This window comes from Podarcis pityusensis (assembly GCF_964106645.2).
Source record: "Podarcis pityusensis genome assembly, chromosome: 3".
NCBI lineage: Eukaryota > Metazoa > Chordata > Lepidosauria > Squamata > Lacertidae > Podarcis > Podarcis pityusensis.
This window is the reverse complement of record NC_138026.1, coordinates 11,394,155-11,537,791: the sequence shown is the minus strand read 5'-3', so window position 1 is coordinate 11,537,791 and position 143,637 is coordinate 11,394,155. Positions and strand designations below refer to the sequence as shown.

The 143,637-nt window shown below is 44.4% G+C and overlaps 2 protein-coding genes across 3 annotated transcripts; both read left to right on the top strand.

The window, feature by feature from the left end:
- The first annotated feature begins 70,331 nt into the window (after positions 1 to 70,331).
- TMX4 (thioredoxin related transmembrane protein 4) lies at positions 70,332 to 96,176 on the top strand. The gene is made up of 8 exons (XM_080999313.1): positions 70,332 to 70,585; positions 76,604 to 76,719; positions 81,128 to 81,173; positions 82,606 to 82,734; positions 85,115 to 85,160; positions 87,809 to 87,910; positions 90,199 to 90,256; positions 91,412 to 96,176. Exons 1-8 carry the CDS (start codon positions 70,347 to 70,349, stop codon positions 91,663 to 91,665), a joined length of 990 nt encoding a protein of 329 aa, XP_080855439.1. The 5' UTR covers positions 70,332 to 70,346; the 3' UTR covers positions 91,666 to 96,176.
- Positions 96,177 to 97,283: 1,107 nt separating this feature from the next.
- On the top strand, positions 97,284 to 129,063 carry HAO1 (hydroxyacid oxidase 1). Of its 2 annotated transcripts, XM_080999292.1 has the most exons (9): positions 97,338 to 97,472; positions 103,294 to 103,336; positions 104,126 to 104,277; positions 114,440 to 114,695; positions 118,588 to 118,763; positions 121,579 to 121,670; positions 127,457 to 127,615; positions 128,216 to 128,285; positions 128,821 to 129,063. In XM_080999292.1, exons 1-9 carry the CDS (start codon positions 97,454 to 97,456, stop codon positions 128,889 to 128,891), a joined length of 1,038 nt encoding a protein of 345 aa, XP_080855418.1. In that variant the 5' UTR covers positions 97,338 to 97,453; the 3' UTR covers positions 128,892 to 129,063. The 2 variants fall into 2 exon arrangements, with proteins under 2 accessions (XP_080855417.1, XP_080855418.1); XM_080999291.1 differs by lacking the exon at positions 103,294 to 103,336 and having other exon boundaries at positions 97,284 to 97,472.
- The last annotated feature ends 14,574 nt before the right edge of the window (positions 129,064 to 143,637 follow it).

Here is a 143,637-nt window from a genome sequence, read left to right as displayed (position 1 = left end):
TTTTGAGTGAATTGCCAAAAGTCAGATTTTTGCTGAAATTGTGACATCGGGCCTTAGGGATTTTTTCAAAAAAATTTTTTTTGTTGGTTAAGTTGGTGAGGGCTCATTTCTTGTCCTGTGATAAAAAGACTTCTGTTTCCTTCGCCAAACCTTTCAGGGGAGCATTTTCAACCTTTTGGCACCATTTTTGAGTGATCTGCCAAAAGTCAGATTTTTTCTGAAATTGTGAACCCGGGCCTTCGGGATTTTTTCAAAAAAAAAATTTCTCCCGGTTAAGTTGTTGAGGGCTGATTTCTTGTCCTGTGATAAAAAGACTTCTGTTTAGACCGCCAAACCTTTCACGGGAGCTTTTGCAACCGTTTGGCACCATTTTTGATTGAACTGCCAAAAGTGAGACTTTTGCTGAAATTGTGACCCCGGGGCTTAGGGATTTTTTCAAAAAAATCTTTGTCTGCCGGTTAAGTTGTGGAGGGCTGATTTCTTGTCTTGTGATAAAAAGCCTTCTGTTTAAACCGCCAAACCTTTCAGGGGAGCATTTGCAATTTTTTGGCACCATTTTTGAGTGATCTGCCAGAAGTAAGATTTTTCCTGAAATTGTGACCCCGGGGCTTAGGGATTTTTTTTTAAAAAAAAATCTTTTTCTGCCGGTTAAGTTGTGGGGGGCTGATTTCTTGTCCTGTGATAAAACGCCTTCTGTTTCGACCGCCAAACCTTTCAGGGGAGCATTTGCAACCGTTTTGCACCATTTTTGAGTGAATTGCCAAAAGTCAGATTTTGACTGAAATTGTGACCCCGGGGCTTAGGGATTTTTTCAAAAAAAATCTTTTTCTGCCGGTTAAGTTGTTGAGGGCTGATTTCTTGTCTTGTGATAAAAAGCCTTCTGTTTAGACCGCCAAACCTTTCAGGAGAAGATTTTCAACCTTATGGCACCATTTTTGAGTGATCTGCCAAAAGTCAGATTTTTTCTGAAATTGTGAACCCGGGCCTTCGGGATTTTTTCAAAAAAAAAATTTCTCCCGGTTAAGTTGTTGAGGGCTGATTTCTTGTCCTGTGATAAAACGCCTTCTGTTTCCACCGCCAAACCTTTCAGGGGAGCATTTTCAACCTTTTGGCACCATTTTTGAGTGATCTGCCAAAAGTCAGATTTTTCCTGAAATTGTGACCCCGGGGCTTAGGGATTTTTTCAAAAAAATCTTTTTCTGTCGGTTAAGTTGTTGAGGGCTGATTTCTTGTCCTGTGATAAAAAGACTTCTGTTTAGACTGCCAAACCTTTCAGGGGAGCATTTGCAACCTTTTGGCACCATTTTTGAGTGATCTGCCAAAAGTCAGATTTTTCCTGAAATTGTGACTCCGGGGCTTACGGATTTTTTGGAAAAAAAATTTTTTGCTGGTTAAGTTGGTGAGGGCTGATTTCTTGTCCTGTGATAAAAAGCCTTCTGTTTCAACCGCCAAATCTTTCAGGGGAGCATTTGCAACCTTTTGGCACCATTTTTGAGTGATCTGCCCAAAGTCAGACTTTTGCTGAAATTGTGATCCTGGGGCTCAGGGATTTTTTCAAAAAAAAATTTTTTGCTGGTTAAGTTGTTGAGGGCTCATTTCTTGTCCTGTGATAAAAAGACTTCTGTTTCCTTCGCCAAACCTTTCAGGGGAGCATTTTCAACCTTTTGGCACCATTTTTGAGTGATCTGCCAAAAGTCAGATTTTTTCTGAAATTGTGAACCCGGGCCTTCGGGATTTTTTCAAAAAAAAAATTTCTCCCGGTTAAGTTGTTGAGGGCTGATTTCTTGTCCTGTGATAAAAAGACTTCTGTTTAGACCGCCAAACCTTTCACGGGAGCTTTTGCAACCGTTTGGCACCATTTTTGAGTGAACTGCCAAAAGTGAGACTTTTGCTGAAATTGTGACCCCGGGGCTTAGGGATTTTTTCAAAAAAATCTTTTTCTGCCGGTTAAGTTGTTGAGGGCTGATTTCTTGTCTTGTGATAAAAAGCCTTCAGTTTAGACCGCCAAACCTTTCAGGGGAGCATTTTCAACCTTTTGGCACCATTTTTGAGTGAACTGCCAAAAGTCAGACTTTTGTTGAAATTGTGACCCCGGGGCTTAGGGATTTTTTCAAAAAAAAATTTGCCGGTTAAGTTGTGGAGGGCTTATTTCTTGTCCTGTGATAAAAAGACTTCTGTTTAGACCGCCAAACCTTTCACGGGAGCTTTTGCAACCGTTTGGCACCATTTTTGAGTGAATTCCCAAAAGTCAGCTTTTTGCTGAAATTGTGACCCCGGGGCTTGGGCATTTTTTCAAAAAAATCTTTGTCTGCCGGTTAAGTTGTGGAGGGCTGATTTCTTGTCTTGTGATAAAAAGCCTTCTGTTTAAACCGCCAAACCTTTCAGGGGAGCATTTGCAATTTTTTGGCACCATTTTTGAGTGATTTGCCAGAAGTCAGATTTTTCCTGAAATTGTGACCCCGGGGCTTAGGGATTTTTTCAAAAAAAAAAAATTTCCCGGTTAAGTTGTTGAGGGTTGATTTCTTGTCCTGTGATAAAAAGCCTTCTGTTTCGACCGCCAAACCTTTCAGGGGAGCATTTGCAACCTTTTGGCACCATTTTTGAGTAATCTGCCAAAAGTCAGATTTTGCCTGAAATTGTGACCCCGGGGCTTAGGGATTTTTTTTAAAAAAAAAATTCTCCCGGTTAAGTTGTTGAGGGTTGATTTCTTGTCCTGTGATAAAAAGACTTCTGTTTAGACCGTCAAACCTTTCACGGGAGCATTTGCAACCGTTTGGCACCATTTTTGAGTGATCTGCCAAAAGTCAGACTTTTGCTGAAATTGTGACCCTGGAGCTCAGGGATTTTTTCAAAAAAAAAATTTTTCCTGGTTAAGTTGGTGAGGGCTGATTTCTTGTCCTGTGATAAAAAGACTTGTGTTTCCTTCGCCAAACCTTTCAGGGGAGCATTTTCAACCGTTTGGCACCATTTTTGAGTGAACTGCCAAAAGTGAGACTTTTGCTGAAATTGGGACCCCGGGGCTTAGGGATTTTTTCCAAAAAATCTTTTTCTGCCGGTTAAGTTGTTGAGGGCTGATTTCTTGTCTTGTGATAAAAAGCCTTCAGTTTAGACCGCCAAACCTTTCAGGGGAGCATTTTCAACCTTTTGGCACCATTTTTGAGTGAACTGCCAAAAGTCAGACTTTTGTTGAAATTGTGACCCCGGGGCTTAGGGATTTTTTCAAAAAACAATTTGCCGATTAAGTTGTTGAGGGCTGATTTCTAGTCCTGTGATAAAAAGACTTCTGTTTAGACCGCCAAACCTTTCACGGGAGCTTTTGCAACCGTTTGGCACCATTTTTGAGTGAATTCCCAAAAGTCAGCTTTTTGCTGAAATTGTGACCCCGGGCCTTAGGGATTTTTTTAAAAAAATCTTTGTCTGCCGGTTAAGTTGTGGAGGGCTGATTTCTTGTCTTGTGATAAAAAGCCTTCTGTTTAGACCGCCAAACCTTTCAGGGGAGCATTTGCAATTTTTTGGCACCATTTTTGAGTGATCTGCCAGAAGTCAGATTTTTCCTGAAATTGTGACCCCGGGGCTTAGGGATTTTTTCAAAAAAAAAATTTTTCCCGGTTAAGTTATTGAGGGTTGATTTCTTGTCCTGTGATAAAAAGCCTTCTGTTTTGACCGCCAAACCTTTCATGGGAGCATTTGCAACCTTTTGGCACCATTTTTGAGTGATCTGCCAAAAGTCAGATTTTTCCTGAAATTGTGACCCCGGGGCTTAGGGATTTTTTCCACAAAATCTTTTTCTGCCGGTTAAGTTCTGGAGGGCTGATTTCTTGTCCTGTGATAAAAAGGCTTCTGTTTACACCAGCAAACCTTTCAGGGGAGCATTTGCAACCGTTTGGCACCATTTTTGAGTGAATTGCCAAAAGTCAGATTTTTACTGAAATTGTGACCCCGGGGCTTAGGGATTTTTTCAATAAAATCTTTTTCTGCCGGTTAAGTTGTGGAGGGCTGATTTCTTTTCCTGTGATAAAACGCCTTCTGTTTCCACCGCCAAACCTTTGAGGGGAGCATTTGCAACCTTTCGGCACCATTTTTGAGTGAACTGCCAAAAGTCAGACTTTTGTTGAAATTGTGACCCCGGGGCTTAGGGATTTTTTCAAAAAAATATTTGCCGGTTAAGTTGTTGAGGGCTGATTTATAGTCCTGTGATAAAAAGACTTCTGTTTAGACCGCCAAACCTTTCACGGGAGCTTTTGCAACCGTTTGGCACCATTTTTGAGTGAATTCCCAAAAGTCAGCTTTTTGCTGAAATTGTGACCCCGGGCCTTAGGGATTTTTTCAAAAAAATCTTTGTCTGCCGGTTAAGTTGTGGAGGGCTGATTTCTTGTCCTGTGATAAAAAGCCTTCTGTTTCCTTCGCCAAACCTTTCAGGGGAGCATTTGCAACCGTTTGACACCATTTTAGAATGAATTGCCAAACGTCAGATTTTTCCTGAAATTGTGACCCCGGGGGTTCGGGATTTTTTCAAAAAAATCTTTGTCTGCCGGTTAAGTTGTGGAGGGCTGATTTCTTGTCTTGTGATAAAAAGCCTTCTGTTTAGACCGCCAAACCTTTCAGGGGAGCATTTGCAATTTTTTGGCACCATTTTTGAGTGATCTGCCAGAAGTCAGATTTTTCCTGAAATTGTGACCCCGGGGCTTAGGGATTTTTTCAAAAAAAAATTTTTTCCCGGTTAAGTTGTTGAGGGTTGATTTCTTGTCCTGTGATAAAAAGCCTTCTGTTTTGACCGCCAAACCTTTCATGGGAGCATTTGCAACCTTTTGGCACCATTTTTGAGTGATCTGCCAAAAGTCAGATTTTTCCTGAAATTGTGACCCCGGGGCTTAGGGATTTTTTCCACAAAATCTTTTTCTGCCGGTTAAGTTCTGGAGGGCTGATTTCTTGTCCTGTGATAAAAAGGCTTCTGTTTACACCACCAAACCTTTCAGGGGAGCATTTGCAACCGTTTGGCACCATTTTTGAGTGAATTGCCAAAAGTCAGATTTTTACTGAAATTGTGACCCCGGGGCTTAGGGATTTTTTCAATAAAATCTTTTTCTGCCGGTTAAGTTGTGGAGGGCTGATTTCTTGTCCTGTGATAAAACGCCTTCTGTTTCCACCGCCAAACCTTTCACGGGAGCATTTGCAACCTTTTGGCACCATTTTTGAGTGATCTTCCAAAAGTCAGATTTTTCCTGAAATTGTGACCCCGGGGCTTAGGGATTTTTTCAAAAAAATCTTTTTCTGCCGTTTAAGTTGTGAAGGGCTGATTTCTTGTTCTGTGATAAAAAGATTTCTGTTTCCTTCGCCAAACCTTTCAGGGGAGCATTTGCAACCGTTTAACACCATTTTCGAGTGAATTGCCAAAAGTCAGATTTTTCCTGAAATTGTGACCGCGGGGCTTAGGGATTTTTTCAAAAAAATCTTTTTCTGCCGGTTAAGTTGTAGAGGGCTGATTTCTTGTCCTGTGATATAAAGGCTTCTGTTTACACCACCAAACCTTTCAGGGGAGCATTTGCAACCGTTTGGCAACATTTTTGAGTGAATTGCCAAAAGTCAGATTTTTCCTGAAATTGTGACCCCGGGGCTTAGGGATTTTTTCAAAAAAATCTTTTTCTGCCGGTTAAGTTGTGGAGGGCTGATTTCTTGTCCTGTGATAAAACGCCTTCTGTTTCGACCGCCAAACCTTTCAGGGGAGCATTTGCAACCGTTTGGCACCATTTTTGAGTGATCTGCCAAAAGTCATATTTTTCCTGAAATTGTGACCCCGGCACTTAGGGATTTTTTCAAAAAAATCTTTTTCTCCCGGTTAAGTTGTGGAGGGCTGATTTCTTGTCCTGTGATAAAACGACTTCTGTTTCCACCGCCAAACCTTTCAGGGGAGCATTTGCAACCTTTTGGCACCATTTTTGAGTGATCTTCCAAAGTCAGATTTTTCCTGAAATTGTGACCCCGGGGCTTAGGCATTTTTTCAAAAAAAAAATTTCTGCCGATTAAGTTGTTGAGGGCTGATTACTTGTCCTGTGATAAAAAGACTTCTGTTTAGACCGCCAAACCTTTCAGGGGAGCATTTGCAACCTTTTGGCACCATTTTTGAATGAAGTGCCAAAAGTCAGATTTTTGCTGAAATTGTGACCCCAGGCCTTAGGGATTTTTTTAAAAAAATCTTTTTCTACCTCTTAAGTTGTGGGGGGCTGATTTCTTGTCCTGTGATAAAAAGCCTTTTGTTTCCTTCGCCAAACCTTTCAGGGGAGCATTTGCAACCGTTTGACACCATTTTTGAGTGAATTGCCAAAAGTCAGATTTTTGCTGAAATTGTGACCCCAGGCCTTAGGGATTTTTTCAAAAAAATCTTTTTCTGCCGGTTAAGTTGTGGAGGGCTGATTTCTTGTCCTGTGATAAAAAGCCTTCTGTTTCCTTCGCCAAACCTTTCAGGGGAGCATTTGCAACCGTTTGACACCATTTTAGAATGAATTGCCAAACGTCAGATTTTTACTGAAATTGTGACGCCGGGAGTTAGGGATTTTTTCAAAAAAAAAATTTCTGCCGGTTAAGTTGTTGAGGGCTGATTTCCTGTCCTGTGATAAAAAGACTTCTCTTTAGACCGCCAAACCTTTCACGGGACCTTTTTCAACCGTTTGGCACCATTTTTGAGTGAATTGCCAAAAGATAGATTTTTGCTGAAATTGTGACCCCGGGGCTTAGGGATTTTTTCAAAAAAAAAAATTCTGCCGGTTAAGTTGTGGAGGGCTGATTTCTTTTACTGTGATAAAAAGCCTTCTGATTCGACCGCCAATCCTTTCAGGGGAGCATTTCAACCTTTTGGCACGATTTTTGAGTGAACTGCCAAAAGTCAGATTTTTCCTGAAATTGTGACCCCGGGGCTTAGGGATTTTTTCAAAAAAATCTTTTTCTGCCCTTTAAGTTGTGGAGGGCTGATTTCTTGTCTGTGATAAAAAGCCTTCTGTTTCCTTCGCCAAACCTTTCAGGGGAGCATTTGCAACCGTTTGACACCATTTTAGAATGAATTGCCAAACGTCAGATTTTTACTGAAATTGTGACCCCGGGGCTTAGGGATTTTTTCAAAAAAAAAAATTCTGCCGGTTAAGTTGTGGAGGGCTGATTTCTTGTCCTGTGATAAAAAGCCTTCTGTTTCCTTCGCCAAACCTTTCAGGGGACCTTTTGCAACCGTTTGGCACCATTTTTGAGTGAATTGCAAAAAGGCAGATTTTTGCTGAAATTGTGACCCCGGGCCTTAGGCATTTTTTCAAAAAAATCTTTTTCTGTCGGTTAAGTTGTGGAGGGCTGATTTCTTGTCCGGTTATAAAAAGCCTTCTGTTTCGACCGCCATACCTTTCAGGGGAGCATTTGCAACCCTTTGGCACCATTTTTGAGTGAATTGCTAAAAGTCAGATTTTTGCTGAAATTGTGACCCCAGGCCTTAGGGATTTTTTTTAAAAAAATCTTTTTCTACTGCTTAAGTTGTGGTGCGCTGATTTCTTGTCCTGTGACAAAAAGCCTTTTGTTTCCTTCGCCAAATCTTTCAGGGGAGCATTTGCAAGCGTTTGATACCATTTTTGAGTGAATTGCCAAAAGTCAGATTTTTACTGAAATTGTGACCCCGGGGCTTAGGGATTTTTTCAAAAAAATCTTTTTCTGCCGTTTAAGTTGTGTAGGGCTGATTTCTTGTTCTGTGATAAAAAGCCTTCTGTTTCCTTCGCCAAGCCTTTCAGGGGAGCATATGCAACCGTTTGACACCATTTTTGAGTAAATTGCCAAAAGTCAGATTTTTACTGAAATTGTGACCCAGGGGCTTAGGGATTTTTTCAAAAAAATCTTTTTCTGTTGGTTAAGTTGTGGAGGGCTGATTTCTTCTCCGGTTATAAAAAGCCTTCTGTTTCGACCGCCATACCTTTCAGGGGAGCATTTGCAACCTTTTGGCACCATTTTTGAGTGAATTTCGAAAAGTCAGACGTTTGCTGAAATTGTGACCCCGGGGCTTAGGCATTTTTTCAAAAAAATATTTTTCTGGCGGTTAAGTTCTGGAGGGCTGATTTCTTGTCCTGTGATAAAAAGCCTTCTGTTTCCTTCGCCAAACCTTTCAGGGGAGCATTTGCAACCGTTTGACACCATTTTAGAATGAATTGCCAAACGTCAGATTTTTACTGAAATTGTGACCCCGGGGCTTAGGCATTTTTTCAAAAAAATCTTTTTCTGCCGGTTAAGTAGTTGAGGGCTGATTTCCTGTCCTGTGATAAAAAGACTTCTCTTTAGACCGCCAAACCTTTCACGGGACCTTTTGCAACCGTTTGGCACCATTTTTGAGTGAATTGCCAAAAGTCAGATTTTTACTGAATTGGTGACCCCGGGGCTTAGGCATTTTTTCAAAAAAATCTTTTTCTGTCGGTTAAGTTGTGGAGGGCTGATTACTTGTCCTGTGATAAAAAGCCTTCTGTTTCGACCGCCAAACCTTTCACGGGAGTTATTGCAACCTTTTGGCACCATTTTTGAGTGAACTGCCAAAAGTCAGATTTTTCCTGAAATTGTGACCCCGGGGCTTAGGCATTTTTTCAAAAAAAAAATTTCTGCCGATTAAGTTGTTTAGGGCTGATTACTTGTCCTGTGATAAAAAGCCTTCTGTTTCGACCGCCAATCCTTTCAGGGGAGCATTTGCAACCTTTTGGCACCATTTTTGAGTGAACTGCCAAAAGTCAGATTTTTGCTGAAATTGTGACCCCAGGCCTTAGGGATTTTTTAAAAAAAATCTTTTTCTACCTGTTAAGTTGTGGGGGGCTGATTTCTTGTCCTGTGATAAAAAGCCTTTTGTTTCCTTCGCCAAACCTTTCAGGGGAGCATTTGCAACCGTTTGACACCATTTTTGAGTGAATTGCCAAAAGTCAAATTTTTACTGAAATTGTGACCCAGGGGCTTAGGGATTTTTTCAAAAAAAAAATTTCTGCCGGTTAAGTTGTGTAGGGCTGATTTCCTGTCCTGTGATAAAAAGACTTCTCTTTAGACCGCCAAACCTTTCACGGGAGCATATGCAACCGTTTGACACCATTTTTGAGTAAATTGCCAAAAGTCAGATTTTTACTGAAATTGTGACCCAGGGGCTTAGGGATTTTTTCAAAAAAATCTTTTTCTGTTGGTTAAGTTGTGGAGGGCTGATTTCTTCTCCGGTTATAAAAAGCCTTCTGTTTCGACCGCCATACCTTTCAGGGGAGCATCTGCAACCTTTTGGCACCATTTTTGAGTGAATTTCCAAAAGTCAGACGTTTGCTGAAATTGTGACCCCGGGGCTTAGGCATTTTTTCAAAAAAATATTTTTCTGGCGGTTAAGTTGTGGAGGGCTGATTTCTTGTCCTGTGATAAAAAGCCTTCTGTTTCCTTCGCCAAACCTTTCAGGGGAGCATTTGCAACCGTTTGACACCATTTTCGAATGAATTGCCAAACGTCAGATTTTTACTGAAATTGTGACCCCGGGGCTTAGGCATTTTTTCAAAAAAATCTTTTTCTGTCGGTTAAGTTGTGGAGGGCTGATTACTTGTCCTGTGATAAAAAAGACTTCTGTTTAGACCGCCAAACTTTTCACGGGACCTTTGCAACCGTTTGGCACCATTTTTGAGTGAATTGCCAAAAGTCAGATTTTTGCTGAAATTGTGACCCCAGGCCTTAGGGATTTTTTAAAAAAAATCTTTTTCTACTGCGTAAGTTGTGGGGGGCTGATTTCTTGTCCTGTGATAAAAAGCCTTTTGTTTCCTTCGCCAAATCTTTCAGGGGAGCATTTGCAACCGTTTGATACCATTTTTGAGTGAATTGCCAAAAGTCAGATTTTTACTGAAATTGTGACCCCGGGGCTTAGGGATTTTTTCAAAAAAATCTTTTTCTGCCGTTTAAGTTGTGTAGGGCTGATTTCTTGTTCTGTGATAAAAAGCCTTCTGTTTCCTTCGCCAAACCTTTCAGGGGAGCATTTGCAACCGTTTGACACCATTTTTGAGTGAATTGACAAAAGTCAGATTTTTACTGAAATTGTGACCCCGGGGCTTAGGGATTTTTTCAAAAAAATCTTTTTCTGTTGGTTAAGTTGTGGAGGGCTGATTTCTTCTCCGGTTATAAAAAGCCTTCTGTTTCGACAACATACCTTTCAGGGGAGCATTTGCAACCTTTTGGCACCATTTTTGAGTGAATTTCCAAAAGTCAGACGTTTGCTGAAATTGTGACCCCGGGGCTTAGGCATTTTTTCAAAAAAATCTTTTTCTGCCGGTTAAGTTGTTGAGGGCTGATTTCCTGTCCTGTGATAAAAAGACTTCTCTTTAGACCGCCAAACCTTTCACGGGACCTTTTGCAACCGTTTGGCACCATTTTTGAGTGAATTGCCAAAAGTCAGATTTTTACTGAAATGGTGACCCCGGGGCTTCGGCATTTTTTCAAAAAAATCTTTTTCTGCCGGTTAAGTTGTGGAGGGCTGATTTCTTGTCCTGTGATAAAAAGCCTTCTGATTCGACCGCCAATCCTTTCAGGGGAGCATTTCAACCTTTTGGCACCATTTTTGAGTGAACTGACAAAAGTCAGATTTTTCCTGAAATTGTGACCCCGGGGCTTAGGCATTTTTTCAAAAAATAAATTTCTCCCGGTTAAGTTGTTGAGGGCTGATTTCTTGTCTTGTGATAAAAAGATTTCTGTTTAGACCGCCAAACCTTTCACGGGAGCTATTGCAACCTTTTGGCACCATTTTTGAGTGAACTGCCAAAAGTCAGAGTTTTCCTGAAATTGTTACCCCGGAGGTTAGGCAATTTTTCAAAAAAATCTTTTTCTGCCGGTTAAGTTGTGGAGGGCTGATTACTTGTCCTGTGATAAAAAGCCTTCTGTTTCGACCGCCAATCCTTTCAGGGGAGCATTTGCAACCTTTTGGCACCATTTTTGAGTGAACTGCCAAAAGTCAGATTTTTGCTGAAATTGTGACCCCAGGCCTTAGGGATTTTTTCAAAAAAATCTTTTTCTGCCGTTTAAGTTGTGAAGGGCTGATTTCTTGTTCTGTGATAAAAAGACTTCTGTTTCCTTCGCCAAACCTTTCAGGGGAGCATTTGCAACCGTTTGGCACCATTTTTGAGTGAACTGCCAAAAGTCAGATTTTTCCTGAAATTGTGACCCCGGGGCTTAGGCATTTTTTCAAAAAAAAAATTTCTGCCGATTAAGTTGTTTAGGGCTGATTACTTGTCCTGTGATAAAAAGCCTTCTGTTTCGACCGCCAATCCTTTCAGGGGAGAATTTGCAACCTTTTGGCACCATTTTTGAGTGAACTGCCAAAAGTCAGATTTTTACTGAAATGGTGACCCCGGGGCTTAGGGATTTTTTCAAAAAAAAATTTCTGCCGGTTAAGTTGTTGAGGGCTGATTTCCTGTCCTGTGATAAAAAGACTTCTCTTTAGACCGCCAAACCTTTCACGGGACCTTTTTCAACCTTTTGGCACCATTTTTGAGTGAACTGCCAAAAGTCAGATTTTTCCTGAAATTGTGACCCCGGGGCTTAGGGATTTTTTCAAAAAAAAATTTCTGCCGGTTAAGTTGTTGAGGGCTGATTTCCTGTCCTGTGATAAAAAGCCTTCTGTTTCCTTCGCCAAACCTTTCAGGGGAGCATTTGCAACCGTTTGACACCATTTTAGAATGAATTGCCAAACGTCAGATTTTTACTGAAATTGTGACCCCGGGGCTTAGGGATTTTTTCAAAAAAAAAAATTCTGCCGGTTAAGTTGTTGAGGGCTGATTTCTTGTCCTGTGATAAAAAAGACTTCTGTTTAGACCGCCAAACTTTTCACGGGACCTTTGCAACCGTTTGGCACCATTTTTGAGTGAATTGCCAAAAGTCAGATTTTTGCTGAAATTGTGACCCCGGGGCTTAGGGATTTTTTCAAAAAAAAAAATTCTGCCGGTTAAGTTGTGGAGGGCTGATTTCTTTTACTGTGATAAAAAGCCTTCTGATACGACCGCCAATCCTTTCAGGTGAGCATTTCAACCTTTTGGCACCATTTTTGAGTGAACTGCCAAAAGTCAGATTTTTTCTGAAATTGTGACCCCAGGCCTTAGGGATTTTTTAAAAAAAATCTTTTTCTACTGCGTAAGTTGTGGGGGGCTGATTTCTTGTCCTGTGATAAAAAGCCTTTTGTTTCCTTCGCCAAATCTTTCAGGGGAGCATTTGCAACCGTTTGATACCATTTTTGAGTGAATTGCCAAAAGTCAGATTTTTACTGAAATTGTGACCCCGGGGCTTAGGGATTTTTTCAAAAAAATCTTTTTCTGCCGTTTAAGTTGTGTAGGGCTGATTTCTTGTTCTGTGATAAAAAGCCTTCTGTTTCCTTCGCCAAACCTTTCAGGGGAGCATTTGCAACCGTTTGACACCATTTTTGAGTGAATTGACAAAAGTCAGATTTTTACTGAAATTGTGACCCCGGGGCTTAGGGATTTTTTCAAAAAAATCTTTTTCTGTTGGTTAAGTTGTGGAGGGCTGATTTCTTCTCCGGTTATAAAAAGCCTTCTGTTTCGACAACATACCTTTCAGGGGAGCATTTGCAACCTTTTGGCACCATTTTTGAGTGAATTTCCAAAAGTCAGACGTTTGCTGAAATTGTGACCCCGGGGCTTAGGCATTTTTTCAAAAAAATCTTTTTCTGCCGGTTAAGTTGTTGAGGGCTGATTTCCTGTCCTGTGATAAAAAGACTTCTCTTTAGACCGCCAAACCTTTCACGGGACCTTTTGCAACCGTTTGGCACCATTTTTGAGTGAATTGCCAAAAGTCAGATTTTTACTGAAATGGTGACCCCGGGGCTTCGGCATTTTTTCAAAAAAATCTTTTTCTGCCGGTTAAGTTGTGGAGGGCTGATTTCTTGTCCTGTGATAAAAAGCCTTCTGATTCGACCGCCAATCCTTTCAGGGGAGCATTTCAACCTTTTGGCACCATTTTTGAGTGAACTGACAAAAGTCAGATTTTTCCTGAAATTGTGACCCCGGGGCTTAGGCATTTTTTCAAAAAATAAATTTCTCCCGGTTAAGTTGTTGAGGGCTGATTTCTTGTCTTGTGATAAAAAGATTTCTGTTTAGACCGCCAAACCTTTCACGGGAGCTATTGCAACCTTTTGGCACCATTTTTGAGTGAACTGCCAAAAGTCAGAGTTTTCCTGAAATTGTTACCCCGGAGGTTAGGCAATTTTTCAAAAAAATCTTTTTCTGCCGGTTAAGTTGTGGAGGGCTGATTACTTGTCCTGTGATAAAAAGCCTTCTGTTTCGACCGCCAATCCTTTCAGGGGAGCATTTGCAACCTTTTGGCACCATTTTTGAGTGAACTGCCAAAAGTCAGATTTTTGCTGAAATTGTGACCCCAGGCCTTAGGGATTTTTTCAAAAAAATCTTTTTCTACTGCTTAAGTTGTGGGGGGCTGATTTCTTGTCCTGTGATAAAAAGCCTTTTGTTTCCTTCGCCAAATCTTTCAGGGGAGCATTTGCAACCGTTTGATACCATTTTTGAGTGAATTGCCAAAAGTCAGATTTTTACTGAAATTGTGACCCCGGGGCTTAGGGATTTTTTCAAAAAAATCTTTTTCTGCCGTTTAAGTTGTGTAGGGCTGATTTCTTGTTCTGTGATAAAAAGCCTTCTGTTTCCTTCGCCAAACCTTTCAGGGGAGCATTTGCAACCGTTTGACACCATTTTTGAATGAATTGACAAAAGTCAGATTTTTACTGAAATTGTGACCCCGGGGCTTAGGGATTTTTTCAAAAAAATCTTTTTCTGTTGGTTAAGTTGTGGAGGGCTGATTTCTTCTCCGGTTATAAAAAGCCTTCTGTTTCGACAACATACCTTTCAGGGGAGCATTTGCAACCTTTTGGCACCATTTTTGAGTGAATTTCCAAAAGTCAGACGTTTGCTGAAATTGTGACCCCGGGGCTTAGGCATTTTTTCAAAAAAATCTTTTTCTGCCGGTTAAGTTGTTGAGGGCTGATTTCCTGTCCTGTGATAAAAAGACTTCTCTTTAGACCGCCAAACCTTTCACGGGACCTTTTGCAACCGTTTGGCACCATTTTTGAGTGAATTGCCAAAAGTCAGATTTTTACTGAAATGGTGACGCCGGGGCTTCGGCATTTTTTCAAAAAAATCTTTTTCTGCCGGTTAAGTTGTGGAGGGCTGATTTCTTGTCCTGTGATAAAAAGCCTTCTGATTCGACCGCCAATCCTTTCAGGGGAGCATTTCAACCTTTTGGCACCATTTTTGAGTGAACTGACAAAAGTCAGATTTTTCCTGAAATTGTGACCCCGGGGCTTAGGCATTTTTTCAAAAAATAAATTTCTCCCGGTTAAGTTGTTGAGGGCTGATTTCTTGTCTTGTGATAAAAAGATTTCTGTTTAGACCGCCAAACCTTTCACAGGACCTTTTTCAACCTTTTGGCACCATTTTTGAGTGAACTGCCAAAAGTCAGATTTTTCCTGAAATTGTGACCCCGGGGCTTAGGGATTTTTTCAAAAAAAATTTTCTGCCGGTTAAGTTGTTGAGGGCTGATTTCCTGTCCTGTGATAAAAAGCCTTCTGTTTCCTTCGCCAAACCTTTCAGGGGAGCATTTGCAACCGTTTGACACCATTTTAGAATGAATTGCCAAACGTCAGATTTTTACTGAAATTGTGACCCCGGGGCTTAGGGATTTTTTCAAAAAAAAAAATTCTGCCGGTTAAGTTGTTGAGGGCTGATTTCTTGTCCTGTGATAAAAAAGACTTCTGTTTAGACCGCCAAACTTTTCACGGGACCTTTGCAACCGTTTGGCACCATTTTTGAGTGAATTGCAAAAAGGCAGATTTTTGCTGAAATTGTGACCCCGGGCCTTAGGCATTTTTTCAAAAAAATCTTTTTCTGTCGGTTAAGTTGTGGAGGGCTGATTTCTTGTCCGGTTATAAAAAGCCTTCTGTTTCGACCGCCATACCTTTCAGGGGAGCATTTGCAACCTTTTGGCACCATTTTTGAGTGAATTGCCAAAAGTCAGATTTTTGCTGAAATTGTGACCCCAGGCCTTAGGGATTTTTTAAAAAAAATCTTTTTCTACTGCTTAAGTTGTGGGGGGCTGATTTCTTGTCCTGTGATAAAAAGCCTTTTGTTTCCTTCGCCAAATCTTTCAGGGGAGCATTTGCAACCGTTTGATACCATTTTTGAGTGAATTGCCAAAAGTCAGATTTTTACTGAAATTGTGACCCCGGGGCTTAGGGATTTTTTCAAAAAAATCTTTTTCTGCCGTTTAAGTTGTGTAGGGCTGATTTCTTGTTCTGTGATAAAAAGCCTTCTGTTTCCTTCGCCAAACCTTTCAGGGGAGCATTTGCAACCGTTTGACACCATTTTTGAATGAATTGACAAAAGTCAGATTTTTACTGAAATTGTGACCCCGGGGCTTAGGGATTTTTTCAAAAAAATCTTTTTCTGTTGGTTAAGTTGTGGAGGGCTGATTTCTTCTCCGGTTATAAAAAGCCTTCTGTTTCGACAACATACCTTTCAGGGGAGCATTTGCAACCTTTTGGCACCATTTTTGAGTGAATTTCCAAAAGTCAGACGTTTGCTGAAATTGTGACCCCGGGGCTTAGGCATTTTTTCAAAAAAATCTTTTTCTGCCGGTTAAGTTGTTGAGGGCTGCTTTCCTGTCCTGTGATAAAAAGACTTCTCTTTAGACCGCCAAACCTTTCACGGGACCTTTTGCAACCGTTTGGCACCATTTTTGAGTGAATTGCCAAAAGTCAGATTTTTACTGAAATGGTGACGCCGGGGCTTCGGCATTTTTTCAAAAAAATCTTTTTCTGCCGGTTAAGTTGTGGAGGGCTGATTTCTTGTCCTGTGATAAAAAGCCTTCTGATTCGACCGCCAATCCTTTCAGGGGAGCATTTCAACCTTTTGGCACCATTTTTGAGTGAACTGACAAAAGTCAGATTTTTCCTGAAATTGTGACCCCGGGGCTTAGGCATTTTTTCAAAAAATAAATTTCTCCCGGTTAAGTTGTTGAGGGCTGATTTCTTGTCTTGTGATAAAAAGATTTCTGTTTAGACCGCCAAACCTTTCACAGGACCTTTTGCAAACGTTTGGCACCATTTTTGAGTGAATTGCCAAAAGTCAGATTTTTGCTGAAGTTGTGACATCGGGCCTTAGGGATTTTCTCAAAAAAATCTTTTTCTGCCGGTTAAGTTGTGGAGGGCTGATTTCTTGTCCTGTGATAAAAAGCGATCTGTTTCGACCGCCAAACCTTTCAGGGGAGCATTTGCAACCGTTTGGCACTATTTTTGAGTGAATTGCCAAATGTCATATTTTTACTGAAATTGTGACCCAAGGGCTTAGGGATTTTTTCAAAAAAATCTTTTTCTGTCGGTTAAGTTGTGGAGGGCTGATTTCTTGTCGGGTTATAAAAAGCCTTCTGTTTCGACCCCCATAGCTTTCAGGGGAGCATTTGCAACCTTTTGGCACCATTTTTGAGTGAATTTCCAAAAGTCAGACTTTTGCTGAATTTGTGACCCCGGGAGTTAGGGATTTTTTCAAAAAAAATTTTCTGCCGGTTAAGTTGTTGAGGGCTGATTTCCTGTCCTGTGATAAAAAGACTTCTCTTTAGACCGCCAAACCTTTCACAGGACCTTTTTCAACCGTTTGGCACCATTTTTGAGTGAATTGCCAAAAGATAGATTTTTGCTGAAATTGTGACCCCGGGGCTTAGGGATTTTTTCAAAAAAAAAAATTCTGCCGGTTAAGTTGTGGAGGGCTGATTTCTTTTACTGTGATAAAAAGCCTTCTGATTCGACCGCCAATCCTTTCAGGGGAGCATTTCAACCTTTTGGCACCATTTTTGAGTGAACTGCCAAAAGTCAGATTTTTCCTGAAATTGTGACCCCGGGGCTTAGGGATTTTTTCAAAAAAATCTTTTTCTGCCCTTTAAGTTGTGGAGGGCTGATTTCTTCTCCTGTGATAAAAAGCCTTCTGTTTCCTTCGCCAAACCTTTCAGGGGAGCATTTGCAACCGTTTGGCACTATTTTTGAGTGAATTGCAAAAAGGCAGATTTTTGCTGAAATTGTGACCCCGGGCCTTAGGCATTTTTTCAAAAAAATCTTTTTCTGTCGGTTAAGTTGTGGAGGGCTGATTTCTTGTCCGGTTATAAAAAGCCTTCTGTTTCGACCGCCATACCTTTCAGGGGAGCATTTGCAACCTTTTGGCACCATTTTTGAGTGAATTGCCAAAAGTCAGACGTTTGCTGAAATTGTGACCCCGGGGCTTAGGCATTTTTTCAAAAAAATATTTTTCTGGCGGTTAAGTTGTGGAGGGCTGATTTCTTGTCCTGTGATAAAAAGCCTTCTGTTTCCTTCGCCAAACCTTTCAGGGGAGCATTTGCAACCGTTTGACACCATTTTAGAATGAATTGCCAAACGTCAGATTTTTACTGAAATTGTGACCCCGGGGCTTAGGCATTTTTTCAAAAAAATCTTTTTCTGCCGGTTAAGTAGTTGAGGGCTGATTTCCTGTCCTGTGATAAAAAGACTTCTCTTTAGACCGCCAAACCTTTCACGGGACCTTTTGCAACCGTTTGGCACCATTTTTGAGTGAATTGCCAAAAGTCAGATTTTTACTGAATTGGTGACCCCGGGGCTTAGGCATTTTTTCAAAAAAATCTTTTTCTGTCGGTTAAGTTGTGGAGGGCTGATTACTTGTCCTGTTATAAAAAGCCTTCTGTTTCGACCGCCAAACCTTTCACGGGAGTTATTGCAACCTTTTGGCACCATTTTTGAGTGAACTGCCAAAAGTCAGATTTTTCCTGAAATTGTGACCCCGGGGCTTAGGCATTTTTTCAAAAAAAATTTTTCTGCCGATTAATTTGTTTAGGGCTGATTACTTGTCCTGTGATAAAAAGCCTTCTGTTTCGACCGCCAATCCTTTCAGGGGAGCATTTGCAAGCTTTTGGCACCATTTTTGAGTGAACTGCCAAAAGTCAGATTTTTGCTGAAATTGTGACCCCAGGCCTTAGGGATTTTTTAAAAAAAATCTTTTTCTACCTGTTAAGTTGTGGGGGGCTGATTTCTTGTCCTGTGATAAAAAGCCTTTTGTTTCCTTCGCCAAACCTTTCAGGGGAGCATTTGCAACCGTTTGACACCATTTTTGAGTGAATTGCCAAAAGTCAGATTTTTACTGAAATTGTGACCCAGGGGCTTAGGGATTTTTTCAAAAAAAAAATTTCTGCCGGTTAAGTTGTGTAGGCCTGATTTCCTGTCCTGTGATAAAAAGACTTCTCTTTAGACCGCCAAACCTTTCACGGGAGCATATGCAACCATTTGACACCATTTTTGAGTAAATTGCCAAAAGTCAGATTTTTACTGAAATTGTGACCCAGGGGCTTAGGGATTTTTTCAAAAAAATCTTTTTCTGTTGGTTAAGTTGTGGAGGGCTGATTTCTTCTCCGGTTATAAAAAGCCTTCTGTTTCGACCGCCATACCTTTCAGGGGAGCATTTGCAACCTTTTGGCACCATTTTTGAGTGAATTTCCAAAAGTCAGACGTTTGCTGAAATTGTGACCCCGGGGCTTAGGCATTTTTTCAAAAAAATATTTTTCTGGCGGTTAAGTTGTGGAGGGCTGATTTCTTGTCCTGTGATAAAAAGCCTTCTGTTTCCTTCGCCAAACCTTTCAGGGGAGCATTTGCAACCGTTTGACACCATTTTAGAATGAATTGCCAAACGTCAGATTTTTACTGAAATTGTGACCCCGGGGCTTAGGCATTTTTTCAAAAAAATCTTTTTCTGTCGGTTAAGTTGTGGAGGGCTGATTACTTGTCCTGTGATAAAAAGCCTTCTGTTTCGACCGCCAAACCTTTCACGGGAGTTATTCCAACCTTTTGGCACCATTTTTGAGTGAACTGCCAAAAGTCAGATTTTTCCTGAAATTGTGACCCCGGGGCTTAGGGATTTTTTCAAAAAAAAATTTCTGCCGGTTAAGTTGTTGAGGGCTGATTTCCTGTCCTGTGATAAAAAGACTTCTCTTTAGACCGCCAAACCTTTCACGGGACCTTTTTCAACCTTTTGGCACCATTTTTGAGTGAACTGCCAAAAGTCAGATTTTTCCTGAAATTGTGACCCCGGGGCTTAGGGATTTTTTCAAAAAAATCTTTTTCTGCCCTTTAAGTTGTGGAGGGCTGATTTCTTGTCCTGTGATAAAAAGCCTTCTGTTTCCTTCGCCAAACCTTTCAGGGGAGCATTTGCAACCGTTTGACACCATTTTAGAATGAATTGCCAAACGTCAGATTTTTACTGAAATTGTGACCCCGGGGCTTAGGGATTTTTTCAAAAAAATCTTTTTCTACTGCTTAAGTTGTGTAGGGCTGATTTCTTGTTCTGTGATAAAAAGCCTTCTGTTTCCTTCGCCAAACCTTTCAGGGGAGCATTTGCAACCGTTTGACACCATTTTTGAGTGAATTGACAAAAGTCAGATTTTTACTGAAATTGTGACCCCGGGGCTTAGGGATTTTTTCAAAAAAATCTTTTTCTGTTGGTTAAGTTGTGGAGGGCTGATTTCTTCTCCGGTTATAAAAAGCCTTCTGTTTCGACAACATACCTTTCAGGGGAGAATTTGCAACCTTTTGACACCATTTTAGAATGAATTTCCAAAAGTCAGACGTTTGCTGAAATTGTGACCCCGGGGCTTAGGCATTTTTTCAAAAAAATCTTTTTCTGCCGGTTAAGTTGTTGAGGGCTGATTTCCTGTCCTGTGATAAAAAGACTTCTCTTTAGACCGCCAAACCTTTCACGGGACCTTTTGCAACCGTTTGGCACCATTTTTGAGTGAATTGCCAAAAGTCAGATTTTTACTGAAATGGTGACCCCGGGGCTTAGGCATTTTTTCAAAAAAATCTTTTTCTGCCGGTTAAGTTGTGGAGGGCTGATTTCTTGTCCTGTGATAAAAAGCCTTCTGATTCGACCGCCAATCCTTTCAGGGGAGCATTTCAACCTTTTGGCACCATTTTTGAGTGAACTGACAAAAGTCAGATTTTTCCTGAAATTGTGACCCCGGGGCTTAGGCATTTTTTCAAAAAATAAATTTCTCCCGGTTAAGTTGTTGAGGGCTGATTTCTTGTCTTGTGATAAAAAGATTTCTGTTTAGACCGCCAAACCTTTCACGGGAGCTATTGCAACCTTTTGGCACCATTTTTGAGTGAACTGCCAAAAGTCAGAGTTTTCCTGAAATTGTTACCCCGGAGGTTAGGCAATTTTTCAAAAAAATCTTTTTCTGCCGGTTAAGTTGTGGAGGGCTGATTACTTGTCCTGTGATAAAAAGCCTTCTGTTTCGACCGCCAATCCTTTCAGGGGAGCATTTGCAACCTTTTGGCACCATTTTTGAGTGAACTGCCAAAAGTCAGATTTTTGCTGAAATTGTGACCCCAGGCCTTAGGGATTTTTTCAAAAAAATCTTTTTCTGCCGTTTAAGTTGTGAAGGGCTGATTTCTTGTTCTGTGATAAAAAGACTTCTGTTTCCTTCGCCAAACCTTTCAGGGGAGCATTTGCAACCGTTTGGCACCATTTTTGAGTGAATTGCCAAAAGTCAGATTTTTCCTGAAATTGTGACCCCGGGGCTTAGGGATTTTTTCAAAAAAATCATTTTCTGCCGGTTAAGTTGTGGAGGGCTGATTTCTTGTCCTGTGATAAAAAGCGATCTGTTTCGACCGCCAAACCTTTCAGGGGAGCATTTGCAACCGTTTGGCACTATTTTTGAGTGAATTGCCAAATGTCATATTTTTACTGAAATTGTGACCCAGGGGCTTAGGGATTTTTTCAAAAAAATCTTTTTCTGTCGGTTAAGTTGTGGAGGGCTGATTTCTTGTCGGGTTATAAAAAGCCTTCTGTTTCGACCCCCATAGCTTTCAGGGGAGCATTTGCAACCTTTTGGCACCATTTTTGAGTGAATTTCCAAAAGTCAGACTTTTGCTGAATTTGTGACCCCGGGGCTTAGGCATTTTTTCAAAAAAATATTTTTCTGCCGGTTAAGTTGTGGAGGGCTGATTTCTTGTCCTGTGATAAAAAGCCTTCTGTTTCCTTCGCCAAACCTTTCAGGGGAGCATTTGCAACCGTTTGACACCATTTTAGAATGAATTGCCAAACGTCAGATTTTTACTGAAATTGTGACCCCGGGAGTTAGGGATTTTTTCAAAAAAAAATTTTCTGCCGGTTAAGTTGTTGAGGGCTGATTTCCTGTCCTGTGATAAAAAGACTTCTCTTTAGACCGCCAAACCTTTCACAGGACCTTTTTCAACCATTTGGCACCATTTTTGAGTGAATTGCCAAAAGTCAGATTTTTGCTGAAATTGTGACCCCGGGGCTTAGGGATTTTTTCAAAAAAAAAAATTCTGCCGGTTAAGTTGTGGAGGGCTGATTTCTTTTACTGTGATAAAAAGCCTTCTGATACGACCGCCAATCCTTTCAGGTGAGCATTTCAACCTTTTGGCACCATTTTTGAGTGAACTGCCAAAAGTCAGATTTTTTCTGAAATTGTGACCCCGGGACTTAGGGATTTTTTCAAAAAAATCTTTTTCTGCCCTTTAAGTTGTGGAGGGCTGATTTCTTGTCCTGTGATAAAAAGCCTTCTGTTTCCTTCGCCAAACCTTTCAGGGGATCATTTGCAACCGTTTGACACCATTTTAGAATGAATTGCCAAACGTCAGATTTTTACTGAAATTGTGACCCCGGGGCTTAGGAGTTTTTTCAAAAAAATCTTTTTCTGCCGCTTAAGTTGTTGAGGGCTGATTTCTTGTCCTGTGATAAAAAGACTTGTGTTTAGACCGCCAAACCTTTCAGGGGAGCATTTGCAACCTTTTGGCACCATTTTTGAGTGATTGGCCAAAAGTCAGATTTGTCCTGAAATTGTGACCCCAGGGCTTAGGGATTTTTTCAAAAAAAAAAATTCTCCCTGTTAAGTTGTTGAGGGCTGATTTCTTGTCCTGTGATAAAAAGACTTGTGTTTAGACCGCCAAACCTTTCAGGGGAGCATTTCCAACTTTTTGGCACCATTTTTGAGTGATCTGCCAAAAGTCAGATTTTTCCTGAAATTGTGACCCCAGGGCTTAGGGATTTTTTCAAAAAAATCTTTTTCTCCCGGTTAAGTTGATAAAAAGACTTCTGCTTAGACCGCCAAACCTTTCACGGGAGCATTTGCAACCGTTTGGCACCATTTTTGATTGAATTGCCAAAAGTCAGATTTTTGCTGAAATTTTGACGCCGGGGCTTAGGCATTTTTTCAAAAAAATCTTTTTCTGCCGGTTAAGTTTTTGAGGGCTGATTTCTTGTCCTGTAGTAAAAAGACTTCTGTTTCGACCTCCAAACCTTTCAGGGGAGCATTTGCAACCTTCTGGCACCATTTTTGGTTGAATTGCCAAAAGTCAGATTTTTGCTGAAATTGTGACGCCAGGGCTTAGGCATTTATTCAAAAAAATCTTTTTCTGCCGGTTAACTTGTGGGGGGCTGATTTCTTGTCCTGTTATAAAACGCCTTCTGTTTCGACCGCCAAAACTTTCAGGGGAGCATTTGCTTAGGGATTTTTTTTTTTAAAAAAAATTCTGCCGGTTAAGTCGTTGAGGGCTGATTTCTTGGCCTGTGATAAAAATACTTCTGTTTAGACCGCCAAACCTTTCACGGGAGCTTTTGCAACCGTTTGGCACCATTTTTGATTGAATTGCCAAAAATGAAGATTTTTGCTGAAATTTGACCCCGGGGCTTAGTGATTTTTTCAAAAAAACCTCTTTCTGCCGGTTAAGTTGTTGAGGGCTGATTTCTTGTCCTGTTATAAAAAGACTTCTGTTTAGACCGCCAAGCCTTTCAGGGGAGCATTTGCAACCGTTTGTCACCATTTTTGAGTGATCTGCCAAAAGTCAGATTTTTCCTGAAATTGTGACCCCGGGGCTTGGGGAAATTTTCAAAAAAATCTTTTTCTGTTGGTTAAGTTGTGGGGGGCTGATTTCTTGTCCTGTGATAAAACGCCTTCTGTTTCGACCTCCAAAACTTTCAGGGGAGCATTTGCAACGTTTTGGCACCATTTTTGATTGATCTGCCAAAAGTGAGATTTTTCCTGAAATTTTGACCCCGGGGTTAGGGATTTTTTCAAAAAAATCTTTTTCTGCCGGTTAAGTTGTTGAGGGCTGATTTCTTGTCCTGTGATAAAACGCCTTCTGTTTCGACCTCCAAACCTTTCAGGGGAGCATTTGCAACGTTTTGGCACCATTTTTGATTGATCTGCCAAAAGTCAGATTTTTCCTGAAATTGTGACCTCGGGGCTTAGGCATTTTTTCAAAAAAATCTTTTTCTGCCGGTTAAGTTGTTGAGGGCTGATTTCTTGTCCTGTGATAAAAAGACTTCTGTTTAGACCGCCAAACCTTTCAGGGGAGCATTTCCAACCTTTGGAACCATTTTTGAGTGAACTGCCAAAAATCAGATTTTTGCTGAATTTGTGACCCCGGGGCTTAGGGATTTTTTCAAAAAAATCTTTTTCTGCCGGTTAAGTTGTGGGGGCTGATTTCTTGTCCTGTGATAAAACGCCTTCTGTTTCGACCTCCAAAACTATCAGGGGAGCATTTGCAAGCTTTTGGCACCATTTTTGAGTGAACTGCCAAAAGTCAGATTTTTGCTGAAATTGTGACCCCAGGGCTTAGGCATTTTTTCAAAAAAATCTTTTTCTGCCGGTTAACTTTTGGGGGCTGATTTCTTGTCCTGTGATAAAACGCCTTCTCTTTCGACCGCCAAAACTTTCAGGGGAGCATTTGCAACCTTTTAGCACCATTTCTGATTGATCTGCCAAAAGTCAGATTTTTCCTGAAATTGTGACCCCGGGGCTTAGGCATTTTTTAAAAAAAATCTTTTTCAGACGGTTAAGTTGTGGAGGGCTGATTTCTTGTCCTGTGATAAAACGCCTTCTGTTTCGACCGTCAAAACTTTCAGGGGAGCGTTTGCAACCTTTTGGCACCATTTTTGAGTGAACTGCCAAAAGTCAGATTTTTCCTGAAATTGTGACCCCGGGGCTTAGGGAATGTTTCAAAAACAAAATTTCAGCCGGTTAAGTCCTTGAGGGTTGATTTCTTGTCCTGTGATAAAAAGCCTTCTGTTTCGACTGCCAAATTTTTCACGGGAGCTTTTGCAACCTTTTGGCACCATTTTTTAGTGATCTGCCAAAAGTCAGATTTTTACTGAAATTGTGACCCCGGGGTTTAGGGATTTTTTCAAAAAAATCTTTTTCTGCTGTTTAAGTTTTCGAGGGCTGATTTCTTGTCCTGTGATAAAAAGCCTTCTGTTTCGACCACCAAACCTTTCAGGGGAGCATTTGCAACCGTTTGGCACCATTTTTTAGTGAACTGCCAAAAGTCAGATTTTTGCTGAAATTGTGACCCCGGGGCTTAGGGATTTTTTCAAAAAAAATCTTTTTCTGCCGGTTAAGTTTTTGAGGGCTGAATTCTTGTCCTGTGATAAAAAGCCTTCTGTTTCGACCACCAAACCTTTCAGGGGAGCATTTGTAACCTTTTGGCACCATTTTTGAGTGATCTGCCAAAAGTCAGATTTTTCCTGAAATTGTGACCCCGGGGCTTAGGCATTTTTTCAAAAAAATCTTTTTCTGCCGGTTAAGTTGTGGAGGGCTGATTTCTTGTCCTGTGATTAAAAGCCTTCTATTTCGACCGCCAAACCTTTCAGGGGAGCTTTTGCAACCATTTGGCACCATTTTTGAGTGAATTGCCAAAAGTCAGCTTTTCACTGAAATTGTGACCCCGAGGCTTAGGGATATTTTCAAATAAATGTTTTTCCGCCGGTTAAGTTGTCGAGTGCTGATTTCCTGTCATGATAAAAAGCCTTCTGTTTCCTTCGCCACAGCTTTCAGGGGAGCATTTGCAACCGTTTGGCACCATTTTTGAGTGAATTGCCAAAAATCAGATTTTTTCTTGAAATTATGGCCCCAGGGGCTTAGGGATTTTTTCAAAAAAAAAAATTTTCCTGCCGGTTAACTTTTGGGGGCTGATTTCTTGTCCTGTGATAAAACGCCTTCTCTTTCGACCGCCAAAACTTTCAGGGGAGCATTTGCAACCTTTTAGCACCATTTCTGATTGATCTGCCAAAAGTCAGATTTTTCCTGAAATTGTGACCCCGGGGCTTAGGCATTTTTTAAAAAAAATCTTTTTCAGACGGTTAAGTTGTGGAGGGCTGATTTCTTGTCCTGTGATAAAACGCCTTCTGTTTCGACCGTCAAAACTTTCAGGGGAGCGTTTGCAACCTTTTGGCACCATTTTTGAGTGAACTGCCAAAAGTCAGATTTTTCCTGAAATTGTGACCCCGGGGCTTAGGGAATGTTTCAAAAACAAAATTTCAGCCGGTTAAGTCCTTGAGGGTTGATTTCTTGTCCTGTGATAAAAAGCCTTCTGTTTCGACTGCCAAATTTTTCACGGGAGCTTTTGCAACCTTTTGGCACCATTTTTTAGTGATCTGCCAAAAGTCAGATTTTTACTGAAATTGTGACCCCGGGGTTTAGGGATTTTTTCAAAAAAATCTTTTTCTGCTGTTTAAGTTTTCGAGGGCTGATTTCTTGTCCTGTGATAAAAAGCCTTCTGTTTCGACCACCAAACCTTTCAGGGGAGCATTTGCAACCGTTTGGCACCATTTTTTAGTGAACTGCCAAAAGTCAGATTTTTGCTGAAATTGTGACCCCGGGGCTTAGGGATTTTTTCAAAAAAAATCTTTTTCTGCCGGTTAAGTTTTTGAGGGCTGAATTCTTGTCCTGTGATAAAAAGCCTTCTGTTTCGACCACCAAACCTTTCAGGGGAGCATTTGTAACCTTTTGGCACCATTTTTGAGTGATCTGCCAAAAGTCAGATTTTTCCTGAAATTGTGACCCCGGGGCTTAGGCATTTTTTCAAAAAAATCTTTTTCTGCCGGTTAAGTTGTGGAGGGCTGATTTCTTGTCCTGTGATTAAAAGCCTTCTATTTCGACCGCCAAACCTTTCAGGGGAGCTTTTGCAACCATTTGGCACCATTTTTGAGTGAATTGCCAAAAGTCAGCTTTTCACTGAAATTGTGACCCCGAGGCTTAGGGATATTTTCAAATAAATGTTTTTCCGCCGGTTAAGTTGTCGAGTGCTGATTTCCTGTCATGATAAAAAGCCTTCTGTTTCCTTCGCCACAGCTTTCAGGGGAGCATTTGCAACCGTTTGGCACCATTTTTGAGTGAATTGCCAAAAATCAGATTTTTTCTTGAAATTATGGCCCCAGGGGCTTAGGGATTTTTTCAAAAAAAAAAATTTTCCTGCCGCTTAAGTTGTTGAGGGCTGATTTCTTGCACTGTAATAAAAAGCCTTCTATTTTTCAAAAAAATCTTTTTACGACGGTTAAGTTGTGGAGGGCTGATTTCTTACCCTGTGATAAAAAGACACTTTGGTGTCTAACAACTCCATTTCCAATTTGGTTTTTTCTGTTGCAAAACCATTTCTCCTATCAATCTTATATAATTCATTACTTTGGTAATATTGTAGCCAATTCACTTTATCTTTAATTTGTTCAAATGGTTTTAATTTAAAACCTTCATGATCTCCTACCAGTAAATCTAAATACCTCAACCATTTGTTTTCCATGTTTAACTTTTTTTGGGCCTGTGCTTCCATTGGCAAAATCCACTTGGGTGTTTTTCTTACTAAGAGATCTTTATACCTAGTCCATACATTATAAAACCACTGTGGGCCTTTATCTTGTCATACCATAAATATGCATGCTATCCAAATCGATTGTCAAATCCCTTCAAATCTAGGACATCTTCATTGTCTAATTGAATCCAATCCTTAATCCAGCAGAAGGCAGCAGCTTCAAAATATATCTTCAAATCTGGCAGGGAGAATCCCCCTCTTTCTTTTGCATCAGTGAGGAGTTTATATTTAATTCTGCCCCCCCGCCAGATAAATTTAGACAGCGCTATTTGCCATTCTTTAAAACAATTAACATTATCAATAATTGGTAAGGCTTGAAATAAGAACAACTTCTTCAGCAATACATTCATATTAACCACCAATATTCAGCCCATCAATGAAAGCTTTAAATTTGACCATATCTCTGAGACCTGTTAGACCTGTGTCTAGACCGGTTCCAACTGGATTAAACTGGTTCAAACCAGTCTGAACTGGTTCAAACAGGTCTGGACCGTTTCCAACTGTTCTAGACCTGTTCCACCCAGCTTGGACCAGTTCAAACCGGCTTCACCCGGTTCCAACCCGCCTAGACCGGTTCCAACCAGTCAAGACCAGTTCGAACCAACTTGGACCGGTTCCAACCAGTCTAGACCAGCTGATACCGGCTTCAAACAGTTTAAACCATTCTCGACCGATTCCAACCAGTCTAGACCAGTTCAAACCGGCGTCAACTGGTACCAACCGGTCTGAGGAGGTTCCAACTGGTCTAGACCAGTTCCAACCAGCTTGGACCAGTTCCAACTGGTCTAGTCCGGACGAAACCGGCTTCAAGCAGTTAAAATCTGTCTGGACCGATTCCAACCGGTCTAGACAGGCTGAAAACGGCTTCAACTGGTTTAAACCGGTCTAGACCAGTTTCAACCAGTCTAGACTGGTTCCAACCATCATGGACAGTTTCAAACCGGCTAGTCTAGACCGGCTGAAACCGGCTTCAACCAGTTCCAACCAGTCTGCACCGGTTTAAACCGGCTTCAACCGGTCTAGACCTGTTGCACCCAGCTTGGACCGGTTCCAACCGGATTCAACTGGTTCAAACCGGCCTGGACCGTTTCCAACTGTTCTACACCGGTTCCAACCAGCTTGGACCGGTTCCAACTTGTCTAGTCCAGATGAAACCGGCTTCAACCAGTTAAAATCAGTCTGAACCGGTTCCAACCTGTCTAGAACGGTTCCAACCAGTCTAGACCTGTTCCAACTGATACAGACCAGTTGAAACCGGCTTCAACCAGTTCCAACCGGTCTAGACCAGTTCAAACTGGCTTCAACCGGTTCCAACCGGGCTAGACCAGTTCGAACCAACTTGGACCGGTTCCAACCAGTATATACCATCTGATACTGGCTTCAAACAGTTTAAACCGTTCTCGACCGGTTCCAACCAGTCTAGACCGGTTCTAACCGGCGTCAACTGGTTCCAACCGGTCTGAAGAGGTTCGAACTGATCTAGACCAGTTCCAAACAGCTTGGACCAGTTGCAGCTCGTCTAGTCCGGATCAAACCGGCTTCAACCAGTTAAAATCAATCTGGACCGATTCCAACCCGTCTAGACAGGCTGAAAACGGCTTCAACAGGTTTAAACCGGTGTGGACCAGTTCCAACCAGTCTAGACTGGTTCCAACCAGCTTGGACAGGTTCAAACCGGCTTACACCGGTTCAAACCGGTCTGGACCGGTTCCAACTAGTCTAGACCGGCTGAAACCGGCTTCAACTGGTTCCAACCAGTCTGCACCGGTTTAAACCGGCTTCAACTGGTTCAAACAGGTCTAGACCTGTTGCACCCAGCTTGGACCGGTTCCAATCGGATTCAACTGGTTCAAACCGGTCTAGTCTGATTCAAACTGGCCTGAACCTGTTCCAACAGGTCTATACCTGTTCCACCCAGCTTAGACCAGTTCAAACCGGCTTCATCCAGTTGCATCCGGTCTAGACCGGTTCCAACCGGATTCAACTGGTTCAAAATAGTCTAGACCGATTCAAACTGGCATGAACCGGTTCCAACCGGTCTAGACCTGTTCCACCCAGCTTGGACCAGTTCAAACTGGCTTCATCCGGTTCCAACCGTCTAGACCGGTTCCAACCGGATTCAACTGGTTCAAACCGGTCTGGACCGGTTCCAACTGGTCTAGTCCGGATGAAACCGGCTTCAACCAGTTAAAATCGGTCTGAACCGGTTCCAACCTATCTAGAATGATTCCAACCAGTCTAGACTTGTTCCAACTGATACAGATCAGCTGAAACCGGCTTCAACCGGTTCCAACCGGTCTGAACCGGTTCCAACCGGTCTAGACCATTTTAAACCAGCTTGTACCGGTTCCAACCACTCTAGACCGGCTGAAACCAGCTTCAACCAGTTCAAACCGGTGTGGACCGATTTAAACTGGCGTGAACCGGTTTCAACCGGTCTATATCTGTTCCACCCAGCTTGGACCAGTTCAAACCGGCTTCAACCGGTTCCAACCGGTCTAGACCGATTCAAACTGGTGTGAACTGGTTCAAACCGGTCTGAACCGGTTCCAACCTGTCTAGACCTGTTCCAGCCAGCTTGGACCAGTTCAAACCGGCTTCAACCGGTTCCAACCGGTCTAGACCGGTCCCAACCGGATTCAACTTGTTCAAACCGGTCTGGACCGTTTCCAACTGTTCTACACCGGTTCCAACCAGCTTGGACCGGTTCCAACTGGCCTAGTCCAGTTGAAACCGGCTTCAACCAGTTCCAACCGGTCAAGACCAGTTCGAACCAACTTGGACCGGTTCCAACCAGTCTAGACCAGCTGATACCGGCTTCAAACAGTTTAAACCATTCTCGACCGATTCCAACCAGTCTAGACCAGTTCAAACCGGCGTCAACTGGTTCCAACCGGTCTGAGGAGGTTCCAACTGGTCTAGACCAGTTCCAACCAGCTTGGACCAGTTCCAACTGGTCTAGTCCGGACGAAACCGGCTTCAAGCAGTTAAAATCGGTCTGGACCGATTCCAACCGGTCTAGACAGGCTGAAAACGGCTCCAACCGGTTTAAACCGGTCTGGACCAGTTCCAACCAGTCTAGACTGGTTCCAACCAGTTTGGACAGGTTCAAACCGGCTTAAACCGGTTCAAACCAGTCCAGACCTGTTTAAACCGGTCTGGACCAGTTTCAACCAGTCTAGACTGGTTCCAACAAGTTTGGACAGGTTCAAACCGGCTTAAACCGGTTCAAACCGGTCTGGACCGGTTCCAACTAGTCTAGACCGGCTGAAACTGGCTTAAACCGGTTCCAACCAGTCTGCACCGGTTTAAACCGGGTTCAACCGGTTCCAACCGGTCTAGACCTGTTCCACCCAGCTTGGACCGGTTCAAACCGGCTTCAACCGGTTCCAACCGGTCTAGACCAGTTCCAACCGGATTCAACTGGTTTAAACCGGTCTAGCCCGATTCAAACTGGCGTGAACCGGTTCCAACAGGTCTAGACCTGTTCCACCCAGCTTGGACCAGTTCAAACCATCTTCATTCGGTTCCAACCGGTCTAGACCGGTTCCAACCGGATTCAACTGGTTCAAACCGGTCTGAACTGGTTCAAACAGGTCTGGACCAGTTCCAACTGGTCTAGTCCGAATGAAACCGGCTTCAACCATTTAAAATCGCTCTGAACCGGTTCCAACCTATCTAGAACGATTCCAACCAGTCTAGACCTGTTCCAACTGATACAGACCAGCTGAAACCGGCTTCAACCCGTTCCAACCAGTCTGAACCGGTTCCAACCGGTCTAGACCAGTTCAAACCAGCTTGTACCGGTTCCCACCACTCTAGACCGGCTGAAAACAGCTTCAACCAGTTCAAACCGGTCTGGACCGATTCAAACTGGCGTGAACCTGTTCCAACAGGTCTAGACCTGTTCCACCCAGCTTGGACCAGTTCAAACCGGCTTCAACCGGTTCCAACCGGTCTAGACCGGTTCCAACCGTATTCAACTGGTTTAAACCGGTCTAAACTGGTTCAAACCGGTCTGGACCGTTTCCAACTGTTCTAGATCTGTTCCACCCAGCTTGGACCGGTTCAAACCGGCTTCAACCGGTTCCAACTGGTCTAGACCGGTTCCAACCGGATTCAACTGGTTCAAACCAGTCTAGACCGATTCAAATTGGCGTGAACCGGTTCCAACCGGTCTAGACCTGTTCCACCCAGCTTGGACCAGTTCAAACTGGCTTCATCCGGTTCCAACCGGTCTAGACCGGTTCCAACCGGATTCAACTGGTTCAAACCGGTCTGGACCGGTTCCAACTGGTCTAGTCCAGATGAAACCGGCTTCAACCAGTTAAAATCGGTCTGAACCGGTTCCTACCTATCTAGAACGAGTCCAACCAGTCTAGACCTGTTCCAACTGATACAGACCAGCTGAAACCGGCTTCAACCGGTTCCAACCGGTCGAGACCAGTTCAAACCAGCTTGTACCGGTTCCAACCACTCTAGACCGGCTGAAACCAGCTTCAACCAGTTCAAACCGGTCTGGACCGATTCAAACTGGCGTGAACCCGTTCCTACCGATCTAAACCTGTTCCACCCAGCTTGGACCAGTTCAAACTGGCTGCAACCGGTTCCAACCGGTCTAGACCGGTTCCAACCGGATTCAACTGGTTCAAACTGGTCTGGACCGGTTCCAACCGGTCTAGACCGATTCAAACTGGTGTGAACCGGTTCAAACCGGTCTGAACCGGTTCCAACCGGTCTAGACCTGTTCCCAGTCTAGACCTCTTCCAACTGATACAGACCGGCTGAAACCGGCTTCAACCGGTTCCAACCTGTCTAGACCAGTCCAAACTTGCTTCAACCGGTTCCAACCAGTCTTTACTGGTTCCAACTGGTCGAAACCATTTCGAACCAACTTGGAACGGTTCCAACCAGTCTCGACTGGTTCCAACCAGCTTGGACAGGTTCAAACCGGCTTAAACCGGTTCAAACCGGTCTGGACCGGTTCCAACCGGTCTAGACAGGCTGAAAACGGCTTCAACCGGTTTAAAGCGGTCTGGACCAGTTACAACCAGTCTACACTGGTTCCAACCAGTTTGGACAGGTTGAAACCGGCTTAAACCGGTTCAAACCGTTCTGGACCAGATCCAACTAGTCTACACCGGCTGAAACTGGCTTCAACCGGTTCCAACCAGTCTGCACCGGTTTAAACCAGGTTCATCCGGTTCCAACCAGTTCCAACCGGTCTAGACCTGTTCCACCCAGCTTGGACCGGTTCAAACCGACTTCAACCAGTTCAAACCGGTCTAGACCGGTTCGAACCGGATTCAACTGGTTCAAACCGGTCCGGTCTGGACCTGTTCCACCCAGCTTGGAACAGTTCAAACCGGCTTCAACCGGTTACAACCGGTCTGAAATTGTGACCCCCCGGGGCTTAGGGATTTTTTCAAAAAAATCTTTTTCCGCCGGTTAAGATGTGGAGGACTGATTTCTTGTCCTGTGATTAAAAGCCTTCTGTTTCGACCACCAAACTTTCAGGGAAGCTTTTGCAACCGTTTGGCACCATTTTTGAGTGAATTGCCAAAAGTCTGATTTTTTTCTGAAATCGTGACCCGGGGGCTTAGGGATTTTTTCAAATAAATGTTTTTCCGCCGGTTAAGTTGTCAAGGGCTGATTTCCTGTCATGTGATAAAAAGCCTTCTGTTTCAACCGCCATACCTTTCAGGGGAGCATTTGCAACCGTTTGGCACCATTTTTCAGTGAATTGCCATAAGTCAGATTTTTTCTGAAATTGTGACAGGAACAGGCACTAGGTGCCGTTGGAGGGGAACCAAAATAATTACATCATGGCCCTGCAAGTATTAACCTGGAACTGTCGTGGTCTGAATTCCCCTCAGAAAAGGAAATCAGTGTTTCATCTATTAAAAAAGGAACAATTGGACTTAATTTGTTTACAAGAAACACATACAACAAGATTACACAAGAAATTGTTGATAAATAAAAGACAGTCAGGAGTTTATTTCATCGGACAAAGTCATAAAAAGAGGGGTTGTGATTTATGCAAAGGACAGACTATCACCAGAATTTGTTTTTAAAGATGACCAAGGAAGATTTGTGGCAATTGAAATTCAAACACAAGGAGAAAAATTTTTGATAGTAGGAATCTATGCACCAAAAGATGGGAAATCTGATTTTTTTAAGAAGTTGCACGAGACTTTGATGGACTATTTGGATTACAACATGATTTTGATGGGAGATATGAATGGAGTGTTATCTACATATATGGACAAGGCACAAAGACAGGTAGTCACTAAGGATGGTAGACTACCGAAAACCTTTTTTGACATGACAGACAACTTGGACTTAGTTGATATCTGGAGAATAAGAAACCCCATGGCTAAAGAGGGAACCTTCTTTTCTGAAGCCAAAATGACATGGACAAGAATTGACCAAATATGGATAACTAGAGGAATGGCACCAAAGACAAGAAAGGTGGAAATCTGCCCGAAAAATTGCTCCGACCATAATGCTGTTAAGATGGAAATGAGATTAACACCAACTGGCTCCTTTAGATGGAAGATGAATGACACCCTATTTAGAGACGAAGAAGTGCTTAAGAAGGCCCAAAAAATCTTGAGAGACTATTTTGAGATAAATTTGAGCACTAATGTGGAGAAAAGAGTAATCTGGGACGCAAGTAAAGCGGTTATGAGAGGGTTCTTAATACAACAGAACACAGTAAAGAAAAGAATTCAAAATGAGAAGAAGGATAAGATATTGGACAAAATAAAGGAAAGTGAAAAAAGACTGAGAGTAAACCCAAAATCTCAAGAGAAAAGCCTTTGACAATATTTCTTGGAACTTTATGAAGAAGAATCTACAGGGCATGGGGGTAGGCCAAGGCTTTGAGAATGGTATAAGTGCAATTTATTCAGAACAAAAGGCTAATTTAATTGTAAATAATGTGGTGACGGAAGAACTTAAAATTGAAAAAGGGACACAACAAGGTTGCCCAATTTCCCCACTTCTTTTTATTTCGGTCCTGGAGAGCATTTGCAGATGACTTAGTGCTGACGTTACAGGAGCCAGAATCTAGTACTAAAAGGGTTTTAGAACTGATTCAAGAATTTGGTCAAGTGGCAGGATTTAAATTGAATAAGTTAAAAACTAAGGTTTTAGAAAAAAATTTAACACCGATAGAAAGAGAGATGTTTCAGAATGAGACAGGTTTGACTGTGGTTAAGAAAGTGAAATACCTGGGGATTAACATGACAGCAAAAAATGGGAATTTATTTAAAGATAATTATGAAAAATGTTGGGCTGAAGTGAAAAAAGATTTAGAAATTTGGTCAAATTTGAAGCTTTCACTGCTGGGCCGTATTGCTGTGATAAAAATGAATGTATTGCCTAGAATGTTGTTTTTGTTTCAAACTTTGCAAATTGTGGACAAAATGGATTGTTTCAAGAGGTGGCAGAAAGATATTTCTAGATTTGTCTGGCAGGGCAAGAAGCCCAGAATAAAATTTAAAATACTAACGGATGCAAAGGAAAGAGGTGGATTTGCCCTGCCAGACCTCAAACTTTACTATGAATCAGCAGCTTTTTGCTGGTTGAAAGAATGGCTGCTTCTTGAAAACACTGACATTTTGGACCTAGAAGGCTTTAACAATGTATTTGGATGGCATGCATATTTATGGTATGATAAGGTCAAAGCACATAAAGCATTCAAAAACCACATTGTCAGGAAAGCGCTGTTTAATGTTTGGATAAGATACAAGGATTTATTAGAAAACAAAACCCCAAGGTGGCTGTCACCAATGGAAGCGAAAGCCTTGAAAAAGCTCAATATGGAGGTCAAATGGCCGAAATATTGGGAAATTTTGGAACAAGATGGAGATAGACTGAAATTGCAGAGTTTTGAAAAACTAAAAAACAAAGTGCGAGACTGGCTTCATTATTTTCAGATAATGGAAGCATTTAAATTGGACAAGAAAATTGGCTTCCAGGTGGAAAAATCAAAATTAGAAACTGAACTGTTAGAACCCAAAACTAATAATTTGTCAAGAATGTATAACTTGCTGCTGAAATGGAACACTCAGGATGAAACGGTAAAATCGGCCATGATTAAATGGGCACAAGACGTGGGACACAACATTATGTTCGCTGACTGGGAACAGTTATGGACCACAGGTATGAAATTTACGGAATGTAATGCCCTAAGAGAGAATATTATGAAAATGATATACAGGTGGTACATAACTCCAGTCAAGCTTGCAAAAATCTATCATTTGCCCGATAATAAATGTTGGAAATGTAAAGAAACTGAAGGTACATTTTTTCACCTTTGGTGATTAGGCTTTCTGGGAAATGATACATAATGAATTAAAAAAGGTATTCAAATATACCTTCCCCAAGAAACCAGAGGCCTTTCTCCTGGGAATAGTCGGCCAAATGGTGTTAAAAAAGGATAGAACTTTCTTTATGTATGCAACAACAGCAGCAAGATTACTTATTGCAACGTATTGGAAGACACAAGAGCTTCCCACACTGGAGGAATGGCAGATGAAATTGATGGACTATATGGAACTGGCGGAAATGACTGGTAGAATCCGCGACCAGGGAGAAGAGTCGGTGGAGGAAGATTGGAAGAAATTCAAAGACTATCTGCAGAAACATTGCAAAATTAAAGAATGTTAGAGTGATGTTGGATTGAAAACAAGTGGCTTCCAGCTGTACAGGATGTAAAGTTGTAGATAGATTAAGATTAAGGATTAGGATTTAAAAAAAAGTTTAAGGAAATGGAAACTTGGTTTATAAGAGGTGAAATTTTAATGGTATATTATATTAAGATTAAAGATTGGGATTAAAAAAGAGGGAAAGAAATTGCTGGACAAACAATTTGAACTGGAATACAAAAGAGGGAGGTATGAGGAGGTCCAGAAAATAAGTAAACTTAAAAATGGAGATGAAAAGGTGGTATTGTTTTTAACTGTTTTTCTTTTTTTGTCTTTTGTTTCTTCTTTTTTTCCCTTTTTTTTTCTTTTTTCTTTGGATTATGTATTGTGTATTTTTGAATTCTGTATTTCTTTTCTATGTTTTCATGTTTAATCTTTTATTGATGTGTTCTTTTTATTGGAAAATTTAATAAAAATTTTTTTTTAAAAAAAAATGAAATTGTGACCTCTGGGCTTAGGAATTTTTTTGAAAAAAATTCCAACCAGTCTAGACCTGTTCCAATTGATACAGACCGGCTGAAACCGGCTTCAACTGGTTCCAACCGGTCTAGACCAGTTCAAACTGGCTTCAACCGGTTCCAACCAGTCTGAACCGGTTCGAACCGGCCTAGACCAGTTCGAACCAACTTGGACTGGTTCCAACCAGTCTAGACCATCTGATACCAGCTTCAAACAGTTTAAACCATTCTCGACCGGTTCCAACCAGTCTAGACCCGTTCTAACCGGCGTCAACTGGTTCCAACCGGTCTGAAGAGGTTCCAACTGGTCTAGACCAGTTCCAACCAGCTTGGACCAGTTCCAGCTGGTCTAGTCCGGATGAAACCGGCTTCAACCAGTTAAAATCAGTCTGGACCGATTCCAACCCGTCTAGACAGGCTGAAAACGGCTTCAACAGGTTTAAACCGGTGTGGACCAGTTCCAACCAGTCTTGACTGGTTCCAACCAGCTTGGACAGGTTCAAACCGGCTTAAACCGGTTCAAACCGGTCTGGACCGGTTCCAACTAGTCTAGACCGGCTGAAACCGGCTGAAACCAGTTCCAACCAGTCTGCACCGGTTTAAAAACAGTTCAACCAGTTCCAACCGGTTCCAACTGGTTTCAACCGGTCTAGACCAGCTTGGACCGGTTCTAACCGGCTTCAACCGGTTCCAACCCTTCTAAACAGGTTCCAACCAGTCTGAACCGGTTCCAACCGGTCTAAACCAGTTCGAACCGGTTGGAACCGGTTGAACCCGGTTTAAACCGGTGCAGACTGGTTGGAACCGGTTGAAGCCGGTTTCAGCGAGTCTAGACTAGCTTCAACCAGTTCAAACCGGTCTGGACCGATTCAAACTGGCGTCAACCGGTTCCAACCGGTCTAGACCTGTTCCACGCAGCTTCAACCAGTTCAAACCGGCTTTCAACTGGTTCAAACCGGTCTGAACTGGTTCAAAACGGTCTGAACTGGTTCAAACCGGTCTGGACCCTTTCCAACTGTTCTAGACCGGTTCCAACCAGGTTGGACCGGTTCCAACTGGTCTAGTCCGGATGAAACCGGCTTCAACCAGTTAAAATCGGTCTGAACCGGTTCCAACCTGTCTAGAACGATTCCAACCAGTCTAGACCTGTTCCAACTGATACATACCCGCTGAAACCGGCTTCAACCGGTTCCAACCGGTCTAGACCAGTTCAGACTGGCTTCAACCGGTTCCAACCAGTGTGAACCGGTTCCAACCGGTCTAGACCTGTTCCACCCAACTTGGACCGGTTCCAAGCAGTCTAGACCAGCTGATACCGGCTTCAAACAGTTTAAACCATTCTCGACCCGTTCCAACCAGTCTAGACCGGTTCAAACCGGCGTCAAGTGCTTCCATGCAGTCTGAGAAGGTTCCAACTGGTCTAGACCAGTTCCAACCAGCTTGGAGGAGTTCCAACTGGTCTAGTCCGGATGAAACCAGCTTCAACCAGTTCAAATCGGTCGGGACCGATTCCAACCAGTCTAGACAGGCTGAAAACGGCTCCAACCGGTTTAAAACGGTCTGGACCAGTTCCAACCAGTCTAGACTGGTTCCAACAAGTTTGGACAAGTTCAAACCGGCTTAAACCTGTTCAAACCGGTCTGGACCGGTTCAAACCAGTCCGGACCGGTTTAAACCGGTCTGGACCAGTTCCAACCAGTCTAGACTGGTTCCAACCAGTTTGGACAGGCTCAAACCGGCTCAAACCGGTTCAAACCGGTATGGACCGGTTCCAACAAGTCTAGACCGGCTGAAACCGGCTTCAACTGGTTACAACCAGTCTGCACTGGTTAAAACCGGGTTCAACCGGTTCCAATCGGTTCCAACCGGTCTAGACCTGTTCCACCCAGCTTGAACCAGTTCAAACCGGCTTCATCCGGTTCCAACCGGTCTAGACCGGTTCCAACCGGATTCAACTGGTTGAAACCGGTCTGAACTGGTTGAAACTGGTCTGGACCGTTTCCAACTGTTCTAGACCGGTTCCAACAAGCTTGGACCGGTTCCAACTGGTCTAGTCCGGAAGAAACTGGTTTCAACCAGTTAAAATCGGTCTGAACCTGTTCCAACCAGTCTAGACCTGTTCCAACGGATACAGACCAGCTGAAACCGGCTTCAACCGGTTCCAACCGGTCTAGACCAGTTCAAACTGGCTTCAACCGGTTCCAACCAGTGTGAACCGGTTCCAACCGGTCGAGACCAGTTCAAACCAGCTTGTACCGGTTCCAACCACTTTAGACCAGCTGAAACCAGCTTCAACCAGTTCAAACTGATCTGGACCGATTCAAACTGGCGTGAACCGGTTCCAACCGGTCTAGACCTGTTCCCCCCAGCTTGGACCAGTTCCAACTGGCTTCAACCGGTTGAAGCCGTTTTCAGCCTGTCTAGACTGGTTGGAATCGGTCTAGACCGATTTTAACTGGTTGAAGCCGGTTTCGTCCGGACTAGACCAGTTGGAACTGGTCCAAGCTGGTTGGAACTGGTATAGACCAGTTGGAACCTCCTCAGACCGGTTGGAACCAGTTGACGCTGGTTTGAACCGTTCCAAACTTGTTGGAACTGGTCAAGAACAGTTTAAACTGTTTGAAGCCGGTATCAGCCGGTCTAGAGTGGTTGGAACCGGTACAAGCTGGTTCGAACTTGTCTAGACCGGTAGGAACAGGTTCAGACTGGTTGGAACCTGTTTATAACGGTTCAAGCTGGGGGGAACAGGTCTTGACGGGTTGGAACCGGTTCAGACTGGATGGAACCGGTTGAAGCCATTTTGAACTGGTCTGGACCGGTTGGAACCGGTTGAAGCCAGTTTCAACTGGTCTGTATCAGCTGGAACAGGTCTAGACTGGTTGGAACCGTTCTAGACAGGTTGGAACCTGTTCAGACTGATTTTAACTGGTTGAAGCCGGTTTCATCCGGACTAGACCAGTTGGAACCGGTCCAAGCTGGTTGGAACCGGTTTAGAACAGTTGGAAATGGTCCAGACTGGTTTGAATCAGTTCAGACCGGTTTGAACCAGTTGAATCCTCTTGGAACCGGTCTAGACCGGTTGGAACCGGTTGAAGCTGATTTGAACTGGTCAAAGCTGGGTGGATCAGGTCTAGACCGGTTGGAACCGGTTCAGACCGGTTGGAACCAGTTCACGCCAGTTTGAATCGGTCTAGACCGGTTGGAACCAGTCCAGACCGGTTTGAACCAGTTGAATCCGGTTGTAACCGGTCTAGACCGGTTGGAACCGGTTGAAGCCGGTTTGAACTGGTCCAAGGTGGGTGGAACAGGTCTAGACTGGTTGGAACCGGTTCATGCCAATTTGAATCAGTCCAGACCGGTTTGAACTGGTTGAAGCTGGTTTCAGCCGGTCTAGAGTGGTTGGAACCGGTACAAGCTGGTTTGAACTGGTCTAGACCGGTTGGAACCGGTTCAGACCGGTTTGAACCAATTGAATCCGGTTGGAACCGGTCTAGACCAGTTGGAACTGGATGAAGCCGGTTTGAACTCGTCCAAGCTGGATGGAACAGGTCTAGACCGGTTGGAACCGGTTCATGCCAGTTTGAATCGGTCTAGTCCAATTTTAACTGGTTGGAGCCGTTTTCAGCCTGTCTAGACTGGTTGGAATCGGTCCCGACCGATTTTAACTGGTTGAAGCCGGTTTCATCCGGACTAGACCAGTTGGAACTGGTCCAAGCTGGTTGGAACTGGTCTAGACCAGTTGGAACCTTCTCAGACCGCTTGGAACCTGTTGACGCCGGTTTGAACCAGTCTAGACTGGTTGGAACCGGTCGAGAATGGTTTAAACTGTTTGAAGCCGGTATCAGCTGGTCTAGACTGGTTTGAACCAGTTGAATCCGGTTCGAACCGGTCTAGACTGGTTGGAACCGGTTGAAGTCGGTTTGAACCGGTCCAAGCTGGGTTGAACAGATCTAGACTGGTTGGAACCGGTTGGAATCGGTTGAACCTGGTTTAAACCGGTGCAGACTGGTTGGAACCGGTTGAAGCCAGTTTCAAGCGGTGTAGACTAGTTGGAACCGGTCCAGACCGGTTTGAACCGGTCCAAGTTGGTTCAAACTGGTCTCGACCATTTGGAACCAGTTCAGACTGGTTGGAACCGGTTGAAGCCAGTTTGAACTCGTCTAGACAGGTTGGAACCGGTTGAAGCCGGTTTCAGCCAGTCTGTATCAGTTGGAAGAGGTCTAGACTGGTTGGAACCGTTCTAGACAGGTTGCAACCGCTTCAGACCGATTTTACCTGGTTGAAGCCAGTTTCATCTGAACTAGACCAGTTGGAACCGGTCCAAGCTGGTTGGAACCAGTCTAGAACAGTTGGAAATGGTCCAGACCAGTTTGAACCAGTTGAATCCGGTTGAAACCGGTCTAGACCGGTTGGAACCGGTTGAAGCGGGTTTGAACTGGTCCAAGCTGGGTGGAACTGGCCTAGACCGGTTGGAACCGGTTCAGACCGGTTGGAACCAGTTCACACCAGTTTGAATCGGCCTAGACCGGTTGGATCCGGTCCAGACCGGTTTGAACCAGTTGAATCCGGTTGGAACCGGTCTTAACCGGTTGGAACAGGTTGAAGCCGGTTTGAACTGGTCCAAGCTGGGTGCAACAGGTATAGACCGGTTGGAACCGGTTCACGCCAGTTTGAATCGGTCTATACCGGTTTGAACCAGTTGAATCCGGTTGGAACCGGTCTAGACCGGTTGGATCTGGTTGAAGCCGATTTAAACCGGTCCAAGCTAGGTGGAACAGGTCTAGAAGGGTTGGATCTGGTTCGAACCGGTTGAACCTGGTTTAAACCGGTTCAGACTGGTTGGAACAGGTTGAAGCCGTTTTCAGCCGGTCTAGACTAGTTGGAACCGGTCCAGACCAGTTCGAACCGGTTTAAGCCGGTTTGAACCTGTCCAAGCTGGTTGGAACCAGTCTAGACTGGTTGGAACCGGTCCAAGTTGGTTGGAACTGGTCTCGACCGGTTGGAACCAGTTCAGACTGGTTGGAACCGGTTGAAGCCAGTTTGAACTGGTCTAGACAGGTTGGAACCGGTTGAAGCCGGTTTCAGCCGGTCTGTATCAGTTGGAACAGGTCTAGACTGGTTGGAACCGTTGTAGACAGGTTGGAAACGGTTCAGACCGATTTTAACTGGTTGAAGCCGGTTTCATCTGGACTAGACCAGTTGGAACAGGTCCAAGCTGGTTGTAACCGGTGTAGAACAGGTGGAAATGGTCCAGACTGGTTTGAACCAGTTGAATCCGGTTGGAACCGGTCTAGACCGGTTGGAACCGGTTGAAGCCGGTTTGAACTGGTCCAAGCTGGGTGGAACAGGTCTAGACCGGTTGGAGCCAGTTCATGCCACTTTGAATTGGTCCAGACCGGTTTGAACTGGTTGAAGCTGGTTTCAGCCGGTCTAGACCAGTTGGAACCGTCCAAGCTGGTTGGAACCAGTCTAGAACAGTTGGAAATGGTCCAGACCAGTTTGAACCAGTTGAATCCGGTTGAAACCGGTTGGAACCGGTTGAAGCGGGTTTGAACTGGTCCAAGCTGGGTGGAACTGGCCTAGACCGGTTGGAACCGGTTCAGACCGGTTGGAACCAGTTCACACCAGTTTGAATCGGCCTAGACCGGTTGGATCCGGTCCAGACCGGTTTGAACCAGTTGAATCCGGTTGGAACCGGTCTTAACCGGTTGGAACAGGTTGAAGCCGGTTTGAACTGGTCCAAGCTGGGTGCAACAGGTATAGACCGGTTGGAACCGGTTCACGCCAGTTTGAATCGGTCTATACCGGTTTGAACCAGTTGAATCCGGTTGGAACCGGTCTAGACCGGTTGGATCTGGTTGAAGCCGATTTAAACCGGTCCAAGCTAGGTGGAACAGGTCTAGAAGGGTTGGATCTGGTTCGAACCGGTTGAACCTGGTTTAAACCGGTTCAGACTGGTTGGAACAGGTTGAAGCCGTTTTCAGCCGGTCTAGACTAGTTGGAACCGGTCCAGACCAGTTCGAACCGGTTTAAGCCGGTTTGAACCTGTCCAAGCTGGTTGGAACCAGTCTAGACTGGTTGGAACCGGTCCAAGTTGGTTGGAACTGGTCTCGACCGGTTGGAACCAGTTCAGACTGGTTGGAACCGGTTGAAGCCAGTTTGAACTGGTCTAGACAGGTTGGAACCGGTTGAAGCCGGTTTCAGCCGGTCTGTATCAGTTGGAACAGGTCTAGACTGGTTGGAACCGTTGTAGACAGGTTGGAAACGGTTCAGACCGATTTTAACTGGTTGAAGCCGGTTTCATCTGGACTAGACCAGTTGGAACAGGTCCAAGCTGGTTGTAACCGGTGTAGAACAGGTGGAAATGGTCCAGACTGGTTTGAACCAGTTGAATCCGGTTGGAACCGGTCTAGACCGGTTGGAACCGGTTGAAGCCGGTTTGAACTGGTCCAAGCTGGGTGGAACAGGTCTAGACCGGTTGGAGCCAGTTCATGCCACTTTGAATTGGTCCAGACCGGTTTGAACTGGTTGAAGCTGGTTTCAGCCGGTCTAGAGTGGTTGGAACTGGTACAAGCTGGTTTGAACTGGTCTAGACCGGTTGGAACCGGTTCAGACCGGTTGGAACCGGTTGAAGCCGGTTTCAGCTGGCCTGTATTAGTTGGAACAGGTCTAGACTGGTTGGAATCGTTCTAGATAGGTTGGAACCGGTTGAGACCAATTTTAACTGGTTGAAGCCGGTTTCATCCGGACTAGACCAGTTGGAACCGGTCCAGACCGGTTTGAACCAGTTGAGAAGGTTTTGAACCAGTTGAATCCGGTTGGAACCAGTCTAGACCGGTTGGAACCGGTTGAAGCCGGTTTGAACTGTTCCAAGCTGGGTGGAACAGGTCTAGACTGGACTGGTTTGAACCAGTTGAATCCGGTTGGAACCGGTCTAGACCGGTTGGAACCGGCTGAAGTCGGTTTGAACCGGTCCAAGCTGGGTGGAACAGGTCTAGACCGGTTGGAACCGGTTGGAACAGGTTGAACCCGGTTTAAACCGGTGCAGACTGGTTGGAACCGGTTGAAGCCAGTTTCAGCCGGTGTACACTAGTTGGAACCGGTCCAGACTGGTTTGAACCGGTTTAAGCCGGTTTGAACCTGTCCAAACTGGTTGGAACCAGTCTAGACTGGCTGGAACTGGTCCAGACCGGTTTAAACCGGTTGAAGCCGTTTTCAGCCTGTCTAGACCGGTTGGAACCGGTCCAGACCGGTTTGAACCGGTTTAAGCCAATTTGAACCTGTCCAAGCTGGTTGGAACCAGTCTAGACTGGTTGGAACCGGTTGAAGCCAGTTTGAACTGGTCTAGACGGGTTGGAACCGGTTGGAACCGTTTTCAGCCTGTCTAGACTGGTTGGGATCGGTCCCGACCAATTTTAACTGGTTGAAGCCAGTTTCATCCGGACTAGACCAGTTGGAACCGGTCCAAGCTGGTTGGAACTGGTCTACAACAGTTGGAAACGGTTCAGACCGGTTGGAACTGGTTGAAGCCGGTTTCAGCTGGTCTTTATCAGTTGGAACAGGTCTAGACTGTTTGGAATCGTTCTAGATAGGTTGGAACCGGTTCAGACCAATTTTAACTGGTTGAAGCCGGTTTCATCCGGACTAGACCAGTTGGAACCAGTTGAAGCCGGTTTGAACCGGTCCAAGCTGGGTGGAACCGGTTGGAACCAGTTGATCCTGGTTTAAACCGGTGCAGACTGGTTGAAACCGGTTGAAGCCGGTTTCAGCCGGTCTAGACTAGTTGGAACCGGTTCAGACTGGTTGGAACCTGTTTAGAAGGGTTGGAACCGGTTGAAGCCGATTAGAACCGGTCCAAGCTGGGTGGAACAGGTCTAGACCGGTTCGAACCGGTTGGAACCGGTTGAACCCGGTTTAAACCGGTGCAGACTGGTTGGAACCGGTTGAAGCCGGTTTCAGCCGGTCTAGAATAGTTGGAACCGGTCCAGACCGGTTTGAGCCGGTTTAAGCTGGTTTGAACCTGTCCAAGCTGGTTGGAACCAGTCTAGACTGGTTGGAACTGGTCCGCACCGGTTTAAACCGGTTGGAGCCCTTTTCGGCCTGTCTAGACTGGTTGGAATCGGTCTCGACCGATTTTAACTGGTTGAAGCCGGTTTCATCCGGACTAGACCAGTTGGAACTGGTCCAAGCTGGTTGGAACTGGTCTAGACCAGTTGGAACCTTATCAGACCGCTTGGAACCTGTTGATGCCGGTTTGAACCAGTCTAGACTGGTTGGAACCGGTCGAGAATGGTTTAAACTGTTTGAAGCCGGTATCAGCTGGTCTAGACTGGTTGGAACTGGTCCAAGTTGGTTCGAACTGGTCTCGACCGGTTGGAATCGGTTCACACTGGTTGGAACCGGTTGAAGCCAGTTTGAACTGGTCTAGACCGGTTGGAACCGGTTGAAGCGGGTTTCAGCTGGTCTGTATCAGTTGGAACAGGTGTAGACTGGTTGGAATCGTTCTAGACAGGTTGGAACCGGTACAGACCGATTTTAACTGGTTGAAGCCGGTTTCTTCCGGACTAGACCAGCTCGAACCGGTCCAAGCTGGTTGGAACCGGTCTAGAACAGTTGGAAACGGTCCAGACCGGTTTGAACCAGTTCAGACTGGTTTGAACCAGTTGAATCCGGTTGGAACCGGTCTAGACACAGGTCTAACAGGTCTCAGAGATATGGTCAAATTTAAAGCTTTCATTGATGGGCTGAATATTGGTGGTTAAGATGAATGTATTGCTGAAGATGTTCTTATTTCAAGCCTTACCAATTATTGATAATGTTAATTGTTTGAAAGAATGGCAGATAGCGCTGTCTAAATTTATCTGGCGGGGGGGACGGACCCAGAATTAAATATAAACTCCTCACTGATGCAAAAGAAAGAGGGGGATTCTCCCTGCCAGATTTGAAGCTGCTGCCTTCTGCTGGATTAAGGATTGGATTCAATTAGACAATGAAGATGTCCTAGATTTGGAGGGATTTGACAATCGATTTGGATGGCATGCATATTTATGGTATGACAAGATAAAGGCCCACAGTGGTTTTATAATGTATGGACTAGGTATAAAGATCTCTTAGTAAGAAAAACACCCAAGTGGATTTTGCCAATGGAAGCACAGGCCCCAAAAATGTTAAACATGGAAAACAAATGATTGAGGTATTTAGATTTACTGGTAGGAGATCATGAAGGTTTTAAATTAAAACCATTTGAACAAATTAAAGATAAAGTGAATTGGCTACAATATTACCAAAGTAATGAATTATATAAGATTGATAGGAGAAATGGTTTTGCAACAGAAAAAACCAAATTGGAAATGGAGTTGTTAGACACCAAAGTTAAGAATATGTCTAAAATGTATAATTTGTTGTTGGAGTGGCATACAAAGGATCAACAAGTTAAATCGGTAATGATTGTTTGGGCAAGAGATGTAGGACATAATATAATGTTGGAGGATTGGAAGAGGTTATAGAAGAAAGGGGTTAATTTTACCGCAGGTACAATGTTAAAGGAAAATATTATGAAAATGATGTATAGGTGGTACTTAACCCCAGTAAAATTAGCAAAGATTTACCACAATAGTGATAATCTTTGCTGGAAATGTAAAGAAAAAGAAGGTACCTTTTTTCATATGTGGTGGACCTGCCCCAAGGTGAAAGACTTCTGGGAGAAGATTTATAATGAATTGAAAAAAATGTTGAAATATGCATTTATCAAGAAACCAGAGGCCTTTCTTCTTGGAATAACAGGTTTGGAATTGCCCAAGAAAGATGTTAAATTATTCTTTGTACGCCACAAGGGCTGCTCGAATTTTAATAGCCAAGAACTGGAAAACACAAGAAATACCCACAGTGGAAGATTGGGAGATGAAGATGGTGGAATGTGTTGGCGGAATTTCTGCCAGCAGTAAAAGCTAGAGCCACCGTGAAAGGCCCACCGGATGCCCTGGTCATTCAGCTGGGTGAAAATTATTTGGCCTACCGGAAGGGCGTGGACTTAATGTGGAACATTTTCAACGATTTTGATGATCTGAGGATTTCTTTCCCAAATTTAGTCATAATTTGGTCATCACTGTTGGAAAGGCGCAGTTGGAGGGACTGCCGATGCCCTATTGCTATGAACAAATCCAGAAAGATCCTGGAATGCTCAGTGGCTCGTAGAGTGGCAGGGTTTGGGGGGGGTGGATCATTGACCACCCCAACATCCAGTTCAGCAAGCTGACCCTCTACCACAAGGATGGCGTGCATCTTTCCAATGCAGGAAACGATGTTTGCTTGGCTGACACAATTAGGGATTAGGGATTGGTTGCGGGTCTGAGGGTATTGGTGGCGAGCTTTGCTTGAGTGGCGGTTAGGCATTGGTATGGGTATTGCTATGTAGATGTATGGGGGGAGGAGCGCCATCACCTCCCCTGGATATTGAAGGGTAGTCCGGTAAAGGATTCCAGGGGGCATGGCCTCACCCGAAGCCTATGGAAGCCAGGGCCCAAGGCACGCCCCCAAGCGGTGACCCCAGGGGAGTGCCTAGTTGATGTGCATCAGCAGGGCTCCCCCTGCTGGTGTTAACCCTTCCAGATCTTGAAGCAAGCAGGCTGAAGCCGGATAGTCGGATAGGACCAATGCCTAAGTCAATACCCCTCATCACCTGTAACCAATAAAGTTGTGGCCAAGACTTCCGATTTAGCACACTTCCGGTTTAGCACGGACATCAAGGAGAAGCACGGAATAACCGCTCCAGGAATTCCGAGCAGCGCGGGGGTGTGTTTAGAGGTCCATAAGGGCTCTGCGGACCTCAAAACCTCAAGGGGGATACCTTGGGGGACGGAGCACCCAGCGGCGCCCAGGTGTGCTCTCCCGCTTCTTGGGTTTCAAGCAACAATCCGGGGACGGGATAGAGCTGTGGGAGCAAAGGGGAAGCACCTCAGACCTCGCGCTGTGCAGTCTCTGGCTTCTGATGAGAAGTGCTAAACTTCCACGAGAAAACTGAATTCCAAGGAACAGGATATATTCAAACATTGACCATTGGAAGGAATTCAAAGAATTTGGTCAGCTGAGGGATGTAAAAAGGGAGCCCGTCCCGGCCGCGGTTTTAAGATGGCGCAGGGAACAAAGACATGAGAACAAGACGGAAGTGAGAGTTTCCTGCTAAGTGTTAAACTGAAAGTCCTCAGAGGCAGCGCACTGAGGCAAGTATCATTTTACAACGCTGAAAGAGGGAAAAGAGCTTAAAATGAACTTTGTTTCTCCTCTTCTTCTGCGAAGACTTGTGGCTCGGCTGGAGAAACAGTAGCGTGCTGAACTTCAGCCTAGAGATTTAGATACTTTGTATAAATCCTTATATAAAGCAAAGGGGAGAGTTGGCAACATCGGAAAGGATTGACAAAGGAAAATGGGACTGAGCAGCTAAAGATTTAAAGTGCTGCATAGAAACCCCTATGCCTCCTATTCTCTGACTAAACGGACACAGAAGAGGCTTGAAAATAAATTGTGATAATTCTCATATCCCCATTGGAACATGAAGGAAGGAAGATTAATTGGGGAAAGCATTCTATATTTAAACACTCCGTGAGGATTAAGCCTACAAGTGGCTAGAAAATTAATGTCCTGGCTCCCTGATTGGATTATAGTTACATTTGGATTTTTATGGATTTATATTTGGATTTGTATGTTGGATTGAGCCCACAAGAGGCGGAAGAACAGAAGAGGATATAAGAGGACAGAAGAGGACAGAAGAGGACCCTCAAACTGAAACAGTATCTGAGTTTCTACCAGATGACCAATCTATGCTGGATTAAACATATAGGACTGAGTTGATAAATGATGAAAGTTTAGAAGGGGACATTGAAATTGTGATACCATTTGGTACAATGTCTATATACAGTGGTGCCCCGCAAGACGAATGCCTCGCAAGACGGAAAACCCGCTAGACGAAAGGGTTTTCCGTTTTTGAGTTGCTTCGCAGGACGAATTTCCCTATGGGCTTGCTTTGCAAGACGAAAATGTCTTGCGAGTCTTGAGATTTTTTCCCCGCTTCCCCCCCCCTTTATCTAAGCCGCTAAGCCTTTAATAGCCTTTTAGCAGCTAATCCGCTAAGCCGATAAGCCTTTAATAGCCGCTAAACCACTAATAGCGCTAATCCGTTAAGCCGCTAATAGGGTTGCTTTGCAAGACGAAAAAACCGCTAGACGAAGACACTCGCGGAACGGATTAATTTCGTCTTGCGAGGCACCACTGTATTTTTGATGTGTGTCATTTCCGGTTTCTCTCCTTTTTCTTTCCTTTGAAATAATACTTGATATATAGTTGATCTGTGTCTAAATGGGTGAATTTTAAAGTGTGTGGTTAAGATAAGAACTGAAAGTCACTGTGAAGAGAAGGGAAAGAAGGACCCCTAGGGGCCATTGTTTAAACTATAATCAGTGACAAATACGATTTCTAGCTCTCTGGTGTAAGTGCTCCCCCTAGTGGTGAAAGTATATAATATTGAGCTATTTGCTTAAAAATGTCAGGGGGAAATGGGGAAAAAATTGGAGGAACTCCAGGTGATCGAAGACAATCAAAACAGGAAGAAATTAAGGATTTGGATATCCTTTGGCTAAAAATAAAGGAAGAATTTAAACAAAATGAACAGCACATGGAGAAAAAATTGGTAGTAGTGCAAGAAACCCTGGATAAGAAAAAAGAAGGGGTGGGGGGGGGAATTGTTAAGTAAAATCAAAGACTTAACTGTTAGATTTAAAACAACAGAAGAGCTAGCGAAACGAACTCAGAAGGACATTAAGGAAAATGGAAAAGAGACAGATAGAATTAAAGAGGAAGTGGCAGAGGTCAGTAAAGTACAAGAACAGATCTGGGACAACATGGCTCTGATGGAGATGAGGCAGAAACAGAAAAAGTTAAAATTTAGAAGGGTAGTAGAAGAAGCAAATGAAGATATTAAAACAAAAATGATTAAAGAATTGGCAAGGTGGATGGATATGAAGGAAGAAGAAATTGAGTATACAATTGAGAATGTGTTCAGAATGAAGGTGAGATCGGTAAAAGCCAAAACTAAAAAACTACCTGGAGATTGTCTGGTGATCTTTAATTCATTAGAGATGAGAAATGCAATTCTGAGAATGCGTTACAATAACAAGTTATTAATTGATGGAAGACCAATTATCATATTTAAAGAGGTTCCTATTAGATATCTACGAAAAAGAGACGGGTACAAACAATTGGTGACTTTACTGAAGAAAAATGGAATCCAACATAGGTAGGAGTTCCCCAAAGGAATCTCTTTCTACTACAAAGATAAAAGATTTAGATTAACAGACCAACAAGAGGTAAAGAAATTCTCCAGAATATATGAGAAAGAATTAGGTAAGATGGAAGGAAGCCTTGCTGGGCCCAGATCCGCCGGACTAGACCTCTATGTCGAAGAAGATATGAAATGGGAAGGTGCCGCCCCAACGCACCACCACCCAAGCCTCCCTTTTTATATATATAATAATTTTTATTTGATTTTACAAATATAGAATTATAACAATCCAAATTACATATCCCTATTTAGAGATTTCTCCAAATCTCTGGACTTCCCACCTTCCCCTCCATGGATCCTATTGTCCATCTTCTCAAATGCATATTATTTCATAGTCCATATTTTATTTCTTTCCATATTATCCAGAATATTTGCTACATTACAAGTGTTATTAAAATCCTGCTAAGGTTTTCATCTGCTTACAGTGGTCTCCTAGATAAATTATAATTTTTTCCCATTCTTTGTTGAAGTTTTGGTCTTGGTTCCTGAGCCTTCTGGTCAGTTTTGTCATTTCAGCATAGTCCAACAGCTTGGTTTGCCATTCCTCTCTGGTAGGGACTTTGTCTTCTTTCTATCTCTGGGCTAGTAGCATCCACATTGCTGTTGTCACATACATGAAAAGTCTTTTCTGTTCCTTTGGAATGTCGGTACCTACAATTCCTAATAAAAGGCTTCTGGGTTTGTTTGTTTGTTTGTTTTTACAAAAGTTATTTTAAACATTTTTAAAAATTCATTATATGGTAGGTTGGAATCTGGAGTGTTGCTAGACTGCAGGAGTCCTGCATTCTGAAGTTCTAAGTTAAGAACAGAAGCGGAACCTTTTAAATTGACAGTTATAGCTTGTGGATGGCTTAAGAAGTGTTGATCCTTGTCCTTTAATTCTCCCAACTTAGAGGTGTTGAAACCAAGTTTAAAAAGAGAAGCTATAAAGTCTCGAGGGAGAAGGCTCTGGTTTACCAGAAGCAAGTGGCATTTTAGGGCATATTCTGAAGCAAGGAACTTGTTTGCCACCTTTGACATCCCCAGCTTGAATTCTCAAAGGTCCTGAGAACATTCTTAGGACTTTGCTGGATTTGGCAAGAATTGGATACCAGAAAATCACTTCCGATCTTCGTGAGGTAGCCAACTATCATTCTATGGAATTAGAGAAAACCAGGCAGGTGATTTTTTGGTACACCAATCTCAGAAAATTGATGATGTATTAACGAGACTGATTTTAGTTGATGCAAATCCTGTGGACACACCAATGGTAACAGGTTTCCAGTTAGATGATACTGGTGAAGCATTTTCTGATATTACATTGTACAGATGCATTCTAGGCAAACTGAATTTCATTGCCAGATGTTCAAGACCTGGTATAGCTGTGAGCACTAATCTTCTTAGCAGACACGCTAACAATCCTACTGTTCAGGATTGGAAAGCTCTGAAGTGCATAGCACGCTGCCTGAAAGGTACTATGCACTACAGACTGAGATTCACTAATCAGAAGTCTGGAGGTCTTGAGATTTTTGCAGATGCAAGTTTTGGAAGTGACACCACAGATGGCACAAGCACTTCCGGGGTGTGCTACATGTACAACCAGTGTCTGTTTGACTGGTTGTGCAAGAAGCAGACAACAGCGAGCTTAAGTTCTTGTGAAGCTGAACTCAATGCACTGTCATATTCACTTATGGATTGTGGATGGTTGTTGCAACTGTTTAAGGACGTAAGGGTTAATGTGAAATGTCCTATACAGGTTTATCAAGACAACGGGTCCTGTTTGGCTTTGCTAGCTTCAGAGTTGCAAGCAAAGAACCAAGTACTTGCAGATAAAGTTACATTGTGCTAGGGAGTGTATACGGAAAGGACTCATTCAGGTGTCCTACATGCCAGGAAACAAAATTCCTGCAGAGCTGGTAGCCTTGCAAGACAAAATTGGACTCCATCAGTGGGATTTATCTCCTTCAGTTGCCAGTCCAGCTTGTTCCTTTTTGCTCAAAACAACTGAAGGGATGGTAGGGCAGAACAGGAACATTTCCGGATAAGAGGGAAATGAAGCCAGAAAGTTAAGAATTACATCTCTGAACCATTTTATCTCCAGCTCCATGCTTACTCCTACATTTGGAGAGAGAGCACTTGCCTGTAGTATGGTAATTTCATAGTGCTACACTTACACCTTTATCTGGAACATAAAGATTCTAATAATGCAAAAAAAGCCTTATCTGCTGTAAGCCTGGACAGGAGATCTGCTCATCCCAGCTTCCATCGCATGACAAAGGCTCACGTTCTATTGCTGACACTTCATACCAAGTGTAAAAAGCATGTGTGCTTTCGCTCTGCAAAGTGTTAATGCATCTGGGTTTCTGATCAATAAAGCCAGATATGGCTGGAACTGGCTTTTTGCAATATTCAGTGCAAAGTAACATGACCTGTAATGGTCATTTTCCAAAGCCATTTCTTAGAATCCAAAACCACACATGCTTAAGTCTGTGTACATTTTCAGAAATGTGGGTCACTTTTTAGCACTGACACTGCCTGCTATACATTATGCATATTCTGACCTTACTCATTTTCCGTGCTCCCAGGGTAGTCTAGGAAAGGCCCAGTTCTTTCTTCCACAAATGTAATGAAGATCAATCACAGCTGCTTTGACATGGCTCTTATAGAGGAAAACAGTGTGTGGCTCCACAAAGTTCTAGTGCTTTGAAGTAGCTTTCTTGTTTCTTAATTCCACACTGCCACTCCTACAATCTGGGGCTTGTTTATTATTATTATTTGTCATTACTTTTAAATTTTCCAGTATTCAAGTTCAGCTGTAGACTTCAAGTTTGATGTATGTCTATTTCAGCTTTAACGAGGCCTCACCTTATTACCATATCACAATTTGTTGAGAAAGTGCACATTTTCAACTTTTCCAAATAGGACATGAAGGAAGGGGGGGAACCTAATTAAGAGTAGCTTCAGGCAGTGTTTTCTAGCTTCTAAACAAGTTGAGGAGGTATGCACATGTGGAAAATTCTTGACCTATTTACAATCTTTGGAATCATACTGTGGCCTTGTACATTTTGCCATCATTGGGCCAAGCACACACACAGACCTCTGCTTATAATGAATTTCAGCCACTCTCTTCTAAGGCCCAGCGACAGCTGTATGCTACAGCTCCACCAAACCCATACAAAGTGCTGGGCATGCTATTTGCCATCACCACTTACAGAACTAGCGCATTGTAACCAAGTATAGATAGTGGAAGTTAGCCCAGCCTAGGGAAGCGAGTGGTGCTGTGGTCTAAACCACTGAGCCTCTTGGGCTTGCCGATCAGAAGGTCAGCGGTCTGAATCCCCGCGATGGGGTGAGCTCCCATTGCTCTGTCCCAGCTCCTGCCAACCTAGCAAAAAGCATGCCAGTGCAAGTAGATAAATAGGTACCACTGTGGTGGGAAGGTAAATGGTGTTTCCATGCACTCTGGTTTCCGTCACAGTGTTCCATTGCGCTACAAGCAGTTTACTCATGCTGGCCACATGACCTGGTAAGCTGTCTGTGGACAAACGCCAGCTCCCTCAGCCTGAAAGCTAGATGAGCGCTGCACCCCATAGTCACCTTTGACTGGACTTAACCATCCAGGGGTCCTTTACCTTTACCTTACCTAGCCCAGCCTACAGCACATGTCTTTTCTTCATCCGAAGCCTGTGAGCACATCTGCCTAATTTCTTATCCCGAATCACTTTGCCAGTCCAAACAGGAGAGACCACACCAGGAAGCTCTGGAATGGGATACCGGCGCCTCCATGGTTAGCATCTTCAGAGCAATCCCCACCAGATTACCAGTGCACTGTCCAGGCATACTTTCTCTGGCGCATATCAAAGTTACCGGTAACTCCCCTCCTATAGAATCACAGAATCTATAGGATTAGGTTTCCTAGCCCTGGAAAGTGTCATTTTCTAAGGGTTCTGGGAGTTGCTAGGAGGCCCCTGTTCCCTTCACAAATCTGCAATTCCCCAAGTGGTTCAACATTAAATCCCTCTTCCATGCGAACTGTAAGAATTGTAGCTCTGCAAGGGGAATGGGAAGCCCTCCTAAAACCTCTCAGCGTCTTTAATGAACTATGCTCCCCAATATTATTATACTGCTTTAAAGTGAGGATGGGGCCCAAGCGACTGAGGGTTTGGAAAAGGAGGAATGCAGTTCTCTAGGGACTGCGGTAAACAATGGGGGGAAATTAAGAAAGAGAAGTCTGCTCATTATCCAATAACCCATCCCCGGGCCATGTTTCCACACACATTTCCTTTGTTTACAATCTGTCCAGGTCTTCATGGACCGGCATGACCTACCCCACCCCCTGATATTTTGAGAAGCAAAAACTTTTCTCCTTTTCTCCAGGTCACCACATGTATGGATCCCTTTACTCGTAGAATAGGTGCTGGGGTTCGAGGAGTGGGACGTTCCCTGGGCAGCACTACAGGGTTTAGTGTCTGTTACATAAGCGAATGCTAGAGATATATGGGTCCTTGTTAATATTCATGGTCGTTTGATTTCCTCTGCAAACCGCAGCTGCACTGCTTTGATTTCTTCCCAGAGGGCGCTCACCACTTCCACAGATTTTCTTACGGGAAACATACCGTATTTTTCGCACCATAGGACGCACCGGACAATAGGACGCACTTTGTTTTAGAGGGGGGAGAACAAGAAAAAATTTTTTTACCCCTCTCTGCCCAGCGCCCCTTCAGTGAAGCAGCAGGAGGCGCTGCACAGAGAGGGGGAGAACTTTCCCCCTCTTGTTTTCCCGCTCTAAAACAAGGCGGCTACCTTGGAAGCCTGGAGAGCGAGAGGGGTCGGTGTGCCCACCGGAAGCCCACCACCAGCCCCAAAGAGCAGGTCAGGGAGCAGCGGAAAGGCGCAGCGGAGAGGCTCCTGCCATAGCCGCGCGTCACCTCTCCAGCTGGGAGAGTGTCGCAGGGCTATGGCTTCTTTAGCCCCGCGCGCGCTCTCCCGGCTGCAGAGGTGACGCGGGGCTGTAGAGGCTCCTGCCATAGCCGCGCGTCACCTCTCCAGCCGGGAGAGCGCGCGCGGGGCTAAAGCAGCCCCCCGCAACCCTCTCCCGGCTGGAGAGGTGACGCGGGGCTGTAGAGGCTCCTGCCATAGCCGCGCGTCACCTCTCCAGCCGGGAGAGGGTCGCGGGGGGCTGCTTTAGCCCCGCGCGCGCTCTCCCTGCTGGGGAGGGGACGCGCGGCTATAGAGGCTCCTGCCATAGCCGCGCATCACCTCTCCAGCCGGGAGAGGGTCGCGGGGGGCTGCTTTAGCCCCGCGCGCGCACTCTCCCGGCTGGAGAGGTGACACGGGGCTGTAGAGGTTCCTGCCATAGCCGCGCATCACCTCTCCAGCCGGGAGAGGGTCGCGGGGCTATGGCATCTTCACTCCATAGGACGCACACACATTTCCCCTTCATTTTTGAAGGGGAAAAAGTGCGTCCTCTAGAGCGAAAAATACGGTAATCCCACTTTCAACGCTACTGCTATGTATTCCCCAATTCCCTGAGTAGTGAGAAGTTCCAGGATTCCCCAATAGGGTTTCATTTCCCTTTGCATGAATGCATGCAAGCATACTTGGGAGACTCCAGGCGCTTAAATAATATTTGCTTTATTTACATATATACAGTGCTCTTTTTCTAGAAGAAGAGGTGCTGGAACTAACTGTGAACACCTCATACAATGGCAATGGCGCTTACCTGAGAGGTGCTGGAACTGAGTTCCTGCATATATATAAAAGCAGAGCATAGTGGAGAGGTATAAGCAGACACTTGTTTATTCTTCAGGTTAAGAAAGGGGGGGGGGAGACTCTGCTCCACAGTTTCAAGTCATTCCATCTAAACTCTCCATTTTTTTCAGCCTAATGATCTTCAGACTACAGTGGTACCTCGGGTTACATACGCTTCAGGTTACATACGCTTCAGGTTACAGACTCCGCTACCCCAGAAAGATTACCTCAGGTTAAGAACTTTGCTTCAGGATGAGAACAGAAATTGTGCTCCGGCGGCGCGGCAGAAGCAGGAGGCCCCATTAGCTAACATGGTGCTTTAGGTTAAGAACAGTTTCAGGTTAAGAACGGACCTCCAGAACGAATGAAGTACTTAACCCGAGGTACCACTGTATAGTTTCTGTCCCTCCCTGCTTGTAGAGCACTGGTCTGAAACCGGACCTCACCAGTGAAGGAGAATGAACAATTCAGAAAACAGTTGTGGTCATGAAACTGGAACATTATTTTATTCAAGTCCTTAAAATTCATTTACAGCGATCAAGCTGGCCATACTAGCTCACGCTTGATCTTAAGAAGGTTAGTTGGTCCGAACCAACAAGGTCTTTTCACCAACTGAATGCTGCAAGTACCGTAGGTCTTAAATTCAGGACTGACTCTGTGCCTTGAAACTCCCATTGACTCCCCCCCACCCACCCACTTTTTGGCCTAGAAACAAACACTCAAGTTTTGCTGTTGAGCGGGACGATACACAAACTGCCCAGCATGTATGGTTCAGTTGTACACAAAGCCAGAGGGGTTTTTGTTGTTTTTGAGAGCTACTCACTGCCATGCGTTTGCTTTCAGGTGTTTTTTTCTCAAGTTGTTTGTCCTCCCGGGCAGTCCTCTGAAGGCTGACTTCTAACCACATTTTTCTTGAGAGCCTAAATGAAAGGTGAGACCTCAAGCACATGAGGTGCCAATCATAAAGGCTTTGCTCAACCCCCAGGAGTACCGCTACTGTTATGTTTGCCTGCTGCTAAACTGTCAAAGAGAGCTTGAAGCCTGATATTTCTAGTTCAGGTGGGATTTTAAAAGGCTGGAAAATATTTCAGCCTTGTTACAGCCGCCGGGGGAGTAGGAATACTGTTCTGTGCAGCTCTTAAAACCTGCTGTATGGGTGACCTGCCTTTAACAACATCTGCCATTACAACAGATGTTTTGCCAGCAAATTAGCCCTGATGTCCAATTAAGACCAAGGAAGCCTGACACAACTATCAGTCTACAGGGTGGCAAATTTTCCACATCCCACACAGGTTACTGTACAGTGGTACCTCGGGATGCGAACGGGATCCGTTCTGTAAGACACAACGGTGCATCTGCGCATGCGCGGGTCACGTTTTGCCGCTTCCGCGCATGCGCGTGACATCATTTTGAGCGTCTGCACATGCGCGAGCGGCGAAACCCCGAAGTGACACGTGCCATTACTTCTGGGTTGCCGCAGAGCGCAACCCGAAAGCGCTCAACCTGAAGCACATTCAACACGAGGTATGACTGTATCACCCAGGGACGTGGATGGCACTGTGGTCTAAACCACTGAGCCTCTTGGGCTTGCCCGTCAGGTCGGCGGTTCGAATCCCCGTGATGGAGTGAACTCCCATTGCTCTGTCCCAGCTCCTGCCAACCTAGCAGTTCGAAAGCAAGTCAGTGCAATAGGTACCACTGCAGTGTGAAGGTAAATGGCGTTTCCATGCGCTCTGGCTTCTGTCACGATGTCCCATTGCACCAGAAGTGGTTTAGTCCTGCTGGCCACATGATCCGGAAAGCTGTCTATGGACAAACGCTGGCTCCCTTGGCCTGAAAGTGAGATGAGTGCTGCAACCTAATACAGTGGTAAAAGTAAAGGTAAAGGTACCCCTGCCCGTACGGGCCAGTCGTGTCCGACTCTAGGGTTGTGCGCCCATCTCACTTAAGAGGCCGGGGGCCAGCGCTGTCCGGAGACACTTCCGGGTCACGTGGCCAGCGTGACGAAGCTGCATCTGGCGAGCCAGCACCAGCGCAGCACACGGAAACGCCGTTTACCTTCCCGCTAGAAAGCGGTCCCTATTTATCTACTTGCACTTAGGGGTGCTTTTGAACTGCTAGGTGGGCAGGAGCTGGGACCGAAAGACGGGAGCTCACTCCGCCGCGGGGATTCGAACCGCCGACCATACGATCAGCAAGTCCTAGGCACTGAAGTTTTACCCACAGCTCCACCCGCATCCCACAATACAGTGGTGCCTCGCAAGACGGAAAACCCGCTAGACGAAAGGGTTTTCCGTTTTTGAGTTGCTCCGCTAGACGAATTTCCCTATGGGCTTGCTTCGCAAGACGAAAATGTCTTGCGAGTCTTGAGATTTTTTTTCGCTTCCCCCCCCCTTTTTCTAAGCCGCTAAGCTGCTAATAGCCTTTTAGCAGCTAATCCGCTAAGCCGATAAGCCTTTAATAGCCGCTAAACCGCTAATAGCGCTAATCCGCTAAGCTGCTAATAGGGTTGCTTCGCAAGACGAAAAAACTGCTAGACGAAGACACTCGCGGAACGGATTAATTTCGTCTTGCGAGGCACCACTGTACAGTGGTACCTCGGGTTAACTACTTAATTCGTTCTGGAGGTCCATTCTTAACCTGAAACTGTTCTTAACCTGAGGTACCACTTTAGCTAATGGGACCTCCTGCTGCTGCCATGCCGCCGGAGCACGATTTCTGTTCTCATCCTGAAGCAAAGTTCTTAACCCTATGTAATTTTTCTGGATTAGCAGAGTCTGTAACCTGAAGCGTCTGTAACCTGAAGTGTATGTAACCTGAGGTACCACTGTAGTCGCCTTTGACTGGACTTAACTGTACAGGGGTCCTTTACCTTTTACCTTTTTCTTTCTTTTGTTTTGTATCATCCTCAGAACTAGGGAGCTGATACACCTTGCAGGAGAATGGGGCTGCTCCTCTGTGTCCAACCAGTCCATGACAACTGCTAGACATAATGGCTATGTTTTTCCTCCATTGTCACTGAGTGTTATTGAGAGCCAGTGTGGTGTAGTGGTTAAGAGCAGTAGACTCGTAATCTGGTGAACCGGGTTCGCGTCTCCGCTCCTCTACATGCAGCTGCTGGGTGACCTTGGGCTAGTCACACTTCTCTGAAGTCTCTCAGCCCCACTCACCTCACAGAGTGTTTGTTGTGGGGGAGGAAGGGAAAGGAGATTGTTAGCCGCTTTGAGACTCCTTCGGTTAGTGATAAAGCGGGATATCAAATCCAAACTCTTATTATTATTATTATTATTACGCCTGTGAATACCAGTTTCTGAGAACAGCCGGACGGGAAGGTGCTCCTGCGGTTGCACATCTGGTTGCCCTTTGAGAACAAGATGCTTGTTTAGATGGGCTATTGGCCTAAGCAAACAAGCTCTTTTGATGTTCTTGACCACTGGTAGAATTGAAGCTATTTTGAAGAAATTAGAACTCTGCATTGCCTGGAGAAAAATAAATGAGTCATGGAACAAAGTGAAAGAACAGGAAAATCTTGAATGCTGTTACTTTAGGTGGGGAATGTGATAGACCTTATTTAACTCACTGCCTTCTCCAGTGCCAACTAAAAGAAATAGAGGGATGGGGGGGGGGATACTCTCCCAGTGTTTAAAAATGCATTAAAAAACTAAAACCCAAACTCAAAATGTAGGAAGAGTATAATAATAATAATAATAATAATAATAATAATAATAATTTATATGCCACCCATCTGAGTAAAAATAATAATAATACTAATACCAAACTCTTGGTTAAAAATATGAATGATTAGAGTAAAAACAAATCACAAGATGTATCTGGTTTAAAGATTGAAGGAAAGGTTAAGTATTTGGGGCTACGGGTAACAGCAGATAATATAATTTTGTATAAAGATATTTGTTTAAAAACTTGGGAAGATATTAAAAGAAATTTGGAAATTTGGAATAAAATGAATCTTTCACTATTAGGTAGAGTGTTGACTGTAAAGATGAATGTATTGCCAAGAATGTTATTTCTGGGTTAGTGGAGTCTGTAACCTGAAGCGTATGTAACCTGAAGCGTATGTAACCCGAGGTACCACTGTATTGAAATCTAAGAATAGCTTTGGAAGTGGATATAGGCAGAGGGTTAGAAGTAGAAGATAGTGTATTTTATAAGTGATAAAATGTGAAGCTTTTTATGGTTAAAGTAAGTGTGATTAAAAAAAAAGATGGTTAGAAATTATGATATATGTAAACTGCTAAAGATGAAGTAAAATGAAAATCAGATAGGTGGGACTTGGGGAAGCCCACTTAACAATGTTTAGGAAAATAAGGATACGACAAGAATTTGTTTGTATTGGTTGTCTTTTCTGTTTGTGTTTTTTATTTGTGTTATAAAATGAATAAAAAAAATTGGGGGGGGGGGGGAGGACTGCAGCCTGTGCAGAGCATCAGCTGCGTTTGACGAAGTGTCCTGGAAGTTGCTCTGAACATGAGCGCTCCTTGTATCAATGCTCCACTCGCAATGGGGTTCTTCGTGTCACATCAATGCTCAATTCCATCCAGCATGGAATGCATTCCTACCACAACTTTCCGGACTGTGGGACCTCAAAAAGTTTTGCAGTCGTGCCAATAAAATGCTTTAGGCGGTATTGTGACATCATGCCGGAAAGTGGGTATCTTTTGGGGATTGTTGTTTTTTACGTTTCCACTTTTGGCTTCCCCCTCTTATGATGCATATTCTAGGCAGAACAGAGATTCACAGAATTGCAAAGTTAGAAGGTACCATTAGGATAATCCTGTTCAGCCCCCTGCAATGCAGGAATCTTTTTTGCCCAACATGCAACTCGAACCCATGTCCCTGAGAATAAGGGCCTCATGCTCTTCCAAGTGAACTATCCTAGGTGCTTAAATAACCAATAAGCTTAACATATGCAAAGCCAAACAGTTTTCAACTGCTTTAGCCAGGCATTGTTTGCTTTCCCTAAGTCTGCTAAGAAAGTCTGTGGCTGTTTATTGAGCCAAATCTACAATATGCAGTTGTTTTCTGACTGCAATTTAGGTTTCTCTCTCTCTCTGTCTCCTTGTTCATTTGCAGAGAGGTAGTTCAACAAGGAACAGTCATCCTGTATTCATCTTGATTTGCTTGTGGAGTGTTCACACACACCTTCCCTTTAATCATTTCTCCATCACTTTCCTAATAGCAAAAAGTTAGTATCTTTTTAAAAATGGGCTTGGGTGACACAGCATTTTTTAAACCACTTGAATTGCACAAACCTGAGTTACTCAGTATGGACATAAACACTTCCTGCCAAATACTGACAGTCTGGAGGTGTCCTTAGAAGTAATGTAGAATGAACTGGAATTTCTAGTGCAGTGATAATATGTTTAAATTTATTTGTTCACCCTTCTGCCATCCCTATGAAATGCTTTTCAACATCTATATGCAGCCGCTGGGAGAGATCATCAGGGGGTTTGGGCTGGGTGTTCATCAGTATGCGGATGATACCCAGCTCTACCTCTCTTTCAAATCAGAGCCAGTGAAGGCGGTGAAGGTCCTATGTGAGTGCCTGGAGGCGGTTGGAGGTTGGATGGCGGCTAACAGATTGAGGTTGGATCCTGACAAGACAGAAGTACTGTTCTTGGGGGACAGGAGGCGGGCAGGTGTGGAGGATTCCCTGGTCCTGAATGGGGTAACTGCCCCTGAAGGACCAGGTACGCAGCCTGGGAGTCATTTTGGACTCGCAGCTGTCCATGGAGGCACAGGTCAAATCTGTGTCCAGGGCAGTTCTATCTGGTACGCAGGCTGAGACCCTATCTGCCTGTGGACTGCCTCGCCAGAGTGGTGCATGCTCTGGTTATCTCCCGCTTGGACTACTGCAATGCGCTCTACATGGGGCTACCTTTGAAGGTGACCCGGAAACTACAACTAATCCAGAATGCAGCAGCTAGACTGGTGACTGGGAGCGGCCGCCAAGACCACATAACACCAGTCTTGAAAGACCTACATTGGCTCCTAGTACATTTCCAAGCACAATTCAAAGTGCTGGTGTTGACCTTTAAAGCCCTAAACGGCCTCGGCCCAAAATACCTGAAGGAGCGTCTCCACCCCCATCGTTCTGCCCGTACACTGAGATCCAGCGCCGAGGGCCTTCTGGCGGTTCCCTCAATGCGAGAAGCAAAGCTACAGGGAACCAGGCAGAGGGCCTTCTCGGTAGTGGCGCCCGCCCTGTGGAACGCCCTCCCATCAGATGTAAAGCGATCAACAACTACCTGACATTCAGAAGACATCTTAAGGCAGCCCTGTTCAGGGAAGTTTTTAATGTGTGATTTTAGTGTATTTTTGGTTTCTGTGGAAGCTGCCCAGAATGGCTGGGGAAACCCAGCCAGATGGGCGGGGTACAAATAATAAATTATTATTATTATTATTATTATTATTATTATTATTATTATTATTGTAACACTTCCACTAAATCCTGGCAATGTTAAATCTTCTGTTATAACAGGGCATCCTATTTTCTGGACCTCAATTTTTGCAGGTGTTCGAATCCCTATTAAGTATCTCCCGCCCACCAAATTCTGGATATATGGATGCTAGAATTATTACATAAGGTTTTCGGTTTAAAGATAAGGCACAACAAGGAAGCCGGGTATAGAGATGTTAACAGTAATTACTAATAGAAATTACATGGTCTCCTGCTGCCTCTGCCCAGGGCTTCCTGCCATTTCACCATGCTTATTGATGTTTTTCCTGTTCGAGTCAATGCTACAATTTCTTTATAGCAAAATAAAATAAAGGGGGCAGGCTCTGCAGAAACAAAGTGAATTTAGAGGTTCCTGCTTGGATGAAAAGGAAAGAAACAATTACAGTATGGCAAGCAAAACTTCTCAGAAGTGCAGCCCTATATGGGAAGTTTTTAATGTTTGATACATATTTTTTTCATTTGATGTTTTAATTTGTTGGAAGCCCCCCAGAGTGACTGGGGTAACCCAGTCAGATGGGTGGCATATAGAAATATCTTTTTCCATGCATTGAAACAATGGTTCTGTATGATTTTATGTATTTTATATTTTAGGTAAACCATCCTGAGACCTTTGGTTATAGGGCGGTATAGAAATTAAATTAATAATAATAATAATAATAATAATAATAATAATAATAATCTGTCTTGCCAATCACTGGAATTGATTGAAACAGAAATAGTGCTTCAGGTTAAGAACTTTGCTTCAGGATAAGAACAGAAATCGGGCTCTGGCGGCACGGCGGCAGCAGGAGGCCCCGTTAGCTAAAGTGGTGCTTCAGGTTAAGAACAGTTTCAGGTTAAGAACGGACCTCCGGAACAAATTTAAGTACTTAACCCGAGGTACCACTGTATTAACATATTTTTTCAAATATTCCTTAAACTAGCAGTCCTAACCCAACCTACCAGGGAATAAGATTCATTGAATTCCATAGGACCTACTTCTGAGCAGACCCCCTCCACCGAGACTGCAGAACGGATAAAATAGTTTCCCCCTCTGAAACAGATGAAGACCTTTCTATATAAAACACAAATGACAGAATGTGTTGGTGATGCTATCTATTCGCAAATGGCAGATTCAGAACATGCCAGGGCTCAGCGAGAGTTACTAGCCGCATCTGGGCACAGCAAAAGCCAAGGCAGATACAGTTCATTTCCTGTTGGTGATGGATGGTATCAAGGCAGGAGGTCGCCTGTATTTTTAGTATTCAGACTCTGGAGTAGTAACAGCATGTAAACATGCCATAGATTGAACCTGAGGCCTACATGCTTGTCCTATGGTTCCTCACATACTGATACTTTAAAAGATGCTATTTTGGGAAGAGGTCAAGTTAGAAGACTTTGGCTACGATTTCTTATCCAAAAAGGGGGGAAGCACCATTCCACTGAACTCAGTCACTAGCACTTCGGCTGAAATTTGAAACGCTTCTTTCTTGAGAAGGAACAAAATGAGCACACCGAAAACAGCGATGGAGATAAGATCAAGCCTAGTTCGTGTACACAGCCAGTGCCGGATTGACGTATAAGCGAAACAAGCTATAGCTTAGGGCCCCACTCTCTTGGGGGCCCCCCAAAAAATTAAAGGGGAAAAAACTGGATGTACATTTCCAAAATATAAGATAAAAAACAAATAAAATAAAACCTACATACAGCTACAATGTTTTGTGTTGTGTAGGCTCCTATGATGTAAGTAATGGGCCTCGCCTGCTAGCCTGCTCCCTAAAATATCACTGATTTGCTCGTTTCTGTATATAGGGTGCCTATATTCTGCATGGACTGATTGCATGACAACATGTGCAAATGGCTTTAGATACCTATTAGGTCCACAAATTACCATATAGCATATATTAAACACAAAAAACAGCGAAAATTTGTTGTTGACAAAGGACAGCTGGGCATATAAAGGGCCCCATTACCTTCAGTAGCTTAGGGCCTCATCAAACCTAAATCCGGCACACCAAAAGATAGAAGAATTTGAAAGTTTGGCACAGAGTGGTTTTGTCATGTATATTTGTTGGCCCCTGAATTGTGATATGTTCTAGCAGAAATGTTCCCACCACCAAAGGCAACAGGGACAAGGAGGATGCAAATTGCAAAGCGAACAGGCAAAATTATTCACAACGAATCTTCCTTGTTGGCTGCTCTGTCTGGAAAGGTAAAGAACACACAAACTTTTCTGGAATTCTGTTGGGTGTTCTCAACTGCAAAAATTCTTCGCTACTATCGTACAGATTCAAATAATAAGGAGTCATATACTTAAAAATAAATTAATAAATAAATCAGGCAGTTACAATCAAGGAGCCAAAGATCTCCAGTTACTCTATATATCTTATTTATCTATTTTTTTTTTTTTAAATAGACTGCCTTTCAAAAAGCAGACCGCTTTTCAAAGCAAAACTCAAGTTGGCTTGCATAGGACGCATGACAGCAACTGGGAACCAGGCAGATGGCCTTCTCGATAGTGGCGCCTGCCCTGTGGAATGCCCTGTGTTTTACATCCCACATAATATATCCTCTCCTGCATCCCTGAACATTCCCACATGCCCTCCCATCAGATGTCAAGGAAATAAGCAACTATCTTACTTTTAGAAGACATTTGAAGGCAGCCCTGTTTAGGGAAGTTTTTAATGTTTGATTCTATTTTTAATATTCTGTTGGGAGCCGCCCAGAGTGGCTTGGGAAACCCAGCCAGATGGGCAGGGTATAAACAAACAAACAAACAAACAAACATTATTACGTATCAGCTTCTGAGCAGCTTCACTGCATAGATGCAACGTTTGCTGGCAGACATGGCTCATGTAGACTGCTGAAGGAACCCAAAAGTCTGATACAGTGGTGCCCCGCAAGACGAATGCCTCGCAAGACGGAAAACCCGCTAGACGAAAGGGTTTTCCGTTTTGGAGGTGCTTCGCAAAACGAATTTCCTATGTGCTTGCTTCGCAAGACGAAAATGTCTTGCGAGTTCCTGCAGGGTTTTTTTCCTCCCCCCCCCCTTTTTCCCAAGCTGCTAAACCGCTTATCAGCTGATGGGTAAGCCGCTTATCAGCTGATCTTTAAGCCGCTTAACAGCTGATGCTAAGCCGCTTATCAACTGATCTTTAAGCCGCTTAACAGCTGATGCTAAGCCGCTTATCAGCTGATCTTTAAGCCGCTTAACAGCTTATGCTAAGCCGCTTATCAGCTGATCTTTAAGTCGCTTAACAGCTGATGCTAAGCCGCTTATCAGCTGATCTTTAAGCCGCTTAACAGCTGATACTAAGCCGCTTATCAGCTAATACTGTAGCGCTAAGCGCTAAACCTCTAATGGGCTTGCTTCGCAAGACGAAAAAATCCGCAAGACGAAGAGACTCGCGGAACGGATTCTTTTCGTCTTGCGAGGCACCACTGTAGTTGGGTACAAACTTTGTTGCAGCAAGCAAGGCTTAATCCTGCCCCCCGCCCCAATTTGTATGGTAGCTGAAAACACACTAGCGCTGATTTGTATTTTGTATTTTTCTTGCTCCTGTAGCATACGGAGTGAAGCTCTGAATGTATAAAATATATGTGCTTTGTTTCCTTTCTCTCGAAGTGTAATTAGGTTATATTGCAATAAAATTATTAGATCCAAGAAGCTTCAAGATAAATTCTGGCAGATTTAATAGACTCCGAGCACGGGTGGGGTGTGCAGGAGGAACAAGGGAAGGCTTCACGTTATTGCTCAGCTCCAGTATTTAATTTATCAAATTAGAGGAGACAATTCTTATAGTCACATGGCAAGAAAAATGTGATTTGCCAGCAAGTATGCTGAGGAAATATAATCATGCAGCCAACTGCTTGCCTAGAAACTCCAGTCTAGAAGGCATAGGAGCAATAACAGGGGGGACTCTGGCAAAATGACAAGGTGGGTGAAACTTGTGTTCAGCTCCCAGTCACAACCTCTTAGTCCAAAATGCCTTGCAGAGCTGTTAAGAGCATGAAATGAAAATTCTAAGTAAAGCCATCCTGAATATTTGGAGGAGAGGCAGTTAAATGGAAGTGCTGCTGCTGTATTTACGTACAAAGGAGGAGGAAACTCCCAAGACATGAGGAGGGGGGAATATATCCATGATGTTATGTACAGTGGTACCTCAGGTTACATACGCTTCCGGTTACATATGCTTCAGGTTACAGACTCCGCTAACCCAGAAATAGTGGTTCCAGTGCTTCAGGTTAAGAACTTTGCTTCAGAATAACAGAAATCGTGCTCTGGCGGCGCGGCGGCAGCAGGAGGCCCCATTAGCTAAAGTGGTGCTTCAGGTTAAGAACAGTTTCAGGTTCAATGCGCTTCGCAGGACGAATTTCCCTATGGGCTTGCTTCGCAAGACGAAAATGTCTTGTGAGTCTTGAGATTTTTTTCCCGCTTTCCCCCCCTTTTTCTAAGCCGCTAAGCCTTTAATAGCCTTTTAGCAGCTAATCCGCTAAGCCGCTAAGCCATTAATAGCCGCTAAACCGCTAATAGCGCTAATCCGCTAATAGGGTTGCTTCGCAAGACGAAAAAACCGCTAGACGAAGATACTCGCGGAATGGATTAATTTCGTCTTGCGAGGCACCACTGTACTAGAAAAAGCCTAGAGGCCAACTTAGGCCAACCAGAGGCAACATGGGATAAAGCAATGTTGTACCACGTCAATGTCATAGCTTCCCCCAAGGAATCCTGGGAGCTGTAGTTTGTTAAATGGTGCTGACAGTTGTTAGGAGAATCGTATTCCACCCCCAAAAAACCAATGTTGTAGGGCACAATGTGCCGGTGTTTGGCACCGCTTTGGAGTGAATCGGACAACGTTGGGTTTTCAGTGAAACTGTGACCCTGTGGGTTATGGTGCCAAGGGCTCATTTTACATCCTACTGTGAAATGTTGGGTTTGCACTGCCAAACCTTGCAGGGGTCCATTTGCCAGTGTTTGGCGCCACTTTCAAGCGAATCGTTCTTTGCGAAACTGTGACCGTCTGCCTGCTTCACAGCCACTGAAGCAGGACAAGACTTTCTTTGGAACTAGGAGAAGACTCAGTTTGTGTTACCTAATGGGTCCTGGCTGGCTTCTATAAATATCCAGACAGCTGTCCGCACCCAGCACAGCTGGAGGACCAAAGCCCGAGGGGATTGCCATTTTGCCGGGTTGCCTTGGAAAGAAGTGAGGCAGGAAGACAAGATGCTGTGTGGTTAAATAACAGAACCGGAGTGCCCGGAGGTGGTTGGAGGCTGGATGGCGGCTAACAGATTGAGGTTGAATCCTGACAAGACAGAAGTACTGTTACTTGGGGAGACAAGGGATGGGCGGATGTGGGGGACTCCCTGGTCCTGAATGGGGTAACTGTGCCCCTGAAGGAGCAGGTGCGCAGCCTGGGAGTCATTTTAGACTCACAGCTGTCCATGGAGGCGCAGGTTAATTCTATGTCCAGGGCAGCTGTCTACCAGCTCCATCTGATACGCAGGTTGAGACCCTATCTGCCAGCAGACTGTCTAGTCAGAGTGATGCATGCTCTAGTTATCTCCCGCTTGGACTACTGTAATGTGCTCTACATGGGGCTACCTTTGAAGGTGACCCAGAAACTACAACTAATCCAGAATGCGGCAGCTAGACTGGTGACTTGGGGCGGCCGCCAAGACCACATATCACCGGTCTGGAAAGACCTACATTGGCTCCCAGTACATTTCCGAGCACAATTCAAAGTGTCGGTGCTGACCTTTAAAGCCCTAAACGGCCTTGGTCCAGTATACCTGAAGGAGCGTCTCCACCTCCATCGTTCTGCCCGGACACTGAGGTCCAACTCTGAGGGCCTTCTGGCAGTTCCCTCCCTGTGAGAAGTGAAGCTACAGAGAACCAGGCAGAGGGCCTTCTCGGTAGTGGCGCCCGCCCTGTGGAACGCCCTCCCATCAGATGTCAAAGAAATAAACAACTATCATTTAGAAGACACCAGAAGGAAGCCCTGTTTAGAGAAGTTTTTAATGACTGATGTTTTAAAGTATTTTTAATCTTTTGTTGGAAGCCGCCCAGAGTGGCTGGGGAAACCCAGCCAGATGGGCAGGGTATAAATAAATTATTATTATTATTATTATTATTAAAAGCTGTTTGGAAAGAAGAGGGCTGAAGGTTGAACTGTGTTTGCTAATATGTAAAAGTTTTAAAGGAAAAGGAAAGAGTAGTTGGCAAGTTAAAGAAAGAATTGATTGTATTAAACTTTTGCATATTGGACATACAATGTTAACACAATCTAAGTGAGAAATACATATGATTAATGCTGAAAATTAACTAATGAACTAACTAATGAATTCTAAAGTGATTTGGTGATAAAATTAATTAGAATTAGAATTGAAGTGAGATCTTAAAAATTAAATATCTGACTTGATTGAAGATCATTTACATAATGCATTAGAACTTTATTTACAATGAATTATTCATATGAACTTTAATGAATTATAATTTAAACAGGGAACTAATTAATTGATGGAATAAATATCTGATGAGTAACTCATCGGTAATTAAAAGAAAATATATTCAGATCATTGGTGTGGATGGGGTGTCAATAACATAATTATTTAGAAAGCCTAAACCAGCTCAGCAGGGAACTTCTTGGGGCACTAAAACAGGACTGGCATTTGGTTAGAAAGTCTGTCTCCTAAGTGTGGGGAGCAATCGTAAAAAAAGCTCAACTTTTGGGCAAAATCCGAAAAAAAGCTCAACAACTTTGACCTGCCCTCACGCATGTTCACTTCATCAAATCCGGCCCTCTTTGAAAAAAGTTTGGACTCCACTGGCATACAGTAACAATTATGGGGAAAGTTGTGGAACAGAAACATTAATTTCGCGGCAAGTTATGCAATAAAAGAAAATATGATGAAAACAGCCCATGGACCGTAGTTAACACCCACCATATTGGCAAAAAATGTCTTTTAAAAAATCCAAAAGTGTATGTTGGAAGTGGAATGAAATGGAGGGATCTTTTATCCAATGTGGTGGTCCTGTAAAATAATTAAGGAATATTGGGAAACTATATATAATGAATTTAAAAAGATACTCAAATAGACTTTCCCCCAAAACACCTGAGAGTTTCCTCTTGGGTATGGTGACTACGGAGGTCAAAAAGAACCACACAAGAGTTTATTACTATGCACCACCGCCGCAGCTAGAACTTTATTGGCAAAAAGGTGGAGAACAAGTGTAATACCCACTAAGGAAGAATGGCAGTGTAAAATGTTTGAAATATGCTGAATTGGCTGGTCTGATGAACAGGATAAGAGAAAATGAAGATGAGGAATATACAAGAAGGAATGGATAATGTTTATTGAATATATTAAGAACCAATATAGACAAATACACAGCTTAGCAGATCTCGAAGAAATCCAGAAGAGTTGAAACACATAGGAGTTTTTAACAGATGACAAATTGGATTATTGAAAAGATGCGGATTACAGGGACTAGCAGAAAAGGAACCAGGAAAAGGCTGGAAGGGAAGTCATATGTAGACATCATGTATTTGGCACGAAGTTGCAAATGGGACAAAGGAAGGGGGCTAAAGACGCTCTCTGTTCTTGAAAATGCAAATAAAAACCTGTTGGAATGAATTCACGACAGATGAGTGGCAGGTGTCATGTGAGAGGCGTCTGCCGGGGCAAGCCCCGGGAACTCTCTTTTATTGAATATTACAAACATTGCCACAGGTGTGCTTGTGGCTGATTGGTTGATACAAACACAAAGCAACTTGTTGCTGATTGGTTAACATAGGAACAAGGCGGGAATTACATATAAACATTAATCACCGATAGATTAAAGGCTGGGAAACGGAGCTGGAATTAGACAGGCATGAAGCCTCCTAATTAAATTATAACTAAAGATTGATATAGCATGACTAAAACAATTACTAATGATTGATCATAACATGAAAGAATATAATAATTGAGTTCCGTAGATGTGGTCAGCTATGCATTAAGAACAGATCATATTGTTTGTTCATGAACTTAAGAAGAACTGAGGAATGAGGGAATGTCTTGGTGTTTAGAACAGGTTTGTACAGTGTGTGCAGAAGCAGAGAAAAGATTATTAAGATCAAGGATTAGGTTTAAAAAAAAGTTGAAGTTATATATTTTAACATTTTATTAAAGATTGGGATTAAAAAAGTGGAAAAGAAACTGCTGGACAAATAATGTGGACTGGAATACAAAAGAGGGAGGTATGAGGAAGTCTAGAAAATAAGTAATTTAAAATTGGAAATGGAAAAGAGAGTTTGTTCTTAATTGTTGTGTTTTGTGTTTTTATTGTTAAGTCTGGTATTGTTTTTTGTGTGTGTTGTTTTTCTTGTTTTGTTGTTTAAAACTTTAATAAAAAAATTAAAAATTAAAAAAAAAAAAAACAGAAGCAGAGAAAAGATTATAAGCGAGACTTCCCAGAATGCAAGAGAAAAGAAGCAATACTTCTCCCATAATGCCACACTTATGTGCAGAAAGAGAACTTCCCTTTAAAAACCAATTAAAAAGAAAAAAGCATAGGGTAAAGGCACGGAAGCCCCGCCTGCCCCCAAGGTCACGCAAACGCCGAGACGTCCGGCACCCATGCGCAGCCGACGGGCCTATATACAACCGTGCAAAAAAATCATTGCGGGCTAGATCTTCCCTGTTAATTGCGCAGGAGCCTGGTCCTCACAAAGAGAGAGGAGAGGCGCGCTGCTCTTCAAGCCACTTTTCTCCCTCCTAACTCCAAGCGCGTCGCACGAATAGGCACTTCCGCCACTCGCTTCCCCGCACATGGCGGAGGCCGCCCAATGGCAACCGGAAGGGGGGCTGCGTCGTTGCGTCACGGGAGCGCGGAACTCTACGGGTTTGGGTTTTTTTTGGCGGCGGTTTGATTCCTCCCAAGATGGCGGCGGCGGCTTTCCCTCAGTCGTTCTGCTTTCGCCGCAGCCGTTCGGGCTGGGACGGGACGGCGGGAAGGAGAGCGGCGGCGGCGGCCGCTCCGGCCTTGGTGGCGTTGGCGGCCGTCGCCGCCGCCGTCGCCTCGGCTTCGCAGGACCCCGGCGCCGCGGCGGGGCGGCCAGTGAGGGAGCTAAGCGGGTCCAACTGGAGCCTCCTGCTGCAAGGCCAGTGGATGGTCCAATTGTGAGTCGCTTGCGGCGCTTCGGGGACTCTCGGACTACGACTCCCGTCGGCCCCTGCGCGTGCGCGGCCCTCCGGGGCTGCTGGGAGTTGTAGTCCAAAGCTTCCAGGAAGGGCGGGGCGGGGACACCACCAAGCAGGCTGGTCTCAGAATTGCTCAGGATCTCAATGGAGGAAGCTGGACCCTGGTGGGTGGCAGTCGGTGGTTTTGGAGGCTCCCTCCCTCTGGCTCCTTTGGGCTTCACCGTGCACATTTTTTTTAACATTGATTAAATTTATACCTGGAGAAATGGGAGGGACCCCAGCGGGTCATCTAGTCCAGCCCGCTCCCCTGCCTTGCAGGGCTCTTAAGGTGCCGGCCCTCATGCGATTCAAAACCATACTAGACCATTCTTCTGGAGTTGATTCAGACTCTCTGATTGTCTTCTGCAATACGGTTAAGGTCATTTCCTTTTAGGTGGCTTGCGGGTGGGAGTGCGGGGGTGGGGAGGCACAAGCATTCACAGTTTTCTTGTTTTGATGCTGGGGATTAAAACAAGAAAACTATGGAATCCATCCTGACAAGTCGGCCTGGAGAGCTCAGTGGTTTGGAGCGTGGTGCTAATAACGGCAAGGTTGAAGGTTCTGATCCCTGTACAGTGGTACCTCGGGTTACATACGCTTCAGGTTACAGACTCCGCTAACCCAGAAATAGTACCTCGGGTTAAGAACTTTGCTTCAGGATGAGAACAGAAATCGTGCTCTGGCGGCCGAGCGGCAGCAGGAGGCCCCATTAGCTAAAGTGGTGCTTCAGGTTAAGAACAGTTTCAGGTTAAGAACAGACCTCCAGAACGAATTAAGTACTTAACCCGAGGTACCACTGTATGGGACAGCTACATATTCTTGCATTGCAGAGGGTTGGGCTAGATCAGACACATCCAACTCCCAAGAGACTGCAATCTACTCCCAGTACTGTATCAAAAATCTGGCAGTGATCTACCCATTGTCACTGGAGGGAGAAAGAGTGTGCGCGGGGTGGGTGGATGGAAGGGGGGGAGGATTTTGAGCTTTTTTGGGGAGGGGAAGCCAACTAAGGTCAGCAGCAAACTAAAACATCACCCTATTGACGCTACATAGGGACAGAGTGAGGGGGCGGGGCTTTTAATCCCGTAATCGATTGGGATACCACAATTGACCAAGATCACTCTGGGATCTATCTGTTGATCGCGGTCAACCAGTTGGACATTGCTGGGCTAGATGATTTCTTGGCATCCCTTCTAGCTCTACAGTTCTAGGATTCTAAGAGGCGTCCTTTCCACTGTCAAACAGTGTTTACCGTCAGAAAATTATTCCTGATGTTGAGTTGGATTCTTGTACAGTGGTACCTCGGGTTACATACGCTTCAGGTTGCATACACTTCAGGTTACAGACTCCGCTAACCCAGAAATAGTGCCTCAGGTTAAGAACTTTGCTTCAGGATGAGAACAGAAATTGTGCTCCGGCGGCGTGGCAGCAGCGGGAGGCCCCATTAGCTAAAGTGGTGCTTCAGGTTAAGAACAGTTTCAGGTTAAGAACGGACCTCCGGAACGAATTAAGTACTTAACCTGAGGTACCACTGTAAATCCATGGGTTCAGGTCCTAGCTTCCAGAGCCAGAGAAAGCAAACTTGCTGCATCCTCTATGTGACAGCCCTTTAGATATTAGAAGATGGCTATCCTATCTCATCTCAGACTCCTTTTTCCAGGGTAAACACAGCTAACTCCCTCAAATGTTCCTCACATCCTGCCCTTCTTCTGGGGTTTTTTACGGTGCTTTGTTGGTCTTGTTCTGTTTGCTGGTCACTGATTATCAGGCAACATCACTCTCACCTGGTGGGATGGCTTGTGTTTCTTACCTATGCTCCTATCTCAGGGTTGGCCCACTCAGGAGGCCAGGTGAGGTGATGGCCTCAAGACAGCAGCATCCACAGGGACAGCAATTCCCAATTTCAATCTCAGCATCCCACCTGTGTTCCTGATGTAAATCTTCACTCGCTCCTTCTTCCCAGTTGGGGAGGGTGCTCTTTTGTGGGGGATCGATTGCCACAGGTGCTCAATGTATTAGGCCGGTCCTGCCTATGAATCTTCATGGCATTTAGAGATGTGTATGCCCATGGCTTTTTTTAATTTTAGGGATGTCAAATCCCACCCATAGCTTCTTAAAGGTAAAGGGACCCCTGACTGTTAGGTCCAGTCACAGACGACTCTGGGGTTGTGGCGCTCATCTTGCTTTGTTGGCCAAGGGAGCCGGCGTACAGCTTCCGAGTCATGTGGCCAGCATGACTAAGCCGCTTTTGGCGAACCAGAGCAGCGCACGGAAACACCGTTTACCTTCCCACTGGAGCGGTACGTATTTATCTACTTGCACTTTGACGTGCTTTCGAACTGCTAGGTTGGCAGGAGAAGGGACCGAGCAACGGGAGCTCACCCCGTCACGGGGATTCGAACTGCCGACCTTCTGAGCAGCAAGTCCTAAGCTCTGTGGTTTAGACCACAGCGCCACCCGCGTCTCCCATAGCTTCTTAGCTACCTAATAATGCGGCACAGCTTTTCTCTTGCCTTGGTAGGCTGGTTGGAGGCGTATTGAAAAAGGAGACACCTTTTTAGGAATTTACAGAAGAGCCCCATTGGGTCGGGCCAATGGTCCAACTAATCTAGCATCCCTGTTTCCCACTGTGACATCCAGTTGCTTATGGGAAACCCCTGGACATGAAAGAAACAGCACTCCCCGCCCCCCATATGCTCCCCAGTCATGAGTAGTCAAAGGCATATTCTGCCTCTGCTACTGTGAGTAGAAACCATTGATCTCCACATTCTCTCTCTTTTTCTTTGCATTTAGGGTGTAACTGTATGTAGAGCTTCTGTAGTCATTCTGCCAACTTTGTAAAGTAAATAACTATATCTCTGTATTGCAGATTAGAGGTTAGACGGAGGAAGAAAGGCAGATCTGCAAATGGCCACTTACTTTCTGAATTTATGGCAGAGATTGCTGCTTTAAGAGATCTGTGCTATAACTGGTCATTACGTACATCTGACTGGGACAGAGAAGGCTGTCTTAGTTTAGTCCATGCAGGCATAGATAACTTTTTTAAAAAATAAAAATAAAAAGAGAGCAGTAGACAGCTTAAAAAATGTTTCAGCTGTACCATTTGCATGCACATTTTCTAGAGGATGTTTGTTAACATGGCGGCTGGTAACTCGAGCACAGCTTCCTTTTGCACATTTTGGGCCTTCATAGGATGGGATCTACCAGTAATTTGTATGGAAACTGCTGAAGTGTTGTAAAACCACTTGTTAGAAACTGGAAGACTGACAATCTGCTTACAGCTCCCGTTGATTTTTTATTTTTTTTAAAAAAAGATAAATTGAATAATAGCAATTCAAGAAAGGGATCTACTACAGTTTAAAAGCAAAAAAATTACTGTGTTAGAAGCTACACGTTCAAGAACTTAGCTGTTTTCTAGCAAATAAATGACAACCACATCTGAAGAAATGTGTTTTATGAGTATAAAGAGGATATGGCCCCTTTGTGGTGTTCCTGCTTGGATCAGGATCTATGAACTGAATCTAGTTAGACTGCCCAGAGTTATATTGTTGTATAACAGTTTTTAAGGCACTGAAAGCGGCTGTAGTTTGGAATCCAAAGTTTGCTGCAGTTGTCCTCTAAATTTGTCTTTATTCCTAGATGGACAGTTCCTAGAAAGTGTGTGCAACACAAACGCTGGTATTAAATAGCAGTAAATCCTTTGGTAAACTTGAACTCATGTTAGTTTACTTTGTGCACAAAGAGGATATTGACAGGCATGTTTTTTAATTATTTATTTTATTATATTATAACAGAATAGTTGGCCTTAAGGGGACATTAACATTGGCCTCTGTCCAGCAGCATATTATCCTGACACTTTCTGCATGGGTAGGGAGCTTCAGATGTTAGCAATTTTGGTGGGATATACACTGAAGAAGAGGAATTTGGAGGTGGGAACTGTCTAATTCAATGAATGTAAAGGAAGAATTGCAAAATGGTGATGTATTGGTGCAGCAGGGGGATAGCTTTGCTCATTAAAAATTTTCAGGGCGACATTAATATCCTTAAGCTGAAAGGTTAAAATTGGGAGCCCACTATTTATTCTCAAATTCTTTTTCAGTCAAAGGAATCTTTGGCATGCTCTTTGGCCGAAAGGTTTCTCAAAGATCAATAACAAAGACATTCTCAGCATTCAGGGTTACAGTCTAAAAGACATGAATTTGCCAGTTCAGCTTGCCTCCCACAATGGTACTCCTACCAAATCAGTGTTGCTTCTGTTGATACACAATGGTAACTATGGTTGAAGGTCAATCCAGGCGAGACTGGAGCAGTTCATAAGCGTGTGTTCTCACTCACACACTTTCTCAATAATTTGCTTCAAAGTAGAAACCCTCCTTGCTAGAGCTCACAGAATGTACGTCTGCAGCAAAGCACGTTGCAGGTGTCTATGTGGATGCCACTGATCTGTATTCTGGCAATGTGTACCTGAGAGCATGCATGCTCTCTCATACATTTATTTCCCAGGTCTTGTTTCACCTTACCCTACCAGCAGCCCATCATGTATTCTCCAACTGCACATTACTGAGCATATGAGGATTTGGTTGTGCTCATGTCACCCAGCAGCCCACTTGGCCCCAGATACATGTTATATAAACATCAAACATTGAAAAACAAAATATCATATACAAGCAACAAACAAACCAATAAATCAATGGAAACTACTACTACTACTACTACTACTAGTACTAGTACTTCTACTAACAGTGTCTGAAATAAGTGTTGACATTTTGGGTCTGGAAGAGAGCCCAGGCTCTGGGTCATCATGGTGTCTAGAACTAGAAATAGTTGTCTTGGATGCCGATACAATGACCTAGAAATAAATTTTGCATCCTTTATTTCCTGGAAATTTCAAGAACTGCATGGGGAGTGTGTGCAGAGGAAGAAGGCAGAGAAAGTTATGTTTCTGTTTGTTTAGTTTAGCTTGCGTAGTTTGCTTACCATATACCTTTATTCTGTCAAGACAAAGTGGCTTACATTAAAAGATAAAAATACACCAAAACAAGAATTTTAACTATCGTTCTCTTATGTACACTAGATTCAGCCGCAATGGAAACAATTAGAATACAGCAACTTAGTTTAAAAAATCCAATAGATAGCTTTTGATATGTGAGAGGCAGCTGCTAACGGTCTAAAGATCGGCAAATAGGGCTGCAAGTGTATATTCATCAAGAGGGAGATTTGCAGTCTTGCTGCCACCAATGAGATGGCCCTGTTCTTGTGCCTGCCTGCGGGATCTCGTTTTTTCAGGCTGGGGAACCTCTGGATGTTGTTAGACTCAATTCCCATCAGCCCCAGCCTGGCCAATGGTCAGTGATGATGGGAGATGGGTCAGTGATGATGGTCCAGCCCCCCTTTGTGCCAGTCTTATATGAATGGACACCACAGCTGAGCCTAAAAGGCCAGCCAGGTTCTTATGGGATTATTTCTGAGGTGGCCTGGTCTAAAGCCATTAAAGGCAAACACCAGGGCTTTGAAACAGGCCAGGAAACAAATGGGCAATCCATTCAGGTGATACAAGACTGGAATTGCTTGCTTTCTTGCTTCTAGTGCCAGGAAGCATTTTGTGCCAGGTGGAAGTTTTAGGACTATTTTTAAAGGCAGCAAACATGACAATAACGTAGTCTGGAGTAATGTGGCGGAAATAGACAGACAGCTCCAAATTTACGCGGGGGTTATTTTCCAAAGCACTGTGTGTTTAAGTGAGATCGCATATATTTGAAACACCACACTCCATCTCGTTTTGTGGCATTTTTGTGATGTTTTTGGTTTGGTGTGATGTAGCACACACATTGGACGTGCCTAAATTGTTCTCTGCCCGTGACTGATATTCCTCAGGGAATTTCCCATTGGTGATACATTGCAGACTTTCCAGATATGGAAATGTGTGCAGTCATTAAATCATGTTGTCACTTTCCTTAGCTATGCCCCTTGGTGTCCCGCTTGTCAAGAGATGGAATCGGCATGGGAGGCTTTTGCAGAAAACAGCAAAGACCATGAACTCAGTGTGGGCAAAGTGGATGTCACTCAAGAACCAGGTAAGCCAAAATTCTCTTTTTAGTCGGGATCTTTAATACAAATATATTTACATACTTGTTTTCAATGGAGTATTCCTTATGCATTGTTAATTTATGGAACTGAAAATCCAGCATTTCCAGTCAAAGACGTTACTTCTTCAGTAGGTGTGGCGAACCTGTGGCTGCAGACATGGGTTCCCATCTGGCCTGGGAAGGTGTTTTCCCCAAACCACAGCTGGGGGTTTTTTGGTCATACATGGGGCAGATAGAATGAATGAATGAAACTTTATTTGTATCAGCCATCGGCCATAGCAACAAAAGAACATTGCAATATACACAGAACAAAATAAAAAGTTGATTGTATAAATCACAGTTTAGGGTCCTGAATCAGCCGTCAAATAGTGGACCTTATTCTGATTGCTCCAGCTAAAAATCTTGCAACCTTTGCTGTCGTCGGTTCCTCTTGATCTGCCAGGAGAAAGGACACTGTGGCAGTGGTTGGGAGACCCGGAATGGACAATAAAAGAGGGGGTGATAATCTCATTCCTCAGGTCTTCGTAAAGAATGCACTCCAGGATTTGGTACTGCCATCTCCGCAGGGACATAAGCATTTTTCGTGTGGAATCTGTTGGAATCGTCCCTCAAGTACAGCCGAGAGCAATACATTCAGTCATGCGAGGGTAAAACCGTGTCTATATTTGCCAACCTAGCAGTTCGAAAGCACGTCAAGTGCAAGTAGATAAATAGGTATCGCTCCGGCGGGAAGGTAAACGGCGTCTCCATGCGCTGCTCTGGTTCGCCAGCAGCGGCTTAGTCATGCTGGCCACATGACCTGGAAGCTGTATGCCGGCTCCCTTGGCTAGTAAAGCGAGATGAGCGCCGCAACCCCAGAGTCGTCCGCGACTGGACCTAATGGTCAGGGGTCCCTTTACCTTTACAGATAGGGTGCCAGAGAATGAAAGTGGGAGGATGGAAAATGGTCACACCATGGGCTAAATTTCCTTATTGTGGCCCAGTTATTCTGACGCTCGATATCATTTAGGCGTTGACAAATTAGACTGGGGCAGATAGAGATGCAAGTGCAAATATATGATCATGAACCTTCAAGTTCACTCTTGAATGTGCAGTGGCAATTGATGCACGGAGAATTTTTGCAGGCTTAAATTCACCAGCGATGATTTGATAGGCTGCAACTTCAAGCCTTTCTTGACTTGGCTTTTCTTTTGCAGTCATATTGCAAAGGACAAACTGGTCATCTGGCATCAAAGCAGTGTCAGATGATTGACAGGTGGGCAGGCCCCCATCCAGCTGTCCAAAGTGGCATGCTGCGGTTGGGGGAAGCAGCCAGGTCCCCAACTCTGTACTACGGCATGCATTGTTAACTAGACATATTTTAAGTCTGTACTGGAACATTGCTGCTATTGTGGGAATATGATAACTTAACTACAAGTTAACTTGAGCATTTGGCTGGACGAGCTGGAGCACGGTGTTCTTTGATGTATTCAATTTGCCCCAGATGGCAAGAGGTCTGGGAACCCTTTATGTAAATTTTCTACCCTTGACCTGAGTTGTGCTACTGCTCATCTGCTCACTTAAAGTTAGCAATGCTTTTATGCATGCTAACTAGAGGATGTTCAGGGTTTTGCTGGAGGACATCTTAAAAATTATCCATTAAAATGAGGAAATAATTGAATCTGAAGAGTAGGAGTTGTCACCTAATTGTAAGTGAGGCTTTGAGGCTTGGGCAAAAAATCAGTATGGATTTCAAGAGAAGCTAAAAGAGTTTTGATTAGCAAAAGTTCTTGCTGGGTGTGCCTGTCTTTTGCCTTAACTATACATGCTGCTGCAGGTAGCTCACAAAAACACATACTGATAACATCTTTGCATTTAATTCAGTGATTGGTTATTCATGCTCCAACTTCACTTGTTGCTCCTCCCTGGGTGATGGTGATTAACATTTTCAGCCATTCCACTTCATGTCACTAATTATTAGTTTTTTGTTCCGTTTGTTTATGAGATTTGTTGTTCCGTTTGTTGTAGAGATAAAGCCAGATGTGCAGTAGCGGCAGCTATAGTTCCACCCCTCCTTTGGAAGGCAATTGCTGTCGCTCAGTTTAATAGCAATCTGTGTGGCCTGCTTTAAGTCGGCCCATACAAATCTATCATATGCTGATTAACTCTAACCAGATTTTTTTATTTAAATCAGATTTTTTTGATTTTAATCGAATTTTTAAAATAAAATTCTTTTGGAGGAAAAATCTTTCTAAAGACAGTTTTCTATTTAAGATACATTATAGACTATTCATCAGGAAATAAGGATTTGTTTTAAGTTTTTCATGTGTGCTAAAACTCAGTCTAAGGTGTGTTTTTTTTAAAAAAATGTTTAACCACATCAGTTAACAAACATGGATACATGTCCTATAATGTTATTGTTTTAGTTAAATAAAATGTTTAAATTGTTATTAAGGAAATGATTATTTTTCTCCTTCCAATAAAGTACAGCAGAAAAGTTGTCCAAGTGTAAACAGTTAACTTATTAAACCTCACAATAATTTCATAATTATCTGTCTATGTATTTCTAATAATATAAGCAAATCAGTAAAACTACTCTGAAAATTTATTATTCCAAACATGAAATCTTCATCTGGTTGTAAGTATTAAGATTATACCAGCAAGAATGAGTCTTTCTGTAAAAAAATGATTTAAATTGTGATTTAAATTGTGATTTAAATCCACCCTGAACCTAAGCAGCACTCTGCTCCTATAAATATAGTCATACTTAATTTACTACATCCTTGCTGCCAGATTGTGCACTTAATGGTGCAATCCTTTGCACGTCTACTCAGAAGTGAGTCCCATTGAGTACAGCGTACGCATACATGCATATAGGATTGCAGCTTAAGTTTCACTATAGCTGAAAAGTTACTCAGTTACGTAATCAGTGTTGCTGATAACAAAATGAACATTGCTTCCATCATTTGCTCCCACACCGCTTGCTCTGTGGAAGGGGTCTCTTTACTTGCCTAGCAGTTTTGGGGGCCCCAGGTTTCTGTAAAATGTATCGTGGCTAAAATCCTCCATTGTAGATGAGAACTGAGCTGGGAAAAGGGGTGGCTACAATAGTGCTAGAGGAATTGTTGATAGCTGTCAGTAGTTCTAGTACAGTGGTACCTTGAGTTACAAACGCCTCAGGTTACAAACTCCACTAACCTGGAAGAGTTACCTCGAGTTGAGAACTTTGCCCCAGGATGAGAATGGAAATCGTGTGCCGGCGGCGCAGCGGCAGCAAGAGGCCCCATTAGTGAAAACATGCCTCTAGTTAAGAACAGTTTCAGGTTTAGAACGGACCTCGAGAATGAATTAAGTTCGTAACTAGAGGTACCACTGTGCTAGTAGTAGTAGCAGTAGTAGTAGTAATAATAATAAATTTATTATTTATACCCTGCCCATCTTGCTTGGTTTCCCCAGCCCCTCTGGGCGGCTTACAGCACATAAAAAATGGTAAAACATTAGACATTAAAAATTTCCCGATGCAGGGTTTTCATAACTACAATCGTACCTCGGCTCCCGAACGTCTTGGGAGTCAAACATTCTGGCTCCCGAACAATCGACTACCGGAAGTGAGTGTTCTGGTTTTTGAACGTTCTTTTGGAAGCCAAATGTCCGACAGGACTTCCAGTTGGCTGCAGGAGCTTCCTGCAGCCAATCAGAAGCCGTGCTTTGGAAGTCGAATGGACTTCTGGAACAGATTCTGTTCAACTTCTGAGGTACGACTGTATTTATTTTTCAGCAGCAATGGCTGACTATTGGCAAGGCTAACTGGGGCTGCCCTTCTGTCAGACACTGCAGGCTCCCCATCCCAGTGTTACAGTAAAAAGATAAAGGGACCCCTGACCATTAGGTCCAGTTGTGGCCGACTCTGGGGTTGCGGCGCTCATCTCGCTTTATTGGCCGGGGGAGCTGGCGTACAGCTTCCGGGTCATGTGGCCAGCATGACTAAGCCGCTTCTGGCGTACCAGAGCAGCGCACGGAAACGCCGTTTACCTTCCCACTGGAGTGGTACCTATTTATCTACTTGCACTTTGACGTGCTTTCGAACTGCTAGGTTGGCAGGAGCAGGGACCGAGCAACGGGAACTCACCCCGTTGCGGGGATTCGAACTGCCGACCTTCTGATCAGCAAGTCCTAGCCTCTGTGGTTTAACCCACAGCGCCACCCGCGTCCCCGTGTTACAGTATTGATGTACTAAACAGTAGTTATGCTCAATCATCCGCAGGCTGGAAACCAAAATGGACAACTATTTTTGGGGACCAGTTTCACACACAGCGTAAAGTGACGGTATTAATTTGGTTTGTTATACAACTGTGTTTAGGAAAGCAAAATAATGTCCTGGGGGGAAACTACTGAAAATACTTTTTTACTTCCTTAGGCGTAAGCGGTCGCTTCTTTGTTACGACACTCCCCACAATTTACCAGTAAGTATCTCATTTCATTTGTCTGAAAAAGGCAGCTGTTTGCTATTGGAAGACAGTATCTGTCTGTGCCAGTTTTGGGGGGTTGGGATATTGTGAGGATAAGCAGAACGACAGAGGACATTGAAAACGTGGGCCAACTGTTGGTGTTCTGGAGAATGTAGCAACTGTCTCCTGGTATGCCCCGCGGAGGACCTTAAGGTCCATAAAGAGCAACACCTTGGAAGTCCCAAGCCCCAAGGAGGTTAGATTGGCCACAACCAGGGCCAGGGCCTTTTCAGCTCTGGCCCCGGCCTGGTGGAACGCCCTACTGCAGGAGATCAGGGCCCTGCAGGATTTGACACCTTTCTGCAGGGGCTGCAAGATGGAGCTGTTCTGCCTGGCCTTTGGGCTGGACTCAGTCTAACCCCACCTCTCATTTAAAAAAAATTTTTTTTTTTTTGGATGCGACCCCTTATATGGGATTTGTATCTACATTTTCCCTCGGCTCTTTTTGCTGGCCCATGTAGGACCAGCATGGATAGTTGGCCCCGGTGAATATTTGACGTTTTCTCCCCTTATGGCTTTGATCTATAGGCTACCACTAAAACGAGGCTGCATTTTAAGCTGCATTTTTAAACTGTATTCTAACTTACATTTTAATCAACTGGTTTTTTAAAAAAATGTTTTTACTGTATTTATATTCAGTGTTAGCTGCCCTGAGCCCAGTCTTGGCCAGGGAGGGTGAGGTATAAATTATTATTATTATTATTATTATTATTATTATTTCCGCAGTGGAACTATAGCTGAGGCTCTGGATGTGTTGGAATTAAAGGGTTTTCAGGCTCAAAGGTGCACTGTTCTCTCCACAGTTCCTGGTGCAGATAAAACAGGAATCCCTTTAAATAAAGTAACTATGTGAAGATGAGGCAACACTGAATTCACTGTGCTACAATGAGGGACCACAAATGATTCTCCCTGCAGCAACTTCTATTAACACTGCAGATGAAGAGACACAATAGTTCCTCCTCCTCCTTCTCCAAAAAATAATTTTTATTAAAGATTTGAATGAACTACAAAAGAACATGCAATCTCTCTCTCTTTTTTAAAATCAAATTAAAAAGTGTTTTGGTTACTTTCAATGTAAGACAATATGATATCCAGAGGTAGGGGAGAGAGTGGGTGATAAACTTGCACACTATTTCCCCCCCTTGTTTTTCCAACTTGCTATATGTGTGAGGTTTTTATGTCAGCATCATTTGGGTAGGTTCTCTTCTGTACATTGGTTGGTTTACATGGGCAGTGAGAAGGGGCCCCAAGGTGTGGTTGTTGGCCTTTGATTGACTGCCGCGAGATTCATTTCCATGTGTGGAAGGTGGGCAACAATAGCTCCTTCTGTGTGTTTTGGTTTTAGGTGCGGCGCCGTAATTATACTATTACCTGTTTTTGTTTTCAGCGCAAAGGATGGAGTGTTTCGAAGATACCGTGGCTTGAGGACGCTGGAGGATTTAGAAATCTATATCCTGGAGAGAAAGTGGGAAACTGTAGAACCTGTGGCCGGATGGAAGTCCCCCTCATCTATTACGTAATTGCGTTACAGCACCTTGCCTTGTTGAAATTGCATCTTTATATATTTTTGCAGGGGTGGGGGGAGTTGAAAACTAGCTTTAATTATTCTAGCTCAGGGGTCAGCAAACTTTTTCAGCAGGGGGCCGGTCCACTGTCCCTCAGACCTTGGGGGGGGGGCTGGGCTATATATTTTTTGGAGGGGGAATCAACAAATTTCTATGCCCCATAAATAACCCAGAGATGCATTTTAAATAAAAGGACACATTCTACTCATGTAAAAACATGCTGATTCCCAGACCGTCCACAGGCTGGATTTAGAAGGCGATTGGGCTGGATCTGGCCCTCAGGCCTTATTTTGCCTACCCATGTTCTAGATCCTTAACATTTAGGGTGACTTTCTGTGGTGTGTATTTTCCCAGCCTGGCTACCACTCACTGGTAGGGAATGTGCCGCACTTGTGACATCAGAAAAGAGGTAATTGTTCTAGATGTCATGGAATGAGTGATTTGAACGTTCTCTTGCTGTTCGGACAGTAGCCACGTGCTTGTAGCAACTAAGTGTATTAATATTATTTTTAATAAATTTATTCATTTGGTTTTTCATATTAAAGTTTTACAATCAGATATTCAACATACATCATAAAAACAAGATATCAAAGAATCTCCTGGACTCGCCTCCTCCCCTTTGTGGCTCCTATTGTTAATCATTTCCTCCTGCATCTTTTATTATAATCCATATATTTTACATCTCCATTATATCTATAATTCACCATTAAACTACAAGTGTTATTCCACTCCTACTTACAATTTTAACTTACAATGGTATTTAACATAAATTATAATTTCCCCCCATTCCTTATTAAAATTTTGGTCTTCCTGATTTCTGATTCTTCCAGTCATTTTTGCCTTTTCGGCATAATCCATCTGCCATTCTTATCTAGTCAGGACTTATCTTCTTTCCATCTCTGGGCCAGTAACATCCGCACAGCTGTGGTTGCATACATAAATAATCTTTTCTGCTCCATTGGGATTTTGGCACCTAGAATTCCTAAAAGAAAGCCTTCAGGTTTTTAAGAAAAAGTTATTTTAAACATTTTTTTCAATTCATTATATATCATTTCCCAAAATTCTTCTACTACCTTTAAGTGTATTAATATTGAGTAGTGAGACCCAATGTGGATTTAAAAAGGTGATAAAATAGTAATGATAAAATATGAAGCACAGTAGAGCACAATTGAGTAATGAGGCACGGTTGTTGCAGTTTTTATGTAAGAGCTGAGAAACCGGTCGCTTCTCTGTGAAAATCTTTTTAACTCTTTGTGCGAAACTGTCATAGGAAGGTAAGAATCTTCTGCAGTGATCTATGAACTATTACATACAGTCAAATGACTTGTTCTAGTCTTCAGAGCACATCACCTAGCTTTTGTTGTTGTTGTTGTTTAGTCGTTTAGTCGTGTCCGACTCTTCGTGACCCCATGGACCAGAGCACGCCAGGCACTCCTGTCTTCCACTGCCTCCCGCAGTTTGGTCAAACTCATGCTGGTAGCTTCGAGAACACTATCCAGCCATCTTTTCCTCTGTCATCCCCTTCTCCTTGTGCCCTCCATCTTTCCCAACATCAGGGTCTTTTCCAGAGAGTCTTCTCTTCTCATGAGGTAGCCAAAGTATTGGAGCCTCAGTTTCAGGATCTGTCCTTCCAGTGAGCACTCAGGGCTGATTTCCTTCAGAATGGATAGGTTTGATCTTCTTGCAGTCCATGGGACTCTCAAGAGTCTCCTCCAGCACCATAATTCAAAAGCATCAATTCTTTGGCGACCAGCCTTCTTTATGGTCCAGCTCTCACTTCCATACATCACTACTGGGAAAACCAGAGCTTTAACTATACGGACCTTTGTTGGCAAGGTGATGTCTCTGCTTTTTAAGATGCTGTCTAGGTTTGTCATTGCTTTTCTCCCAAGAAAAGAAGATGAAGCTGAGGGGCTCATCTTCCAGCGTCATAACTTTTATATGCCTGTTGTTTTTGTCTATGGAGTTTTCTTGGCAGGGATACTGGAGTGGCTTTCCGGTTCCTCCTCCAGGTGGATCACGTTTGGTCAAAACTCTCCACTATGACCTGTCCATCTTGGGTGCCCTGCTCGGCATAGTTCATAGCTTCTCTGAGTTATTCATGCCCCTTTGCCATGGCAAGGCAGTGATCCACAAAGGGGACCTAGCTCTTATAATGGTTAAAAAACATAATTTCTGTCATTATCCTCTACTACACTGTTAAATTATGGTGTAGATGGTCAAAGATTAGTGCAGATCAAGAAGGATGTGACATAGAACATGTAAGAATACTTAATTTGTCGTGCTTTATCCATTGACATTGGTATAAACCAGATATTTGTTCTTTATTAGGATGCATGGAATGGCAGGACTCTTCCATTTATCTGCATGGATCAGGGTGAGTAAATGTTCCCCAATTAATTCTATATCATAAGTAGCTTGCACAATGCATTGTCAATGGCATTGTCATGAAACTAATGGTATAACCCCATACTTAATGCTAACGAAATGTGAGGTTAGCTCTGTATCCCGTGGAGAAGCCTTTGTACTTTTCAGAACTCAGTTCATACACTGTTGGCTGATTTACTTTATTTCAGCTATATAGTAAATTTCAAAACGGTGGTGGGTTATCATATCAGAACGTCTATACTCTGGTAATTGAACACTAGCTGTTGGAATGGGAAATTTATGAGGCTGTCACAAGCAAACCCTTGGAAAGGACTCTTATTTACCATATTGCATGCTTAAATTCTAGTTACCAGAATATGCTGCAAGAGGCTTTTTTTAAAAAAAGCAAGGAGTACAATTTCCACTCTGATAATTACAGTGTGCAGTGACATTAACTATTTTGTAACTGGCTTTAATTTTTTACCAACCTGCATTTATTTATTTTCATAATTTATATCATGACCTTCAGTGTAAGTTTAGGTTCCCAGGGGGGCTAACAGTGCTGTAAGAAACAATCACGGGGAGACGTGGCTAGTCCTGACATAGTTAGGTTTTAGGTGGAAATTAAAGGCATGCCTGTTTTTCCAGGCTCTTGGTAGATAATATAGACAAGAATTTACTGCAGAGAGTGTTGTTTATCTTTTGCTGTTTTAGCTGCTGGTTGAGTTGTTATTTTTAAAAATAATATTATTGCTGTATTACATTTTATCATGTTGCACTCTGAGAAAGGAAGCCTGGGGTGTTGATGTTGTTGTTGATGCTGCTGCAAAAAAATAGAAAATAAACTATGCAAATTAACACAGCAGCTGTCCATCCAGATAGAGTAGCTTAGGTTTTATTATTTACCATACTTTTCCGTGTATGACTAGGTTTTTTTTTTTACTAAAAAAATAATGTTTAGAAAGGGGGGCGGTGGTCTTATACATGGGGGCAATTTCCCCCCATTTTCTTAATTCTGAGTCCTCCTATATATATATATATATAGGGGCGTGTTATACACGAAAAAATACGGTAAGTTAAAAAATGTGGTTATAGCCAGTTATGTCAATCCACGAGTGGGGAAAAAAATGCCTTTCCTCTCCTGTCCTCTCCTTCCAGCCCCGCCCTTGTAACCCCTCCACAGACTTGGGAGAATAAAGGGAAGTCTTGTTACACAAGTAGGTTTCAGCACAGGCTGTCTGCTAATGTGAGCCGTCCTTAAAGCCCGGGCAGCAGAGATGTGTTAAGTCTGTATGATAACAATAGTAAAATTTATATCTGATCAGCATGGATTTGGACTGCATGGTTTTGCTAGACCTGTTAACTGCACTTCAACACACAATGTGTGTTTTACTGCATGTTGTTGTTGTTTAGTTGTTTAGTCGTGTCCGACTCTTCGTGACCCCATGAATCAGAGCAAGCCAGGCACTCCTGTCTTCCACTGCCTCCTGGGGTTTAAATTTAGAATTCTTTGTACTATTAAAGTTATAACGGAAAACATGGTCATAATCCTCCCCCCCCCCCCCGCAACCAGAAATGCTTGTTCAGATGACTTACTTGTGATAGATAGCTGTTCTTGTGAAAGAAGTCTTGCCGTCCGTCCAAAACATAATATGGGAAATATCAGTAAATATGTATGGTTTCTATTCTTGTCTGTGGAATATAAACCATGTGACATTTTTAGACAGGCCCAAAGGCAAAATTGCATGGCATGAAATTATAATTATAATAAGTGCAGAGCTTGTTACTGCTTTCTGAGGGGGTGTTCATCCAGAGAAATCTATCATTACATCATTCTGGCCTGCCTACGGTCAGATTAATTTTCTGGCAAATTGTAACTGTGATGGTGCTTGCATGCAAATTCAGGGTTTAGATCAGCTTGTTTTCCAGTTGGTGTTGAACGGTTGGACCATAGTACAACAGGTGAGGTGTAAGGAGGCATTTTATCTATAAGCTGTACATTTGTATATTGAGTGAGATGATGAATACTAACACCAGCTATATTGATACTATTCTGTTTCCTGGTGTCTGTGAGATAGCATTTTTGACCATTTAAACCACTTTAAGTTAGAGGAAATGTGGAATTCTACAAATGTGTTCTGTAACCATGTGAGTTGTTACTTCAGATTGTTTCTTAGGATGGAGATGGTCAGCTTGATATTGATTGATATTAATTGTTAATGATGAATTGGGGGGAATGAAGTCCTCAGGGATTACTTAAAAAATCAAAAAGCCTCGTTAGGGAGACAAAAGACTAAAGACCCAGAAGAAAAAAAGAATAGATTTGCATATAATCTGAGTCCCAATTTGTATTTCTGGTCTAAAAGAACTGGTTTTCCACTCTGTCTTCTGGTGCAAAGTATATAGGCTTTTCATCACAGAAATGCCAAAATGACATTACTTTGCAGTCATCCTAGCAAATATTAGTTTTCGATGGATGTTCAGACTGTGTGCAACTCATTTGAAACTGCTTCAGACTAGTAAGAATTTGTTTTCTCTTTTGGTTAGTGACTAAGGATTTTTTTGAAAGTAAAGACGATCAATTGATTTGTCTGAATGTCATGTCCAGTACTAAAATTCCACTTTTATTTTAAGCTGTTTGTTTGTCTCCTTTTATAGCAAATCCACAACTACTTAACAGTCACTCTTGGAATTCACGTTTGGGGTTCTTATGCAGTCTTCATATTGGCCACTTTATTGATTGGTCTAATCCTGGGCTTGGTAAGATTTTTTTATATATATTATTAAACAAAATTGTAGGGAGTCTTTACTGTAGATAATATAGCAGTCACATCAGCCTGGAAGTTTGTAGTGGGCTTAGCCATTTGTGATTTTTAAGTGTTAAGTTTCACCTTCCATCCTACCATTCAAATAAGAATTGTGGAAGATACATGAGGTCTAGAATACTGACACTTTACTAGAGAGGAAGAAGAGATCCTCAGTTCATTAGGGGAGTAAGAGAAAGGCCGATTCCAGAACAAGCGCAGATACAGGCTTGAGACAGTTTTGACGCACTTTCCCTATGTGCTGTCCCTGAAATAAACTCCAGGCTAGAACACCTTAAATTGACATCTAACAACTGAATCCTGTGTTTGTTTTTTTCCCCTTCAAAAACGAGTCAGACTATCTCCCAAATAGGCATGCATAGGATTGCAAATTATTCAGCCTACCATTTTAAAGCAAAGTGTAGCCTTTCAGGAGATAGTTCAAGGTGGGCTTGGGCACCCTCCAGCTTGCAGGCCAAGTTGGGTACAGCGGGGGTCAGTTTGGCCCATGAGGCCATTTCCCCTAAACCAGGCCCACCTGCCCCACACCTGAAGTCATATGTGACATTGGGTGGGGCAACGAAAGATGTGGCTGCAAAGGAACAGTAAGGAGTGTGCACTCCTCATTGTTCCTTGGCGAGTAGGGCTTGTTGACAGTGCTGAAGAACTGATTGGTGCCCCACTAGGATTGACTGTCCTGCCACATTCCTACTTAAAAACTCCCTAGGGCAGTTTGCTCTTGATGCCAGTCGGATGCTTGCCTCTAAATGCTACACATGATCAAGGGACAAACACACTGAGAGCCATACCCTCTGCATTGCTCTGTCTGCCATCTGATCAGGGACGCGGGTGGCGCTTTGGACTAGACCACTGAGCCTCTTGGGCTCGCTGATCAGAAGGTCGGCGGTTCAAATCCCTGCAATGGGGTGAGCTCCTGTTGCTCTGTCCCAGTTCCTGCCAATCTAGCAGTTCGAAAGCACGCCATTGCAAGTAGATAAATAGGTACCGCTGCGGCGGGAAGGTAAACGGCGTTTCCGTGCGGTCTGGTTTCTGTCATGGTGTTCCGTTGCACCAGAAGCGGTTTAGTCATGCTGGCCACATGACCAGGAAAGCTGCCTATGGACAAACGCTGGCTCCCTCGGCCTGAAAGCGAGACGAGCGCCACAACTCCATAGTCGCCTTTGTCTAGACCAGGCTTCCTCAACCTCAGCCCTCCAGATGTTTTGAGACTACAATTTCCATCATCCCTGACCACTGGTCCTGCTAGCTAGGGATCATGGGAGTTGTAGGCCGAAAACATCTGGAAGGCTGAGGTTGAGGAAACCTGGGCTAGACTTAACCGTCCAGGGGTCCTTTACCTTTTTACTTTAACTTTGCCTGCCATCTTCCATGAGGTTGAGGGCGAAGTTGGAAGGAGACAGCCTACTCTGCCTGTGGAAACTTTTTCTACACCATTTAGACCCCTGAACTCCTCAGGGTTCTCAACTGTGTGAGTAGCCTGCAGGAATTGATTTGTGAGTTGCACATTAGAATGTCATTCCACTTACTATGAATCATTTCTCCTTATTTCCTGTGGTCCTTGTCATACGTACCTGATTTAATGTTATGTTGCTTCATTCCTGTAAAAACCCCGCTTTTCCTCTCTAGAGGATACCATAAAATGCTTTCACAAATGTTAATGTTCTTCTTCTGTTGCAGAAGTAAGGTGTATGAAGGCTAAAATTAGTTGATCTTTTGCATTTTTAATATGTGGGGATTTGGGTGAGCTTGGTTTGTATCTAATTTTTGCTGATGCACCTGGAATTGTTAAAACCCAGCAAAAAAGGGAACAATTTAAGGGGAACGCTTTAGATCACCTCCTGCAAAAGGGTGGAGGTCATGTGAGCCTAGGGCTCATCATGGCTCATTCTTGTAACACCGGCAATTTGATGGAAGCTTGTTCAAACGGAGCATGCCAATCTGTACGCAGTTGAAAATGTCATGCTCATAAGGATAAGCAACAGCACAGTATAATGTGCATAATTGTCAGTTGTGTTCATGGTTTTCCCCAGCAGCTGAATAAAATTAAATTACAAGTGTGCTAAAGATACAGCCATTGCACCTCTCTGGATATGTAGCGCTGAGATACAGGTGAATGGTAAAACCCCAACAACTTCTTAAAGCATAGCATTCAGACGTGAAGACACCTGGTTCTGGCTGGAGAGCTTGTGGGTTGTCTTTGTAATACCTTTTCCTTTCCTTCAGATACTGGTTCTACTTACAGACTGCATTTTCCCACCTAGGTCCGAATTGGAAGATTCTGGTAAGTATGTAATAAAAAACTAAGCTCAGTGTACAATTTTGTGAGGCAAACTGCATCATTAATGAAAGGTAGATAACCTAAAATGTAATGTTTTCAGCTGTTCATGTAAAGTGATCAGATTTCTGTATACAAGTGTTAAAGGAGTTGACACGGCCAGTTTTTGATATGAAGGTTTGAATAGTATTTGAATTGTGGGATACCAGTTAATTATATTAAGCAAGTGACATTGGGCCTGTGAAGAGATGAGTCCTTTTCCAAATTGGTGCAATGTTTTTCAAGTACCGTAAGCAGCATGAGAACAGCTATTGGGCTGGTGACACTGGAAATGTGTAATGGGTCTTCCTAACCAAGTATGAAGAAGTGTGTGCATTTATAAAAATTAAGTGGAGTTGAAGGTAAATAGTTTGCTTGGGCAATTGGGATATTCAAGATCTGTGGCACATTAATAATCTGCATTTTAAAAAGACATTACAGTGGTACCTCAGGTTAAGTACTTAATTCGTTTTGGACGTCCGTACTTAACCTGAAACTGTTCTTAACCTGAAGCACCACTTTAGCTAATGGGGCCTCCTGCTGCTGCCGTGCTGCTGGAGCATGATTTCTGTTCTCATCCTGAAGCAAAGTTCTTAACCTGAGGTACTATTTCTGGGTTAGCGGAGTCTGTAACCTGATTCGTATGTAACCTGAGGTCCCACTGTATTGTAATGTCAACTGTGATCCATAAAGAATGCTACCAAAGGAATGTATTGCCAATAGGTTTGCTGAAGACTGCAGCCTTATTTTCAACTGGGGGGAAATATTGGACGGCTGGTAGAAGAGGAACAGGCAAAATCAGGGACTTAAAGCATTTCCACTTGCAAAGGAGGATGAATAACTTGCCTTGAGCGTGTGAATGAGTATCTGCGTGTGGGAAAGATATTAGGAGGGTAGTGGTCTGGCCCTTTTAGGTAATGCCAAGTTGCAAGGTGATGCAGTTAACATGTAATCCCATTAGCAAATACATGGCACGTGTGGTTTGCTTCTTCACAGCAAGCATAAGAAGAATCTCAGAATATAGGAGAGCCACCAGATGGAGGCTGTTGAAGATTTTAAGTTTAACAGCAACTTTAACATAATGTAAATCAGTTTTTCCCCCTCAATTCTTCCTGCCAACAGACTTGGTGGACCGCAGTGATGATAAAACAGAGGAGCAACAGGAGACAGCAGAGCATATAGCCGAAGAACCAGTTGCAGAAAAAGGTTTGTCTGATGGAGAAGATGAGGAAGATGAGTCTCAGGGAAACTCTTCGGAGGACTCTGCAGTTGAAGGATCTGAGACTGAAAATGACTCTGAGCACCATGCATCTGACAAAGTGGAGCAAAGCTCTCTAAGGCAACGTAAAAACCAGGTGGAGGCTGATGGACTATAGTGCAATTAGCTGTGTATGTACTTTTATCTGGACCAAAGAAGCATCGGGGACCATCCTTGATTGCAGCTGAAGCCAAACACTTGACCTGTAAACTGTTACAGCTAAATCCATTCTTTGCGTCAGAAGGCTGCTTGCTGTCATTGTCTTTAGGGCCAGTAATTTCTGGAAGATACATTTTTAATGTTCAGATTGAAGCCATGACAATCACGTAACTTTGATTTTGTACTAGATGATGGTGTCGATGAGAGGTGTTAAATTTTGGCTAGGATGCCATAAGCATGGCACACTGTACACAGATACAATTTTTGTGTTTCAGTATTATGTGCTTACAGATTTTAGTTAATCTAAGGCATGCTTTGGTCTTTGTTGGCACAAGCTAGTCAGCCATGGTATTCAAAGCTTTCTGTAAAAACCCTATAGTAGTTCCTTGTTAGATATAAGGCAGCTTCCATTATTATCAGTGAAGAATTCACTTGCATATACATGCAGTGTACCATTATTTTTGAAGTGGTTAAATGCATATATTGCATATAAGAACACATCAGAGGTGCTTACCGTATTTTTCTGTGTATAAGCTGAGGATTTTTTATTAAGAAATTATGTTAAAATTTTGGGGTTATCTTATGCACGGATAGTGCAGAGGGGGGACGGGCAATTGGTTGCAGTTGTGAGCAGGAGATTGTCAGCAGCTATTGGGTGATTGTTTTGTGGGCGTGTCAAGGGCTGTTGTCGATTGGCTGCCCCTGCGTCAGTTGGGCGGGCGATTGGCGGCTTTTGTGTCGCTTTTGGTTTTAATTGTTTTTGAGTCGGGTGAGCGTTTTTCAGCAGCCTCACCCCACAAAAGCTCAACAGCTGTGGGTAATCCCCCCCAAAAGCTCAACAACTCTACAACTCTTGACAATCTCCCCCCATTGTCTTAATTTTGAGTCCCCCAAAACAGGGGGCATGTAATACACAGAAAAATACGTTACTTGCAGTTGCCTGGTGTACATCTGCAACATGTAAACAGCGCAGCTCCCAGTGCAACAAATAGTGTAAGTTTATAAACCTACAAATTTTATTTTGGATGTACTGACTTGTCTCGAAAAAGCATTTTAAAACTATGCACTATCTGTTTCTTGTTGTTAGTGTATCAGGCTTCCATATGGGTTGCCCAAACACTTGTCTGTAAGGTGAACTCGCTTCTTAGTTCTCTGACCATATATGAGGCTCTCCAGGTTACTCAATGTGGCTTTGATCATGTTGATACCTAAAATGCATTCCAGCACAAGGAAGATTCAGAATTAACAAACATTGCTTAGTTTAAAAGAATGGATGATACCTGAAGTGACTTGCAGATGATCACTTATTCCTGATGACCAAAATACTCATTTGATTTAAAAAGGTTTAGATTGCAGCAACTGCTTAAACGTAATGCTGTCTGAAAGAAATATCCGTAATGATTTCAGTTGATTTATTTAACGAACGGCAGTTCGTTTCTAAGTGTTTAAGAATGTTTACTGACTTCATACATCCCATACATTTATCAGTGTAGTATAGCTGTGTAAATATAGCTTCAGTGTAGCAGTGACGGTTGTCACCCTACCTAAATGCTCTCTGCAATGCATTGGAGTGAATTAAGCTTACAGGGTGAAACAAAAGCAATTTAGTGGCAGCATAATTGGATGGCTAGGCTAAGAGAATAAGGAATGCAGAGCAGAGAATGAAGGGCAGCTAATTGCTGGATATGATCAGCTGACATGGCAAGAGATCATTCTGTTACACCAAGGGTGGCTAACCTGTGGCTTTCAGGATATTGTTGGACTACAACTCCCATCTTACCTAACAGGCAACATATGGAGGGCCACAGGTTAACTACCTCTCTAGTAACTAAGTGTAGGTTTAAACTAACAGTAACAAGCGTACATAGTGTCACAATGCCCATCCTGTGGCTCTTGCCAATAGAGCACCTTGAATTAAAGTCCTTCATTGCACTAAATCAGGAGCGGGGAACATGTGGACCTCCTTGCTGTGTTGGTCAGACCAGAACTATTACCTGTAGCCAGCACAGCCTCAGGGATGATGAGATTTGCAGCCCAGCCCATCTTGAGTTCCAAAGGCCAACCATGTGTGTATTAAGCTATGGCATCTTCAGAAACCCTGTGCTGTGTCAGTTCAAAATATGCTGAGGTCAAAATTCTAGTTGCATCTTGACAGCATTGCTCAAATCCAAGTTGTCCTGAACATAAGCCAGATCGACTCAAGTGCATAAAATACATTAAGTTTTAAAACTACTATGTGCTGGGTAAATTGCTAGAATTGCTTTAATGTGCACATTTAACGTATAGCAAAAATACTGATAATCTGAGATTATGCGACCAGAAAATCTTAACAGAACCAATTAAAATGATGTGTAATTGAGAAGCCTAAATTTAAACGTCTTGGGAATGGTTCAGTTGTGCACCAAGTGCACTTTTCATGCAATTAAAGAAAAAGCAAAAGAAATAACATGGTCACGCTTCTCGATTTGATTCTGAAACCATCCTAGCACAGTGCCTTAGCCGTGTAGCCAAGCTTATTTTTCAGGTACATGAGAAAAGGATTAAAGCATTAGAAGTTGACGTCTCCATGTTCCCATGAAAGACAGCTAGACCATAGCTAATTGACTGTTGTTGCATTGTTACAGGTAGTCTGTCATAATTACAATCTCAACTAATTATGTATGTGCAGCATTTTGTTATTTAATAGCATTTCCATGTTTCAGAAGGTCACTTCATGCACATAATTTCTAAATAAGTGTAGTTTATCTAAAAACACAAAGCAATACTGGCATTTTTTGGTTAGGCACTCGGGAGAAAGTACACCAAGCTTGCAATTCTAAGCATGTGTAATTGGAGGTAAACTCTGTTGAATTCAGTGAGACTTAGTTCCAAGTAAACTGGTTTGGAATTAAATTATCATGGTCTCTTAACAAGACAATCATCAATGCTGTACAGTGGTACCTTGGTTCTCAAACTTAATCCATTCCGGAACCCAAGCGTTCCAAAACCAAGGCATGCTTTCCCATAGAAAGTAATGCAAAACAGATTAATCTGTTCCAGACTTTTAAAAGCAACCCCTAAAACAGCAAATTAACATGAATTTTGCTATCTAACGAGACCATTGATCCATAAAATGAAAGCAATAATCAATGTAAAAGGTAAAGGGACCCCGACCATTAGGTCCAGTCGTGACCGACTCTGGGGTTGCGCACTCATCTCGCTCTATAGGCCGAGGGAGCCGGCGTTTGTCCGCAGACAGTCTCCGGGTCATGTGGTCAGCATGACTAAGCCGCTTCTGGTGAACCAGAGCAGCGCACGGAAACGCCGTTTACCTTCCTGCCAGAGCGGTACCTATTTATCTACTTGCACTTTGACATGCTTTCGAACTGCTAGGGAGCAGGGACTGAACAATGGGAGCTCACCCCGTCACGGGGATTCGAACTGCCGACCTTCTGATCGGCAAGTCCTAGGCTCTGTGGTTTAACCCACAGCGCCACCTGCGTCCCTAATAATCAATGTACTGTACTATAAAATAAAAAAAGACAGCATTATAGATGATAAAAATTAAAATTAAGTTTTTTTCTTACCTGTACTGATGATAGTCATTGTTTGGATGGGGGGCTTTTATCCATTTCCGTAGTCACACAGTCAATCAGTAGCTGAACTGGGTTCCACACAGTCACAAAAACAAATGAACCGAAAAAATCCTCAAGAACAAAAACGCAAAATAAATAGCAAAAACAAAAGTGCCAGACTTAATCCGTTCTGGAAGTCCGTTTGACTTCTGAAATGTCCGAAAACCAAGGCACAGCTTCTGATTGGTGCCAGTGCCCCGGAAACAATAGCCGACAGCCGCATTGGATGTTCGGCTTCCGAAAAACATCCCAATACCGGAACACTTCGGGGGTTTTGGCGTTTGGGAACCAAGGCATTTGAGAACCAAGGTACCACTGTATATTTGTCATACTTAGGATTCATCCTCATGTTGCAGTATTATATATGGAATTGGCACTTTAGAACTCTGTTGATCAGGTTTTCCAACTCTGCTGGCTTATCCTAGAAAGTTTGCTATAGGGATGCAGATACAGGGTAGGGGGAGAATTGCTTAAGTTAGTTTAGGACACAGATATCCCAAAGGATGCTATTGAAGTACCCTTTTTTCAACATGTGCAAAAATGAAGTGTTGAAACCGATGGTCACTTAAACTACTATGTATAAATAAATGCACTATGGTAAAAGGGTTGCATCAGGGTTTTAACTTGCATGGATGCCAAGTTTTCGGTAAATAGAGGGATTAATTGGTATTGGGCCAAGCAAATGAATCTCAAGTTTAAAGCAAATCATTCTGAATAAAGGCAATATTATTTTTGTGCTTCTGATTGTTTAGTCGAAACGGTTAGTTTAGTTTGACATGATTTTTATGCAAAAATATATATACTAAAAATGTTACTGTTTATTTCTTTACTCGCTATATAAAAAATATTTATTACATGTCCTGTGTCCATGTAATTTAATGGTGTTAAAAACATCACATCATTTCTATATGTTAATATTCCATCCTTCAGGTTCCCGGTTGATGCTGACCAAAATGTATTGTGATGTAGATAGCATTTAGTTCTATTGATGAGAATGTCTTGATTTTTTTAACCACAATGTCGTTTTCCCTAGTAACTCTAAAACAATCTGCTCTACTTACAAAGCCTCAATTGCACACTTGAAGTGAGTTTGTTTTCTTGTGCCCTGAAAATGCCAGGTGGAAAACCTAGGACCAATATGTCTACACTGCAGACTTTGCTATGTACCTTTAAATTGGTGCTACTGTTGAATATGCAATCTGTTTTCTCTGTAGCTTTGAAGGTCAATGGAAATGGTTCTCTTTCAGTCATTTCGTGAAACAAAGGTGGGTGTGAAGGACTTGCTGTATTTCTCAGAATCAAAAGTTAAAGTTTATTGCAACAAAATTATACTAGGGATGCACAGCACAAGCTCTTGAAGAAGGGAGCCGTGTTAAAGCTGAACCTGACTTAAAGGCACTTTCAAGATGGGGTTCCAGTCCCATGTGTACTAGATTGAAAATTTATTTATAAACTAGTTCATTTTTCCTCCTGCTATGTTGCAGTGACCCGTTACATCCCTAACAAGAAAGGAAATTTAAATTTAGCATTTTGCAAAGTTAGTTACTATTTTCTGTCTTCCTGTGTTCTCTCCAAATACCACCTTGGTGTGCCTTAATTCTAAAAGTACTTTTGTTCTTGCTTTTTCTCTTTTTTGGCCTAGACTTCCTTTTAAAGGTCTTTTGTCTTATGTAGCCTCCTTGAGATGCCTGTAACTTTTTTTAGACTCGTATGTTCCTTTTATAAGCTGTGGTCTATCGGAGCCCTCATAGCAACTTTTACATAACCTCCAAGCATGCTTCTAGTTTTCCTGGTTGATACACATTGGCACATATCCGAATTTGGTAAATGAGAAATAGATGCCAAAGTCCAAAGCAGTTGTCCAGAAATGTCAACAGGGGGCTTGTATTTTACTTGGGTTACTTAAAAAAATATATACTGAGTTATCTGAGCTTTGCTTTAATTTAATGATTAACAGGCAGAAATGCAGAAACTTTAAATGATCCAAGTGCAACAAAAACTGAGTAACCTGCATCATGTCCGAAAAACCAATTTGCATTGCTGACTTTGAGGAACATGCTAAGAAATTTCTTCGGAAATCTGTGTATGACTACTATAAGTCTGGGGCTGATGATCAGCAGACCTTAGCTGAAAATGTATCTGCATTTTCAAGGTAAATAAATAAGTTTGCATGTAATTAAATGGGGCAATGGGGAATATGAAGCTCTGAAGCATGTCTGTAATGGAGTTAAGATGCAGTGACAGTGGACAGCTTGGTTGTCTACAGGAGTCATGCTTAACTGCTGCTGGAGCTTCTGGCTAAATAGTCTTAACTTTCCACTTTCACCGTGTCCATGTCTGGTGGGTACTGAGTTGGAGTAAGCAGTTCGGACAACCGCGCTGTGCGCCAAAGGCTGTTTTTTGAGTGACTGATAAGGGTGGGGTTATCTTGATACACCTGTTCTCTCAACCCAACAATTTCCCCCTTCTTTTCTTCACCATGGAAAGAAGCAACAGCTTCATTGCACCCCTCTTTGTCTCCTTGATTGTTGAGATGAAGGGGTATTGAAGAGAAATGGCCAACATAGGTGCATTATACATGGAAGGAAAGAAGAATGTCTTCCTGAGGGAGGCTTGTATGCCTCTATTTCTTAACATACCTTTTTTTATTCATCCAAGCCTTTTAAATTACAGTCGTACCTTGGATCTCAAACGCCTTGGCTCCTGAACAAAATCAGCTCCTGAACAAAACCCGGAAGTGAGTGTTCCGGTTTTCAAACTATTTTTGGAAGCCGAACGTCTGATGGGGTTTCCGTAGCTTCCGTAGCTTCCTGAGGAATAAGGCCACCATTTGGGAGGGCTCACCCAACTGAGAAATAACTCCTTACATTTAACCGGGGTATTTGAGTTAGCTAGGCTATAAGCTTGGGCACTGGGTAATAATGGCATCTGACACTGCATGGTTTCCTTTTGGTGGCCCAGCATGCTGGAGATGGGAAATTGCAATTTCTCCTGACAGAATCCTTGCTTTTCTGCCTAGCAAGCAGGCTGTACTCTGCCCACTGAGAAAAGGATGGAAAGGGCAGGGCCCTACAATCGAGGCCCAATTGGTCTGTTGTATATTTTAATTTTTTATTCTTATTTATTAAATATGCATGTCGCCTTTCATCCATAGATCACAGGGTGGCTCACAACCTAAAAATAAATGATAAAAAAACAATGTTTTGAAAACTGCCATCACATTACTTCAGAATAATGGCATAGCTGAAGTTCAGATTTTGCAAATGGCAAAACTTGGCTAGAAACCACATTAAGCTTTTATTTTCCACCATCTTTCTTGTAATATATAAAAATGGAATGAGCAAATCTCAAATACACAAAACTGTGAACCCTCAAATGACTTATGGTTGGAAACCTGCCTTCCTGTATTATCTGAACCCCTGAAGGTCAACTTGTCAGATGCTGTGTTATCCTCTTGTAACAGAAGAAAAATCATTTTGACACAACCTAGGTCCTTATTTTCCTGGATGGAACCTAGGAATTAATCTCTGGCTACTTCTGATCACAACAGCTAAGTTCAGTGTTTTTTCTCGGTGCTGAATAACGTTTTCTGTTAGGAAGGCCGTCACCCTGCGCCTGATCATATGCATGAACTAAGAAATATATTAGCTGAAGAATGAGAACCAGTGGCTGAAAATAAACACACTGCATTCTAGAAGTCTATCCATGCTGTTTCCAATGACATGGATGCAGCAATAAGGATGTAAATGTAACATAAAAGTTAAGGTGAATATTATCAAGTGGTCACAATCAGAAAACATTTTAAAGCATTGTACTAGGATGCCATTCAGTCTGTGAGTCCACATTTGCCCTGAGAGAAAGGTCTTGCCCCTTGGACAAAACCAAGTGCCACCAGAATGTTGCCGGACTCCAAATTCCCATCAATCTCAGTTTCCATTACCAATGTCATGGGATGATGAGAGTGCTAGTTCAACGACATCCAGAGGACACCATATTGCCAACCCCTGAAAAATCACTTCGGCTGAGCTGGGAAAGCTATAGAACTGTTTTACCAAGGAAAATGTTCAACAGATTAGCTTATGGCATTTCCCTCCTACTGCAATGCGCTCTACGTGGGGCTAACACTGAAGGTGACCTGGAAACTACAACTAATCCAGAATGCGGCAGCTAGACTGGTGACTGGGAGTGGCCGCCGAGACCATATAACACCAGTCCTGAAAGACCTACATTGGCTCCCAGTACGTTTCCCAGCACAATTCAAAGTGTTGGTGCTCACCTTTAAAGCCCTAAACGGCCTTGGTCCAGTATACCTGAAGGAGCGTCTCCACCCCCATCGTTCAGCCCGGACACTGAGGTCCAGCGATGAGGGCCTTCTGGCAGTTCCCTCCCTGCAAGAAGTGAAGTTACAGGGAACCAGGCAGAGGGCCTTCTCGGTAGTGGCGTCCGCCCTGAGGAACGCCCTCCCATCAGATGTCAAGGAAATAAACAAATATCTGACTGTTAGAAGACATCTGAAGGCAGCCCTGTTTAGGGAAGTTTTTAATGTTTGATGTTTTATTGTGTTTTTAATATCCTGTTGGAAGCTGCCCCGAGTGGCTGGGGAAACCCAGCCAGATGGGCAGGGTATAAATAATGATGATGATGATGAATTTATTATTATTCAAGTACTTCCATGCACTGTCACATCACTTTGTAGAGCTCTACTGTTTTGGCATTTCTCAAAGCTCATCTTCTAGGTTTCAGTTAAAAGCCTGCGCTGGCATGCTTTCGAACTCCTAGGTTGGCAGGAGCTGGGACAGAGCAACGGGAGCTCACCCCGTCACAAGGATTCAAACTGCCAACCTTCTAATCGGCAGGCTCAGTGGTTTAGACCACAGCGCCACCCGCGTCCCCGTAAAAGCCTCTAATAAGGAAATAAAGATAAAGCATTATATGGACCAAGCTAGTGATAGCTGAATCATAATTTTCAGTGCCCTGCTTCCTTCCACTATGAGGGCCATTGTTGTCAAGGCCACAAAATAATATGAATGGGGTACTAAATAATCTTTGATCCGAGATACAATATGCTCACGGGCTGGCAAGATGGATTGCTATCTCTTCCGTGTCCTTTCATCCCCTGCCACTGATCAGCAGTGAAGTTGATGAATATTTGGATGGGGAGGTGTGAGGCTTATGCATGCAATGCAGTAACTTTTTGCTTTGTTGATTGTCGTGGAGTCAAGAGGCTATGGTCTCCCAGGGAGTCAGCAGTTAGGATTTCAGGTTGGTGGCTTAAGCCATGAGACAAATTGAGATGTGGCTGCTTCCCACTCTCTTTGGACTTAGTTATCATAAAAGAATTCTAAAGATCTGCAGTGTGGATGATGGCACCAGCGTTTTTGTAACAATTTGTGAACACGCTGTTTTGAAATCTGCCCCCCGCCAAACAAGAGAAAACCGAGCGGGCTTCACCCTCTCCAGGTTAGTGCTGGGGAACTAAAAAAAGATTGTCCTCCAATATTTCTGTTCTTGGTGGGTAAAATTCTATCCCAAAGTCTCCTTCAGCCAGATCGTTTCTTCAAAAATAGATTTTATGGCAAGGTCATGACGCCTGTGGGCCTGATGACATTCAAGGAAATCAATTTGAAACCACATCTTTCAGCATTTTAAATTAGAGGGAGAGAAAATGATCAAACCTCTGATAATCGGTTCCGACACATTGCATCCCTGACTTTCCCAAAGCCTTTGGACAATGAGCTGCCCTTCGCTGATAAATGTGGGACCAATGACAGCTTGTTTACCAAAGTTGTTCACGCAATGCGTGTCATTGCTTCCCTGAAGCTGAGTGCGAGGAAGGTCACCGAAATGAGACTTTGTCTCAAACATGGTGAGGAAGGAATGGGAGGCTATGCAGAGTTCAAGGCTCCTAACAGACAATGATACAGACAACTGGTACATCGAGAATACATGGTTGAGCTGTTTACTAAAACATTTCTGAGGAACACAGAGAAGCTAGTGGAGGCTTAACAACACACAATGCAACATGGTTTAATGACTTTCCCATTCTGAATGTTTTGGCATAGGTTATTCCATTTCTCAGGAGTGGCTTTAAAGAGCACAACCAGGACTATATTTATTGTGGCATCAGTCTACCTGTCTCAGTGCTTAAAGGTAAAGGGACTCCTGACCATTAGGTCCAGTTGTGGCCGACTCTGGGGTTGCGGCGCTCATCTCGCTTTATTGGCCGAGGGAGCCGGCGTACAGCTTCCAGGTCATGTGGCCAGCATGACTAAGCCGCTTCTGGCAAACCAGAGCAGCGCATGGAAATGCCGTTTACCTTCCTGCTGGAGTGGTACCTATTTATCTACTTGCACTTTGATGTGCTTTCAAACTGCTAGGTTGGCAGGAGCTGGGGTGGAGCAATGGAGCTCACCCCATCGCGGGGATTTGAACCGCCGACCTTCGGATCGGCAAGCCCTAGGCTCTGTGGTTTAACCCACAGCGCCACCTGCGTCCCATGTCTCAGTGCTTATGCTTTATAAAAAGAACATCGAATTCCAGGGAATGCAATAGGTTGTTGGGACAGGTGAAACATGACTGGTTCCTGGAGCTTGTGATGTTATTGAAATACTTTCTGTAGTTAGCAACAGTTAAGTCTGCAGCCACTTTCACATCATACCTAGGTCTAGGATACCACTTTAAGCGCTCACAACTCCTCCAAAGGATTCTGGGAGCTGTAGTTTGTTTAGCTGTTGGGAGATGCCTGTTCCCTGCCCCAAGAGCTACAATTTCCAGAGTGGTTTAACAACCAGTCCCTCTTCACAGGAAACTGAAAATTGTAAATGTGATGGAGAATGGGGCTCCATAAGAACTCTCAATGCCCTTAACAAACCCCAGAATTCTTTGAGGGAAGCCATGATGGTTTAAAGTGATACTGTAGCACCTTAAATGCATGGTGTGAATGCAGCCTCTGATTCCTTCAGCAGTTGCGCAGCCTCGGCGATGGCAAAAGTCCCAGCCCGAAACCCCTAATGGTTGACAATATGCCTGCATTGTAGGATGTAGCGTATTTTCACTCCATAAGATGCGCTCCCCCCCCCCAAAAAAAAAGTAAGGGGAAATGTCTGTGTGTCTTATGGAGCGATTGTGTGGTTCCTGGAGCCGAATTGCCCAGGGGCAAAAAGCAGGTTGTGCTTTTTTTCTTTTTTTCTTTTTTGAAAGAGGGAAGTGGGTGTTGAAACAAAGCCGCTGGTCGTTTGCTGATCAGGGAGAGAGATAAGGGACGCTAGAGATAAAGGAGGCTGCCTGGAAGGTGGGGGAGGTAAAGACAGCAAACTTGCAAAGGGGGAAAACAGGAAGACTAAAGCAATAAGGAGAGAAATTAGAAGAAAAGGAGGAGCAAAAAACTGCTCCAGCTAAGGAAAAGACACTAAGGCAAAAAGAGGGAAGGGAATGTTGAAAGGAAACATCTGATTGGTGGGATCGGAAGAGAGATAAGGGAGGCTAGCGGAGACTGCCTGGGAGGGGGGAGGTAAAAGTCCGTGGCTCCTCAGGATTTTTACATTGGGTCACCCCAAATTCACCATCAGATCACATAGCATGTCCATGGCTACAGCCTGCACCAAAAAAATCACGCATCCACTGTTTCCTGGGTCTGCAATGGTGCAAAAATGTGGTTACAAAGCACGGATCCACATGGATCCTCAGGATTTTTGCATTGGGTCACCCCAAATTCACCATCAGATCACATAGCATGTCCATGGCTACAGCCTGCACCAAAAAAATCACGCATCCACTGTTTCCTGGGTCTGCAATGGTGCAAAAATGTGGTTACAAAGCACGGATCCACATGGATCCTCAGGATTTTTGCATTGGGTCACCCCAAATTCATCATCAGATCACATGTCTGTGGCCACAGCATGAACCACAAAAATCATACACCCACTGTTTCATTCAGAATATTTTTTTTCTTGCTTTCCTCCTCGAAAAACTAGATGCATCTTATAGTCTGCTGCGTCTTATGGAGCGAAAAATACGGTAACTTGCTTTCCCGCCAGACCTTCTTTACCTGCCAAAAGTTGAAAAGTGTGTGTTGACCCTGCCTCTTTACATTTCTAGAACTTGGAACTCGCCACCCAAATTATCCTCTCCTGGGTATCTGCACACCACCTGAAAGTTAAGGAAGAGCTATAGGGACAGAACTACCTAAATTGTATAGAAATTTATTTATGTAAGCTACTACAGGGGCAAGAATGCTACTTGCCCCAAAATGGAAAGAAGCAGAAGTCCCGGCAAAGGGAGAATGGATACAAAAACTTGTGGAATATGCAGAAATGGTGAATCTTACCGGAAGAATAAGAAATCAAGATAACAAACTTTTTATAAAATAATGGAAATGGTTTATTGAATATTTACATATAAATTGCAAATAGATGAAAACATTGGCAGGATTATTGTAATAACCTGCAGTTTCATAAGAGTTTATATTTGAACTAGATAATTAAATGAGCAATTAAACGAATTTGGATATGCAGAAGATATTAAAAAATAAATTTAAGGAACTGCAGAAAGAGGGGGGAAGGAAGTCAAACTTTGAAATGTTAAAATGATTGCAAAATTAATGAAATGTATAAATTTGAAAAGTATAAGTAAAAACTTTTTTAAAAAAAGAAAGTTAAGGAAGAGCTGGTTCCAGTCCGTACTGGTGGGAGCATTAAATGATAGCGTTTGCTCAGCAGTAAACAAAGACAAAAAGTGCAGTGCAAACTCTGGAGTTTGATTCCTGTCTGTCTGATAAGTTGACTTCTCCATTTCCATCTGTGCTAGGTTAAGACTGTACCCTCGGATGCTGAGGAATGTGTCTGCTCTGGACCTGTCGACTTCCATCTTGGGCCAGAAACTCAGCATGCCGATATGTGTAGCAGCGACAGCCATGCAATGCATGGCTCATGCGGATGGAGAAATTGCAACCGCCAGAGGTATGTTGGAAAACCCAGCTGTGAATAATATAACCCAGGAAGAAGCTCAGCAATGTATCCTTCCTGGTTAAAGAAACCTTGGATGATTCCCCTATTAAGCCCCATCAGCAAATGCCCTGTGCAAGAATTTCCATTTGTGTAGTGGGGCTTTCCTCCTCTTCCCCTGTGTGCTCCCCCATTCATCCTGAAAATGACTCCTGGGGAGTTGGGAGAACCCCCAGAACTTCCAGTGCCTCCTATCAGAAGATGTATAAATAAAGGGACGCGGGTGGCGCTGTGGGTTAAACCATAGAGCCTAGGACTTGCTGATCAGGAGGTCGGCGGTTCGAATCCCCGCCACGGGGTGAGCTCCCGTTGCTCGGTCCCTGCTCCTGCCAACCTAGCAGTTCGAAAGCACATCAAAAGTGCAAGTAGATAAATAGGTACCGCTCCGGCGGGAAGGTAACGATTGGACCTAATGGTCAGGGGTCCCTTTACCTTTACCTAATAATAAAAAATAATAATTTATTACTTATACCCTGCCCATCTGACTGGGTTTCCCCAGCCACTCTGGGCGGCTCCCAATAGAATATTAAAAACACAATAAAACATCTAACATTGAAAACTTCCCTAAACAGGGCTGCCTTCAGATGTCTCCTAAAAGCAGTGTAGTTCTTTATCTCCTTGACATCTGATGGGAGGGTGTTCCACAGGACGGGCGCTACTACCGAGAAGGCCCTCTGCCTGGTTCCCTGTAACCTCACTTCTCGTAGTGAGGGAACCTCCCTTGGAGCTGGACCTCAGTCTACAGGCTGAACAATGGGGGTGGAGACACTCCTTCAGGTATACTGGGCCGAGGCCAAAATTGCCTCTCATTTAAGCAGAAACCCTGAGAAAATGAAACTTGAGGATTTTCTAGTTGCTCTATCAACAACCCTGAGCCAAAACAACCATAAAAATCAGTACCTTCAGGGCATATAATTAGTGCCAAGAGCAAGGCTTGAATGAGGCGTTAGTTTTCAATTAGAGGACTGCTACTATTTTTGTTTTTTAGCAAAACGTCTAGCTATGAACACAGATTGGATTGAAATGTGAAAAAACACACCATAGGAGTTTTACTGATGAAATTTGATGCCAAGGTGGTTGGTTTGTCCTGCACTGTCTCGGACCCTTCCCAAAATCACTTGTTTCTGGCAGAAGTAATCTGGGGTTTAAATGTGAACCTAGAATTAAAAACTTCAGTTGATTGAACTACTGTTGTTGTTTTTTAATTGGAACAAAGCTTTCCCCACTTTGTGGCATCTCAAAACAATATCCTAATCATGGCTGACATCAGGTGTGAAGCAGGTAGAGATATGACTGTCAATGCAGAGTTGGGAAACGGTAAAACACACTCCTGGCTCCATGATCACTGTAGATGGTGACAGCAGCCACAGAATTAAAAGACGCTTGCTTCTTGGGAGAAAAGCAATGACAAACCTAGACAGCATCTTAAAAAGCAGAGACATCACCTTGCCAACAAAGGTCCGTATAGTTAAAGCTATGGTTTTCCCAGTAGTGATGTATGGAAGTGAGAGCTGGACCATAAAGAAGGCTGATCGCTGAAGAATTGATGCTTTTGAATTCTGGTGCTGGAGGAGACTCTTGAGAGTCCCATGGACTGCAAGAAGATCAAACCTCTCCATTCTGAAGGAAATCAGCCCTGAGTGCCACCTCATGAGAAGAGAAGACTCCCTGGAGAAGACCCTGATGTTGGGAAAGATGGAGGGCACAAGGAGAAGGGGACGACAGAGGACGAGATGGTTGGATAGTGTTCTCGAAGCTACCAGCATGAGTTTGACCAAACTGTGGGAGGCAGTGGAAGACAGGAGTGCCTGGCGTGCTCTGGTCCATGGGGTCATGAAGAGTCGGACACGACTAAATGACTAAACGACTAAACGACTAAACAACAACAAAACACACTCCTGATTGGCAGTGAGAGCAAGGCTCCCCTTTGCCAATGCACAATCAGCTGGTTGACAGTGAGAGAGAGCCTTCTGGCAAACCCGATTGCCGTTGACCCTTGCCCCAAACAGGGTACAAGGAATTCTGGTGAACTCACAGTCACCGCCCATCAGCTGGCAGGTTGTGACTTCATTTTTTTTGGTGTTTTTTTTTTTGTTTATTGCAAAGGCCGCCTTCCACTTTTCTTTTCTTTTCTTTCTTTTTTTTAAATGATATTTATTAAAGTTTCAGAAAAGATTACAAAATTAAGAAAAAGAAAAGAAAAGAAAAGAAAAAATACAAAATTAAGAAAAATAAAAACAATTAAAAACAAATCAATCTTTCCATGTCTTGTCTTTCATTTACTTGTTTCCCTGACCTTCTCACACCTCCCTTTTTTGTATTCCAGTTCAGTTAGTTAATTCAGCAAATCCTTTCCCTCTTTGTTTTTTTCTTAATCCTTTATCTTAATATATTATAACTTTAGATTCTCACCAGTTAACAATCATTTTTACATACTCCTTTATAACGTTACTGCTAAAACCACTTAACTTCATTCCAACATCATTCTAACATTCATTAATTTTGCAGTATTTCTGTGAATAGTCTTTAAATTTCTTCCAATCTTCTTCCACCGACTCTTCTCCCTGGTCTCGGATTCTGCCAGTCATTTCCGCCAATTCCATGTAGTCCATCACCTTCACCTGCCATTCTTCCAGGGTGGGTAGATCTTGTGTCTTCCAATACTTTGCAATAAGTATTCTTGCTGCTGTTGTAGCGTACATTAAAGGAATTGGAGTTCTTGTTGAAACTACACTGAAAAGGATATATCAAGAACTCTGGCCAAAAGTTTCAATATAAGGAATAATTCCTACTCAAGAGTTGAAATGAAAAACGTGTGTATTCTGCTAAGAATAACAGTTTGAAGCTAGTAGTAGATTTAAACACAACGTATAAGTATGATAGTTTTAAAGTAATGGTAAGTTTGGATACAACGTTTAAGTGCAGAAATAATGTCGTTTCAAATATACAATGATATAGTACAAAGGTACATGAAATACCAGTGCACAACAATTGTTTTATACAAGTCTCAATAGCAGTCAAAAAGAGTCCACATTATATAAAATTAGAATAAAGAATAAAGAATGAAGGATCAAATGGGGCCAAAAAGGAGTATCCGGAGTGTAAATCAGATGTACGGCTCAGTGGTGGTAACCAGGACAGGGCCCTGTTTCGGAGTACACGCCTTCTTCAGCTCGGTTTTTTGACGACTATAAATCTGTTGGAAGTCTGTATCATTTAGTTCTTTTATGTTTCTATTTTGACATGCGTCTTAGATAATTGCATCCAAGTTTTCTTGCGTTTCTCTGTGCGTAAGAAAAGAAAGCACCACTTTAGCTAATGGGGCCTCCCACTGCCGCCGCACCGCCAGAGCACGATTTCTGTTCTCATCCTGAAGCAAAGTTCTTAACCCGAGGTACTATTTCTGGGTTAGCGGAGTCTGTAACCTGAAGCATCTGTAACCCAAGGTACCACTGTATTAGAATTGGATTGCGTGGAGGCTAGCCTGCCGGACATTGAATCACGCCAGCGTGGTGTAGTGGTTAAGAGCGGTAGTCTCGTAATCTAGTGAACCGGGTTCGCGTCTCTGCTCCTCCATATGCAGCTGCTGGGTGACCTTGGGCCAGTCACACTTCTTTGAAGTCTCTCAGCCCCACTCACCTCACAGAGTGTTTGTTGTGGGGGAGGAAGGGAAAGGAGATTGTTAGCCGCTTTGAGACTCCTTAAAGGGAGTGAAAGGCGGGATATCAAATCCAAAATCCAAAACTCTTGTCGGACCTCAGCTTCCATCAGTCCCACCCAGCAGGGCCAATGGTGTAGGGATGTCACACAACTCTTGCCTGTCAAAGGAACTGCCTCCTCCAACCCAGGATGGATTGCTCACAATAACCACCCCCCTAATGCTTTTAAGTGACATTGAGGAGGGACAGGATATTTAAGTTTCTGTGACTGTGAGCATAGCAGCATATTTAAAAGTTTTGTTTGTGTGTGAGAAAGGTAATTTATAGTTCTCATTTATTTTAAGGAAGGTGGTTATGTTTAGTAGGGAAAAGCTGAATTTTTTTAAAAAAATCCTATGAAACAGGCATTTCATTCTTACACTGCCCTACATAGACCTGTGGACTTGGTCATCTGGTTACAGATGTTTGTTGGTTATGAAGAATTTGATGGGTTTCCCCGTTCATTACCGTATTTTTTGCTCTATAGGACGCACTTTTTCCCCTCCAAAAATTAAGGGGAAATGTGTGTGCGTCCTATGGAGCGAATGAAGGCTCTTTGGCTTCAGCGATAGCAATGCGAAGCCTCCGAAGCGCAGAGGGAGCTTCACGTTGCTTTCGCTGAAGCCTGGAGAGCGAGAGGGGTCAGTGCGCACCGACTCCTCTCTCTCTCCAGGCTTCAGGGATAGCCGCCTGAAGCCTTTGGAGCACAGTGCGAGTTCCCGCTGCATTCCGGAGGCTTCAGGTTCCTTTTGCTGAAGCCGGGAGAGCAAGACTCTCCTGGCTTCAGCAGAGAGGGAGAGCTGCGCAGCGACCCTTCAGCGAAGCGGGAGGAGAAATGGAAGGGGCTCCGTTTCTCCTGCCACTTCGCTGAAGGGGCGCTGAGCAGAGAGGGGGAGTTTTTTTTTTCTTGTTCTCCCCCTCTAAAACAAGGTGCATCCTATGGTCGGGTGCGTCCTATAGAGCGAAAAATACGGTATTTTTTTTAAAGTCCTAACTGGAAGGAAACTTGGCAAAAGGCCTCCATACCAGTGTGTCTGTCACTGAGTAGTGTGCTGTCAGTTTTGGCCTCAGTTTACATCTTACACATTCCCAAAGGTACTTGGGGATAATATTCTCTTAGCTTTCGCCGCTTCACTTGACTGCTCACATCACAGGAATCTACTGACACAGAACATCCTCTCCTTTTTGAGGGCAAGAAATTTCAAGTGCCTGACAAGCCAGCTCCCTCTAGTGGTCAACCTGGTTTGAGATGTTGCTTTCAAGTTGACATTGTGGTCATTTTGGCTTTTTAGAAGGAGCTGAAACCTAATGGAGATAAAGTTTAAAGATGGAGCCATCTATGAGGGAAGGAGCACAATCGTGTTGTTACAGGTTCTCAACTTCCATGCAATGGGAAGTTCCCTGAAGGCAGTGTTGAGCTGCTTTTGGGTGAGAGTAATGAAGAATTATGATGAATCTACAGTCATGCCTTAAGAGGGATGCGGGTGGCGCTGTGGGTTAAACCACAGAGCCTAGGACTTGCCTATCAGAAGGTCAGTGGTTCAAATCCCCGTGATGGGGTGAGCTCCCGTTTGTCAGCCCCTGTTCCTGCCAACCTAGCAGTTCGAAAGCACGTCAAAGTGCAAGTAGATAAATAGGTACCGCTCTGGCGGGAAGGTAAACGGCGTTTCCATGCGCTGCTCTAGTTTGCCAGAAGTGGCTTAGTCATGCTGGCCACATGACCTGGAAGCTGTACGCCGGCTCCCTCAGCCAATAAAGCGAGATGAGCCCCGCAACCCCAGAGCCGGTCACGACTGGACCTAATGGTCAGGGGTCCCTTTACCTTACAGTCGTGCCTTGGTATTCGTACGTTTTGGCTCCCAAACGCCGAAAACCCGGAAGTAAGTGTTCCGGTTTCCGAATGTTATTTGGAAGCCGAACGTCCATCGGCGCTTCCACGGCTTCCGATGAAGTGCAGGAAGCTGCAGCAGCCAATCGGAAGCTGTGCCTTGGTTTTTGAACGTTTTTGGAAGTTGAACGGACTTCTGGAACAGATTACGTTCGAGAACCAAGGACGACTATATTTGCTTTATTTTCTAAAAGTAGACAGCAGATCCCCCAGAAGAGATGCAATAATATATATTTCTATAAAAGAACTAACAGAATCCATTATAAATATTCACATAGCAATGGCTCCTCTCATGGGCATTTCTATACGGTCACTATTTTCAGGTGGACTCAATCACATCCCGACAAATTCAGGCTACACAATTAAAGCTGGTTTGGAGCTGTTTCAAAACAAATCTCCTGATGGAAAAGATAAGACTTTTTGCAGTAAGGAAAGGGATGGCAAAACGCACTGGAAATTGTGGCGTCACACCAACTGACCTCCTTGCAAATAAATCAGGCTGCCATCTAATCTCTCTTGCAAACAAGTTGGCTGAATGCTCACTAAAAGGCCACCTGGAAGCGACCTATATGCCCATCTTGTTTTGATTACAAGGAGTCTCTGCCCCAGGGAGCTCTCAGGAATTTGCTTGGGAGGTTCTGCTCCACTCAGATGGGAGTGTTGCGCATGGGGAGAGGGCTTCAAATGTTTGGGCCGCAGCTTGGAGCCACCACTACATGGACTCTGTGAATGTTGGAATGGGGACATTGTGGTTTTTTTTATAAAGCAGCCCGCATAAATTCTCAATAAGAACAGGAGAGATTGAGGGGAATGGTTTGTTTAGGAAGTGAAGTAAGTTGCAAGAATATGCTATGATTAAGTAGATGTTCCACATGGTGGAGCTCTAATACCTTGAATAGAAACCCAGTAATCCCAATCAACACAAAGGATTATTATAATGGCAGTCACTAGGGACAGATACTTCTGGTTAACTGACATGATTCAAGAATCTCACTATGAAAGAATCTTGCTTAAAGTGTATTTGGGACAGTCTGCTATGCCTGCAATATAGTACATAATCTAGAAGTTCATGCATTTGTATCCTAAATGGTGATGCTATCCTGAGGACAAAAAAACCCCTATGCCTAGTGAGATACAATATTTCTCAATAGATAAGCATTTTAATGTTAAGCTGTCACTCAGGTAACCGCCGTAGGTAAATACAGTACATAACACAGTGCTTATTCTTTTATTTTCTGTTTAGGTGACCTTTTGTACATTGAAAAGTATCAGAGAAATCAGTGTATTATATAAAATGCAAACTATCAAGTGTTTGGTCTAAGCCTTAACTGGAGCTTTAGTCGCCTTACCCAAACAGCATATTATAGCAGTTCAACAATGAACACCATTTATGTAAAGATTAATAATGATGGGGGTGTGGTTATTGGGTTATTGTTTTTAACTTTGATTTTGTGTATTGTGATCTTTTCTGTGAACCACCCTGAGACCTCCAGGTATAGGGCAATATATAAATTCACTCACTCATTCAATCAATCAATCAATAAAATGAATGTACAAGTTCTGCCCTGCGGGGGGATGATGGAGGTACAGTGGTACCTCGGGTTACATACACTTCAGGTTACATACGCTTCAGGTTACAGAATCCGCTAACCCAGAAATAGTACATGGATGACATGTAAGAATGTGATGGAGACAATTGGGAATGTGGCGGAGGAGGGTGCAAGTGTGCTCAGATCCTCTTCCTCATCTACTTAATTAAGCGTAGCCGGATAATCTGACAGAAAGCCACAGAAATAATAATAATAATAATAATAATAATAATAATAATAATAATAATAATTTATTTATACCCCACCCTTCCCGGTTCAAAAACCAGGCTCAGGGCGGCTGAGAAATGGGATCAAGTAACCTGTCCAGGCATTGTGTGGCGAGATCCTACAGTAATTTACGTTAATGGGCTAAAATTAGGCCACAACTTTATTGGTTACAGGTGATGAGCGGTATTAGCTTAGGCATTGGTCCTATCAACTATCCGGCTTCAGCCTGCTTGCTTGAAGACTGGGAAGGGTTAACACCAGCAGGGGGAGCCCTGCTGATGCACATCAACTAGGCACTCCCCCAGGGTCACCGCTCGGGGGCGTGCCTTGGGCCCTGGCCTCCATAGGCCTCGGACGGGGACACGCCCCCCAGAATCCTTTACCGGACTACCCTTCAATATCTGGGGGAGGTGATGGCACTCCTCCCCCCCCCATACATCTATATAATAATACCCATACCAATGCCTAACTGCCACCCGAGCAAAGCTCGCCGCCAATACCCTCAAACCTGCAACCAATCCCTAATCCCAGCCATCATACCCCCCATCCACACGAGGATTTCCCAAATCGCGCGGGGCTCGGAGCCAGCCTCTGCATGCGTGATGCTCGCAACACCACCTCCCCCCGAGGTCAGAAGTGGCTTTGTCAGAAGAGGGATACAGTGGTGCCCCGCAAGACGAATGCCTCGCAAGACGGAAAACCCGCTAGACGAAAGGGTTTTCCATTTTGGAGGTGCTTCGCAAAACGAATTTCCTATGGGCTCGCTTCGCAAGACGAAAATGTCTTGCGAGTTCCTGCGGGGTTTTTTTTCCTCCCCCCCCCCTTTTTCCCAAGCCGCTAAACCGCTTATCAGCTGATCGGCTAAGCCGCTTAACAGCTGATCGTTAAGCCGCTTATCAGCTGATCCTTAAGCCGCTTAACAGCTGATCCGCTAAGCCCGCTAAGCCGCTAATACTGTAGCGCTAATCCGCTAAACCGCTAATGGGCTTGCTTCGCAAGACGAAAAAACCCGCAAGACGAAGAGACTCGCGGAACGGATTCTTTTCGTCTTGCGAGGCACCACTGTATCGTGTGTTTGGATTATAGGCCTTTCAGGAATGGAAAGGAGTTGGTAACTACCTGCTTCTGTGTATAATGGAGATCTAGAATTTGAAAAAGGTTCCAAAGGCATTCTAACACTTGTGAGTCGTCAGCTCTATGTCCAGCAAGTACTTCTGCTATGTCATAGAGTTGGCCGGCATCAGCCTAATGTACCATCAGAGCTTGGCAAAGCTGAGCCAACTGTTCAATAACAATTGAACAATGGAGAAATGGAGTTTGGAGCTCCATCACTAGTCAACGCTTGCACAAAATATAAAAGTTGACTTAAACTTGCATAAATATTTTAAAAGGCTTTTTAGGAGAATGTCAGTGACTGAAGTCATGTCCCTTATTTAGCACTCCGTGACAACCCTGTGTTAACAATAGCAGTTTATTTACAAAGAAAGGTAGCTCAAGTCCAGTAAGTGCTGAAATCAAGGCCAGGGCAACAAATATGTGGGTTGTAAGCAGCCAACGGCAATTCTGAAACCATCGAGGTTTCAGTATTTGAGAAATTAAGTAAATGGTGAAAAAATGAACTGAAAACCAATCTGCTGACCAGAGAGGGGAGGATATGTCAATTTTGTTCTCTCAGTTTCTCGTTTCCCCTAATTTTAAATTCAGTTTTCCAAGTTTCTTCAGAAATTTGCATTAAAACAAACACCTTCATGAAAATTATTCAGCATTTTGGTGTGAATTTCTCCCAATAAATGTATTTTTCTCTGCAGTTTTGACTAATGTACACATTCCTTACAAGCAGTTTCTCCCAACTGTATATTATTTTCAGAAACATATACTGATTTTTATACATATTTCACCATAGCAAATGCATTTTTGTAAATTTTGATGGGTTGACGAAATGTACTGTGGCTGTGCTTTTGTTCTCATGTAATTTCAGAAAGTGCTGATTTGATAAAATTCACACCTTTGGCTGCTATAAAGAGAAGAGAGCAATTCGAAAGCTCGAGCGATTTTCCCACCAGCCCGTAATATAAAAGTGTAGTACCTAGTTTCTTGATAGGGTCTTGAACTACTTGCGCTCTATGTGGGGCTACCTTTGAAGGTGACCCGGAAACTACAACTAATCCAGAATGCGGCAGCTAGACTGGTGACTGGGGGCGGCTGCTGAGACCACATAACACCAGTCTTGAAAGACCTACATTGGCTCCCAGTACGTTTCCGAGCACAATTCAAAGTGTTGGTGCTGACCTTTAAAGCCTTAAACGGCCTCGGTCCAGTATACCTGAAGGAGCGTCTCCACCCCCATCGTTCTGCCCGGACGCTGAGGTCCAGCGCCGAGGGCCGTCTGGCGGTTCCCTCATTGCGAGAAGCAAAGCTACGGGGAACCAGGCAGAGGGCCTTCTCGGTAGTGGCGCCCGCCCTGTGGAACGCCCTCCCATCAGATGTCAAAGCGATAAATAACTACCAGACATTCAGAAAACACCTTAAGGCAGCCCTGTTCAGGGAAGTTTTTAATGTGTGACATTTTAGTGTGTTTTTGGTCTCTGTGGAAGCCACCCAGAATGGCTGGGGAAACCCAGCCAGATGGGCAGGGTACAAATAATAAATTATTATTATTGTTATTATTATTATTATTGAAAATATTTGGGAGGCACTTACTTCCTGATCTTTAGCTTGCAGATCAATGGGAACGGGGATGATGCTGAGTTCGTGGTCCACAACATCTATAGAAGACGTTGCCCAGGAAACTCCAGAGGCAATTCGTTGGTTACAGCTCTACATCTATAAAGACCGTGAAGTCACCAGGTCCTTAGTGAAGCGGGCAGAAAAAGCTGGATACAAAGGCATCTTTGTGACTGTAGATACACCATTTCTTGGGAAACGCTTAGATGATGTGCGCAACAAATTTCAGCTTCCCCCGAATCTCAGGTACTTACAGGTTGTTGTTTCTTTTTTTAAAAAAATACGTTTTATTAGTTTTCAATTACAATCCAATAATAGCCTCATTATAACAATACCAATTTATAATACAATTATTCATAGCAATCATTGAAATACTGAATTAATTTGGTTAAAGTGCCACCCCCCCACCCCCCGCGTACTAGATTTGATTCTTTATTTCTTCATTCCAAAAGAACACAGGTACTTACAGGTTTTGGTCAGCTTCCAGCATTCTTCATTTCTTTTGGTGCTCGGATCCTGTACACCAGGGCTCCCCACAGGGTGGATTTGATTTAAATCAAATCGATTTAAATCACTAGTTAGTAAAAGGTAAAGGTAAAGGGACCCCTGACCATTAGGTCCAGTCATGACCGACTTTGGGGTCGCAACGCTCATCTCGCTTTATTGGCCGAGGGAGCCGGCGTACAGCTTCCGGGTCATGTGGCCAGCATGACTAAGCCACTTCTGGCGAACCAGAGCAGCGCACAGAAACGCCGTTTACCTTCCCGCCGGAGTGGTAGCTATTTATCTACTTGCACTTTGATGTGCTTTCGAACTGCTAGGTTGGCAGGAGCAGGGACCGAGCAACTGGAGCTCACCCCGTCGCGGGAATTTGAACCGCCAACCTTCTGATCGGCAAGTCCTAGGCTCTGTGGTTTAACCCACAGCGCCACCCACATCCCATAGTCCCACTACTCAGTAAGACTTGATTTAAATCATTTTTTATTTTTATTTTACAGAAAGACTCATTCTTGCTGGTATAATCTTAATATTTACAACCAGATGAAGGTTTCATTTTTGGAATAATAAATTTTCAGAGTAGTTTCTACAGTTATATCAAAAATTACTTATTTGATTATACTATTAGAAATACATTGATGGATAATTATGAAATTATTGTGAGGTTTGATAAGTTAACTGTTTATATTTGGACAACTTTTCTGCTGCACTTTATTGGAAGGAGAAAAATCATTTCCTTAATAACAATTTAAACAATTTATTTAACTAAAACAATAACATTATAGCGTATGTATCCATGTTTGTTAACTGATGTGGTTAAACAATTTTTTTTAAAAAAAACCTTAGACTGAGTTTTAGAACACATGAAAAATTTAAAACCTTATTTCCTGATGAATAGCCTTTGGACTATAATGTAACTTAAATATAAAACTATGTTTAGAAAGATTTTTTCTCCTAAAGCATTTTATTTTAAAAATCCAATTTAAATTAAAAAACCCAATTTAAATTTTTAAAAATCAGATTTTTTAAAATTTTTATTTTTTAAATCAATAAATTTTATCCCCCCTGGCTCCTCAACACTTTAGGGACAGTGGGCACATTTGGAATTTTGAGAGAACACCATGGGCAGCAGTCACAAAATGGCTGACGGGGTGCAGGGCATAATACCAAATGGCTTCCATGGGTGGTGGCGTGATACAAAGCGGATGTTGCGTCTCCTGAAAAATGTTGGAAAAGAGACAGGACCAAGCAAGGTTAAAAAAAAAAAGAGGTAAAGGACCCCTGGACGGTTAAGTCCAGTCAAAGGCGACTACGGGGTTTGGAGTAGTTTGGATTTGATATCCCGCTTTATCACTGCCCGAAGGAGTCTCAAAGCGGCTAACATTCTCCTTTCCCTTCCTCCCCCACAACAAACACTCTGTGAGGTGAGTGGGGCTGAGAGACTTCAAAGAAGTGGGACTAGCCCAAGGTCACCCACAGCTGCATGTGGAGAAGTGGAGACGCGAACCCGGTTCACCAGATTACGAGACTACCGCTCTTAACCACTACACCACACTGGCTCACATCTTGCTTTCAGGCCAAGGGAGCCGGTGTTTGTCCACAGACAGCTTTCCGGGTCATGTGGCCAGCAGGACTCAACCACTTCTGGCCACCCGCGTCCCTAGACAGGACCAAGCATGTCCCCGTTTCAACGCAAGGGCAGACATCTACATCAGCACCCACCATGCTTGCTGACGGATGGAAACTCTTTGTATATCTCCTCTCCGTTCAGAACAGAAAAGAGGGTAGGTGTCCTCTCCTGGTTTCCGGATGCTGAAATCCTGAACCCTAGTGCAAAACAGACACCGCTGGCTCAGTTGAAGAATCCATCTAGTTCAGCAAGCTGCTTTCAGCCATGGCCAGCCAAATGCGTACAAGGCGGCCACAATGAGGGTATATGAGAGAAACACCCTCGTGGGGCATCTCAGTTTTGGCATCCTCAGCACCAGGTCATCAGAAGTATACAGTGGTACCTCGGGTTAAGTACTTAATTCATTCCGGAGGTCCATTCTTAACCTGAAACTGTTCTTAACCTGAAGCACCACTTTAGCTAATGGGGCCTCCCGCTGCTGCCGCACCGCCGGAGCACGATTTCTGTTCTCATCCTGAAGCAAAGTTCTTAACCCGAGGTACTATTTCTGGGTTAGCGGAGTCTGTAACCTGAAGCGTATGTAACCTGAAGCATCTGTAACCCGAGGTAATAATAATAATAATAATAATAATAATAATAAATTTTTATTTATACCCCGCCCTCCCCAGCCAAGACCGGGCTTAGGGCGGCTCAGTACCACTGCACTGCCTCTGAACAATCAGGTTCTGTTTGCAATCATGCCCAATAGCTGCCAATAACCCCATTGGCTAAAGGTCCTTTTAAAGCCAGTGGCTCTCACAATTTCATATGGTAATTGTCAGGGAACTGCCATCAGTGCCGGAGGGAGAGAGCAAAATCCAGAGGGATTCCGGAGAGCGTCCCGGGATTGGGAGAGGCAGCCCATCCTCTGGGGAAGAGAATCAGCATAGCACCAGTGGAGAAGGGGGGCAGATGGGGGAAGCGGCGAGGCGGTCCCATGACTCCTTGCCGGGGACCAGCGGGGAGAGTAGAGGTCCTCCTCTGCCTACGCCCTCCTTGCGCAGAAGGCTTTCGCGCAGAGAGAGTAGGAGGAGACTAGGCGTCAAAGAGCTTCTTTGCTGGAAGAAGTTTAAGAAACGCCCACTGACGGATTCTGCCAGCGATTGAGACAGCCATGGGTGAGTGGCTGTCCGGACAGAAAAGGTTCACTCGGGCAATCCAGCCAGGTGTTTGCACTGGCTTACGCACGAGCAACCCCTAGAACCAATACAGTAATGAATTCTGTGAGTTAGTTACACGTCGTGTGACGAAGTACTTTGTTTTAACATAATGGAATCATAGCTTTGCAGCGTTGGAAGGCACCCCCAAAGCCATCTGGTTCAACCCCTGCAATACAGGAATCCTTTGCCCAATTTGGGGCTTGAACCTACAGCTCTGAGATTGATTGATGATGGTGGTGATGCTGATGATGATGACAACAACAGTTTTATTATTTATACCCCGCCCATCTGGCTGGGTTTCCCCAGCCACTCTGGGCAGCTTCCAGCAGAATATAAAAGCATAATAAGAGTTTCATAATAATAATAATAAAATGTTATTTATATCCCGCCCTCCCCAGCTGAAGTTGGGCTCAGAGCAGCTAACAACAGTAAAATGATAAAACATTCTAAAATATTTCATTATAATGACATGTTCCCTGTCAATAATAATAATAATAATAATAATAATTTATTATTTATACCCCGCCCATCTGGCTGGGTTTCCCCAGCCACTCTGGGCGGCTGTCAATGACGACAAGAAAACCTCAAATATTTAGGATGTATTGCTCCACACCACGGTAGACAAATCAGTAGGTGGTACCTCAGAGGCTTCCAAGTCCATTCATTAAATATGAAGTATGTGATTAATTTATTTATTTTTAAATAGCCATTTGAGAGGGTTTTTTGGGAGTTGAAGCTGTACTGGCTTTAAATATTGCCGCATCCAGCTGAGTTTTCTGAAAGTGTTTTCTCCCCCGCTCTTGAACTCCAGAATGAAAAATTTTGAAACGAATGACCTGGCATTTTCATCGGAGACGGGCTATGGCGAAAACAGTGGCCTGTCTGTTTATGTAGCGGAGGCAATTGATCCATCAATCAACTGGGAGGATATGAAGTGGCTCAGAGGATTGACTTCGCTGCCAATTGTTGCCAAAGGCATCCTTAGAGGTTTGTTCAACTTGAGTTAAATGTAACTATTGAGGGATATCGGACGAGGCTTACAGAAGGTCGAGAGAGAGAATGCAGAGGCTATTTTTGATGACAAACAGAATATATGTTTTTCTCAACAGCCCTGTTTATTTGTGCAGTTTGATTTTATGTCCTTCTTTCCTTCTCTCCTCACACTTATCACCTTGGTTCAAAAAGTGTTTCCATCTTGTCTAGAAACGGGAGCTGCTAAAAATCTGGCAGGCCAGGATGAGATGATGTTTCCTACCAAACCTATGTTTGATTGACTAGGAAGCACTTCAAGATTTCAAGTGTCCTTCACAAAAGGGCTTTCGAGTTCACCTGAAGGCTGGATCTCCCCCTATATTTTAAGCAAGAAGATAAATTGTCTTTCTTTTGTTCCCTTAGCTTTGAAGATGCAAACTGAATACCAGGCTCACCTGTCCTGAGTTAGTGTGAAAGCTAATAAAGGGCTTAATAAAGAATATACGTTATCCAGACGTTGGCTTATGTATTAGCAGTATTGGTCTGAATCATCTCTTTTTTAAAATGAATACTACTATGTGTCCCTGTCTGCACACCCACCCACACCCAATCAACATGTGCATGAGGTCCAGCGCCGAGGGCCTTCTGGCAGTTCCCTCGCTACGAGAAGCCAAGTTACAGGGAACCAGGTGGAGGGCCTTCTCAGTAGTGGCACCTGCCCTGTGGAATGCCCTCCCACCAGATGTCAAAGAGAACAACAACTACCAGACTTTTAGAAGACATCTGAAGGCAGCCCTGTTTATTGAGGCTTTTAATGTTTGATGTATTGCAGTATTTTAATATTTTGTTGGAAGCCACCCAGAGTGGCTGGGGAAGCCCAGCCAGATGGGCAGGGTATAAATTATTATTATTATTATTATTATTATTATTATTATTATTATTAATTTTGCACTTTGAGCTCAAAGTCACAGAGCATGGCAAATTATTTTGTTCAGTTAATTTAATTTATTCATTAAGTTGTAGTACAGTGGACGATCGGGTTGCGAACGTGATCCGTGTGGGATGCACGTTCGCAACCCGCAGCGTTCGCAACCCGCAGCTGCACATCTGCGCACGCGCGGGTTGCAATTTGGTGCTTCTACGCATGCGCAAAGCGCAATTTAGTGCTTCTGCGCATGTGCAACCGCCGAAACCTGAAAGTAACCTGTTCCGGCGGTCCGTAACCTGAAAAAACTCAACCTGAAGTGTCTGTAACCCGAGTTATGACTGTACACCTTAGAAGATGAATGTTTAACATACAGTTGTAGAAGAAATGTGCAAGATTCTATCTCGTAAGTGTGTAAATTGTTAAAACAAAGCCAGCTTTTTCTTTTTATAAACCGTGAATGGCACATTCTTTAGCAGGTTGGAGCTTTGGAGCATTTTAGATCATGAACACTTTTTTTTCTAAATGAATTTGTTTGTTTGTTTCTTGAGGGGTAGGTTGGGATCCCTGGTCTTCCAGGAAATTAAATCTTTTGGTTAATGTAACACTTCTTAAGGTTTGGTCCAAACCCATAAAATAAGCTATAAAGTGTTGTTCCTTTTGAAAGCAATTATCTTTAAACAGATGTCAGAACTGACATTTGCTTGTATCTAACTTTGAGGGAAGGCACAATAGGAAATGGATTGTGTCTAAACTTGCTCAATATACTGTACAAACAGGCCCACCACGTTCTCCTCTGGGCTGCATATGATATATGGAATTATGAGGCCTCTTCCTTTCTCTGTTTTTATAATTAATCGAAAGCCATCGGAATACGAAATGATTACATTGTGTGTGAGAGAGATTAAGGTAATCGTTATTGTCTGTATACAGTAAATCACGGAGCAAAATGGCTAGTTTTGATGGGGATCAGTAGAATGAACATTTACCAGCTCTTCGGAACAATAATAATAATAATTTATAATAATTTATTATTTATACCCCGCCCATCTGGCTGAGTTTCCCCAGCCACTCTGGGCAGCTTCCAAGCAAGTGTTAAAAACAATACAGCATTAAATATTAAAAACTTCCCTAAACAGGGCTGCCTTCAGATGTCTTTTAAAGATAGGATAGCTGCTTATTTCCTTCACATCTGAAGGGAGGGCGTTCCACAGGGCGGGCGCCACTACCGAGAAGGCCCTCTGCCTGGTTCCCTGTAACCTCACTTCTCGAAATGAGGGAACCGCCAGAAGGCCCTCGGAGCTGGATCTCAGTGTCCGGGCTAAACGATGGGGGTGGAGACGCTCCTTCAGGTATACAGGACTGAGGCCCAATAGGGCTTTAAAGGTCAGCACCAACACTTTGAATTGTGCTCAGAAACGTACTGGGAGCCAATGCAGATCTCTCAGGACCGGTGTTGTGTGGTCCCGGTGGCCACTCCCAGTCAGTCACCAGTCTAGCTGCCGCATTCTGGATTATTTGCAGTTTCCGGGTCACCTTCAAAGGTAGCCCCATGTAGAGCGCATTGCAGTAGTCCAAGCGGGAGAAAACTAGAGCATGCACCACTCTGGCGAGACAGTCTGCTGGCAGGTAGGGTCTCAGCCTGCGTACCAGATGGAGCTAGTAGACAGCCACCCTGGACACAGAATTAACCTGCACTAAGGGTCTTCCCATAGCAATATAAATGTTGTCTTTGACTTGGGAGACAGTCACACAGTGAACTTTAGTTGCTGAATCGCATTCCTCGCGCAACCTTCTTCAGAAAAGCTGGCCTTAGTTCTATGTGTTCGTTAAAGAGTTTTATGGATGTTGCAATTCCCACAATGACAGCTGCAATTTGTAAAAGCCCCATGTTTTCTTCCCTAGCCGATGATGCTCGAGAAGCAGTGAAGCATGGCGTAAATGGGATCCTGGTGTCAAATCACGGGGCGCGCCAGTTGGATGGCGTTCCAGCCACCGTAAGTATTAGTAAAGCAACTGAGAGTTGGCCGCAATGATTGACAAATGCATTTAAATGCAGTTTAAGCAATTAACAGCTGGGGTCCCACCCCCCACCCACAAATAAAAATGTGGCTTTCAAGGGTGCCTTCTAGGCATATGTGCTAGCCTATGGTTTGCCTGGGGACACGGGTGGCGCTGTGGGTTAAACCACAGAGCCTAGGACTTGCGGTCAGAAGGTCGGCAGTTCGAATCCCCGCGACGGGGCGAGCTCCTGTTGCTCGCTCCCTTCTCCTGCCAACCTAGCAGTTTGAAAGCATGTCAAAGTGCAAGTAGATAAATAGGTACTGCTCCGGCGGGAAGGTAAACGGCATTTCCGTGCACTGCTCTGGTTTGCCAGAAGCAGCTTAGTCATGCTGGTCACATGACCCGGAGGCTGTACGCCGGCTCCCTCGGCCAGTAAAGCGAGATGAGCGCTGCAACCCCAGAGTCGGTCATGACTGGACCTAATGGTCATAGTTCCCTTTACCTTTACCTTATGGTTTGCCTGATTGTTGGAAAATGAGCTAAAAGCAGACTTGCATTGTGTACTGCTCTGCTGTCAGCTGCAGAGTTTTTTAAAAAAAGGATCACTTCCTGATTTACTCCTAGCTTCCAGAGCATAATTTGGGGGGGGGGGGGCACACGAAGGGACCCTGGCCCCTAGGAATTGGCTCCTATGATACTGGCAAAACCCTGCTGTTGCCATAAGTTTTGGCTGTCAGGGTTTGTGGGTGAAAGGCACTCATAATTTATAGATTTAGTAAATTCAGCCCTGAAAACTTTAAACTGTAAATGTCAGGGTTTGAACCTGGGATCTTACGCATGTAAAGCATGTATTTTTTGCCCTGGAGGGGAAAATATAACTATTTAGAGTCTGATTGAAAACCTTACGTTCTTGAAACCTGACTACATAGTTTAGCTTTATTTTGGTTTTGAGAACAAATCAAGTCCAAACTGGTGAATGTTTCCTTGTGTCTTGTTACACATTGATGAAATGTGCGCTTTAATTATGGCTTGTATGAGACTCAAGTAACAGCACTTGGCACAATCTGCCTGGATGTGAAAGTGAGCATACATATGCGGAAGTGGAACCAAAGTATTTCTGGCAACAAAGCAAAACCTAAAGAGGAAAAACAAGCCCTTTTATTGTGTGCCAGATGACTAGAAACCTCAGTCAGAAAGAATATACAAGCAAATTGAACTTGCAAGTTTTGATTCCCTCTGGCCACTCTGTTTTGCCTTCAAAGAAATGAATATTGCCTCTGCTTGTCTTGTGCAGCATCATTTTCTGTGTATGAAACATTGGTTTCTACTTGCATAAGCTCCTTACCCATCAACACATTAGACTTTGGAGGACTCTTTGAGACTTTGAACTCATCTATCATCTATCATAGCCTTGTTATATCCAGTGGTCCTGTGCATGTAGTTAAACTGGCTGGTCACAGGTTTATCATCCATCATATCAGCTATCTATCAGTCATCTGTCATAGGTTTCCCCCTTCCACCTGTCCCGAGCAAAGAGCTGAATTGCCAGATCTCAGGTTTTGGCGTGCAATATAAAGTAGTTTTGTTGCCTTGCCGAAACAATCTAACAGTCTGCTAGCATCTTATTATTTTGCCCTGTTCAAAAGAGAGGCATCTAGTCTGAGGAACTGGAGTTTCTTCAGCATTTACAATTGATGCATAGCATAGTTTTCCCTATCCGTTATCTTCATTGGAGCCACATTGGAGCCTCTTAAACAAGAACTTTGTCCCTCCCATTTCGCAGTCATATTTCACAAAATGAGCTAAATGTTCACATTGCAATTAAGCAACAGCAACAGATAAAAAAATAGAATCTTAGCTGAATTCTGCTCTTTTTGTTGCCATGTAGCATGGGTGGCGCTGTGGGTAAAACCTCAGTGCCTAGGACTTGCCGATCGTATGGTCGGCGGTTTGAATCCCCGCGGCAGGATGAGCTCCTGTTGTTCGGTCCCAGCTCCTGCCCACCTAGCAGTTCGAAAGCACCCTTAAGTGCAAGTAGATAAATAGGGACCGCTTTATAGCGGGAAGGTAAACGGCGTTTCCGTGTGCTGCGCTGGTGCTGGCTCGCCAGAGCAGCTTTGTCACGCTGGCCACGTGACCCGGAAGTGTCTCCGGACAGCGCTGGCCCCCAGCCTCTTAAGTGAGATGGGCGCACAACCCTAGAGTCGGACACGACTGGCCTGAACGGGCAGGGGTACCTTTACCTTAGTATCTTTTAGTATCTGTTTTGCAAAAGTCCAGGAAAGAATCGGAACACCATAGTTTAAAACTACTGCTAGAGGACAAGAATCCCAAGACTACATTAAATGTAGCCAAATTCTATGCGTCTGCAATTAATCGCAGGAAGCAAGTGGTATCCCATAATGACCAAACCCCAAATGTTAATTACAGGGGACACGCTAATAATTGACTTTAATTTTTTATATTTAAATCCTTGTTATATTCATATTGTCCTCTGTATTTCTGATATATATATATATATATATATTTATGATCTGTGATATTGTGTGTGTTGACGCTGGTCTGTGACCGTATTAATAAATTCATTCATTCATTCATTCACCTGCCCAAGCCACTGCTGTTGTTGCAGGATGTCTCACTAGCTGGGTTTCAGGGGCATAATGTGTGGGTGCCAGGGGAGCCCTGGCCCTGGATTTTTGAGGGTGCATGAAGCAGGCTCATTGCACAGCCTGCCCTGGCTCTCCTCTCCCGGTGTTGGAGGAACCAGCACTCAAGGAGAGGAGCACTGGGCCATGCCACACTGGGGGCGCCGACATGGGGAACCTAGTTTGTGCCTGTCAAGTGCTGTGTCGGCTGACTGGGCTCCCCCCTGTTTGGCTCCAGTGCAGGCAAGGTTGCTCCAGCTGTGTTCGCGGTGAGGGTTGGGGTGCTGTGGCGGGATCCTTCATGTCTCACCCCCCATGTGCCCCTCTGGCATGCATATGTGGGAGCTCACACTGCAGCTGCTGGGTTTATTCAAATCTCTATTAGCTCTTTCTTCAACCTTGGCTCTCGGAATTAATGTACACTGTTAAAAAGTGCAATAGAGTTAGGGCTCGCTCCAGGATTTAGGCATGTTTGGGCGCAGTGTCAGTGGTCCGCTTGGGCCCTTCCTTTCCACCTCAAACCACACCTCTCCTTTTTGGTTCCACTAATTACCACCTATTGGCAAGTGTAAAATTGGTGCCTATTGAGCAGACATTTAAACCAACTGTTCAGTCATACTTTGGTTGACGAACGCCTTGCGACTCAAATGTTTTGGCTCCCAAATGCCACAAACCCGGGAGTGTTCTGGTTTGCGAACGTTCTTTGGAATCTGAATGTCCGCCGCAGAAAGTTCCGATTGAGTGCAAGAAGCTCCTACAGCCAATCGGAGCCCACACATTGGTTTTTGAACATTTTTGGAAGTTGAACAGACTTCCGGAACAGATTCCATTCATCAACCAAGGTACAACTGTATTATTTGAATTTCATTGTCATACAACCTATTAATCGTCTCCTTCCTATTCTGGCAGTGTTAAGGTTTCATGAATCTGACAAAACAAGTGAGCGCATGAGAACTTCTGTCACAAAAAGATTTGTTTTTCTTTGTTGTTCTTACTGAGAACTAAAGAATTCTGAGATGAGGAATTCATTCTGAGTAACTGAATGGCACCCATAGCACAAATATCCACACAAATATTTTTGGATCAGAGGGGGAGTCATTCTGCTGATCTTACTGCTATGCTGTTGGGAGTTAGAAAAATTCAAATGGAGTTGTCCCTTTTAACTCCAATAGAATTAGTCTAGGTTCAGCAGTGTAAGGCTTCATTCTTAACAGCCTCAAGTTGCAATCCTAACTCCACTTCCCTGGGAGTAAGCCCCATTGAATTCAATAGGACTTGGTTAAGATGGTGGATGCATGCAAACACAAATCAGGCAGCCAAATGAAAGGAGGATAAAACAGCTCAAGCACTAACCAATCCCACAGTTTGTTAAAACAGCCAGTGCCATGGGAAGGAGGCAGTGCACAGGGCACAGAGGGATGGTGCTGTCTGGGATACACTTTCCCATAAAAGATGCTTGTGTTTTATGGGGATGGGCTACAACTCAAAGGGCTGCATGCACTGGAACGGTTCTTCTCCCTTCTCCCTGCGGCGCCATTGTGTCATTGAAATTCTACTCAGTATTGATCCAGAGCAGAACTCCAACGTATAGTTAGCAGAGTAAAAACTTAAACACGTTGCAGGATTCACAAAAAATAGACTAGAAGCAATTGTATTTCATCCAGCAGAGCTTTACTGCTACTGAAGGCAAATGAGCATCATGGTCACAAATCCAATACATTCAGGATTGGCACAGTCCATAAGAAATCCAGTTGCAGCAGACTTCACTTAAACTTACAATAACTTATATTAAGTCTAAACCTCAACACTAAGCAGATTATGTACAGAACACCACACCAGAAGGAAAAGTACCGTATTTTTCGCCCCATAGGACGCACCGGCCCATAGGACGCATCAAGTTTTTTGGGGGGGAAATAAAGAAAAAAATTTTTATTTCCCCCCCAGGCGCTTGTGGGGCCGGCAGCGGGGAGAAGCGCTCTTCTCCCCACAGTCCGCCTTCAGACCAGGTCCGGGGACAGCGGGAAGACGCGCTGCGCCTCCCAGCTGTCCCCGGAGCTTGCGGGGCAGGCAGCGGGGAGAAGCGCTCTTCTCCCTGCCGCCGCCTTGAGATCAGGTCCGGGGACAGCGGGGAGATGCGCTGCGCCTCCCAGCTGTCCCCGGAGCTTGCGGGGCTGGCGGCGGGGTCTCCCCGCCGTCAGCCTCCAAACCACTTCGGGAGACAGCGGGATGACAGCGTTCCGCCTCCCTCTGTCCCCTGACCTTGTGGGGCTGGGGCTGGGGCTCTCCTGAAGCCTGGAGAGTGAGAGGGGTCGGTGCGCACCGACCCTTCTCACTCTCCAGGCTTCAGTGAAAGCCTGCATTCGCCCCATAGGACGCACACACATTTCCCCTTCATTTTTGGAGGGGAAAAAGTGCGCCCTATAGGGCGAAAAATACGGTAATAGAAAGCGAAAGTGAAACCCAGGCTCCTTCTGACCTTTCTTTTATAGTCAGCATTTCTTGTCAGAAGAGATAAGAGAATCAGTTGAAACCAGCTGTACTCAGCTTCTCTGAAGGAATAACCCAAACATCATGAACCTTCTGCCTGTTTCTTTCACAGAAGGAGGCTTCCAGAACCCTCTTGAATTAATTAGAATGGGAAAGATATCTACACATCAGATCAATACTTTCTGCACTAAGAAATGCAAACTGATACATTGGACTCCCAGAAAGCTGCTCCCAAGTGCTGGTGGCAGTGAACCTTCCAGAGCAGTGTGCAATATAGGATCAGTGATATCCCACAGTATGTGCAGATGTGCTTTCTGTCACAACTGGGTCTCTTTGGCACCAGGTGTTGATGGTTCAAATCAGGGATGGGGAACCTGGGGTCTTCCAAATGTTGTTGCTCTCCAACTCCCATCAGTCCCAGCCAGCAATGGTGAAGACTGATGGGAGCCATATTTGGGCAAAATCTGGAGTTCTCTGTCCCCGCTTTGGATCATTCGTTTTTTAATTAACATTTGCACTTGCCAAACTTACATTCTCACACATGGAAATAAAAATGGCGGCTTGATAAAAACAAACAAACATTGGGCCCCGGTAGTTTGAAAGTGTTCAGAGGCTGTTCCCACCCCCTGTCCCCCTTTCCTTTGCAGGTTGAGGTCCTGCCTGAGATCATTGAGGCCGTGGGAGGAAAAGTGGAGGTGTTCCTAGATGGTGGAGTAAGGAAAGGCACAGATGTCCTCAAGGCCCTCGCCCTTGGAGCCCGAGCTGTGTTCGTAGGACGGCCTGTAATCTGGGGACTTGCCTATAAGGTAATTTAAAGCAGTAGTACGAATGCCTTCTCCGTAACTTCTGCTAGTTTACTGGAAAAGCAGATTGCACATTAATTACTGAGTTGGACTCATAGGGAGGGATTCGGCTTATAAGTCCTGCTGGCAGGATGCATTGGATTTTCAAGACTTGTATATTGTGTAGGTTAAAATAGCTATAAATCTCCTTTCCAATACACTGATACAAACGTTCTATTTTATGCAAAGCCTTTTCTGCTTTTTGACTAATGGATGGAATTCTTTGATCCGGATTTCTCTCTCTTCCCCACCTTTTAAATTGAAGACAGATGAAAGTTAGTTCCAATTTGGGGATGGAATTCTTTGCTGTCCAGTGTCTGTTTTTCAGCATTCATTCATGGTTTGTTTGTTTTAGCATACGACCAGTCTAGCCATCTTAAACTATATGGGACAAAGCATTGTAATTATAGCAGAACTGATGCTATATCTCACGGTAGCAGCCAAGTGGCAAGATTTGGAAAACCACTCAGTGTTTACTGAACAAACCGATATTTTTGCCACCACACTTGAGGGCATTGCCTGACTTAAAGCTGAAACCTCATAATCTATGTTTATGTGAATTAGGGTGAAGAAGGTGTGAAGGAAGTTCTTAAGATATTGAAAGAAGAGTTCCAGTTGGCAATGGCACTTTCTGGTAAGATGCAAAATATATTGGAATTATTGGCTGTGTGTACACTGTACCTTTAAATCACATTCTAAAGCACATGGGATTGGGTTGATAAATTATCGAGATTGCAAATAAGCATGGATGGAGAGTTTAACTCTTTCTGCCCATGCTGTGCTCCTGAAGGCAGTGCCTCCTCTGAAGGTGGTATTTGCCTTATGGGTGGGAATCTCCCATTGGCGTCAATATCACTGGAGACAGCATGGAAAAATGAGTTCTTTACTTGCCACTTACTTGGATGTTTGATGTGATTATGGCAAATGGGCTACTTTGAGAGGGGTGTCCAGAGACAGGATCGCACCTTGTTAGTGGTAACCACCCATCTAAGCTCCAGAAGGTGGTGGGGTCTTTCAAAACATGTTTCCTGATGCTGATATGATTGAACATGTATAGGAGAAGACCCGTCCCCCAGGTAAAATTCCTGGAGAGGTCACTGGGGACAGAAAATAATTCGGACTATAAGTTGCTTTTATCTCCCCTGCTCTTTCCTTTTTCTCCCTTCTAGGTTGTCAGAATGTGGAAGCAATAGACAGAACATTGGTGCGAAGAGACCTATGGGCTGCCTCCAAGATCTAGCCGTGTTTGCTGCCGCCACTGTAACTTGTCCAGTTGGTTACAAATTAGTTGACAGCAAACTTCAAAGTGAATTTATGCCTTCAGTACAGGTTTAGGCTGGATTAACAAGCCTAATCTTCCACAAATATATATATCAAATATATCAAGGCATCATTTTAATGCCTAAAGTACAGTATTGGAAAATATTGGCAATACCTTGATAGATAAGTTTATATACTTTTTATTATTATCAGTGTTCAGTCATTTGCAATGAAATGTGAGTACTTATTGCCCAAATAAGAGCCAGCATTGTTCTTAGATGGGCTGATCTAAATACATCATTAATTACCAAAGTTGCACGTTTTCTGATGGGAACTGCTGAACTGCAGTTGCACAGATATTAGTGGCGTTGCTTTGAAGTTGTTGGCTCGCATGACTGGGAGCGGCTGAGCTGCTAAAACGCTAAGCAGATGTTTGGAGGGTGCACTCGATGAAAAGAACGGTTCCAGTGTGAAGGCTGAAAGATACCTCTTTGCCATTGCTTTTAACTATCTAATCCTACCCAAGCTGGGCTCTAAACATAGCAGCCTGAATTAACTCTACCTTTGGCAGCTATGAATACAGGAAGGCAATATGGGTTTCCCAGAGGTTGGCAAGCTGAAGATCTGGGGAAATGGAGGTGTGGAAAAGGCCTTTTTACATGGTACACACCTAGCTATACTGAAAACTAGTTATATCAGGGGAGAAGAAATTCAGGCACAGGCGGTGGGGGTGGTCCAGGCCTCTTTTTCAAACCCTCAGGTCTTGGCCCAGGCCACACTTCTCATGGGCCTACAGTGGTACCTCGGGTTAAGTACTTAATTCACTCTGGAGGTCCGTACTTAACCTGAAACTGTCCTTAACCGCATAGTCGGCCAATCGGTGTTAAAGAAGGACAGAACTTTCTTTATGTATGCCACAATAGCAGCAAGAATACTTATTGCAAAGCATTGGAAGACACAAGATCTACCCACACTGGAGGAATGGCAGATGAAAATGATGGACTACATGGAATTGGCGGAAATGACTGGCAGAATCCGAGACCAGGGAGAAGAGTCGGTGGAAGAAGATTGGAAGAAATTTAAAGACTACTTACAGAAATATTGTAAAATTAATGAATGTTAGAATGATGTTGGATTGAAGTTAAGTGGTTTCTAGCTGTAATGGTATAAAAGAATATGGAAAAATTGGTTTTCAATACGTAAAAACTTGATGTTATAATATATTAAGATTAAAGATCAGGATTAAAAAGGAGGGAAAGGAATTGCTGGACTAACAAATTGAACTGGAATACAAAAAAGGGAGGTATGAGGAGGTCCGGGAAACAAGTAAATGTAAGAGAAGTGATGAAAAGATGGAATTGTTTTTAACTGTTTTTTCTTTTTTGTACTTTGTATTTTTCTTTTTTCTATTGTTATTTTTCTTATCAATGTAATCTTTTTCTTTTGAAATTTTAATAAATATCATTTAAAAAAAAGAAGAAGAAAAGAAACTGTCCTTAACCTGAAGCACCACTTTAGCTAATAGGGCCTCCTGCTGCCACTGTGCTGCCGAAGCACGATTTCTGTTTTCATCCTGAAGCAAAGTTCTTAACCTGAAGCACTATTTCTGGGTTAGCGGAGTCTGTAACCTGAAGCGTATGTAACCTGAAGCATATGTAACCCGAGGTACCACTGTATTCTGCATCTTCCTGGATGGAATGCAGAGGTGTCCAGTAAAATTTTCCACAGGAGAACTGTTAGGGCCAGAGGTGCCATCTTGCGAGGTCAATTGGGGTTGGGGCGCTGACATTGCGTGTGTGAGCATCGCATCTCCCTCCTAAGCTGGACAGAAGCTTCCCAGACTTTGGGAAGGAGGCGTCAGGCCTCTGACAGGATGCTGAAACCCTGTTGCCTCCTTCCCAAAGGAAGCAAGCTTTGGGAAGGTGGCGGGAGGGCTCTTGGACCCTTCTGGGGACTAGTCCACTGACCATACACCACTGATGGGATGTATCTTTGAACTATAATAATGCCTTTTGTTTGGATGGAGGGGAAAGCAAAAGAGAATTATGTCCACGCCTAAAAGCTTTTGGCTTGAGTGGTTCAACAACATCTGGAAGGACAAAGAGAGAGCCGTTTCACCCACTTTAATCAGGAACATAGAAAGCTTCCTTTTACAGAGTCAGGCCACTGGTCCACCTAGCACCGACTGGCAACTGATCTTCAGGGTTTCAAGCTGGTTTCTCTCCCAGGCCTAGCTGGAGATGCTGGGGCCTGAAACTAGAATCTTCCATGTGCAGATGCTCCAGCACAAAGCTATGGCCTTCCCATCATCCTGAAGTTCTGGTATATGCTTTAATCCGTCCCACAACACAATGGTAGTCTGAGGGTATACTTGGTAGCTATTGACTGGGACTTTCAACATGGAAGAGACAGTTGACTAGACAAATAGTTGTTCATCATAAAGGATTTGCTGAAAAATGAGAGCGCTGGAAAACCCACCATGGCTAGGTCTTATTTCTTAGCAATACAGTGGTACCTTGGTTCCCGAACTCAATCCGTTCTGGAAGTCCGTTCAACTTCCAAAATGTTCGCAGACCAAGGCTTCTGATTGGCTGATTGGCCCTGGAAACAATGCCAACAGCTGAAACGAACATTCGTCTTCCAAAAAATGTTTGTAAGCCAGAACACTTACTTCCGGGTTTGTGGCATTCGGGAGACAAGCCGTTTGGGAACCAAGGTACCACTGTACTGTGTTCCCTGCTCTGCCTTCCATTAGGAAGTTCCTTACCACTTTCTCTCCTGTTGGGAGTTCTGAAGTAATGTTTCTGTCATAAAAGAGGTTCTGGGAACCTGGCCATATGGAAAGAGCTGCGGGAGAGAGAAGGGGTCAGACTGCTTCATGCTTCCCAGATAAGGGATGGCTGCCAACCCCATCATTTGAATCTCAGTAGTGTAGCCACTGATTTTAAAAATAAAAAAAAGAAAAATTAAAAAATACGCAGAGCAGATCACTTGTGCACTTATGTTGACTTGGTTCTCACTGAGGTAGTCAATCAGTATGTGGGTTCTGCCACTTCATGTGGCAGGTGAGGGTTTACATGACTGAATGTTCTTCACCCCCACATCCCAAGCCCCACTACATAGAAAACTAGCTGTCAGAGGAACGGAGAATTCTAACCTAGTTTTTGTGTGTGTGTGTATTGTGTGTGTGAAGGATAATTCAGTCATGTGAGCCCCAAACACAGGCTTATTGTATCGATGAGAACTAAGCATTTGTCAAACCAAGTATCCTGGAAGATGTTAGCGGATTGTTGGCAGTAATATAGCATTGGCATCTATGGTTTTCCAGATTCTTTAGCCAAAATGTAAGAGGTGCCTTAAGACTCTCTGATATTACTCACTTCTGCTCTAAACGGCGCACACTAAAGTGCTTGTTGTTGAAACAAGAGTATTATAATTCTTTTTAAAGTCTGAAGCCTTATCAAGTTTGGTTTCCTTTGGAAGAAGGTATTACAGTGGTATCTCAGGTTAAGTACTTAATTCATTCCGGAGGTCCGTACTTAACCTGAAACTGTTCTTAACCTGAAGCTAATGGGGCCCCCTGCTGCTGCTGCGCCGCTGGAGTACAATTTCTGTTCTCATCCTGAAGCAAAGTTCTTAACCTGAAGCACTATTTCTGGGCTAGCAGAGTCTGTAACCTGAAGCATATGCAACCTGAGGTACCACTGTACGGGGGTTTAAAGATGCTTGTTTAGTCATTTAGTCGTGTCCGACTCTTCGTGACCCCATGGACCAGAGCACGCCAGGCACTCCTGTCTTCCACTGTCTCCCGCAGTTTGGTCAAACTCATGCTGGTAGCTTCGAGAACACTGTCCAACCATCTTGTGCTCTGTCGTCCCCTTCTCCTTGTGCCCTCCATCTTTCCCAGCATCAGGGTCTTTTCCAGGGAGTCTTCTCTTCTCATGAGGTGGCCAAAGTATTGGAGCCTCAGCTTCACGATCTGTCCTTCCAGTGAGCACTCAGGGCTGATTTCCTTAAGAATGGATACGTTTGATCTTCTTGCAGTCCATGGGACTCTCAAGAGTCTCCTCCAGCACCATAATTCAAAAGCATCAATTCTTCGGCGATCAGCCTTCTTTATGGTCCAGCTCTCACTTCCATACTTCACTACTGGGAAAACCATGGCTTTAACTATATGGAACTTTGTTGGTAAGGTGATGTCTCTGCTTTTTAAGATGCTGTCTAGGTTTGCCATCGCCTTTCTCCCAAAGAGCAGGCGTCTTTTAATTTCGTGACTGCTGTCACCATCTGCAGTGATCATGGAGCCCAAGAAAGTAAAATCTCTCACTGCCTCCATTTCTTCCCCTTCTATTTGCCAGGAGGTGATGGGACCAGGGCTGTTAGCTTACAGAGCCCCAAAACTCAGTCCTCTCTGAGGCTCTCCCAGTCTGGTTTAAAACTGCCGTTTCAGTTGTGTCCTTTCACACAGAAGGCCAAGATTACATTGTCCTTAGCTAGGGAAGTGGAGAAAGGTGCCACACATTGCCGAGAAGAAGATCACCAAAGAACGCTTGCTGGGGCGAGTTGCAGGTCCCTTCACAGAACCTCCATTTCCTAACCTCATAGTGTCCCCACTGGGTATTGTACCTAAGAAGGCACCAGGCGAGTTTCGATTAATACATAACCTTTCTGTCAGGGAACTGCCATCGGAAGGAAGGGAGGTGAAAGGGCTCACACAGGTTGGGAGAGACTCAGCAGCTGAAGAGGGAACCAGTAGGGGGAGAGAAGGTGAGCTGAGGGAAAGTGAGCTGGAGGGATGGCTCAGAGACACTTCCAGCGAAAACAGTGGGGAGGTTTCAGGACCTCCTGTAGGGACACCCACTCCTCGCCGGAAACTGTCACGCAGAGAGTCCAGAAGACGTGTTTCCGTTAAGGAGCTTTTATGTTGGAAGCGATTCCGAAAGCAACCACTGTCGGAATCTGCCAGCGACTGACGGAGCCATGTTTAAGGGGCTCCGTTACAGACAGAGGTTTGCAAACTTGACCAAACTCTGAGGGACTTGGATTTTACACACAAGCAGCTCATCGTCCCATCACAGCATTCCGACAGTCTCCGTGAGCAGCTTGTGCAGGAGAAGGCATCATGAGCAACCCAGCCGGAACCGGAGAAGCAGGAGCTGGAGCGGGTCCAAGCCTGGAAGAAAGGTACCGGGCGTTGGAGGTCCAGCTAGCGCTGCAGACGGCGAGGCTCGAGGAGAGGAGGGCTCAAGATGCAGAGAAGGGGAAAACCACCCCGCTCGCCAGAAAGTTGCCAGGATTGGTACAGAAGTTTGGGGGGGAGCCCAAGAACTATCATGCCTTTAGGACAGAGATGCAATATGCCCTTAATCTGCAGTTTGATGACTTTCCCGACGAGGAATCGCGGGTGGCTTTTGTGATTGGGCACCTCGAAAAGGGGGCGAAAGACTGGGTGAGGCCCCTGATGGCAACGAATAATGACATCCTGAAGGACACAAGGAAGTTTTTTCGTGCCATGGATCTGATGTTTTCCAGCGATATTGAGCAGGGAGTGGTACGCAGACAGTTAATGGCGTGCAAACAGGGGAGCCGATCTGTTCGTGAGTACTGGACTGAGTTTACCATGTTGATCCATAAATTGGGGTGGGATCTATCGGCGGAACCCATTCAAATGCTCTTTGAAGAAGGGCTTTCTTCGACTGTGAAAGACGAACTTTCCCGGGCGCCCAGGGCGGAGTCTATGGACCAGCTGACCAAATCAGCGCTGACCATAGGAGTGCGCCAAGAGGCGAGAGCCTTGGAGAGGCGGGAAGGGAAGGGGGAACGTTGGAGGGAGCTTCGCATTCCAGAGATTCCAGAGCCACCGTTCCTGCCGGGAGAGCCGATGGAAATTGGAACAGCGCGCGCGCGCGCAGTTTCAAAGCCCAGTGAAGAGCGGAAGAAGGAGGGGAAGGGCGCCAAGAAATGTTATCTCTGCCAACAGCCAGGTCATTTTGCCAGAGTCTGCCCCCAAAGAAAGGAATGGCAAGGAATGGCGGGAGCTGTTGGGGAGAGGGAGGAAAAGGTACCGGAGCAAGTAAAAGCCAACGCCTGGCTGCCACCGTCAGGGCACAGCAGCCAGGCCAAAGAGCAGTGAAAGTGCCCACGCCGGAACCTCCTAAACCCGCCCTAGTGATAGAGGTGTTACTAGAGCTGCCTAACGGACACCCACTAAAGATAAAGGCGCTATTGGACTCAGGCAGCTCCTGCAATTTCATGAGTAAGGAGTTTGCTGCTGAGCACCAGATACAGACTATCCCTTTAAGTAACCCTTTGCAGGTGACCACGATCGATGGAAGGGAGCTGCTGGGAGGAGAAGTCAGCCAGCAGACCGTCCCAATGATAATGAGGGTAGCAAGACACACTGAGCTAATAGCGTTTAATGTGGCTACCTTGGGAGGAGCTCCCATTATTTTGGGGATGAGCTGGCTAGCGTTACATGATCCGCTAGTGGGCTGGCATCAGAGAGTGGTCTCCTTTGGGTCAGCACATTGTCTAGAACACTGCAAAGAGCGGGAGGCTCAAGGAGGGGCCAGAGCCACTCTAGCAGGGACGGAAGTAACGGAGAAGGGGAAGGTTCCCCAACAATACGCCGACCTGAGCAACGTCTTCAGCGAGAGGGAGGCAGACAAACTACCCCCACATAGGCCCTTTGACTGTCAGATCAATTTACTCCCTGGGGCACAGCTCCCTGTAGGCAAGCTGTACGCCATGTCAGACAGAGAGATGCAGGAGCTAAGGGAGTTCATTGACAAGAACCTGAAGAGAGGGTTCATCAGAGAGTCCAGGGCGGTGGGGGGCAGCCCAGTGTTTTTTGTGGATAAAAAAAACACGGACAAACCTAGACTCGTAGTGGACTTCAGGGCCTTAAATGCAGTGTCAGAACCAGTGACTTTCCCGATGCCCAGAATTGATGACATTTTGACAAGGGTCAGGAAGGGAAAGATTTTTACTAAACTGGACCTGAGGGGGGCGTACAACCTGATACGAATAAGGAAGGGGGATGAATGGAAAACCACCATGTTCACCCCTTTGGGGGCATTTGAATATTTAGTTATGCCCTTCGGCTTACAAGCAGGCTCCGCGTGCTTTCAATCGTTTATGAACCACGTCCTGGGGCCTTTGCTTTACAAGAATTGTGTGGCCTTCTTAGATGACGTGTTAGTATATTCAGAGAATGAGGAGCAGCATGTAAAAGACGTCAGGGAAGTGTTGGGCAGACTGCAAGCCAATCAGCTGTGGGTGAAGCTAGAGAAGTGTCAGTTTCATGCCAAGGAGGTGGAATTCCTGGGGTACCGCTTGTCGGACAAGGGATTGGCCATGGATCCTGGCAAGGTCCAAGCGGTACTGGAATGGAAAACACCGAAAACAAGGAAGGATGTGCAAAGATTCCTTGGATTTCGAAACTTCTATCGGAAGTTCATCAGAAATTTTGCCCACTTGACGGCGCCCATTACGGACTGTCTCAGCAGTAAGAGGAAATTCGTTTGGACGGTGGAGGCGGAGCGAGCTTTTGAGGAGCTGAAAAGGGCGTTCGCTTCGGAAGAACAGCTCCTGCATGTGGATTTACAAAAACCGATGCGAGTGGAAACGGACGCATCAGACCGGGCTGTGGGGGCGGTGCTTCTGCAGCCTGGCAAGGAGGAGTCGGAGTGGAGACCGTGTGCCTTTTTTTCGCGAAAGCTGAACAAATCTGAGAGGAACTACACGGTGTATGACCGAGAACTACTAGCCATTCATGAAGCGTTCAGGAGATGGAGGCATTTATTAATTGGGGCACAACATAAGGTGCAAGTGTGCACGGACCACAAGAACTTAGAGTATTGGAGAACGGCACGAGTGCTCAACCAACGGCAAGTGAGATGGGCCCAGGAGTTCTCCAAATTCCACTTTGAAATTTGTTATGTGCCAGGTCCAGAAAATGTTAGGGCGGACGCTCTCTCACGCAAACCTGAATATTTGGAAGGGGAGGGGGCACCCGAAGAGAGACATGTCATCCCAGAGGACCGCTGGGTGTGTGGGGCGGCATTGGTGGGGCAAAGAGAACTGGTAGAGGAAACAGAGAATGATGAATACGCCCAGAATAAGCTCAGAGGTCTTAGGGGTGAGGGAGAGGAACCAGGGGGTTTCGAGGAAAGAAATGGAGCTTTGTATTACAAAGGGGCACTGTATATCCCTGAAGGAGTCTTAAGGGGGAGGGTACTCAAGCAGTTGCACGACAGCCCCACGGCGGGGCATTTTGGACAACACAAAACCATGTGGTTGGTCACCAGGGAATTTTGGTGGCCTAAGGTGAGGGAAGATGTACGGAAGTATGTAAGAGGGTGCGAGCAATGCTAGCGAGCCAAAGGGGAGAGGCAGGCGCCGGCGGGGCTATTAGAACCCTTACCAACCCCAGAACGACCTTGGGAGGCAGTGTCGATAGATTTTATGACTGATCTGCCGAAGTCCAAGGGGAAAACAGCCATCATGGTGGTGGTAGACCTACTAACAAAGATGTGCCACTTTGTAGCCTGCTCGCATGCAGTCACGGCGGAAGAGACAGCGAAGTTATTTGTAGAACACATTTTTAGGTTGCACGGGGTGACATTGAGGGTGGTCTCAGACAGGGGAAAACAATTTACTTCCAGGTTCTGGAGGAAGCTCATGAGCTTACTGCAGGTGGAGGTCAACTTTTCGACTGCCCGGCACCCTGAAACCAACGGGCAGGCGGAAAGAGCAAACGGTGTCCTCCAGCAATACCTGAGGTGTTACGTCAATGACAGAGAGAATGACTGGGTAGAAAAGTTGGCGCTGGCGGAATTTGCCTACAACAATGCCGAGAATGTGTCCACAGGGATGAGCCCCTTCTTGGCTAATTATGGGTGTCATCCCAGGGCTTTCCCAGGGGGAGAAGGGGAGAGATGGAGCGTCCCGGCAGCCGAGCATTTTGTAGAAGAAATGGAAGCAATCCATCGTCAGCTCCAACTCAACTTAGAAAGGGCGAAGGAAGAATACAAGAGGCAGGCAGACAAGAACCGAAGGGAAGGTGAAACCATAAGGGTGGGAGATAGGGTGTGGCTGTCAACCCAAGGGTTGCCGTTCAAAGGAGGTTGTAAGAAATTAAGACCCAGGAGACTGGGTCCCTTTGAGGTCATTCAACAGGTCAACCCAGTGGCTTTCAGGCTCCGGTTACCCAACCACATGAAACTGCACCCAGTATTTCACAGGTCGTTACTGTCACCGTATGAGGGGGGACGAGAAGGGATGGCCACTCGGGGACCGGTCATAGAAGAAAGGGAATGCAGCAGCCATGTGGCAGAAATCCTCGACGCCAGGTGGAAGGGGGATCAGGTGGAGTATTTGGTAGCGTGGGAAGGAGAACCGGAGTCAGAAAACACTTGGGTAATGGCAGAAGATATCAATGACGAGGTATTGATAGAAACGTTCCATCAAAGGTTCCCAAGGAAACCTCAGCCTGTGGAGAGGTTCCGGAGGGAATACTTTGGGACCACCGATGAGGAGGAGGAGTTGGAAGGATTCCCGGACTCGGAAGGGGAAGGGGAGATGGACTCTGAGGAGGAGGAGTACTTCGAGACCAGGAACCGCAACAGGTGGAGAGAAGTGTTCGGGACATCGGAAGATGAAGGAAGTTCATTCCGGGGTTTTGCCTCCTCACCGCCCGTAGAGGAGGGGGCGGGAGGGGGTGAAGGGGGCCCTGGAGGGGAGGTGGATGTCAGGGAACTGCCATCGGAAGGAAGGGAGGTGAAAGGGCTCACACAGGTTGGGAGAGACTCAGCAGCTGAAGAGGGAACCAGTAGGGGGAGAGGAGGTGAGCTGAGGGAAAGTGAGCTGGAGGGATGGCTCAGAGACACTTCCAGCGAAAACAGTGGGGAGGTTTCAGGACCTCCTGTAGGGACACCCACTCCTCGCCGGAAACTGTCACGCAGAGAGTCCAGAAGACGTGTTTCCGTTAAGGAGCTTTTATGTTGGAAGCGATTCCGAAAGCAACCACTGTCGGAATCTGCCAGCGACTGACGGAGCCATGTTTAAGGGGCTCCGTTACAGACAGAGGTTTGCAAACTTGACCAAACTCTGAGGGACTTGGATTTTACACACAAGCAGCTCATCGTCCCATCACACTTTCTTACCCAAAGGGTGGGTCAGTAAATGATGCCATTCCCGAAGAACAATGCTCAGTCAAATATGCATCTCTTGATCAGGCAATCAGGCTGGTTAGGGAGTGTGGCCCGGGCGCACTCATGGCAAAATGTGACATCGAATCAGCCTTCCGTCTGTTACCAGTCCACCCCAGGGACTTCTGGTTGCTAGGTTTCAAATTCCAGGACCAATGGTACTTTGACAAAGCTATGCCCATGGGCTGTTCCATTGCATGCGCTGCATTTGAAACCTTCAGCACATTCGTGGAATGGGCCATGAAACGCAGGTCGGGGTCCCACCGCATTTCCCATTACCTGGATGACTACTTTCTCGTGCAGCCAGCAGGCTCAGACGCATGCGCTAGGGCGCTGGCATGCTTCATTCAGCTGGCGGCTGAACTAGGCATTCCACTGGCAGCAGACAAGACCGAAGGTCCAACCACTGTCATCTCATATCTGGGTATTGAACTGGATTCTGTCAGTCAAACCTCTCGCCTGCCCCCGGCCAAACTCGCCACGCTGCGGGAATTGATAACTACCATGATGGCCCAGAAGAAGACCACATTGCGTCAGGTCCAGACACTCCTAGGACACCTCAATTTTGCATGCAGGGTTATCTCGCCCGGTCGCGCCTTTTGCGCCCGCCTAGCCCGCCTCACGGCTGGCGGTGGTGCCCCCCATCACCACATCAGGGTCACCCACACCATAAGGGAGGACCTCAAAATATGGCTGACCTTCCTGGAAAGTTACAATGGGGTGTCCTTTTGGCAAGATTGGCTGCTGCCTAAGGAACAGCTGCAGGTGCACTCTGACGCCTCTGGCCGCTTTGGCTTTGGTGTCTACTTCAGGGGTCACTGGTGTGCGCAGCCGTGGCCGACATCTTGGCATGCGGAGGGCATTACACGCGATTTAACTTTTCTTGAGTTCTTCCCAATCCTAGTGGCTCTCCGGATTTGGGGGCACCTCCTCAAGGACACCAGGGTGTGCTTCTGGTCGGACAACCAGGCGGTGGTAAGAATCATCGCGAAGCAATCTGCAAAATCCAACAGGGTAATTCGCGTGCTCCGCCTCTTCGTGCTGGAATGTCTGAAAGGTAACATCTCCTTTTCCGCGCGGTTCATCCCCGGCCTCAATAACGACATTGCGGATGCCCTGTCTCGCTTTCAGATGGAGCGTTTTCGCGACCTAGCACCCGAGGCCGATCAACTCCCAGAAGCCTTTCCGGAGGACCTCTGGGAACTTGGACAAGAGAAGTGACAGCAGGAGTACTGAGCGCCCTTGCACCATCAACATTGCAGTCCTACACCAGAGCATGGTCCCAATTCGAGGGGTTCAGAGATAAGTTTGGTTTACGACGCAGACGTGCTGCTAAGGAGCATGATGTTCTAAAATATTTGGTTCACCTAAAGCGTAGAGGCATGGCCCTTAGGACCATCAGCCTGCACAAGGCCGCTATCTCATACTTCAGCAACTGTTTTTGGTTCCCAGACCCCTGTAACACTTTCCACGTAAGGAAGCTTATTGCAGGGTGGCGTCGCTCCCACCCGCCCATTCCAGATAAGAGGAGGCCAGTAACCATTGAGATCCTCCAGACGATATGGGATGCGCTCCCCAGCATTTGCTGGTCCAACTATGAGGTTAGGCTCTTCAGGGCGGCCTTCTCCCTGGCCTTCTTTGGTGCGCTCCGTATCGGAGAGTGCGTTGGGGGCACACTGTCACCTCATCGCAGGGGCTTGTCTGTGGCTGATATCAACCTTGACAAGCGCATGATACAAGTCAAAATCCGAACCTCCAAAACCGATCAACTAGGTAGGGGTTCCACGCTAAGTCTAGCCTCCTCCCCACACACTGGACCATGCCCTGTCGCGGACACACGAAAATTCCTGAAGGTACGTCCTCCGGGACCAGGCCCCCTCCTCATTCATGCATCAGGCCGCCCCATGACCCGTTGCCAATTTGTCTCAATATTGCGTAAGGCCATACATGCCTGTGGAGGCGACCCGGCACAATTTTCCGGGCATTCCTTTCGCATTGGTGCAGCAACCACGGCAGCTGCGAGCGGCCTCCCGGCCGAACACATAAAAACAATGGGGCGGTGGCGTTCAGCTGCCTTCAAAGGCTACATTAGACACAACCAGCAGGCACTGACAGATACCATATAATCCTTTCTTTCAGACTCAACCCCCAAACATGTGTGGATCTTCGGCCACAGCATAGTGCATTGGGCAGCCATCCACGCCACTACTGGTCCAGGCGGTGAACATCTGGGTCTGCAGCCAAAGATCTCCATTACCTGGTTCGGACAACGTGGAATGCGGTGGGATGCCCTGCTCCCTCAGTTGCGTCACGAACTTGTGTTCCGCCACCCGCCAAGCGCGGTTGTGCTCCACCTCGGCGAAAATGACTTGGTCGTGCGGAAAAGCATAATTCTGATCAAAACAGCGATCGCAGACCTGGAAAGCATACACGCCACTCACCCCAGTATCATGATTTTCTGGTCCGAACTTCTACCACGCTTGCATTGGCGTGGCAACATCAAACCCACTAGACTCAATTACACTGTGGAAAAAATCAATAGGGCAGTGCGTTCTGCAACCACTTGCATGGGAGGTCGGGTCGTGAAACACCCCAACATTAAAGTTTACATGCAGGAGCTATTTCGGCCGGATGGCGTGCACCTATCGGACCTTGGTAACGAGCGTTGGCTAAGCGACATCAGGCATGGCCTGATGGACTGGTTGGAGGATGGCAAAGGCGTTTTTCAGATGTAGGTAGTCTTGGCGGCGAGACCGCAATCTTTGCGGTCTCGGGTGGCGGTATCAGGCCTTGGGCGGAATCCTTTTGTCCATCTTCCTCTTGCGGCGGCGATACCAGGGTTCCCCGTTAAAGGGGTTTTCTGAAGGGAGGCTTTGGCCGTACACCGAAAGGTCGTCATTGCTCTCCCCTGCGGCGGCGGCGTTACGGGGGCGGCCATCTCTGCTTGAACATATGTTCTCCAGAGCCGGCCCATCCCCCCCCACACACTGGATAACCCTGATGCTCCCTAGGTCCCCGGCTGGGGACCGGGGAGGGAGAACGCCCAATGCCTGAGCCAAGGTCTACCCACATTTGAAATTTAATAAAGTTGTGGCCAATTTAATCCCATAGCACGTTGTCTTGAGTCGTTATTCCACATGACGGGGGGACCGTGCAGGATCTGGGGACTCCGCCTGTCCACGCAATGACCTCTCCCCGCTTAAAACGGGGGGCGCCCTTTGCGTGGACGCGTGCGGCCCCTAGATCTGGAGTGGCCCCAACAGCATAGGCTTGGCTTTGCCTTCCCTCAGGTGCGATACCTGGAGGTCTCCGCCTACCTCAGTCAGTTGTCCAATCCCACCTGGGGGAAGCGTTGCCAAGGAGACCAGGCCAGGTAGGGGAGGGATTACCTGCCCACACAATAGAGGGAGGATCTTACCTAGGAATCCTCACTTGGCTCCAGAGCTTCTCCCACCCTACCCACCCTCAGTTAATGTCTTATTTTGCAGGTTAACTTGTCTTCACAGGTTTTGCAGATTAACTTTTCTTCACAGGTATGCGGGCGCTGCTACGTTAAGGTCGCTGTTAAAGGGCCGGAAAGGAATTTCCCTGCATTGGCAGGTTTCGCCTTTCCCGTAGCAAAACGTCACAACTTTGGCGGTATCAGGCCTTGGGCGGAATCCTTTTGTCCATCTTCCTCTTGCGGCGGCGATACCAGGGTTCCCCGTTAAAGGGGTTTTCTGAAGGGAGGCTTTGGCCGTACACCGAAAGGTCGTCATTGCTCTCCCCTGCGGCGGCGGCGTTACGGGGGCGGCCATCTCTGCTTGAACATATGTTCTCCAGAGCCGGCCCATCCCCCCCACACACACTGGATAACCCTGATGCTCCCTAGGTCCCCGGCTGGGGACCGGGGAGGGAGAACGCCCAATGCCTGAGCCAAGGTCTACCCACATTTGAAATTTAATAAAGTTGTGGCCAATTTAATCCCATAGCACGTTGTCTTGAGTCGTTATTCCACATGACGGGGGGACCGTGCAGGATCTGGGGACTCCGCCTGTCCACGCAAATTAATCCCATTCATGCTGATGCTGCCTGCCTGAAGAAGAGCCACAAGCATCCTCTCGCTACTGCCTGAAGGACGGAGGCTTGCCCACTTGACGTCCCACAGCACCTCCCAGCCTGAAGCAGAGGCAGATGCCAGCTGCTTTCATGGGAGATGAGCCTTCTGCATCCTAGACATTTCATAACTTACTCACTTTGTCATCCTTTCCAATGCAAGTTTTACTTCCCAGGCAGACAAGTCCCACTCTTTGCAAATGCTTTTTTCATCTGCCCCCTTCATCTCCACCTGGCAGACGATGTGAGCATCTTTTTACGCTATGTCCAGTTTTTTTTTGCCCGCTGAGCATTGATCCAGTGCAGCAGTCGCTACTCCTTTTGGGCCCATTGCAACTTTTCTCAAGGTGAGTTTCCGATGCCTTCTCATCCTCAAAGGATGGCTGCAAATTCCTCAGTGGATCCCATTTCTCTAGAGTA

What these genes read in the sequence shown, in the direction of transcription:
- HAO1 (XM_080999291.1), top strand. Translation starts at nt 97,336, where the DNA reads ATGTCCGAAAAACCAATTTGCATTGCTGACTTTGAGGAACATGCTAAG. An exon ending in CAGCTTCCCCCGAATCTCAG is followed by an intron (nt 114,696 to 118,587) that starts GTACTTACAGGT and finishes CTTGAACTCCAG; the next exon opens with AATGAAAAATTTTGAAACGA. An exon ending in GTTGGCAATGGCACTTTCTG is followed by an intron (nt 128,286 to 128,820) that starts GTAAGATGCAAA and finishes TCTCCCTTCTAG; the next exon opens with GTTGTCAGAATGTGGAAGCA.
- TMX4 (XM_080999313.1), top strand. Translation starts at nt 70,347, where the DNA reads ATGGCGGCGGCGGCTTTCCCTCAGTCGTTCTGCTTTCGCCGCAGCCGT. An exon ending in GGATGTCACTCAAGAACCAG is followed by an intron (nt 76,720 to 81,127) that starts GTAAGCCAAAAT and finishes TTACTTCCTTAG; the next exon opens with GCGTAAGCGGTCGCTTCTTT. An exon ending in GTCCGAATTGGAAGATTCTG is followed by an intron (nt 90,257 to 91,411) that starts GTAAGTATGTAA and finishes TCCTGCCAACAG; the next exon opens with ACTTGGTGGACCGCAGTGAT.